Here is a 144,179-nt window from a genome sequence, read left to right as displayed (position 1 = left end):
CAACCCCAAATTACTTTTTTATTTCCTGTGGAGCACACATAAAAAAAATTAAAAAATATATAAAATCATTTGAAGACTGTTCTTTTTTACAAAAACAAAAGTGAATAAACGCTGTTGAATCATAAAGGTATCATACATTGTGTGTAATATCAGTCTTATTTTATGATTTGTTGTGTCTTTTTTGACGTGTTTAGTTCAACATTGTTTCTCAGATGAAAAAGTCTTAATTTACATTGTATCATTAATTAATTGATTACAGTAGAGTCAGTTGTAATGCCGAAATAAACTAAAGAAAAGATTGATATATGAGTAAATTTAAGGGAAAATCTGCTTTATTACACAATCAAACATGGCCACAATGTGTGTGCTTTGAGAGACACGTTTAAAATCATCTTAATGTAGTAAAACTGTGTATCTTTACACATACTAAAGAAACACTGCGAAAACTGATACCTTAACACAGCCAGAATGTGTGAATCTACAGATGCAAAAGAAAGACGTTCAGAATTACATGGACAAAACTGTACGTGTTGACATGGCCACATTTCACATTTTCAGTTTAAAGACTTTTGGTACTGTCTGCCTTCCATAGTCCAGGTCTTCAGACTCGGAGATAGCGCATAAAGAAATCTGGCCGTGGTCAGATGATAAGCGGGCACATGGTCCAAGTTGTAGCTCTCAGAACATTCCCATCTTACAATTTATAATTACAAGTTCTGCGAGCATGTGAATGCTTTGGCGTTGAAAGTATTGCGTAAGATGTATTTTGTATTATTATTAAGTTGGCTTGAGAAAGCCAACTTACTGATATTCTATTTAAACTTATTTTTATTCTTCTGAGACTAAATTTCTGACTGCTACTCCCCCTACAGCTTTAACTCTACAGACTCCAAACTTAGCCCAGATCTTCAGACTGATCTGACTGATCTCGAGTTGCTATATTTTTTCTAACTGATCAGATTTATGGTTTTCATAAAAATGAAGATTAAAAATCATAAAAATCCCATAGACTTACATTGAAAAGCCTCTGCTCAACTGAACATTTCGCAAAACTCTAACTGTCAAAAATTCTAAACACACTGAAGCCCATTACACTCAATCAGACGTACCTTCTATCTATCTATCTATCTATCTATCTATCTATCTATCTATCTATCTATCTATCTATCTATCTATCTATCTATCTATCTATCTATCTATCTATCTATCTATCTATCTATCTATCTATCTTCATATCAACAATATAGCAACTGTCCAAACCAACCTAGCAACCACCCTGGGTTCCCTAGCAACCACACCGGGTACCCTAGCAACCACATAGCAACTATCTATCTATTTCTGACAGACTGTATTTTCTTCAAACATTTAAACTTTATGCTTTTGAAACTATTTTAAACTTCTTACTATTTCAGGCTGAAATCTTTCATATCTAAAACTTTTTAAACTTTTAAACTTTTTTTTTTTTTATCTAGTTATTATTATTATTTATAGTGTTCATGATATGTTTCAATAACTATACTTCCCTGAAAACATAAAATATGTGATTGCAATACTATACTAATTGTAATAGGCCTATACATACATTTTTAATAGAGATATTTAAATCAATTTACACAGTTACTGCATGAGGGCAATGCTTGAAACACTAGATTCATTCATCCTCACTCACTCACTCACTCTTCTCAATAGTTTTGTGTGAGCAACAGACTGAAATTTAAACAACGCTTGCTTTGCAGGGTAAAGAGACCATCATTTTGACAACACAAACACAGACACAAAGGTGCGTAATGAACAGAGCTTTAATTTTTGGGTGAATCTTCCATAAAAGTATTAACAATAGCATTTCCTAATGTAGTGTTAGATAATTCTTATTATATAGCAACATAATGCTATAGACAGTAATCCTATGACATTGTACAGTGAGACAGATCTTCTAATCATTATGAGCAAGCCGTTGTGTATTTGCATCCATCTCAAGTCTTTGAAAGCAGAAGCTTAATTACCCAAGAGTGAGCGAGGTCTTATTTGAGTACGATAAAAATCACTGGTTCTCCATCACGTGACGTCTTCAGTTTGAACTCTCTGCCCATTTACCCTAAGTTGCATATAGACAAAAAAGGAGCCATGGTATGGTAGTAATTATGAGTCTTTTGAAAGGCATCAAGCTTACCTTCTCTGACCTTCTTAAGAGCCTTATCAGTGAGGAGAGGTCCTGATAAGTTTTTCTTCTTTCCTTTCTTTCACTCATAAAATGGACTAACCAGAACGATCCAATTTATTATTATTTTTATGAATAATTTCGTTGTTTGGTCTGAGTCCTTCAAATCCTAAAACAAATCAGAAAATAATTGAATTTTCAGTACCTTTCATTTGTTTTTTATTTCCCAGTATTATCCAAAATCATGTCTTGTATTTACACTAAGTTGGATTTCCAACAAACTGAATATATATATATATATATATATATATATATATATATATATATATATATATATATATATATATATATATATATATATATATATATATATTATTACAATTTAAGTACCAAAACGAGTACTGAGTAGGAGTACTGCACCTTAACAATAAATGAACAATTTTACCGTTTACCGTAACCAACTGAAAACAAGATAATAACTGTCATTCCAAAATGTTTTTTTTATATATATATATATATATATATATATATATATTTATGTTTGACAAAAAAACAGTAATTCTGTAAGAAAAATAATGTAGAGTAAATGTATTGTTTTTCACACTTTGTGTGTGTGATGATCTGGCACATGCAAAGCCTTACAAACAAGTAAACAAAGTCAGTATCTCTGAAGTCATAGAGTAGTGTCGCCAATCACAACAAATTACCCGTGACTTAATAATGTCCAGATGATGGGTATTCAGCAAAGCTCAGCCTCTTTGGACCCGCATGACCCGTCCACACTGCTAACATTAGCAACACTGCTTTCCAAATCTTAAAACCATAAAAAAGGATGACTTTAATATCAGAGAATAATTCACTGATGCAATAAAAAACAGGCATGCTATGCAGAATGATGATGCATTGTTGGACAACTTGTAAAATCTACTTTTTTTTTTGTTGTACTCTTATTTTGTGTTTTTAGTAATGTTTGCTTTTTTAATGTGATAGAGGTTTTAGGAGGATACCTTTACTTTCATTAATGTTTGAAATCCCAATAGGAATTCAACTCGAGTCAAACTGCATGAAGATCAATATGACTATGACTTACATGCTTCATAACTGGATTCATGCTTCATATGACATGCTGAGCTATTTTAGACATCAGTGATGTGAAATGTCAATGGCTTTTGCACGTCTTATGATTAACTGTGACATGCAAAATTTAATGCATTATTTTATTGAGATTTGAGAGCTATAGCTGAGGTGAAGGTTTTCTGCAACTGAATTATGGTCTGTTCTTCATGTATAAGACATCAAATAGCTACAGTTAATGTGATGAACCACTTTTATCCTGCCTTTTTATTATTTTTGGATTAAATCATTATGACTGCATGTCATACATTTCTTTATATATTTCATATATAAGAAAGATATTATATGGGTAATTTTCATTTTTGGGTGAACTATCCTATTAAACAAGACTACACTCTAAAACCTTAAAAATTAACAACATTTCTGCAACCATTAATTACAATGTAATTTTTATTTTGCTTGCCATGGGAATGCATTTCCTCAGTTATGCTGTGACTGTCACGATCAGTGTTACAGGAAACACACAGAGAGAGAACCAATTGCAGGTAAGTCATTTATTAAAGGGTAATCCAAACGGGTAAACAGTCCAGGAAGGGTCAAAACCAGAATATCCAAATCCAACAAGAAAACAAACAAGAAGACAAGGCAAGGCAAGAACTGACGGACATGAATTAACATTCAAACAAGGACTCCGTAACACAGACTCAGACAGACCGGGTATAAATTCACAGAAGGATAATGAGGGAACAGGAGACAGGTGGGGAACAATCAATACTCAACAAGGAGGAAGGTGACCAAATAAGGAAACAGGAAGTGATAAGGTGACAGACACCGTGAGAAAAAAGGACATCTAGTGGAACCCCAGGGAACACAACCCAGACACTGTGACAATAGCCACCCTCTACGGAGCGGCTCCCAGACGCTCCACGACAAGACACAACACAGAGACCAGGAGGGAGGCAGACAGGTGGAGGCTCAGGGGGAGGGACGGAGGGCCAGACTCACTGAGGGGAACAGACAGAAACATAACAGAAACCAAGAAACACAAAACAGAAGTCCATGAAGGACATCATGTGGCACACACCAGGGCAGAGCAGAAGACCACCACAGCCGTGTGGCTAGGACAGAAGCCCCCCAGGGCGAAGCAGGAGACCACCACAACCGTGAGGTCAGGATGGAAGCCCCCCAGGGCGGAGCAGGAGACCACCACAACCGTGAGGTCAGGATGGAAGCCCCCCAGGGCGGAGCAAAAGACCACCACTTCCTTGTGGTCGAAGCCAGAGTCCTCCAGGGCGGAGCGGAAGACCACCACAACCATGTGGTCAGGGCGGAAGGCCCCCAAGGTGGAGCAGACCAACGGGACGACTAAACTCTGGTAATCCCCTGGTGTCCTTACTGGACTCCAGAAGATCGGTGCTGCCCTGACACTGCTCATGTATTCGTACATGAAGATCATTTTTGACTTGCATTTGTCCACATGATGTCCGCTGCTCCACCTCCCTCCTGGTCTCTTGGTTTCCCTTGGGTTCAGGTGGAGCATCTGGCAGCTGCTCCGTGGAGGAGGGGCTAATGTCATGCTGTCTAGTCTCTGTTTCCCTGGGTGTCCACTAGTGGGCTCACTTCCCCTTAGGCACCTCACCGTAGGCACTATTATCCCTCTAGTCTGGTCCTGTCTTCACAGTAATTGCACTCCTGTTAATTGCACCAGGTGCAGGCATTTGATTGTCATTAGCCTTCTTATAAATACCAGTCTTTCCCTGTTGTTTGTATGGAGTCCTTACCGTTCGTATATCCAGCCTTCTCGTTCCCCGAGATTCATTCCTGCCTTCTCGTCCTCCGAGTTTCCGTTCTGTTCCTTTCCTTTCCCTTTCCTTTCCTTTGTTTATTGTTGTTTTGGACTGATTGTTGGTTTTGACCTTGGATTGTTTGACCTCGATTTTGGATTACCCTTTAATAAAGCATACCTGCTTTTGGATCTCTCTCTCCTGTGTCTCACTGGGTACACAAATTGTCACATTTTGATGTTTTTGCAATAAACAAATTATTGTGATTAAACTATTATATTTAATTATATTATATTTAATATTTAACTATGTTGTTACTGTGAATGCTACTATATATATATATATATATATATACACGCACGCACGCACGCGCACACACACACACACACACACACATATATATATATAATTTATTCATTTACCCATATATTTATTATTTATTTAATTTTTTTCTCTGCACATTTTGGTCTACAACTACGTTTTATATCTCTTAATATTCATGAGTAACAATGATTATGTTATGTATGGGGTATAGTTTAAGAGGTTTAAAATTTCAAAATCGCTTATTGCCAAGTTGACAAAAGTGCATTGATACAAATACTGTTACTCCTTACAGTACATTGACTGAACTGCTAAAAGAGATCCGATGATGGGATGTGCACGAGCAGAGCAGCTGAACTGAGCCTCGTCCTGCTGGGAGATGGCATGACTTTATGTTAAGGGGTGTAACATTTCTGTCACACGCTTAAGGCATTCAGTCAATCACAACGTACTGGATAGCTGGCCAATCAGAGCACACCTTGCTTTTCAGAACAATGAGCTTTGTAAAAGTCGACGCGTTTCAGAAAAGCAGGGCATAGAGGAGAAACAATATTGTACATTTGTATGGAAAATAATGTTTTTTTTTAACCTTAAACCCCACAAACACATTGCATTTTACGAAATACACAAATTAATGTTCTTTTTAGCAACATCATGTGACCGCTTTAATTATTTAACGTTTTTTTTTTTTTTTGCTGTAAATTTGTTTTGGTTTCCTGAAGAGAAGAGAAAAATCTGTCATTGTTTTATTCTTCATTTTATAAAATGATTTACATCATTTTATTCTATCTTTGTTATAAAAACAAAATGAACAAAGATACACATTATAAAAACACATAATACACGAATAAAAATAAACAACAGTATTTAGCAGGAACATTCAAAATAAAAATAAAGGAAAAATAAAACACAATATACATTGATCCTATTAAAGCAATAGTTTATGTTTTTCAGTCAAGAGTATTGAGTGATTTTTCTCTGTGTTTGGTGTTTTATTAACATTAAACGAATAATTCACCCAAAAATGTACTTCATGTACCCACACAAAAATAGTTTTAAACCTGAATGAGTTTTCTTCTTCTTCTAAACATAAACTCTATTTTGAAGAAGGTGGAAAACCAAACAGCTGCTGGTTCACAGTGACTTCCAGAGTTTTTTCCCCCTACTATCAAAGTCAATGTGGACCAGCAACTGTTTGGTTATCCAGATTCTTCAAAATATCTTCTTTTGTGTGCAACACAAGAAATAAATCAATATATTGTAGGTTTGGGACAACATGTGAGTGAATAAAAAATTACTGAAATTACATTTTAGGGTGAACTATCCCTTTTATTACAGTCGATAGCATGTAGCCTTCTGTCACTTTAAGACCTGCTCGCATCTAATATACAGACATGCATCTGTTTCTTTCAGTTGTTTACTTTCTTTTTAGACATAACCAACTGAGGTTATAAACCTTGTGTTTTTGACAGTATCATAAAGCAGATCATGGGGACAGATCATGGGGACATTTTTATCGTCTACAATCAAAAATCTTCATATCGCACAACCCTTCCCTCGGAAGAAATCGCAGACCGAGGGCATACCGGACCGCAAGAGCACTTTAGCGTCTGACCTCAAAGGGGCAGGGACTCAAACGGAAAACGGCTCATTCAACCGCTGGAGTTTTTTACTCTTTAAAGGGGGGGTGAAATGCTCGTTTTCACTCGATATCCTGTTAATCTTGAGTACCTATAGAGTAGCACTGCATCCTTCATAACTCCAAAAAGTCTTTAGTTGTATTATATTCATAAGAGAAAGATAGTCTGTCCCGATTTTTCCCGGAAAAAAACGAGTGGCTGGAGGCGTGACATGTGGGTGGAGCTAAAGAATCACGAGCGCCAGTAGGCTTTTGCGTTGAGAAGCTGTGACATTAACGTGAGGAAAAAACCAATCAAAACAAACCATGGCTAACAGTCAGATTCAGCCGTTTATTTATGATCCAGAATCAGATCCCGAGGCTGAAACTGAACGAGAGCAGCAGCAGCAACGACGTCTCTATGTGGTATGTAATGAAACTGTATATATTTGCTTAGCGCTTTTGGAAAATGACTAAGTTACACTTTGTCGTCTTTTTTTTTTTTAGGTGTACATGTGGAAAGTGCAGTTTGATGACAACATCGCATGTTGTTTACTTGATGTGCTTACGCGCCGATAGCTAAGTTAACAACACAGAGATATTTGAAGCAGTTTTACTCACCGCATGCGGTTCCAACACACGATCGTGACCCTTTTTAGTTGGGACTGCATTATCCTTAAGAAATAAACTAATCCGGCGTCAAACTGGGCCTTGTTTGTAAAACAAGCATCTTCGAAATGCAGGGAACAAACACAAACACTTGCACAACTCCGTTGATGCTCTGTAAAAATAAACTCCATCCACTGGTCCCTTAATGCTGTTTCTCTTTTGGTAATCTGTGCAGGGTTGTCTTGCCCTGGCAACCAAAAACACACTTCTTTTGTGACATTTGGCGACGCTCTCGCTCTGATCAGTGAAGTCTGTTGTGCTCTCAGTGCTCTGCTATACGGGAGCGCGCGCTCTTCCGGCAGAAGTGCCTCAGGACCCATATAAGGAAATTCCTCTCCATCTAACGTCACACAGAGCCATACTCGAAAAAAACTTTCCAAAACTTGTGACAAACCGGAAGGAGTATTTTTGGAACAGAAATACTCCTTCAAACGTACAACTTAATTTTTGAAACTTTGTCCATGTTTAGCATGGGAATCCAACTATTTAACAGTGTAAAAAACTGAGTATGCATGAAATAGCATTTCACCCCCCCTTTAAGGTTAAAATACTTCCACACTGCTGACATGGCTATTCTGTAAGTTAGCTAACTCTCAAATTCATGCAACTATAATTGGCAGCTACTGTTATCATGTGACAGGGAAATGCTAATATTCAAGCATTTAGTTGATGGTTTAAGCTAGATTTTACCATGGTATGTGTTGGATAGATATCGGATCATATTTCTTTCTCCTCTCCGATCTCTGATCTAGCGTTCTGGGCCAGTATCTGCACAATACAGATGTCGTGGATCGGATCGGGACATCCCTAAGAAGTACATGTAGTTAATTAATATTACCCAGTACTTATATGCATAATTACATTGTAACAAGGACACCTTAAAATAAATTGTAACCCACTTTATAATCTAATGAAATGTATTTATTTATTTATTTTTACTTCTGTACATTGAAAAGGTGCCATGGATGTTAAAGGTTCCCCAGGAGCCATACAGTAGATGCCAAAAAAAGTTTTGTACCTTTGGCATAGGGTACAAATTTGTACCCTTTTGATTTGTACCTTAGGTACCTGTGGTGACGATTTTGTACCTTTATTTAACAGTACAAAAATTGACCCTTCAAAAAGGGAACAAAATTGGCTTTGACAGGGTACATTCATTGACTATAATGAGATGGGGTACGTTAGTGTAGATTGTACCTTTTGGGACGGAAATTGACTCTTTTTGACAGTATACTACACTGATTAAATTATAGGAAATCTACAATTTCCCATGGGGAGATTCAGAGCACAAGAATCTCTCAGAAAACAAACAAAAACAAAAATAAATACATAAAAATATCCAAGCATCAAAACATCCTCCAGGAGAAAGAGTGTCCCTATTAGAATACTTCTTAGAGTGCTTGGAGCCACATACTAGACTCTTAAAGGGATTGTAAGAGAGTATGAAACCGAAATGACTTTAAATTGGCCAATGAAATGCTTGCATTCCCAGTGTGGTCTGCCGTAATGTTTTAACTCACAGCAGCGAGGTCAAGTCGAGCACACCTGGGTTAAAGCTCAGACTTCGAGAGGAACTCGTCCACAGCCAGAACAAACAACAAGTATTTCCAAACTGATTCCACCATTTGCAAAGCTTACCGCATTTTCTCATATATGCTAATTTCTTCCTAAAACTGACAGGAATCCTTTTTTTTTTCCTTTAATCTGGCTGATATTAAACAGATAAATGTGCCGCAGCGGAATAATTCAACTCTTCCTGATTTTAGTCCCACATTTCATATGTAATAATCATAAAAACCTATGACAAACCACATGTGCTCTAAATTCTAGTAGTTTCCGTAATGAATCATCATCTAGCAGTTCACAACGTAAATATTTTGTTAGCGACACACTGGCTGTAACCTCTTCTGGACATTCTGAATGATCCTACTTTAAAATTCCACAGGTGTGGCCCTCGATCGTCACACAAGGAATTTTTATTGAAAATCAGAATGATGTGTGAAAATTCTCTGTGGTAAATGCACTCCACTTTTTTTCTTCTTCTTTTTTTTTTACACATGATAGTCACCAATTCCATGTTTTAATACAGAGAACTACATATTTTTTACCCTTCATCCAGTAAATAAAAGAATCAAAACTTTGACATAATCCGTTGACTATAATATATATTATATATATTGACTGTAAAAATGGGAGGTTTCTATAAAATTGTGCCTCCATGAAAGTGACAAGATGATTTTTCATTGTACACTCTGAAAAGAAGACAAGTTAATCATTTATTTTAATTGCACTGCACTTGTGAAGCTCAACTGTTATTATAAAAAAAAGTTCAGATATTGACGGATTACTTGATTGATTGAATTTGTAAGTTAATATTGTAATGCTGTAAGTTTCTATAAATCTGCAACAGGCCCCAAACTAACCATGACTTAGCATATTAAAATTAAACTTTAGGAAGCAATGAACCAAACCTGCATTTAATTGAACAACTGAGGTTCCAGACTGTTGTAATCTTGTAATAGGATACTTTCTTCAGACAGACTTTTTAAATTGAATTCATTAGGACTGAAACCGCTGTTTCCACCAACGCTGCTTTGTATTTTTACACTAAATGGAAGAAAATCTTTCATTTTATTAAACAATGAGTAATAATGGTGAAAGAAACGGTGAAACTTAATATATATATATATATATATATATATATATATATACAGTATTGTTCAAAATAATAGCAGTACAATGTGACTAACCAGAATAATCAAGGTTTTTCGTATATTTTTTTATTGCTACGTGGCAAACAAGTTACCAGTAGGTTCAGTAGATTCTCAGAAAACAAATGAGACCCAGCATTCATGATATGCACGCTCTTAAGGCTGTGCAATTGGGCAATTAGTTGAATTAGTTGAAAGGGGTGTGTTCAAAAAAATAGCAGTGTGGCATTCAATCACTGAGGTCATCAATTTTGTGAAGAAACGGGTGTGAATCAGGTGGCCCCTATTTAAGGATGAAGCCAACACTTGTTGAACATGCATTTGAAAGCTGAGGAAAATGGGTCGTTCAAGACATTGTTCAGAAGAACAGCGTACTTTGATTAAAAAGTTGATTAGAGAGGGGAAAACCTATAAAGAGGTGCAAAAAATGATAGGCTGTTCAGCTAAAATGATCTCCAATGCCTTAAAATGGAGAGCAAAACCAGAGAGACGTGGAAGAAAACGGAAGACAACCATCAAAATGGATAGAAGAATAACCAGAATGGCAAAGGCTCAGCCAATGATCACCTCCAGGATGATCAAAGACAGTCTGGAGTTACCTGTAAGTACTGTGACAGTTAGAAGACGTCTGTGTGAAGCTAATCTATTTTCAAGAATCCCCCGCAAAGTCCCTCTGTTAAAAAAAAGGCATGTGCAGAAGAGGTTACAATTTGCCAAAGAACACATCAACTGGCCTAAAGAGAAATGGAGGAACATTTTGTGGACTGATGAGAGTAAAATTGTTCTTTTTGGGTCCAAGGGCCACAGGCAGTTTGTGAGACGACCCCCAAACTCTGAATTCAAGCCACAGTACACAGTGAAGACAGTGAAGCATGGAGGTGCAAGCATCATGATATGGGCATGTTTCTCCTACTATGGTGTTGGGCCTATTTATCGCATACCAGGGATCATGGATCAGTTTGCATATGTTAAAATACTTGAAGAGGTCATGTTGCCCTATGCTGAAGAGGACATGCCCTTGAAATGGTTGTTTCAACAAGACAATGACCCAAAACACACTAGTAAACGGGCAAAGTCTTGGTTCCAAACCAACAAAATTAATGTTATGGAGTGGCCAGCCCAATCTCCAGACCTTAATCCAATTGAGAACTTGTGGGGTGATATCAAAAATGCTGTTTCTGAAGCAAAACCAAGAAATGTGAATGAATTGTGGAATGTTGTTAAAGAATCATGGAGTGGAATAACAGCTGAGAGGTGCCACAAGTTGGTTGACTCCATGCCACACAGATGTCAAGCAGTTTTAAAAAACTGTGGTCATACAACTAAATATTAGTTTGGTGATTCACAGGATTGCTAAATCCCAGAAAAAAAAAATGTTTGTACAAAATAGTTTTGAGTTTGTACAGTCAAAGGTAGACACTGCTATTTTTTTTAACACACCCCTTTCAACTAATTGCCCAATTGCACAGCCTTAAGAGCGTGCATATCATGAATGCTGGGTCTTGTTTGTTTTCTGACAATCCACTGAACCTACTGGTAACTTGTTTGCCACGTAGCAATAAAAAATATACTAAAAACCTTGATTATTCTGGTTAGTCACATTGTACTGCTATTATTTTGAACAATACTGTATATATATATATATATATATATATATATATATATATATATATATATATATATATATATATATATATATATATAGTTTCACTCTAAAATAAGTACAAAATATCAAAGTTGGCACACCACAGCTCCAGAGATATTTAATGGTGTACTCCCCACAGGTGATGTTTCGAGCTTAAATGCCCTTCATCAGACACTAAATCACATGAAGAAAAAAAAAAACAGGGCAATCAACAAACCATGTAAGAAAAAGGGCAAAAATTGCATAAAAGTGAGAGCATCAATGAATTACAAATCCATTTTACTAAATACCTGACTGCTAAATGTTCAAAATTACACCAAAGAAAATACCAAAAATTTAATTTAATTTAACTGCTTCGATGCCGATATATATTGTAGAGTCGAAACCCAATGTTTAAACTTTGGAAAATGTTGTGCTAGCGGAATTCTAGGGAAATTGCATTGTACGTAACTGCCTTAACAAGCATGTTGCCCAAATTAGGAGGTCTCTTATAGACCACCCTAGGAGATTTATCAAAAATGTATTGCAAATTGGGATCGCTCTCAACAGTGTGCCAATATTTCTGAATAATACCATGTTTTTAGCCAAAGGGGAATAGCGAATGAAACAATTAACTCGCTGCTCTTTACATTTAGATCTGTCAACCAGACAATCTTGTTGAGAAACATTGCTGAAACGTGCGGCGGCAGCTTAGATCCACTCCTCTTTATACACTCTTTGCCTGAACCTGTCTGCCAAGATCTTAGCTTGCTGTTGATAGTCCTCATCTCTGGCTCCCAAGTTTTGCATCCCTATTTTGTGGGCTGTTTGAAGAATAATCAAGCATGTTCTTCAACACGTTTCAACAATGTTTCCCCTTTGGCTAAAAACATTGATGGTATTATTCCGAGATATTGGCACACTGTCACACAGCGATCCCAAGTTGCAATCAATTTGATAAATCTCCTAGGGTGGTCTATAAGAGACCTCCTAATTTGCACAACATGCTAGTTAGGGCAGATCTGTTGGTTCCACAACCAACACATTTCTTGAGTCATATAACTTTTGGTAATTTCAAGTGTATTAACTTGCAACAATTTAATTTTACATATAAAAAACAAATATTCATCATCCCTCTTCTTGTCATGTATGTATGTATTGTCTGACGAAGAGCGTTTAAGCTCAAAACGTCACCTCTGGTGATAACGCAATGAAATATTTCTCTATCTCTGGAGCTGTGGTGTGCCTACTTTGATGTTTTGTTCTCATTTTTGTATGGTAGAGCACCCACATTGAGCTTTTTTGGCCTAATTGATGTGCACTCTTGGACTGTTTTTTGTTTAACTCTAAATAAGTCACAACAGAAGACAAAGTTGGCTGCAACTTCCATTTCACATGAGCTCATATAAATATAATGTGAAAATAATATGGTTGTGATATATCATGATGCCAATTGGTAATTATCTAAAATGGAAAATTCCCACTGTCATACCCAACTACTTCAACTTTCCAGATTCCTGCTCACCCAAGGACGTGCCGGATCTAATGATGCATATGAACTGAAGAACACTGGCATCACTCTGAGGGTGTTCCTGTAGCAAGGCCATGGCATATATTCTGTCTGGGGTGACGGCTTTGAAACACCCCTCCCTATCACGCTGTTTCCTGCATTGTAATAAATTGGCAAACATTCATCCAGTTCTGTGTTATCTCACAGGCAAAAGCCCTTTTAAATAGCTGGCCAGGATTAACCAACAAGCTGTTCAGAAAAGATTGTGGAGGGGGCGGACACTGAGTGGCCAGGAAGTTCCGAGAGGATGCCCAGGAAAACACTTCATGTCTGTAAGTCACATTAGTCAGTTTTGAGATAATTTTGTGTGTGTGTGTGTGTGTTTATTTTTTTATTATTGTCTAAAGTAAAAGCAGTATGTTGCGTGGGGTCGAGCTTCAAAAATGACACAAAATTACTATTAAGGTAATAAAAGCTCGAAAAAAGGATAACTTTGTGTGAGGAACAGACTAATATTTAATTTGTTATTCGCCACAAAATCTTCGCAACTCAAAGGGAGAACTTTGGATAGTGCTGTCAAATCAATTAATCATGATTAATCACATCCAAACTAAAGGTTTGTGTTTACATAATATATGTGTGTGTATTTTATATTTGTATGTATATGGAAGTACATATGCAATTTTTTTTTTTTGAAAGTGAATTAGTCTTAGGTTCAAAAATGACAAAAATACTATAAAAATACAAAAGGTTTAAGGGCCCTATTTTAATGATCTAAGCGCATGGTCTAAAGCATACACCGCAGGTGCACTCAGGGCATGTCCAAATCTACTTTTGCTAGTTTAATGACAGGAAAAAGGTTGGCGGGTCCGGGCACATGGTTCAATTCAATTCAAGTTTATTTGTATAGTGCTTTTTACAATACAAATCGTTACAAAGCAACTTTACAAAAAATTATGTTTCTACAATATTTAGTAGTAGCTTATGGTGGTGACTGTCAGTTTGTGCACATATGACAGGATTTGTAGAAAAAATTAATACAAGACGTAGTCAGCTAGACGATGAACTATCAATATTATTAATTAAGTTATTATATGATTCAGTCACACATTTAGCAATAATTGTTAGTTCTGTTTGTTGATTCAGGGTCAGCATCATCTGAGGTCCTCTGAGGGTCAGCATCATCTCTTCTCAGGTGTTCTGGATCCAGACTGGAGCTTGCGTAAATCCTAGTTACCATGGGATGTAAATCCCGTGGCGAAACATAGAAACAAAATAGAGACATAATTAGCATAGCTTCTGATCCAACAAACTAAAATTAGTTTAACCCAAGCTAATTAATAAAACAATGGTCTAAATGGGTTGTTCCTATTCTCTTAATGAGTAATGAGAATTTTTGGATGTAATGTGCAATAAACCAATCAGAGTATCATCTTCCATCCCCTTTAAGAGGCAGTTGTGCTCGTGCCATGGCGCATTTGCTATTTACACAGCGGAATTGGCAAGCGCAAAGACAGAGCACATCTCCAGAGATGAAACGGAGCTGCTCGTGTGTGAGCAAACAGGGAGCCTAATTCTGATTCATGCAATGGCTATCCATTATGACATGTAGGAATAACAATAATAATCTTTTACATTTTAATATTTAATTGTTTCATATTTAAAAATGCTCGTGTGCTGCTGTGCGTCCCTCTGTGTGATAAGCAAAGTGAATGAAGCATTGTGGACCCGCACAGAGGCCCTTTAAAAAAATTATCATTATTACGCCATTGATTCCAAACTGTTTATTTTGTATTCCCTTTCTGTGAAGTAAATACCAGCAATTGGATCTTACCCTCTCCTTGTGTTTCCTAAACACACATCGTCACAGAAGGACTACATCTCCAAAGATCCAGCGGTATGTGTGCTACCATTTCCTCCCCAGCCAGCAAGCGGGAGAAAAATGGCTTTGAGGCCTCTCGCCTTGTGGTGTTCCGGGGGACCAGGGGAGGTCGCTCCGGAGCAAACAGTCGAGAGGAGGTCTGGCAGCGATCTCCACTGTGGGCTAGAACTGTAATCGGGCCTTAAAAGTTAGGCTTTTTTAAAGCCCGAACCCGTTTACAGCCCGACATTATTCAAATGTGCGCACGCACACAGCTCTTTTGCCTTTTGTCAACAATGAGTAATTTATTCATGTTTTAACATAATTTACTCATAACTAACGTAGACTAGACCACTTGGAAGTTGGAATAAAGAAATAAAATAAGTCCTCTGTGACATCATAACATCTCAGCATTCTAGACATAGGCTCATTTAACCTATAAATAGACCAACGCACCAATAAAAACGAGTCATTTAAAAAAAAAAATAAGATAAATTTTAAATTAAGATGGGTATTTGGCAATAACGAAATTAAGATAAAGGCTCCGCCAGATTTGTTTTATTTAATAAAAGAATAATGCCAACATTAGCGTAAATACTCTGTCAACATTATGCATTTAAGACTCAATGAATATTTAGTTATCATTTGAAAAACCTTTACTCACAGAGATTAGGCTAGGTCTAGCCTACATGTTTTTGTGGAGGAAAATGATTGAATCCACTGTCTTCAGCGCGTTCCTGCGCTCACTGATGGTGCGTCATTATTCACTCATTATTCTCATTATAAGCATGGTCAAAACTTTTCCACACCTCAGAGTTTGCTTTAGTTGCTGGTGCAACCAAAACGTAATCACCAGAGGTAGGCCTCCGTTACACCTGCTCAGCATTAATTTTCGAGCTAATCGAAACACATCACATCACAGCTCGTTTACCTCGCAAACCGGAGCGCAAGCCCGAGCCCGGCCCGAGCCCGCATAAAATTATAGAAATTAAGCCCGAACCCGACTGAACCCGTCGGGTCCCGACGGGTCCCATCGGGTTCGGGCAAAGATCTTCAGCTCTACTGTGGGCTCCTGTTGAACCGGGGTTCGGTTGGGAGCCGCCATTTCCCCATTATGCCCAGAGAGGAGAGAGGAGAGAGGAGACGCAGATCGGCCGAGCCAGCGCCGCTGTACCAGATGGCCGCCAGTCCGGTTTGCCAACCAAACACCAAGGGGCAAGATGGACGCCAGCTCAGCGCCACGAGGCAACATGGCCGCCAGCCCAGCGCCTCAACACAAGATGGCCGCCAGCTTAAAGCCCCAGCACAAGATGGCCGCCAGCCCAGCGCCACAGCACAGGATGGCCGACTCAACACCTGAGTCTCGTGACAAGGTGCCACTGACTCACCATCAAAGCCCGGAGAACGTTCCTGAGCGGGCCACTGCCGTCCAGGAGGACATTCCCGAGCGGGCCGCTGACATCCCCGAGGCGGTGCCCGATGCTGTTCCGGAGGCCGAGGCGGTGCCCGATGCTGTTTCGGAGGCCGAGGCGGTCCATGATGCTGTTCCGGAGGCCGAGGCGGTTCCCGAGGCCATTCCCGAGGAGGTGCCCGATGCCGCTCCCGATGCTGTTCCGGAGGCCGAGGCGGTGACCGAGGCCGTTCCCGATACGGTGCCCGAGGCCGTTCCAGAGGCGGTGCCCGAAGCCGAGGCGCCTCACGTCTCCAGAGGCAGTCCAGAGTCAAGTCAGGTGCCCATTGACTTTCCAGAGTTGAGTCAGTTCTCGGTTGACCCTCTAAGGTCGAATCAGGTGTTCATGGACCCTCCAGAGTCAGGGTTAGTCACCGTCGACCTTTCAGAGTCAGGGTTAGTTACCGTTGACCCTCTAGAGTCAGGGCCAGTTCCTGTTGACCATCCTGAGTCGAGTCATGTTCCAGTTGATCCTCCTGAATCAAGTCAGATTCCTGTTGACCTTCCCAAGTCAAGTCAGGTGCCCATTGTCCTTCTCTGTTGTTTGTATGGAGTCCTTACCGTCTGTGTACCTATGTTCTCTTTTCCCGAGACTTCCCCTTACCTTCTCGTTCTTCCGAGTTCCCGTACCGTTTCATCCGGTTCCTTCTTTTGTTTTGTTTTGTTTGTCTCCTTGGACTGTTTATTTTGTATTCCCTTTTTGTGCAATAAATACCAGCAATTGGATCTTACCCTCTCCTTGTGTTTCCTAAACACACATCGTCACAACTTTAAGGGCAAGCAAATGGTTGAAGGTCAAAATGACAGTTTCAGTGCAGCTTCAAAAGACTCTAGTCTACACCATACTAGATGAAGAAAAAGGGTTTTATCTAGTGAAACGATCTGTAATTTTGTAATAAAAACAAAAAACAAAAACAAAATTCTGCTTCAAAATAGAAATTCTCACCTTGCACTGCTCCGTGATTTAGTCGGAAGTACTGACTCAGTGTTTACTAATCGAACATGCAAAGACTTAAGTCAAACGCTGTTTACAAAAAAAAAAAAAATGTAATGTGTCATTGAACATACAACAACTTGAACGGTCCTCCTTCTCCACATTTGTAAACACTGATTGAGTTGGTACTTCTGCATACATTACGTGTGACCTTTTCAATGTAATTAAGTATTATGTGAAGTCATGGACATGTATCACAGAGTAGTGCAAGGTGAGCTTTTCTGTTTATAAAGCAGATACATTTATTTTATTTATTTTTTGTTTTTCTGCTAATGGCCCACTGATGGTTAGGTTTAGGGGTGGGCCATTTGTTCATAAATGTCAGAAGAAGCTTCTCAGAATATTTCCTGCTAGCTTAAATTAAATCTTGCTGTAACGCCACGCCAGCCTCTCCCATCAACCATGCTTAGGACGGTGAGTTTTGCTCTAGCTGATAGTTTTCTCTAGTTCGATGGTTCTGCTGATTGATGTGGAGGCTTTGTTCGACAAGTAAAAATTCACTTTGACTACCAAGAAGACAAGTTTCATTCTGATGATATGAAATGTGCCATCATAATGTCACTGTTATCTGGAAAGGCAATCGCCTGGGCTGCGTTTGTTTGGGATACGGATACGTGATTTAGAAGATCGTTTGACTGCTTCATCCAGCAACTGCAAGAAGTGTTTGAATATCCCGCAGGGGCAAGGATATATCAACCCAGCTTCTGCAATTGTCCCAAAGCAACAGAACAGCCACTGAGTACGCCATCTTGTTTCGAATGCTCGCTGCTCAGAGTGGATGGAATGATGTTTCTCTTTAAGCTGTGTTCCAGAGGAGCCTCAAGACTGATCTACAGGCAGAACTGGTGTGTAAAGGAGAGAGCTTATCATTCTCAGACTTCGTAACGCTCACCATTAAGATTGATAATCTAATGAGACAAGCTTCACGAAGAAGCAGTACTAAAGAGATTCCGCCTAATTCCCCAAATGTTAATCAAATCATAACCTCATCTACCACCAAGCTAAGTGATGAACCCATGCAAGTAAAGTTTTCAAAATCTCTGAGAATGAAAAAAAACAAAAAAACAGGCAACATCAGCTGTGTTTATGTTTTTATTCCGGTGAACCAGGCTATCGCTGTCAGGGATGCCCACACAAGGCTCAAGACTCCAAACTGGTAAATCTGGAACATTTCTCTCTACCTAACAACCAGTCTTTTAAACTTCTCTTTACCTTGAAAACTGAAGACATTTCCATTTCATTAATAGCGATGATTGACCCTAGAGTAGCCTTAAACCTCATTCATAAGGATATCATCAAGAAATATAACATACCTACTCAACCTTGCAAACCACCTATCAAGATTAAAGCCATCAATGATAAGTCACTCGACTTCTTAGGAATCAATTGTATGTAAAGGCAAAGAAGTGTGAGTTTCACATCGGACAGAGAGCGTTTCTTGGTTTTCACATTAGTCACCTGAGTGTCAGTATGGATGAAGCCAAGGTCAAGGCAGTCACTTCAAAGGACTTCAAAGGTTTCTGGTGTTTGCTCATTTCTACAGGCGATTCATTAGAAACTACAGTATGGTTGATTCCCTTCTGACATCTCTGCTAAAGGGAAAACCATCAAAACTCAAGTGGAATGACGAGGCCACTCAAGCATCCAACCCTCTGAAAGACAGATTTACCACAGCCCCCACCCTCAAACATCCTGATCCCAATATCCCTTTCATCATGGAAGTGGATGCTTCTGACTCTGGAAACAGGGCTGTGCTCTCTCAACACTATGGTCACCTGGTATACTGTTTCCCTGTGTATTCTTTTCAAGGAAGTTAACAGCGGCAGAACGCAACTAACAAATAACTTTTGTCTATAAAAGCAGAGGTCCACACCTCTGTCAGCTCTGGTCACCCTGGGATATCCCACACTCTGCACCGGCTACATAACTCATTCTGGTGGCCTTCCATGTCCAAAGATGTCACAGCTTATTTTAAGGCCTGTCAGGTCTGTGCCCAGTCCAAGACCCCCAAGGAGTTATCATCCGGACTCCTTCAACCTCTGCCCGTTACACAACATCCTTGGTCTCATCTCTCCATAGACATTGTCACTGACAAGCAGGAACCTCAGCCCAAGGTATGGCCTCAGCCCAAGGTATGGGTACGGTACCTTCAAGATTCTAATAAGAATAAATGAGGTCACATACCAATTAGAGAACTATCGTATCTCTCCATCCTGCTACTCGTCTCTGCCTTTTGGATTCCCCTTGTGTTGTAAGATCGCACTGCCATTATGGTACTGACTCTCTGCCTGGTTAAACGACTCTGTCTGTAAGATCTTTCTCTAATAAACTAATGCAAATGGATTCTAATACTGCCTCAGCCTCCTCGTTACACTTGTCTAAGTGGTCATTCTCATCTAGAATGAACTGCAGTGCGGACCTGACTTTAAACCAATAGTCAAGTCTTCCTAATATATGACTAAGGTTTGGTGGAAATGTGCCACACTGATACAAATGAGCTTGGACACAAATGGAAAGGATTAATAGACCGTTAAGTCCTATTAACTCTGTACGACAAACTGCTAGGAAGGAAGTATCCCTCTATGACTGTTCAATCCCTCTGCCAAGATCCAGACATATAGTCCCGATAAAAACCACAAGAAGCTAAATTGGCACATCTGGTAAAGTACAAGAGTTTGTTTTGATGTGCTTTGTATTTTCACACTGACTTTCCAGACTATTGAGCCTAGACCTAAATTTTGAATTTTTGCAAATGCCAAGGTTACTTATGAAAAATAAGTGTGCTAAATAGTATTGAATGTGCACTTAAGTGTACTTCAAATCTTAAAAGGATAAAATAACTGTAACTTAAGTCTATATAAAGAGAGGCAATTTCAAGACCGCTTTTTAACATGCTTAACTAAATTTTTAAGAAAGTGAACTTTAAATTAAAATACATTTAAAATCATATTAATAATCTTCTGTTGTGTTTTAAAGAAGTACACGTTGATGTGTTGACTAACATACTAAAGCACATGCCAAAATAGTATCTTAGTCAATATTACATTTAAATTTGAATATATTTTAAATGTACTAAATTGGAAACTTATTTTCATAGCAAATTTAAAATTTAGAAACATGACACAAATTTCATTAAAACATTTTTTTTTTAGGTTACCATAATTTTACGACTTTGTCAATATTTAAAGACAGTAGAAGTAATTATACTATTACATATAAAGATCCTAAGTACTTTAATTTATTAATTATTTTATTTTAATTAATTATTCTATTTAATAAGTGTCTTTCATTACATTCAGTTGTCACACCCTCAGCTCGTTCCCTCAGCCCCAGTCACCATTGCCAATCACCATCCACTCAATCTCCCATGCACCGCTCACGTGAACCGTCACCTGAATACTAATTACCTGCACCTGCACCAGCAATCACCACACCTTTAAATACTCACCTCACTCACTCACTCACCGGCTGGAATCAAGATTGCATGGACACTCTTAGTGGATCTTCTGCCTGCTCCTTGTGGACCGTATCGTGACTCTGTGGAGATACAGACACAGCGATTAAGGGAAGTGACTCTTTGTTGTCTGGCCTAGCTTTGTGCTTGAACTCACCAATTGATCAGTGCTTGAAGATTCACCGTCTGTGACCACACTTACCTGCTCTGTTAAAGTCCTGTGTTAATAAAGCTTCACGAAAATACTTACCCGTCTTCTCCTCTCCTTGTGTGGATGTGACAGGATTCCAGCCCCTAAAAAACAGAACTTCATATCTCCCATGGATGTTAACGCTGCAGCTCAGGGAGCGGCTCCGGACCCGTTCACCGAAATGGTGACTGCCCTCCGCCAAGTACTACAGTCAGTTTCACCACCCACCGAAACTGGTACTTCCGCCACCAACAGCACGCCCCTTGCACGTCCCACGTGCTATACGGGCGAACCGAGTGGCTGCAGTGGGTTTATTCTGCAGTGCTCACTGTTCGTCAACGCAAGTACCAGTAAATTCCCCAATGAGGCCAGCAAAGTCGCCTTTGTGATCTCTCTTCTCACCGGACGAGCGCTACAATGGACAGAGGCTCTTTGGAGCTCCCAGAGTCCAGTTCTATCCTCCTTCGACGCCTTCGTCACCCACCTCCGGGAAGTGTTCGGGGTGGCTCTGACTCCTCTTTCAACCCATGATGAACTCTTAAATCTCCGCCAGGGAGCCGCTGAAATACACGACTACACTCTCCGTTTCCGGACATTAGCCGCCGCCAGTGGTTGGAACCAAACTGCCCTACTAGCTGCATACCGTAAAGGTTTAAAACCCCAGATCAGAAAGCAAATGGTCATTTACGACGATAATGTCAGTCTAGAGACATTCATTAGAAAAACTATAAATGTTGCTCAGCACCTCTCGGCTTGTGCCTCCCCGGCTTCATATACCATATCTCCATCGGCCAGAACGCCCTCGCCCCAACGAGACCAGGAGGAACCCATGATCACCGACTCCTACCGCCTAGATGCCTCTGAACGGAGACGCCGCATCCAGGAGCGGCTGTGTTTATACTGTGGCGAGGCCACTCACCTGATCCACGCCTGCCCGGTCCATCCGCCTCGCCCAATGGTGAGTACAGTTTCAATTACCCCATCTGTATCTCACATACCTCATATCAAAGCCCAGATAACAATTAACTCACGTAATCTTTCCATCCATGTCCTGGTGGATTCCGGAGCCGCAAGCAACTTCATCTCATCTCACTTCGTAACCAAGCACCGTATACCCATCATCCAGAATGAGACCACTTACCGTATCACTACCATCCAAGGATCACCATTAGGCGGTGGCAAAATAACTAGAAGGACACACGAGCTACAACTCGTTCTGCCCCACGGACACCGGGAACAACTGGCCCTCCTCGTACTTCCTCGCGCTACCGTTGACGTCGTCCTGGGTAGGCCGTGGCTGGCCCAACATAACCCACAAATCAACTGGAGTACAGGGGAGATCCAGGCATGGGACCCGGGATGCCAGAGTCACATTCACCAGTCCAGAGTTCACAGTCTGCGCCACCGCACCTTCAATTGCACTCCACCTCCATAGGAAGACCTACCCTTTACTCCTCCTACTCCGATGTGTTCAGCAAGGAACAAGCCACCCGATTACCGCCACATCGGCCCTGGGACTGTTGTATCGACCTGCTGCCAGGTGCCAAGCTACCACATGGGAAAATATATCCACTCTCCCGTCCTGAGCAGGTGGCGATGGAGGAATACATCCAGGAGGCTCTCGATCAGGGGATCATCAGACCATCCACATCTCCAGCTGCATCCAGTTTCTTCTTCGTCCCCAAAAAGGATGGCGGACTTCGACCTCCGCAGTGCCTACAATCTGATCCGTATCCGAGAGGGAGACGAGTGGAAGACTGCCTTCATCACCCCTGCCGGGCACTACGAATATCAGGTTATGCCCTATGGGCTTGCTAACAGTCCATCCATCTTCCAGAGTTTCATGAACGAAATATTCCGTGATTATCTCCACCAATTCGTCATTGTCTACATAGACGATATCCTGATCTACTCCCGGAACATAGAAGAACACCAAAACCATGTCCGCCACGTCTTACAACGACTCCGAGACCACCACCTCTACCTAAAAGCTGTGAAGTGTGAGTTTCACTGCACTACCGTCTCCTTCCTCGGATACGTGATCTCTGCGGAGGGAGTTCAGATGGAGTCAGCCAAGGTAGATGCTGTGGCCAACTGGGCGGAGCCCACAACGGTGAAAGAACTCCAGCGTTTCCTTGGCTTTGCCAATTTCTATCGGCGCTTTATCAAGAACTACAGCCTGCACTCGGCTCCTCTAACATCCCTCCTAAAAGGAGGTCAGCGCCAGCTGCGCTGGACACCCCAAGCTCGAGAGGCCTTCAGCCATCTTAAACACCTCTTCACCTCAGCACCCATTCTTCAACACCCTGACCCGTCCAAGCCTTTCGTCGTAGAGGTTGATGCGGCCAATCACGGCATTGGAGCCGTGTTATCCCAAAGGTCTGGTGAACCTTGCTCACTCCATCCGTGTGCGTACTTCTCTAAGAAACTCTCTCCTGCCGAATGCAATTATGGAATCGGAGACCGTGAGTTGTTGGCCATTAAACTCGCCCTTGAGGAGTGGCGGCACTGGCTAGAGGGAGCTCAGTTTCCATTCACTGTTGTCACCGACCACAAAAATCTCCAATATCTGCAGAACGCCAAAAGACTCAATGCTCGTCAGGCTCGTTGGTCACTCTTCTTTGCTCGCTTTAATTTTCAGATCACGTATCAGCCCGGTCACAAGAACACTAAAGCAGATGCCCTGTCCCGTATGTACTCACCAGAACCAGACACCAACAAGCCTGATTCAATTCTACCACCCTCCGTTTTCCTCGCGCCCATCCTCTGGCAGATCGACGAGGAAATTCGAGCCGCCACCCTCGAGGAGCCTGCACCTCCGGAGGTTCCCACGGGTCTTATGTACGTGCCCACAAACCAGCGACTCCCTCTACTGGAAAGTGCGCACACGTCACCTGGCTCAGGACACCCTGGCAGCAGGCGAACCCTCTCGCTCATCCAGCAGAAGTACTGGTGGCCAAACATGGTTCGTGACGTTACCCGGTACATCCTCGGATGCTCGGTCTGCGCCGTTACCACCACACCTCGTCAACTTCCCGTGGGTAAATTACAACCACTGCCCATTCCTCGCCGACCCTGGACCCATCTAGGGGTGGATTTCGCCACTGACCTTCCCCCCTCACGGGGGTACACTACCATTCTAGTTGTTGTAGATCGTTTTTCTAAATTCTGCAAACTAATCCCTTTAAAAGGTCTTCCCACAGCGTTCGAGACTGCCGAAGCCCTCTTCACCAATGTGTTCCGGAATTATGGCACTCCAGAGGACATTGTATCGGACAGAGGTCCTCAGTTTATCTCCAGGGTCTGGCGAGCGTTCTTCCAACTCCTCGGAACATCCGTCAGTCTATCTTCTGGATATCATCCTCAGACCAACGGCCAGACCGAGCGGAAGATTCAAGAAATCTCACGGTACCTCCGTACTTACTGCTCCCAACACCAGGATACCTGGAGCCAGTATCTGCCGTGGGCTGAGTATGCCCAAAACTCCCTTCGCCAAACCACTACAGGCTTAACCCCTTTTCAATGTGTTTTAGGCTATCAACCACCGCTGTTCCCCTGGTCAGGAGAAGTCTCTGAGGTGCCCGCGGTAGATCACTGGTTCCAGGAGAGCGAGAGGGTGTGGGACTCAGCTCACATCCATCTCCAACGGGCAGTTCGGAGGCATACAGAGAACGCTAACCAACGCAGATCGCCTAATCCCATCTATCTGCCTGGAGACAAGGTTTGGCTCTCCACTCGGGATATCCGCCTCCGACTGCCCTGCAAAAAGCTGAGTCCCCGCTACATAGGGCCATTCACCATCCATTCTCAGATAAATCCCGTCACCTACCGCCTGGACCTACCACCACGCTACCGGATTTCACCCACGTTTCACGTCTCACTGCTAAAACGTCACACTGATCCAGTTTCTCCTTCCTCCACAGAACCAGAACCGCCTCCCCCTCCAAACCAACCCGAGATCCTCGGAGACAACATCTACCAGGTCCAAGAGATCCTCGACTCCCGGCGGCGGAACGGCCACCTGGAATACCTCATAGATTGGGAGGGGTTCGGTCCCGAAGAGAGGTCGTGGGTACCACGCAATGACATCCTGGATCCGGCTCTCCTCGAAGATTTCCACCGACAACACCCGGAGCGCCCGGCTCCCAGAGGTCGTGGTCGTCCCCGTCACCGCTCTAGGATGCCTGGAGTCACCCGTGGGGGGGGGGGGGTAGTGTCACACCCTCAGCTCGTTCCCTCAGCCCCAGTCACCATTGCCAATCACCATCCACTCAATCTCCCATGCACCGCTCACGTGAACCGTCACCTGAATACTAATTACCTGCACCTGCACCAGCAATCACCACACCTTCAAATACTCACCTCACTCACTCACTCACCGGCTGGAATCAAGATTGCATGGACACTCTTAGTGGATCTTCTGCCTGCTCCTTGTGGACCGTATCGTGACTCTGTGGAGATACAGACACAGCGATTAAGGGAAGTGACTCTTTGTTGTCTGGCCTAGCTTTGTGCTTGAACTCACCAATTGATCAGTGCTTGAAGATTCACCGTCTGTGACCACACTTACCTGCTCTGTTAAAGTCCTGTGTTAATAAAGCTTCACGAAAATACTTACCCGTCTTCTCCTCTCCTTGTGTGGATGTGACATCAGTTCACACTTCAGTATATTATTTTGAATTATGAGAAGTTCTTTTTTTCAAAGACATGTACTTCTTTTTCACAAGGGGTCACTTAAGGAAAGACAGGCATAACCGCACATAAAAATATATGTATATTCTCATGAAAACCAAATATAGTTTGTAGTTTTTGTCAGTAAGATACTGATTATTGACATATCAATATATCTTACCTACATTTACCAATTCTTCTTTGATGGGCTTCTATTTGGATGACGTTTCCATACTGTGATACATTAACTGTCACTCTTTTCGGTTAAGATAAATTATAATTGTATGTGTGTTCCATTCATCATTGTTTAAAGGGAATTTTCCTCTCATTAAAAAGTATTATTTAGTTTTCAGCCTGTACTTACACGATGTTGTAAATTGACCACACATAATGAGCATTTGGATTTTGGAGAGACTCCCTGAAGCTTGAGATTTGAAACCACTGATCAAGTAATGAAAACAAGATAAGGCAAAACCCGTTTGGTGGTTTATTTGATTTCTAAACAAAAACCACATCAATGACAAAATGATTTAGTAATTAAACTGTTGGGATTGTGTTAGGTGAGAGAAAACCCAGAGGCATTTTAGCATCAAACACCAAACTATAAAAAAAGAAAGATGGAAAATATGTATATTTATATCAATGATTAAAAAGATTAAAACAAGGATGCATTGCACAGGTTTTTTTTTTTTTCATTAATTGTATTGGTACTGTTTTCGTAAGTAAGGTGAACATTTTCAAAACTTTTAGTACAAAACCTTAAACTGATCACACTTGTAACACCACTAGTCATTCTTTCAAAACCTGATCTCATGATTTCCTTTATAGTTGTATATATATATTTTCATTCCATTAATCCCATTCCCATAATCACTGTTTCAAATCAGAAGATCATTGTGATATGTATTGAGAACACTTTTATTAATCACTAAAATGCAACAGTATGATCTTATTTCAATTTAATACTTTTAACAGTCAGTTAATTCAAGAGCGAACAATGCAAGATTCTGTCACGCTGTCAGTCTCTGTTTTCCTGGGTGTTCCCTAGTGAGCTCACTTCTCCTTAGGCACTTCACCATAGGCACTTTAATTCCTCTAGTCTGGTCCTGTCTTCACAGTAATTGCACTCAAATTAATCACACAGGTGCAGACAATCCTTTGTCGTTAGTCTCCTTATAAATAGCTGTCCTTCTCTGTTGTTTGTATGGAGTCCTTACCCTTTGTGTGATATGTTCTCGTCTCCCGAGACTTACCCATGCCTTCTCGTTCCTCCGAGTTTCCAATCTGTTTCATCCGGTTCCCTCTTCTGTTTTGTTTTGTTTGTCTCCCAAGACTGTTTATTCTGTTATTCTGCCACAGCACAAGATGGCTTCAGACAAGGTGCCACCGACTCGCCATCATAGATGACAGCGTAGGGGGAGTTAGGCGTCTACCGTTCCTCAAAGCCCGGAGAACGTTCCCGAGTGGGCCGCTGTCGTCCAGGAGGACGTTCCCGAGCGGGCCGCTGCCGTCCAGGAGGACATTCCCGAGGCCGTTCCGGAGGCCGAGGTGGTGCCCGATGCCATTCCAGAGTCGGTGCCCTAAGCCGAGGTGCCTCACGTCTCCACAGGCAGTCCAGAGTCAAGTCAGATTCCTGTTGACCTTCCCAAGTCAAGTCAAGTGCCCATTGACTTTCCAGAGTTGAGTCAGTTCCCGGTTGACCCTCTAGAGTCGAGTCAGGTGTCCATGGACCCTCCAGAGTCAGGGTTAGTCACCGTCAACCTTCCAGAGTCAGGGCTAGTTCCTGTTGACCTTCCTGAGTCGAGTCAGGTTCCAGCGAACTCTCCAGAGTCGAGTCAGGTTCCAGCGAACTCTCCAGAGTCGAGTCAGGTTCCAGCGAACTCTCCAGAGTCGAGTCAGGTTCCAGCGAACTCTCCAGAGTCGAGTCAGGTTCCAGCGAACTCTCCAGAGTCGAGTCAGGTTCCAGCGAACTCTCCAGAGTCGAGTCAGGTTCCAACGAACTCTCCAGAGTCGAGTCAGCTTCCAGCGAACTCTCCAGAGTCGAGTCAGGGCTAGTCAACGATTACTTTCCAGAGTCGAGTCAGGGCTAGTCACTGATGACCTTCCAGAGTCGAGTCAGGACTAGGTACCATGGGCTTTCCAGAGACAAGGCTAGTCACGGTGATCTTCGTCGTCCCGTTGGGCCGACCACAAGGACGTGGTGGTCTTCCTCTCCGCCCCGGGGGACTCCGGCCTCGACCGCGGGCACGTGGTGGTCTTCCGCTCCGCCCTGGGGGACTCCGGCCTCGACCGCGAGGAGGTGGTGGTCTTCCGCTCCGCCCTGGGGGGGCTTCTGCCACTGCTCCGCACGGGTGGGGGGGGGGGGGGGGGATCACGTGATGTCCCTTATGGACCCATGTTTTTGTGTTCTTTTGCTTTCTGTCTATCTCCTTCTTTGGACCTGGCCCTCCGTCCCTCCCCCTGATCCTCCGGCGGTCCACCACCCTCCTGGACTCCTTGTTTTGTTACACTTCTCCTGTCTTTGTCTTTCAATTTTACCTGGTTGTCCTGTCTTTGTCTTTCCATTTTACCTGGTTGTCCTGTCTATGCCTTTCCATTCTATCTGGTTCTCCTGTATCTGTTTTCTGACCCTCCGTCCCTCCCCCTAATCTGCCGCCGCTCCACCTCCCTCCTACCTCTTTTTCTGTTGGGTTTTCCTGGGTTTCAGGTGGAGCATCTGGCAGCTGCTCCGAAGGGGAGGGGGTAATGTCACGCTGTCAGTTTTCCTAGGTGTTCCCGAGTTTATACTCCGTTTCATCCGGTTTCCTGTTTTGTTTTTGTTTGTCTCCCAAGACTGTTTATTTTGTATTAAAAGTAAAGTGAGTGAAAGTGAAGTGACATTCAGCCAAGTATGGTGACCCATACTCAGAATTTGTGCTCTGCATTTAACCCATCCGAAATGCACACACACAGAGAAGTGAACACACACACACACACTGTGAGCACACACCCGGAGCAGTGGGCAGCCATTTATGCTGCGGCGCCCGGGGAGCAGTTGGGGGTTCGATGCCTTGCTCAAGGGCACCTAAGTCATGGTATTGAAGGTGGAGAGAGAGCTGTTCATGCACTACCCCCACCCACAATTCCGTCCGGCCCGAGATTCGAACTCACAACCCTTCGATTGGGAGTCCAACCCTCTAACCATTAGGCCACGACTTTACCCCTTTTTGTTATTAAAATTCATACTTGCAATTGGATCTACCCTCTCCTTGTGTTTTCCCTAAACACACATCGTCACAGATTCATGTTTCAAATCACCTTGAAATAATTACAAATGTTTGTAAAAGTATTTATACAGTTTGTAATCAAAAGGTGTGATGAAGGTATGACATGGCCATAAGTAGTTTCCTGTGAATGCAGTAACTGTCCTCACTGTGATATATGACTGAATCTAAATTCTAGCTGAATTTTTCAGATGAAGGGTCAGTTATAGTATTGTGCAGTCTCTACCATGGTAATTATTCTATTTACAGTATCACAAGGCATAATGTAATGTAAAATGCTGTATTTGATGCCATCCATCTCCCTTATTCTGATACATCTCTGATCATTTCCTCTCTTTTGTGTCCTGCTGTATGGTCACAAATAGCAAAACACACAGGTTTACAAATGAGGACGTCCTAAAAGGAAGGTTTTCGGTTATTCTGTCAAGTTTTGCTTACTTCTGGGTAACCGTTTGTCCCAAAAATATGGTTTTCCTATCATGATGGTGAAATTCAATAGGAGTTATGGGTCTCACCCTACTCTAAACCTTATGATATTTATATATTTTTCCCATTGGACCCCAACCCCCCCAAAAAAAGAACAATGATTTCAGATATTGCCATCTTTGTGTGGATATTTATTCCCTACAAAATAGGGTTTACCTGAACCACAAATACACAAACACTTACAAAACAGTGGATATCATCTTATAAATCATCAGATAAATCATGTTTCGTGTCAAAATAATTCAGTGCATTTGATTATCCTTAAATTGCAATCACTTTGCATAGAAACTAAATATCTATTGAATCTATATCCATAGATGCGCCAAATGATTTACTGATTAACCATTAAGATGAGTTGATTAAATGATAGACAAATGTATTAAAGAGCCACACAGATGGGAACTCAAAAATTTGCTGTATTACAGTGTATGATGTAGCTGTCCATCAGTGTAAACAATGTGCAAAGTAATTAAACCAAGAAGTACACGATTTATAAAGTTATTGGCTTCTAAAGTAAGGTGTCGACTCTGAATCGCTGAAACGAGTCGTTATAGATCTCAAATCTTTTGCCCATCTCTATGTACGTCACTAGGAACACTTTGCATAATAATCTCCGCCAACCGTCTTGGGAGAAACGGAACTCTGACCTGCCCCCCCCACCTCCTCCCAACCCCACACAGACGCTCTGGTTGGTGTGAGAGCATCATGTCAAGGAGACAGTGTGTTTTTAATTGTTAATTGTTTTATTTATTTTTATTTATTTTATTTATTTTTTAAGTTTCAAAAGCAGAAGAAATGTAATTTATTTTAGCACTTCTAGTGCTTTGATTCTTCTAGACTTGACCCGATACCCTAGTGTTTTTCTTATACAGATGGTGTGACCTCAACCACGGATATACATCTTACCGTGTGTTTGTTTAGGTATCTCCAGCCAGCCCTTACTCAAGTGCTCTCATAAAAGGAAGTACAGTAGGGTGTTTTGTGTGTGTGTGTGTGTGTGTGTGTGTGTTCTTTTTTTCTGTGAGGTAAGAGGGTCTATATATAACACTATGTGACCACCATGCATGCTTAAAAGATGTTTTAGTTTTTTTGTCAACTGGACTGGATTCTGACTGTAGCAGTGCTGTTTTAAAAGCTCAAGCTTCCCAGGATAAGAGCCAGCTACTAATGTGATGACAAATGATGGTAATAATTTAGAAAGAAAAAAAAATCTCCTCATAGAGATGGTGGCCCCAAGTCTTGGTTTATAGCAGCCTGCTTTCCCGGTCACTTCAAGGGCTCCACTCCTCAACAGACTTTACTGGCAAAACATATAAAACACCAACCCACTTTTCCTTTTTTTGTTTTTAAATTAGAGCTATTGTCAGACACAGTGCATGACTCATGGAATATATGAATGTAAAAAAATGATCAGACCGCATGAAGTCAACCAAGATTGTTTCTGCAGCCCATTACTGAGGAATACATATTTTTAAAATGAACTGAATGAAGCTAAACATATTGAGTAACAGAAATAACAGTAGCAAGTTATACAATACTGATATATTACATACCTGCGAAACTTGAAAAATATACCAGTTAATAAAAACTTTAAGAGTGTATAGTGTCTAATTGCTGGAAGAATACACACACGAAATGAAATAAAATAAAATAAAAATAGTCATGCAAATGGAAAAACAAAAAAAGGAGATGTTCTGAAGAATGTTGATGCTGCTCTTTTCCATACAACAAAAGTTGGTTAATTTTAACTTGCATTGTATGGAAAGGAGCAGCTTTCTGTAAAGTTTGAAAGACAAAATAAAATTAATCACAAGAGTTACTGAAGAAAACGTCTGATTCCATTAACGTTTATTTCTGTACTTCTAAGAAATTCATATTTTGAGGAGGGGGAAATGCAAATCAATTGGCAAGTGAAGCAGGGTTGCCAGGTGCATAACAAAACAAGCCCAGTGGTAGGCGATTTTTGCACAAGTTACATTTTAAACAGTTGCATTTTTTTCATAGCTTAATTGGCCATAACTATATAGCAATAATGTGATTTTTTTTTTAAAAATTTATTGTGCATTTTATAAATTATATGTATATGTCTCTCATTCATTCTGGAATCAGACTGGTTGTGCTCTCCATTCATTTGCTGTAGATTCAGTATGAAGGTATATTTGGTGCAAAACATCTGAGTGTCTATGAAAGTGGAATTTGTAGTTGTAGAGAATAGCCACACAGGTGTAGCAGTAAATTTGAAGTCACAGACAAAAGTTGCAAACTTGTAGTTTTTTGTTCTCTTCCAAAAACACAATAATAACAAATTTTTGCACCAAAAATACCTTCATAATTCAGTAGTGATTCTCAATAAATTGTTGCAGGAAACAACAGATTTACTGAAATGGTTAGTGTGAGAGTGCAATCCAATAAAAGTGCTGATGGGTGTGGACATTTCTGGTGATTTACTGACAATGTGCAAATTAGATTTACAACTAAAAATGAAAAACTTTTTGCCCATTTATTTACACGACAACAATGTTTTGTCGGTCTGAAATGCAACATTTTGAAAACATGTTTCAAAGTGCAAGCTTTTGAAAATGTTACCATTGTCGTCTCTGTAGTGTTTCTTTACTATCGCCATCTACTGTGTAGCAGTAGACAAGAGAAAACCGTTAGGAGAAATTTGAACAGAACCGAATCTTCATTTAGTTTAAAAGGATTTGGAGAAGAACTTTTTCTCAGTTCCCAACTCTGCTTTTAATGGATAAAAAATCCACTGAGTTCATGCTTTGGTGTATGATTTCCCAAAATAGACATTAAATGCATTACAAGACGCAAAGTATCCGGAGCAATCAGCTTTGGGGTGAACAACAGTTTGACATTGAGCAAAAACTACTTGGTGAGAGGAAGCGTCCTAAAGAACAGCCGAGTCTGTGTTTACCACAAGGTTTGACAATGGATTTAACATGATCCATTACGATCCATGACCCTGCTTATATATATATATATATATATATATATATATATATATATATATATATATATAAAAGGAGGTCATGTTGAGTTCTTATTCGTTGAATCTTCAGGAGAGCTGATGGAAACTTGTTCATCACTATTGCCGTAGCCACTAACTGCTTTTCCATGCATCCGTGTCGGTACCCCTGCTGCAGAAAAGGGGCCAAGAGATGCCGGGTTTGAACCACAGCCCAGACCCGCCACCATTTAACTGGTGATCCCAGCACAGTGGTTAACCTCCAGATGTTTCAGTCCTTCCTAATGTAAATTTGGGGTTTAGGCAACAGGCACAACCCTACTCCCATCCTTACAGATGCCATGCCAGTGCCATGTTCAACCTGCAATGTCCAGGCTCCTGAAAATCATAGATTGCACACACACGCTTTTTCTTAAATCTTTTAGTTTTGTATGTTCGCGTTCAAGCTTCAAATCACTTGAAAATTACTACTTTTAGTTAACACTTAAAATCAATTCAATTAATTTAATGCATCCTTTGTGGATAAAAGTATGGAAAAAAAAAATTATTAAATCATGCCATCTAATATGTAAATGAGTTTGTTCCTTTATCTGAACAGACTTGGAAAAATGTAGCATTACACTTGCTCTGCAGTGAATGGGTGCCGTCAGAATGCTTTCTCCATACTGAATATTGTTCACTCCAGTGAAAAAGTAAGCTCATCTGAATCAAAAGAGAAATCTGCACAGATCAAGCTACGTTTACAAGCCAAAACAGCTCTAAACAAACATGTAGGAAACAACAGGGGATGAACTTTTCCACTGAGCATTATTATTGTTTATGGACTCAATTTTAGCGAGTAATGATGGTAAAAATGCCTTGATGGATTTTTTTCTTTTTGTTTCTTACAAACTCACAGCTTTTGTCTTCTCCAGATGTGAACTGATGGACTGGAGTGGTGTGGTGTGGATTATTGTGATGTGTTTATCAGCTGTTTGGACTCTCATTCTGACGGCACCCATTCACTCCAGAGCATCCATTGGTAAGCAAGTGATGTGATGCTGCATTTCTCCAAATCTGACAAAGAAACAAACTCATCTACATCTTGGATGGGCTCCGATTGAGTATACTTTTATTTTCCTTTAAAGGAATAGTTCACAAATGAATAAAAATTTAGTCATCATCTCAAAATTGGTCAAATATTTATGCTCACTGTATGATCTCTATTATTGTGTGTAGGCTCTGCGTGGGACTGTATGCAGATTTCAGACAGCACACATGGCTTTGTGTACATAACATGAATTAGAAACAGAAGTTTCAGAAGCCGTACTGAAACCTCACTAGTCTTTACAAAGCAAACGCTACGACCCAACCCATTTCTTATTTCCATATTGGTGGTTGTTTAAGTGTGTGGTTCTTGGTCAAAATATGCAACAATTTGCACAAGACTTTATGGAAACTGTCAGATGTACCCTAAGTCAATATATAGATATGTTGTATAGTGAAACTATTATAGGTCAAAGCACGAGGTCTTTTTAGTTGTGGTATAAATATATACGGCTTTTAAAACAAGAAGGATAAGCGATGATGCAGTAAAACTGGCTGTGACTTCTGATTTAAAATTGAAGTCATAATGGCACTTCCCTAGTGTACTTCTCGACACAGTTTACATTAAAACAGCCATGTTAGCTGTAACAGAGGCTTTTACAGTTATTGTAAACTGCTAAACACAAACCATGCTAATATTAAAACCAGGCCGCTCTTCTTATGATGAAGCAGGCAAACTAATATTTGGCTTGGAGTAGCCGTTGACCTAAGTGTACCATGTGTCATACCTCACCTTTTCATCATGTGGTGACTTTACAATGAAACACCTCATTAAACAGAGAGCTGAACACTGACAGATGTAGGGATTTGTTCATAAAACAAGGTTTGATGACATTAACAATATCCAAAAATAAAATAAAAAATATCAAGTAAGAGAAAAAATATATCTAGTGTCTTAGACCCTTAGCCTAAGTCCTAAGAATGTTTTTCTCTTTCACCTTTTTTTTTCTCTCCAAAAACCTTTTCCCCCCACTCTACCAACTACGGAAGAGGATTAGGGCCAAGTAATAATACAACAAATAAAACCTTCTTGAGATTAAAGTCAATATAAGGCAAGATTAAACTCGTTAAATTAAAAAAAAAAAAATGTCTAAATAAAATGTTGAGAAAATACTCATAGAATTATTAGAATAAAATGTGTTTTGAGGAAAAAAATCTAAATTAAACTTTTGGGAAAAAACTCATGTTTATTGTTGTGTTTTGAGAAAAAAAAAATAAAGAAAAAATGTGAAATGAAATGTTGAGAAAAAACGTGTTAAATTTTGAGAAAAAAATTTGTTTTGAGAAAAAAAATATCTTTTTTTTTTTTTTAGTTCATCATAAATGCTTTAGGCACATTTTCACTTGCCATATTTCAAAACAATAGATGTAATTATAAAATTACATTTATAATTTTACTTTGTACTTGAATCCTATTTAATTGGTTCTACAAAACATTTTAAAGTTCAGCTAATTGAATTTCACATAAATTTAAACTATAATAAATGTCAGTTTAATAGAAAATAGCATGCAGTTAAGTTCATTAAACATCAAACATTATCATTTTAGAAATATACTAAAATGTACTTCTCTTTAAAGGGTTATATATCTTTTGAGGTTAAAAGAATATCAAATTCTTCAGTTGATTTTATTGTATTAATACATTTCTGCGGTTTATATATCATAAAGTGCAATTTATAAAAGTACAAGCATCAACCAACTTCACTGAATCAGCACAGTGTCCTCCAGACCAGGTGGTGGCAGTAGAGAGGTGAGATATGTTGCTATATTATCTGTTTAGAGACACATATAAGGGTAAACAAAGCATACCTTTTCGTCAGAACCACTGGTACAGAAATACATTAAGACGCAACATAACTGTCTGTATTGAACAGAAAACAGCTTTTCTCAGTTAGTGATCTCCCACTGTTTGATCTTGACTATGTTTAGAAACGTTCCACTTCAATATTAGCTTGAGAAAACTCCAGAAACTGCATTATATGATTTTAAAGCAAGTCACCATCATGCTATTGGACACAGGAAGTGACATCATCCGTTTCCTTTATTTTGTGATAGTGATGTGAATAGCAGTATCCATGTGCTTTGTGTCACTCTATGAAAATATCCTCAGCGCTGGAACAGCTCAAGCGCCGCGCTGACCCCTTACATCACTGAACGCAGATCCGCCGCTGAACAGTCCCACATGTGAAGGCCCTCAGAGACACACTTTGCAAAAAGCATTCAGAAAGAGGCATAATAAAACTGTTATTTATAGGATGCTAACAGACATGTAGTTTGTCTTGAACCAGCCCCAAATGGCCAGTCGTTGCTGAAACACTTAGCGAGGAGCTCTGCCCGTTGCTCCTCCACACTTATGGATCTAAACTTATCTGCTTTTCCTCCGCATGGAAGCTGAAGCGTTATAAAGAGATAAAGAGCTCACAACAAAGAAAATAAACTTGAAATGCTTTTTAGATAATCCACAGGCAGAGGAAGATCAGATCCAAACAGCACGAAACACAAACAATACACGACAACGACATGAACAGAGAGGGGAGCTTAAGTAGGACGACTAACGAGGGACAGACAGGTGAGGGTGATTAACTAATAGAGACACAAACACCAACCTAGGTCAGGGAACTAACCAGGAAAACAGAGAAACAAGCCAAGATCCATATAGTGACAGTATTCCCCCCTTCCCAAAGGGGATGGAGGGAGAAGCCACAGAGGAATCAGGAGGAGCCAGGATGGAGACAAGGATGAATCAAGCAACGAAATTGGAGGAAGAAGCCGATGGAGGGAGGAGCCATGGTGGAGGAGGCCTGACAACTCCAGGGGGCCAACTGACAGTGGTAGAGCAGGTGGGAGATGAGCCCAGGGTGGGGACGAAGAGCCACAGAGCCAGGGAGACCCAGATGATCTGGAGGCCCAAGGAGCAGATGGCTCAGGCGATCCGGAAGACTGTGGTGGAGCCGGCGCAACAGAGGACCAAGGCGGAGCTGGAAGGAGGGATGAGCCGGACTAAGCCAGAGGGATGAAGGGACGAGGTAAAGGCAGAGGAGTGTAGGCCCGAGGTGAGGGCAGGTCAACGACTGACCTATGTGGAGCCGGATGGACAAGGGAGCCCGGTGGAGCTGGTGGACTGACAGGCCATGGTGGAGATGAGGAAGCTGGGAGCCATGTTTTATACGCTGGATGGCAGATGATTGATAAAAGGGGTTTGAGAGAGAGGCTGGGTGGGAATTCCTGACGGATGGGGCTTTCTGGAAAGGTGTATGCTGCCCAAACACACCAAAGTGCAACTTCCAACACAGGGAGCACGGCGGACAGGGGAACAACCTCCGGGGTCGTGACAGAAGTGACAGACAGTTTAGGACAGTGAAACAGTTCAATGAAGACCTCCGTGGTCATGACGGGACAGACAGACAGTTCATAAATGACCTCCTTGGCTATAACTGGACAGGCAGAGAGTTCAAAAGAAGACTGGAGGAGAAGAGGCATGTCCACATATAAATCTTTTCCCCCTGAGTCCGACCTCAGAGGTGAAACAGTGGGCAGGGCTTTCCTCCACATCCTCGTACTTCACTGTGCAATGGCTCTTCAGTCACGGCAAACTCTGGCTCTTTGTCTGCAATGGGCTCTGGCCGATGCTCCACGCAGCGGGGTGATGCATGGCTGGACTCTAGGTTGGGAGTTGGGCTCGTATCATCCACGTCAGCAGAACAGATGGTCAGAGGTGATCATCGGGATACCAGTACCCACTCCATGTAGACTGCAAAGCTCCCTCGAAGGCCCTCCATGGACAACTATGCTCATATGCCGTGTCTGGGAAGGTGGTCTGATGTGCGAGACTGGTGCTTCCCTGCTCCAGACAGAGCAGACGGACAGCGGCGAAGTAATCCATCATAACAGACAACAAAAACTGAAAATAAAATGGGGTAAAAGTAAAGTAGGGTGACTAATGAGGTACAAACAGGTGAGGAAGATTAATTAATAAAGACTCAAATGGGAAACTAGGTCAGGGAACTAATCGGGGAAAACGGAAACACGGTAAACATGACCATGCCTCAAGTATTGTTAAAGCTAATTTCATAGCTAGCATTTCATGTATCCAAAATATAAACAATATCATAATATTATTATTATTATTTATATATTTTTTTTTTTACATAATTTGATTAAATTAACGCTTGAGTTGAATATGCAAGAGTTGATACATATTGAAAAAAAAATCTGTTCACTAGTTACACAGATGTGATTTTCTTTGTCTCTTACATGAAAACTCAAACATTTATCAGGGTCAAAATTGTTGCATCGACCTAATTACAATGCACCTAAATATTAACAAATATTGGAATGAAAATAAAAATTGTTGGTTGTGGTCGATATGATGGATAAAAAAATTATTTACACACAAAATATACACACACCAAAACACACACACACAAAAAAAAAAAAAAAAATATATATATATATATATATATATATATAATCACAGTAAATATTGAAATGTTTTATGTTTTTTTAACAATGTTTATGCTTTTTAACAATTCTTCTTTTTACTTTTTGTTTGCCTTTTCATAGTTTACATAACATAACCTGTTTTATGATGGATTTTCAGTTTAAGATTAAAAATCTGGGTCTTAGAAAGTGTAAAACAATCAAATCCATCGACTCCTCCATGTTTGAACCTCAGAGCTTTCAGTAAGCAGACGATTTCTTTAACAGCTTCGTTACTGATGTAGTGAAATAATATTTCTTTGCTTTCTCTTTGAATGCTACCTACCTTATTTTGCTAAATGAATGGCCTAGATACTTATGAAATCAACTCATCAGCCATTCTGCTGGCAAAAAGCATCTTTCTCCATTCAGAAACATGTGTATTTTATGAATTAAAAATGTACCAAGTAACATATAAATCATAAATATTGTATTATATTATAGTAGATGTTTAGCCAGCGCTCTTCAAGGCATGAAATGGATAGGTTTCCCTGACCGCTGCCGCTGACGTCACGGCTCAGGCCGCTCACCAGTGAATGACTTGTGACTGTGCACATTCCTGCGGTGCTATCAGCCAATCAGCATCCACATGACATCATTTCCCTCTGCATTTATGGCCAAGCAGCTGCTACTGAATGGGAATGCTAATGGATGGCTTTCTCCAGGTATTACAGACCTCCTGGATCTCTCCGGATGGCCATTCAAGAAAATTCTGCAGACAGACCGACAGGCTCAACCACAATGCTTCGAAAAAGCTACATAAGCAAGAGTAATGGCCACAATCTTTCTGAGTGCAAGTCCTGTCCTTGAAGACATTTACATCTACTGATGCTTTTATCCAAAGCGACTTAACAAAAGCGATTCGTCTTGAGCAGGAAATTGCATTAGAAGTTTTAAAGTTGGTTTGAAAAAAATAAAAAATAAAGTACACACAAATACAGAGAAGAGAGGGGTTGAATATAACTATCTAGTAGGTCAGTTCATCTCGCAGCTTATGAAGGATTATTATTATTATTATTATTATTATTATTATTATTATTATTATTATTATTATTATTATGGCAGGGATAGTATAGTTAAATAAAATTAAAACCATTAAAAAAAACATATTTGTTGCTATATAAAAAAAAATATATTACAAATAAAACTTTTCATTTCAGCAATTGCCAAGGAACATTTCTCATTTTCGTTTTTTTTTTTTTTTTTTGATGTACTGAAATAACTAAAACCAAAACTGAAATAAATATATTTAAAGAAATAATCATTAAAGAAAAATAATAATTAATAAAAATGTCAAAAAAAAAAATAACAAATATATATATATATATATATATATATATATATATATATATATATATATATATATATATATATATATATATATATATATATAAACTAATTCAAACTGTCAATGAAAATTATAATAGTGTATTTTAATTGTACTAAAAAAACACTGATCATGACAATTTATTATCATTTATTTATTATCAGTTATTTTTATATGGTCTGTCATCAGAAAAATAAACTGCAAATATTTTTTGCATATATTTCATTACATTTTCTATTCTAAATGTTAATGTGTAATGGTAGGTCAGGTATAATAATCATGGAGGAAAACATGAGCGGTCAGGCTTGATGGGACTTTTACAGAACTGAGGAAGAGAGCTCCTCATTATAACAGTTAAACATCAAATCTGTGATCCATATGATTTCCTTTGTTAAATACGACCACCAGATATCTTGTGTTTCCATTTTAAGACTGTTAGAGAACCTTTATACTGCCTTTTGCATCTGGGGAATTGTCTGAAGGATAAGGCTGATGCTTTTTGAAAGGTCACACATTTTAGATCCATTTTATGAAAGGAAACAACCATGTTCTTAAAAAGTCATATTTTGTTCCCTTTCCGTTTTATAACAATAACATCTAATATAAAACTGATAGTTGCAATCATCTATGCTTATTGACCAATACTGTCAAAAAATAAATAAATAGAAAACTTGCTGAAAATGTACGCACCTTCAGCTAGGCCATCCAAGATGAGTTTCTTCAGCCAGCAGCATTATAAACATCTTAATGATGGATTTGTTTCTTACAAACATGCATGTCTTGTCTTCTCAGGATGTTCACTGATGGACTGGAGTGGTGTGGATCACTTGTGATGTTTTTATCAGCTGTTTGGACTCTCATTCTGACGGCACCCATTCACTGCAGAGGATCCACTGGTGAGACAGTGATGCAATGCTACATTTCTGCAAATCTGATGAAGAAACAAACTCACCTACATCTTGGATGGCTTGAATATGAATACATTTTCAGCTAATTGACATTTTGGGGTGAACTGATCCATTAAAGATGGTTTGAACTCAGATTTTTGTAAATATACTTTTGAAGTACATTTCCATGCCTTCAGCGTGCAACAGCTTAACATCAGGGACCCCTAGTGAGCTGCACAATTAGCATTAGCCTTTGAAAATCTTCACTGAGCACGTTTTCTTGCTCCTAAAGTGAACAATCGGGAGGGGAAATTGTCATGCATCATAAATGCATCATCACATGTGCATTATTTAATGTATTTTAGCTACATTTAAAAATGAAAACAATTCTAAAAAAGAGAGATAGCAAAAAAAAGAAAAAAAGAAAGAATTGTTGTCTTTTTATTTTGGGCTAGTGTGTCAACTTCTCTCAAGCTTAATAACAAATTCATCTTGAAGTATCTCGACGTGTAATTAAAACTGTTTTTAAAATCCTCGTTTGTAAACGATTATCCCGTCTCTGCTGCTGAACACATTTGATTCAGTATATACTGCCACACAGTGTCACGAGCCAGGAACTGCTTCTCACGTCTGCCTTCCTCTGAACACGCACAGATGCGCTATTTTACTCATCAATATGTGTTATTTTTTAACTCCAGCTGACATTTTAGTGTCAGTTACAGATGGCATATGTAATGAATGCAATTTGAATAAGTGTATTATTTATTTGAGATTATTATAATTATTTTTCACAACGAATTTACAATGTTTTCATAAATACATGTGTATAATGCCAATATGCAAATACCTGTTTTTTTTTCCTTCTGTCTATCAGAATGTTAAGTTGTTTCTATATTTGCAGGACTTTAGACGGCATATGGGATTAAAACCAAATGTAACTTATTTTACCTCTCCAATGAGATGCAGTCCGGTGATTCGCGGTTATTGTTCTCTGACTTCCCACTTTACACTGAAGTGGTCACGACAAACGATGAATAAACTAAACTTACAGCACAAATATCTTCTGATCAGCTACAAAAACACCCTATTGGTCATTGATATTATGAACGGTAACCTATGACGCAGCCATGGGGGGGGGGGGGTTATGATGTCACAACGACTATAAAACCCTGAGCCGAAATTGCCTTGAGAAAGAGTTGAGCTCGACACCTGTGGGAGTGAATACAGTCGTGCTCGTGTTCGCACTGAAGCAGCATCACGATGATCGTCTCGCATCTGCTGGCGTGTGGACTTATTCTGACTCTTCTGTCAGTCAGCACGGAGACGAAACCACTAACCCAGGCAGAACAGAGGGTGAGCTTCGTATTTAGACATCTATGTAGCAAATTGAAAAAGTTAGTGTTGTATATAGCAGGCTGAAACAAATCCGAAAGCATGTATGATGCACTGTTTAATATATAAAAGTTAATAATAAGATCATTTTAACTTGGGTAAGATGCGCAAAAGCTTGGATACGCAGTTGCGCGCAGTCTATGAGAGAATGGACTTTTTGCTGTTCATCTTTCAGTGTCCTTCTCCTCCCCATCATCACGATTTGAGAGCATCATTAGAGCGCAGGAGCTCCAGGAGACTCGGACACTTGCGCAAAACTTTTAATTCATTCATTTCTGAGGCTTATGTGTCAACAGCTTCTCGTTCTCAGACACGACAAAGAAGTGCATTTACACACTGGACGCGATCGAGCTGTTAATGAAGCTGGAACATTTAAACACTTGACAGGTCTCTGTTGATATTAATAGATTGATTCAGAAGCTGACGAACCATTTTAGGCTGAAATGGAACTTTGGGGAAGAGTTTAAAGTTCCTGCTCGAGGAGCTCAAACCGGATCGCGCGGGGTTTTTTTTTTTATTATTTTTATTTTTTTTATTTTATTTTTTTTGTCAGGTTAACTAAACGTGGAGACTAGTTTATTCAAGTCAGCAATCTTGTTTAATATTAATAAAACCTAAAATCGATAACATATTTTTTTAAGAATCAGATCAGGTTGAAATATCTTATGTACCAGATTAGATTTTTACGGTGTACATAGACAAAAAAAAAGAAAAGAAAAAAAGGATGTTTAGTAAATGAAATGGAGGACACGCATGAGTAGTAAGAGTGCACTTTGAGTTGTGAGGCTGGTGAGAGTATTGAGAGTGTTTCTGAAGTGCTGCATCATGTGTCCCGTCCCGTAGACCCTGCGGATGCTGTTGGGAGAGGATCTGTCTGAGATCCTGGCGTCCGATGAGAGCCAGAGGAGGATGGAGAACCGAGTCCGTCTGCTCCGGGACCTCCGCATGGACACCCGAGCCAAGGGACCATGGGCTCGGATCCTGAACGACCAGCCCGGCTCACGCAGACTCAAAGCCGGATCTAAGAAGGGAGGAACGACGGCCCGGAGCGGCTGCTTCGGACACAAGATGGACAGGATAGGAACCATGAGCGGGATGGGCTGCCAACCCTCTCATTACCAGCCCGGCAATAAACTCTCATGGTGAGTGTCCCGCCAGATCCTTTAATATGAATAATACATATTCATATGAATTACATTTAATAAGACAAGTGTTTGTGCGCGTGTGTATATATATATATATATATATATATATATATATATATATATATATATATATATATATATAGTAAAAAATAAAAAATAATATTACCCTAAAATGTAGATATCTCTCAGAAATAATATTTACATATATTTACATTATATATAATAATTAATTAAATATTGACATTAGTTTAAAAAATGTGTGCTTTTTTATTTTTTAAAAACTAATTAAAAATTTCCAAAGAGTTTACCCATAAAGAAAACAACAACAATCATGACTTAGAGCTTAACAGATATTAAATAAATAAATAAATACATTTAGATTTAGATCTGAAAGTTCTAAGTCATGATTGTTTTTGTTGTTGTTGTTTGTTTGTTTTCTTTATGGGTAAACTCTTTTTTACATTTTTAATTAGTTTTTCAAATATAAAAAAGCACATTTTTAAACTAATGTTAATATTAAATTAATTATTATATATAATGTAAATATATGTAAATATTATTTCTGAGAGGTATCTACATTTTAGGGTAATATTTTTTTTATTACTATATATATATATATATATATATATATATATATATATATATATATATATATTATTGAATTATCACTTTTTTATTTCTGGAGATTCTACATAGTCAAAATCATTGATATTTTTTAATATACTCTTTAATCTATCTATCTATCTATCTATCTATCTATCTATCTATCTATCTATCTATCTATCTATCTATCTATCTAAATCTTGGATATTTGTAGGCATTTTTTGGGCGGGGGGTTCATTCAAACAAATTAATTGCATTTATTAATTTTTACTATAGGTATACAATTTTGTGTTGCATATTACCTTTTCTGTGCCCATACATACAGAACGGTATATGTATATCATATGTATCATGTAGTATCATGAGTTTTTATATGCAAAAGGCTTTACATAAGATTATAGCATTTGTTGTATGATTGCATGGAGCTTTATTGTGTTCATCTCAATGTGATCTGTGCAGTGGGTTGAACAGATCTGAGTGTGTAAGTGTGGTGGATAACTAACTATGGAGCGGACAGGTTTCGTTTGAGTTTGAGGATCGGACTGTGTGACCAAATGTGCTCTTGATTTCAGAACGAGTCACGGACGTCATTCACTGTGGACAGAACAGACTCAGTTGCTCTTCTTCTGAGGAGAAACCTAGAGAATCAGACTCATGGTACGAACCACTACCACAACCATTTGTGAGGACAGTGAAACACACAACCGAGAGGAAATAATTCAATAACATATACATGCAAAAGAAAAGAAACACACGGCGGATGATGTGGATAGAAGCTGTATATTGTTGCTGCTGTTGTACATTCATGTATTTCATTCTCGCATAAATGTATTTATGTTTTAAAAACTATTTATATGTTTATAAAAGAGATATTTATAAATATGAGTTTATTTATGTAACATTTTGAAACGAATGCAAACTGCAGGTCAATTCTGTTTGTAACTATTTTGTCTCTAATAGTTGTAAATGTTTTAAAAATCATTAAAAATGCACAGATGCAAAAAAAATTAAACGGTTCAGTAAAGTTTTTACTATTTAATTTTGTGCAAATTATGACGTGTGTGTGTGTGTGTGTGTGTGTAATCTAAGCGGGGACATGAGAGAGCATTATGTTCAGATGAATCTCTCAGACATTAGGCAAGCGTTTAGCTGAATTTTAACTGAAATGGCAAAAAAGAGTCCAAAAACATTGCTCACTACGATTAACTTTGACCCACTAAGTGGCCAAAACAGCAGATTTATTACGATGAATTAGTGCTGTATATATTTGTAGAGTGCTTTTAAAGGAGAATTACAGAGAGAAGGAAAAAAAAAACAGTGTTCTGTCAACTGAACTTATAGAGAAACTGGGAGGACTACAGCATGGCAAGACTTAAAACACACACACACACTATATAAATACGGTAACTATATATACTGATAGAATAACGTTTTATATTTGTAATCATTAACACTGGATTAACACTGGATCAGACACTGGAAAAGAAAAGAAAATTAATGAGTTTGGGGTCAGTAAGATACATATATATATATATATATATATATATATATATATATATATATATTTTTTTTTTTTTTTTTTTTTTTTTTTTTTTGATAGATTGGTGGAAAATCTTTGGTGAATAAAATGTATTCATTTTTAAAAAATAATAAGAAAAAAATTTACTCACCCTTAAGTTTTTGAACTGTAGTGTATACAGCAACTTGATTATTTAAAAAGTATAAATATTATATATTTTTTTTATTATTAAAATGTATTAGATTGTATTAATATTGACATCAAACCATGACTTTTTGTCCAAAACACATTTAGAAAGCGTATAAACCATATCCAGAAAATATGAACTGGAGAAAACTAAATTAAAGATTAAAAAATCTAATAAAGACTAGACTTTCCACCTAAGAATATACAGAAGGAATAGGAAGAAATACGTTTGGTCTGAAGTTGCAGTATCACTGATAGCCTGCAGGCGGTCACTCCTACATCTGCACCTTCAACGTGCTTCGACTGCCCTTTACATTGCAATGATGCCCTCTTGTGGCCACTGATCATTTCTATTAAAGATTCCTCATTGACACTGATGTTGCTGTGTGGTGATTGATGTTGTATGTGTGGAATTTGCTGAGGACAGAGACCTGTTTCATAAGAGAAGATGGAGAACTGAAGGCATGGATGAGATGAGTCAGATTTCAGAGTGAACATCTTACATGCTCTGTTTATAGGGGTTTACAGACTACACGGTTTAAGAACAGAAGTTATTTTGTTTTGTTATTGACTAAACTATTTTAGTTCCTATTGATTTCCATTATAGACACTGTATTTCTCAAAATATCTTATTTTATGTTCCATGGAAGAAGAAAAAATCCTTTGTGAGGTATGGGAGCTTGTTTCTGCCGGATTTAAAATAAATTAAAAAAGGTAATTGTGACTTTTTATATCACAATTCAGACTGTTGTTCTCATTTCATGAGATGTTTACTCAGAATTACGAATGACTATATATACATATAAAAATTGTGAGAGAAAGTCGACTCGTGATTTTTATTTAGTATTTCGTGATTGAAACCAAAAGGCAGAATTTTAAGATATAAACTCAGAAAAGAGATATAACCTCAGACTTGTTAGAAGTAAGCTCAGAATTGCGAAATACTATCTCAGAATTGTGATATATTAAGTAATATTTGCAAGATTTAAACTCAGGTATAAACTTATAATTGCAAAATACTATCTCAGAATCATGAAATATTATCTCAGAATTACAATATATAAAACTCAGAATTGCTAAATATAATCTCAGAATTATGATATACTGTATAAAGTAAGCCTCTCCTTGAACTGTCACCTTATAGTGGTGGAGAGGTTTGAGTACCCAAATGATCCTGGGAGCTATGTTGTCTGGGGCTATATGCTCCTGGCAAACAGGTCCTTGGTGACGGGCCAGACTAAGAACAGTTCCCAAACCCCTTATGTTAACATTCAAATCAAGGACTGTGACGTCGCCCGGCATGGCGCAGCCGGGGTCCCACCCTGGAGCCAGGCCCAGGTTTGGGGCTCGTATGTGAGCTCTGCCTGAAGGAGTGACGTGGGGCCGCCCTCCTGTGGGCTCACCACCTGCAGGAGGGAGCGTAAGGGGCAGGTGCATAGTGGATTGGGCGAGAGTCGTAGGCAAGACCCTCGACGACCCGATCTCTGGACACGGAATCTGGCTTTAGGGACGTGGAATGTCACCTCGTTGGCAGGGAAGGAGCCTGAGCTTGTGCGGGAGGTCAAGAGGTACCGACTAGAGATAGTCGGGCTCACCTCCACGCACAGCTTGGGCTCTGGAACCACACTTCTTGAGAGAGGCTGGACTCTCTACCAATCTGGAGTTGCCCATGTTGAGAGGCGGAGGGCTGGAGTGGGTTTGCTTATAGCCCCCCAGCTCATCCGCCATATGTTGGAGTTCACCCCGGTGAATGAGAGGGTCACTTCCCTGCGCCTTCGAGTCAGGGATAGATCTCTCACTGTCATTTGTGCCTACGGGCCGAACGGCAGTGCGGACTAGCCGGCCCTCTTGGAGTCTCTGGGAGGGGTGCTGGAAAGTGCTCCGACTGGAGACTCCGTCGTTCTACTGGGGGACTTCAACGCTCACGTGGGCAGTGACAGTGACACCTGGAGGGGCGTGATTGGGAGGAACGCCCCCCCTGACCTGAACCCTGTTCTGTTATTGGATTTCTGTGCTAACCACGGTTTGTCCATAACGAACACCATGTTCAAGCATAAGGGTGTCCATCAGTGCACGTGGCACCAGGACACCCTAGGCTGGAGTTCGATGATCGACTTTGTGGTCGTGTCATCAGACCTTCGGCCATATGTCTTGGACACTCGGGTGAAGAGAGGGGTGGAGCTGTCAACTGATCACCACCTGGTGGTGAGTTGGATCCGATGGTGGGGGAGGAAGCTTGACAGACTCGGCAGACCCAAACGTACTGTGAGGGTCTGTTGGGAACATTTGGCTGAGCCCCTGTCAGAGAGATCTTCAACTCCCACCTCCGGCAGAGCTTCGACCGGAATCCCGAGGGAGTCTGGAGATATTGAGTTCAAGTGGACCATGTTCTCCACCTCCATTGTCGCTGCAGCTGCTCGGAGCTGTGGCTGTAAGGTCTCTGGAGCCTGTCAAGGCGGCAACCCCCGAACCCGGTGGTAGAAGTAGGGTGGAAGTAAGGGATGCTGTCAAGCTGAAGAAAGGAGTCCTATTGGGCCTGGATGGCTTGTGGGACTCCGGAGGCAGCTGACAGATACCGGCAGGACAAGCGGACTGCAGCCCGGGTAGTTGTGGAGGCAAAAAATTGGGCCTGGGAGGAGTTTGGTGAGGCCATGGAGAAAGACTATCGGTTGGCCTCGAAGAGATTCTGGCAAACTGTTCAATGCCTCAGGAGGGGGAAGCAGTGCCCTACCAACACTGTTTACAGTGGAGATGGGCACCTGTTGACCTCAACTGGGGATATCGTCGGGCTGTGGAAGGAATCCTTCGAGGATCTCCTCAATCCCACCGACTTGTGTTCTGTTGAGGAAGCAGTGGCTGGGGACTCGGAGGAGCACTCGTCCATCACCCGGGCTGAAGTCATCGAGGTAGTTAAAAAGCTTCTCGGTGGCAAGGCACCGGGGGTGGATGAGATCCGCCCCGAGTACCTCATGTCTCTGGATGTTGTGGGGTTGTCTTGGCTGACACGCCTCTGCAACATCGCATGGCGGTTGGGGACAGTACCTCTGGACTGGCAGACCGGGGTGGTGGTCCCTCTTTTCAAGAAGGGGGACCAGAGAGTGTGTTCCAACTATAGTGGGATCACACTTCTCAGTCTCCCCGGGAAAGTCTATGCCAGGGTACTGGAGAGGAGAATTCGGCCGATAGTGGAACCTCGGATTCAGGAGGAACAGTGTGGTTTTTGTCCTGGAACACTGGACCAGCTCTATACCCTTTCCAGGGTGCTGGAGGGTTCATTGGAGTTTGCCCAACCAGTCCACATATGTTTTGTGGATTTGGAAAAGGCATTCGACCGTGTTCCTCGCGACATGCTGTGGAGGGTGCTCTGGGAGTATGGGGTCGGCGGCCCCCTACTTAGGGCTGTTCGGTCCCTGTACGAACGGAGCAAGAACTTGGTTCGCATTGCCGGCAGTAAGTCAGACCTGTTCCCAGTGCATGTTGGACTCCGGCAGGGCTGCCCTTTGTCACCTGTTCTGTTCATAATTTTTATGGACAGAATTTCTAGGCGCAGCCAAGGGCCGGAGAGTTTCCGGTTTGGGGACCATACGATTTTGTCGCTGCTTTTTGCGGATGATGTTGGCCTCCTCAGACCAGGACCTTCAGTGTGCACTGGGACGGTTTGCAGCTGAGTGTGAATCGGCTGGGATGAGAATCAGCACCTCCAAGTCTGAGGCCATGGTTCTCAGTCAGAAAAGGGTGGATTGCCCACTTCAGGTTGGTGGAGAGTTCCTGCTTCAAGTGGAGGAGTTCAGGTATCGTGGGGTCTTGTTAACGAGTGAGGGAAGGATGGAATGTGAGATTGACAGACGGATCGGTGCAGCTTCTGCAGTAATGCGGTCGCTGTACCGGTCTGTCATTGTGAAGAAGGAGCTGAGCTGTAAGGCAAAGCTCTCGATTTACCGGTCAATCTATGTTCCTACTCTCACAAGATCCCGGATTCAGGCGGCCGAAATGAGCTTTCTCCGTCGGGTGGCTAGGCGCTCCCTTAGAGATAGGGTGAGAAGCTCGGTCACTCGGGAGGAGCTCAGAGTAGAGCCGTTGCTCCTCCACATCGAGAGGAGCCAGCTGAGGTGGCTCGGGCATCTTTTTTTTATGCCTCCTGGACGCCTTCCCAGGGAGGTGTTCCAGGCATGTCTCACCGGAAGGAGGCCCCGGGGAAACCTAGGACACGCTGGAGGGACTATGTCTCCTGGCTGGCCTGGGAACGCCTTGGGGTCCCCCAGAAGAGCTGGAAGAAGTGGCTAGGGAGAGGGAAGTCTGGGTGTCTCTGCTTAGACTGTTGCCTCCGCAACCCGGCCCCGGATAAGCGGAAGATGATGGATGGATGGATGGATGAATAAAGTAAGGATTATGAGATTATCACTCAAAATTGCAAGATGCAAACTCAGAACTGAGAGATATAAAATCAGAATTGAGAGATACAAACTCAGAATTGCCAAATATAAACTGAGAATTGGAAGATATAAACTCAGAAATTAGATATATAATCTCAGAATTGCGAGTTATAAATTCAGAATTGAGAGAGATATACTAAGATGTACGATATATAAAGTAAGAATTATGAGCTATACATTCAAAATTGCCAGATATAATCTCAGAATTGCGATTTAAATTGCATCGTCCACAGGTGGACGATGCAGTAAACATCGGACTGCATTATGTTCTGCAACACCTAGACAGACCGGGGACTTATGTGAGGATCCTGTTTGTGGACTTCAGCTCGGCCTTCAACACGATCATCCCAAACCTCCTCCTGCCCAAACTAAATCAGCTCTCCGTGCCCACCTCCATCTGTCAGTGGATCAACAGCTTCCTGACAGACAGGCAGCAGCTAGTGAGGCTGGGTAAATACACATCCAGCACCCGTACAATCAGCACCGGAGCTCCCCAGGGCTGTGTCCTCTCCCCACTGCTCTTCTCCCTGTACACTAATGATTGCACATCTAAGGACCTCTCTGTCAAGCTCCTGAAGTTTGCAGACGACACCACACTCATCGGCCTCATTCAGGACGGTGACGAGTCTGCTTACAGACAGGAGGTAAAAGAGCTGGCTGTCTGGTGCAGTCTCAACAACCTGGAGCTTAACACGCTCAAAACAGTGGAGATGATCGTGGACTTCAGGAGGGACCCCCCTGCACTCCTCCCACTCACCATCATGAACAGCACTGTGACTGCAGTGGAGTCATTCAGGTTCCTGGGAACCACCATCTCTCAGGACCTGAAGTGGGACATTCACATTGACTCCATTGTGAAAAAGGCCCAGCAAAGGTTGTACTTCCTCCGCCAGCTGAGGAAGTTTAACCTGCCACAGGAGCTGCTGAAACAGTTCTACTCCACCATCATTGAATCCATCCTCTGCACTTCAGTAACTGTCTGGTTCAGCTCAGCTTCTAAATCTGACCTCAGAAGACTACAGAGGGTAGTCCAGACTGCTGAGCGAATCATCGGTTCAACCCTCCCATCTATTCAAGAACTGTACTTATCCAGAGTGAGAAAAAGGGCTGTCAAAATCACTCTGGACCCCTCACATCCAGCACACTCCCTCTTTGAACTGTTGCCATCTGGTCGACGCTACAGAGCACTGAGCACTAGAACGACCAGACACAGAACCAGTTTCTTCCCTCAGGCAATCCATCTAATGAACAGCTGACAATAACTGCGAACACACTACACTTTATATTTATATACACATACACTTTATTTATCTAACACACATACTTAGTGTAACGATATTCCCTTTGTAATCATCGGGAAGAAGGAGGCGGGAACCGGCGCACAATCAAAAAGCATTTTAATATTCAAAAATAAACACAAAACAGCGCGTCAGCCCCTCACGGCGACTGACGCGCATAAATTAAAAGTAAACACATAAAATAATGTCCCAGGCCTGGTCCTCTCTCGTCCTTCACGGTCGTCACTCCAGTTTTATATCCTTCCATCTCCTACGTGGGACTCAAGACCGGCGGTGGGGCGCAGGTGTAGCTCATCTCCAATCGCTACACCTGGCCTCACTCCTCGTTCCCACGCCTCTCGGCCCCGCCCGACTCGCCACATACCCCCATCGCCCCTCGCAGGCCGGGGGGTACCCTCGAGACTGCGCTCTACTCCCCCCCCCCCCCCTTCCCTCCGGGGGGGACCGCTCACGGGGACCTGCAGGAACCTGGGGGTAGGACAGACGAGGCGAGAGAAAAGGAGATGGAAGGAGGAGCGACAAGGACGAGAGAGGGGAGAGAGAAAAAAAAAAAATCCGGTTCCCAGACGCACTGCTGCTCGGCCCTCCACCAGCTGGGTGATCTCCTCCGCGGTGCCTGGCGGTGGCACTGGACGGCCCTCGGCGGACGGCGCGACACTCCTCCGCCGCCCGATGGACGGCGACGGCTCCTCCGGTTTTGGGCAGCCGGCAGGAGTCCCCCGTTCCCTGCCCCTCCGGATTCCTTCACGGAGGCGGCAGGCTCCGGCCCCCTGGCGAACGGCGCCGACTCCTCCGCTCCCTCACGGACGGCAGCCGCCCCTCCATATCGTGGGCGGCCAGCAGCGAGCTCGCCCGTCCCTGGCAACTCGCTCCAGCCCACCGCCTCGAGCGTCCCTGGCGGCACATACCTCGCCAGCTCGAGGGCACCGCGGATTCACCACAGTGGCGAGGGATCTTCAGCAGCGCGTCCCTCCTTCTCCCGGGTTTCGGCACCACTGTAACGATTCAAACAAATCTCCATATTCATCGGGAAGAAGGAGGCGGGAACCGGCGCACAATCAAAAACACTTTAATATCCAAAAATAAACACAAAACAGCGCGTCAGCCCCTCACGGCGACTGACGCGCATAAATTAAAAGTAAACACATAAAATAATGTCCCAGGCCTGGTCCTCTCTCGTCCTTCACGGTCGTCACTCCAGTTTTATATCCTTCCATCTCCTACGTGGGACTCAAGACCGGCGGTGGGGCGCAGGTGTAGCTCATCTCCAATCGCTACACCTGGCCTCACTCCTCGTTCCCACGCCTCTCGGCCCCGCCCCACTCGCCACACTTAGTATACACTTAAATTTTACACACAATATATATGTACATACATAACTCCATTTTGTAATATACCTACCTACAATTGTCATTTGTATATTGTCATTCACTGTCTACATATTTGTATTTTTTATTCTTTTATTATGTGTTTTATGTTCTGTCGCTGTCATTCTGTTGTACTGCGGAGCTTCTGTCACGAAAACAAATTCCTCGTATGTGTAAACATACCTGGCAATAAAGCTCATTCTGATTCTGATTCTGATTCTGAATTGAGATTTAAACTCAGAATTGAGATATAAACTCAGAATTGCGGAATGTAAACTTAGAAATAATGATATATTGAGAATTATGAGATGCAGTATAAGCTCCAAATTGCAAGTTATAAACTCAGAATTTAGCTATAAACTCAGAATTGAGATACAATCTCAGAATTAAGAGATATAAACTGAGAATTGAGAGAGATAAACTCAGAATTGAGATATAAACTCAGAATTTAAATATAAACTCAGAATTTAGATATAAACTCAGAATTGAGAGAAATAATCTCAGAATTGAGATATTAACTCAGAATAGAGATATAAACTCAGAATTGAGAGATATAATCTCAGAATTGAGATATAAACTCAGAATTGAGAGAAATAATCTCAGAATTCAGATATTAACTCAGAATAGAGATATAAACTCAGAATTGAGAGATATAATCTCAGAATTGAGATATAAACTCAGAATTGAGATATAATCTCAGAATTGAGATATAAACTCAGAATTGCAACACATAAAATCAGAATTGGGTTATAAACTCAAAATTGAGATATAAAATTAGAATAGATATTTAAACTCAGAATTGAGATATAAACTCAGAATTGAGATATAAACTCAGAATTGCGACATAAAATGAGAACTGAGGGATATAAACTCAAAATAATGATTGAATTAAGATAATAATGATAATAATGAATTAAGAATTATGAGATGCAGTATAAGATCCAAATTGAAAGTTATAAACTCAGAATTGAGATAAATAAATTCAGAATAGACATATGAACTCAGAATTTAGAGATTTAAACGCAGAATTTAGATATATATAAACTCAGAATTTAGTTATGAAATCAGAACTGAGAGATATAAACTTAGAATTGAGATATATAAACTCAGAAATGAGATTTTAAACTCATAATTGAGATATATAAACTCAGAATTAAGATGTATAAATTCAGATTGGAGATTTAAACTCAGAATTGAGATATACAAATTCAGATTTGAGATTTAAACTCAGAATTGAGAGATATAAACTCAGAATTGGGAGATATAAACTCAGAATTAAGATATCTAAATTCAGATTTGAGATTTAAACTCAGAATTGAAATATATAAACTCAGAATTCAGAGATATAAACTCAGAATTAAGATATTTAAATTCAGAATTGAGATCTAATCTCAGAAGTGAGGGATATAAAGTCAGAATTGAGATATATAAACTCAGAATTGAGATATGAACTCATAATTGCAGGATATAAACTCAGAATTGTGAGATATAAACCCAGAATTGAGATATATAAACTCAGAATTTAAACTCAGAATTGAGATATAAACTCAGAATTGAGGGATATAAACTCATAATTGCAGGATATAAACTCAGAAATGTGAGATATAAACTCAAAAATAACATATAAACTCAGAATTATGAGATTTAAACTTAGAATTGATATATAATCTCAGAACTGAGAGATATAAACTCAGAATTGAGATATAAAATCCGAATTTAGAGATTTAATCTCAGAATTTAGATATATAAACTCAGAATTTAGGGATATAAACTCAGAATAATTATATATTAAAAATTAGTATGAGATGCAGTATAAGCTCAAAATTGCAAGTTATAAACTCAGAATTGCGAGATATGAACTCAGAATTAAGAGACATAAACTCAGAATTATGGGATATCAATTCAGAATTGAGTTATAAACTCAGAATTGAGATATAAACTCAGAATTGAGAGATATAAACTAAGATTTGATATATAAACTCAGAATTGAGAGATATAAATTCAGAATTGAGATATAACTCAGAAATGAGATATATAAATTCAGATTTGAGATTTAAACTCATAGTTTAGATATATAAACTCAGAATTGAGATTTATAAACTAAGAATTGAGATTTATAAACTCAGAATTGAGATCTATAAACTCAGAATTAAGATTTTTAAACTCAGAATTGAGAGATATGAACTCAGAATTAAGATATTTAAATTCAGAATTCAGATGTAAACTCATAATTGAGATGTAAACTCAGAATTGAGAGACATAAACTCTGAATCAAGAGATATAAACTCAGAATTGAGAGATAAACTCAGAATTGTGGGATATAAACTCAGAATTTAGTTATGAACTCAGAATTGAGAGATATAAACTTAGAGTTGAGATATATAAACTCAGATTTTAGATTTAAACTCAGAATTGAGATATATAAATTCAGATTTGAGATTTAAACTCAGAATTGAGAGATATAAACAGAATTGAGAGATTTAAACTCAGAATTGAGATCTATAAACTCAGAATTGAGATCTATAAACTCAGAATTGAGATCTATAAACTCAGAATTGAGAGATATAAACTCAGAATTAAGATATTTAAATTCAGAATTGAGATCTAATCTCAGAATTTATATATAAACTCAGAATTGAGGGATATAAACTCAGAATTGAGATATAAACTCATAATTGCAGGATATAAACTCAGAATTGCGAGATATAAACTCAGAAATGAGATATAAACTCAGAATTTTGAGATTTAAACTTAGAATTGATATATAATCTCAAAACTGAGAGATATAAAATCAGAACTGAGAGATATAAAATCAGAATTTTGAGATTTAATCTCAGAATTTAGATATATAAACTCAGAATTTAGGGATATAAACTCAGAATAATGATATATTAAAAATGATGAGATGCAGTATAAACTCAAAATTGCAAGTTATAAACTCAGAATTGCGAGATATGAACTCAGAATTAAGAGATATAAACTCAGAATTGTGGGATATCAATTCAGAATTGAGTTATAAACTCAGAATTGAGATAAAAACTCAGAATTGTGGGATATCGATTCAGAATTGAGTTATAAACTCAGAATTGAGATATAAACTCAGAATTGAGAGATATAAACTCAGATTTTATGTATAAACTCAGAATTTAGAGATATAAACTCAGAATTGAGAGATATAAACTCAGAATTGAGATATATAAATTCAGATTTGAGAGTTATAAACTCAGAATTGTGAGATATAAATTGAGCTCAGAATTGATAGATTTAAACTCATAGTTGAGATATATAAACTCAGAATTGAGAGCTATAAACTCAGAATTGAGATGTAAACTCAGAATTGCAAGATATAAACTCAGAATTGAGAGATATAAACTCAGAATTAAGATATATAAATTCAGAATTGAGATCTTATCTCAGAATTGAGGGATATAGACTCAGAATTGAGATATATAAAGTCACAATTGAGACATGAACTCATAATTGCAGAATATAAACTCAGAATTGTGAGATATAAACTCAGAATTGAGAGATGTTAACTCAGAAATGAGATATATAAACTCAGAATTGAGATCTAAACTCAGAATTTAGATTTGAGATTTAAACTCATAGTTGAGATATATAAACTCAGAATTGATATTTATAAACTCAGAATTGAGAAATATAAACTCAGAATTCAGATGTAAACTCTGAATCAAGAGATATAAACTCAGAATTGAGATATAAACTCAGAATTACAGGATATAAGTTCATAATTTAAAAATATAATTTAATATTTTTTTACAGTATTAAATTATTATAAGCTTAAGTTCTTTAGTGTATTTGCCTACAGTGTTTTAATATTTTGTGTGAACATGTCATGTTGAATAAAGTTGCACACAGATGAAAACTCTTCATCGCTTCATCAAACATTTCGATACTTTTCACATAAGTTTTCGATGATTAAATAAAACTAAATAATAAATAGTTCAGCTTCTTTATATTTGTGCTTTTGGTAAGTATTGAGTGCTTCAAATGCCTCAGTGAGTGAATGAACTGTCCGAGTGATTCAGATTGAAGAGTGAACCTATGAACCTTTTGCTAACAAGCTTGATGCATTCATTGAATAGAAACGACTCTAAGACAATGTTAACATATTCAGCTAATGTGCATTAAAAATAAATATGAACATGAGAAATAATAAAAGGGTAAGAGGCCTAGTAGTATGCTAATTGAACTAACAACAACAAAAAAGGAGCCATTTGAGTCATCAGATTCATTAAAACATTTTTCAGTTGGGCGTTGCTATTCAAACATTAAAATCATGATTTTTAAACAATTTATATTGTGATATATCATATCATATACAGTGTGTATATATATATATATATATATATATATATATATATATATATATATATATATATATATATATATATATATATAAAGTAAACTGAGACTGTATATTGTTTAATAAAACAAAGTGTGGTTGAAGACAGATAAAACATGACACAACTTGGTTCATTTTCATTTGACGAATAAGTCTGATTTATTCAGTAATCACTCAAAATGATTCATAAATGTTATAATACACAACAAAGATCCGGCTCAAAGGAGTCGATTGTTTGAGAACCGAGCAATGCATCTGTATTGCTGCATGTATAATTTTGATTCACTAAAATTAACCGGTTCGGCAACACGACAGAAAGTAAAAAATTTAAATAAATAAAAAAATAAAAAACATTTTCATGTTACACGATAACAATATCGGGTTAGTAATCATTTTATCTTATTTTCATTCCTAACTTAGACTTTAAAATTAAAAGCAGACGGGGCCGTTTTTCCTAGCTTTATTAGATAAATTACAACGAAATATTGTCAATTGTATTTATTTGCCATCTGCGACAGAATGTTATGGACCACGTGATGGTGTCATTAAAGAATCACTGAATCGCAACGAACTGCTTAAAAGAACCGATTCGCGGAAACGACTCGGACCTCCCGTCGTTGAATATCATTGGAGGGCGTGCTCGGTGGGCGGGGCTTCTCTGGACGTACTAAAAGCGTATGCGAGCGCTCTTTTCCGTCCTGTACAGAGAACCACGTGTGACTGAACGGTTTTTACCTGCGCCACTCTCCCGTTATCAGCCTTACAGTTAAGAAAAAACCCAAAAAACAACCTTCAGTCATGGTGAAGCTTGCCAAGGTAAGATATCTGCAAACACATTCTAACAGTTCATATTTAGATTTAAATGTAAACGGTCGAAACGCGAGATGTTCTGTTTTCCGTTGTATCGCCTTCTCTAAGGTGAAGAAGGCCCACATGTGCGAAACATGAATATCGATCATGTGTGTATTTTAGCTTTGCAAAGGTAAACACAAAGAATGCAGTTGATTTATAATGCTAAATAGTTGCGTCTAGAATAAATTAATTCTTATCTAATAGCCGTTTTTGTTAGTTATTCGGTTCACACGGACGGGCCACGCTTCTCCTTCATAGGCCTCAGCTGACACGCATGATGAAGTGTTTTTTCATGTGTATGTGACACGTTTTGTATTTTTGTAAAATCAGCAATAGTTTGCAAGCGAGGTTTTCCGAGTTTTTACAGTGTCGTGGTTTCGCGCTAAATCGCGCCTTCGCCACGTGAGCCGTGTAGCGATGTTAGCTCGATGCTAAACGCCTCCATTTTGGCTCTTTGAAGCGGATGAGCGGACATTTACCACGCTGCTTTAACCCGCGTCTCGCAGTTAATGCACATTGTGTGATTTGCGTGTATTTTATTCGAGCCTGCCACGTGTGTATACATAGACTCGTAAACTAGTCGGTATGATCGCGTGCATGTGGGTTTTCCACGTGTAACGAGAACCCCACGTGGGTTCGTCCACGCGGGGACTTTCACGCGCAATGCGGTGCTTTTCGAATTCATTTAAATAAACTTAACATTACTCATTTATATACTCGAACGTAATATTAATATTATTACTAGTTTTTGTTTGTGACAAGTTATTTAATACTAGTCCTACAAGATGTTATAACTTGCAAACATGTGCAATTATCAAATTCAACTGCGTAGAAGTTTTACACGAATACCCATCCCGAAGTATATATTATGTAAAAATAAATTTGAGAAGTATTTATTGTTCTTTTGACGCATTTTAAGTTGAAACGGAAGGAAAAAGTGTTTTGTTTAGGCCACGCCTCCAAACATTTTCTGTGTCTCAAACTTGCCCTGGAGATAAATGCATGTTTATTAAATATAGTTTGTTCACTGCATTAATACAATAAAAATTAAAACCTGCTTTTATTAAAGCAGTTACTATCCACTGTAAGTCTTTAATGGTGTTAAGAAACGGGAATGGAAAAATATATAAAGTCTAGTGCCATTATAAAAGTCAAAACTAAAGCGAAACTAAAAGGTGTTTTGGAATAAGTCGCAGCACATTTCAAGTGAAACCCATTACATATGTTTCTCAAAACATGATAAACAGCAGTATAATTGCATTACTTAAAAGACTCCCTAAATAATTTGTCTCCACAAATCCATCTTTGCAGGCAGCTAAAAAGCAGGCGCCTCCTAAGAAAAAGGCACCTCCACCTCCCAAGGAAGTGGAAGAGGACTCCAGCGAGGAGGACAGTGAGGATGAGGAAGAAGAGGTGAGGAGTTGATCTAGAAATCACAATTTATTCATCCGCACAGTGATTAATACTAAGGTTTAAATTTCAATTCGGCAGGCGCCACCAGTTAAGGCTGTAGCAAAGAAGAAAGCCGCTCCGGCGAAGGCAGTGAAGAACGGGAAAGCTGCCGCCAAACAGGAGAGCGAGAGTGACGATGACGACGATGAAGAAGAATCTGGTAAGCCCCTTGATTTTCATGACTGTCTTCTCATGGCCGTGTTCTTAGTCTGAAGGTCAAATTTGAATAATTTCCCAATTGTTCTCCATAGAAGAGGAAGCTCCTCCTCCAAAGAAGGCAGCACCTGCCAAGGCGACTCCTGCCAAGAAGGCAGCGCCTGCTGAGGAGTCCTCCGACGAAGATGATGACGACGACGAGGATGGTAGGATAATGTCTCAGGATTGATGGTGTGTGTCTAAGTGTTTTTGAGACCATTTGACATTCAACTCCATTTCCTGTCTTCATAGATGACGAATCTGAGGAAGAGCCGCCTCCGCCTCCCAAGAAGGCCACGCCTGCTAAAGCCACACCTGCTAAAGCCACTCCGGCAAAGAAGGCCGCTCCGGCCAAGAAAGCTGCTCCTGCCGAGGAGTCCGATGAGGATGAAGGTGCGAAATACACTGAGGAAGAGTCAAAGACTCGTTCTGAAGTGAACTCGTTCTCACTATGAGTGTGTCTGCTTTCTGTGTTAATCACGGTCTCTGTTTGAATGTAGATGAATCTGAAGAGGAAGAAGCCCCGCCTCCTAAAAAGGCAGCTAAACCCGCAGCCAAAGCCCCTGCTGCTAAAGCCCCCGCAGCGGAGGAGTCTGACGAGGATGATGATGATGACGACGAGGATGATGATGATGATGGTGTGTGTGACTGGATGGAATTAATACTGCATGTGTTTGATTCTATGACCTGATGTTTTCCTCTTTGATAGTTTTTAACCTTTGTCCTGTATGTTTGTCTTGATTCAGAAGAGGAGGAAATGGACACGACTCCTGCAGCCAAAAAGGCAGGATTGGTGAAGGCGAAGGAGGAGTCTGAAGAAGAGGATGATGATGATGACGACGATGAGGATGATGAAGAGGAAGACGGTATGGCAGTCAAGTTATTAGTCTATTTTGAGTTTGGTTTATGATTTTCATGCTGATCAGGTGTGTGGTTTAAAATATTAAGGCATGACTGTTAGGATACAGATTGTGATGAGTTCAGAGAATGTTTTATGCAGTTAAGAACAGAAACAATAATTCCAGTAATAGATCAATAGGTGTACACTTGGTTTTAAACTTGATATGTTTACATCTAGACAATTTAAATAGTTCTCCTTTTTAGTTGAAAAGGCTTAATCAAGTCCCAATGTGTCCGTTCTTCAGTGTTGTGTGTCGTGCTCCTGACTCGTGATGGTTTCAGTGTTTTGTGTTATTCAAGCTTGACTGCACTGGTCACTTCCTGTTCTCTAATTCAGTTGTTCTGGGTTTGTTCTTCAGAGACCCCGGTCACTCCAGGGAAAAGGAAGGCCGAGGCCAAAAAAGAGAAGGGAACACCACCAGCGAAGAAAGCTAAAACTGATGGCGAAGGTGAGACTTCTGTTCTCAATGCTTGTGTTCTTGAGCATTAACCACATATGATGATGATTTAAGGGACTTAATACTGAAACCTGTGATGTGAGCTTTCATATCAGTTCTGATGCTGGTTTAAGAGGGAAAAGAGTTATTCTTTGTCTTGGTTTGGCGAACTGACGTTGCTGTTCATTTTCAGGTTTCAGTCTCTTCTTGGGTAACCTGAACTCCAATAAAGACTTTGATGAAATTAAGTCCGCAATCACAAAGTTCTTCTCGAAGGAAGGCCTTGAGATTCAGGACGTCCGACTTGGCGGGAGCAAGTAAGGACACAGTTGGTGTTGCATATACTCGAAGTCAGTTGTCATTGTAAAAGAGTTGTGACTCATTCCTAATTCAATTATCTTTTGAAGGAAATTTGGCTATGTGGACTTTGCATCAGAGGAAGACCTGCAGAAGGCTATGGGGCTCAATGGCAAGAAGTTAATGGGCCTACCGTTGAAACTGGACAAAGCCAGAAGCAAAGAAGACTCCCAGGAAAACAAGAAAGGTAATGTCCCCTCAGCTGCCGCTTTTGTACATAAATCCAACCAGAAATGATGACAGCTTTTCACTTTCCTGAACTGCCGTGTGGGTCTACGATAGTCAAGTGCTGATCTGGAGTCGTCGATTAAGTGCTAGTCAAACACAGAGGGTGCGGATGCTAACGTTTAATCACTGTTCCTCCATCAGAGAGAGATGCACGCACGTTGTTCGTGAAGAACCTGCCGTACTCCATAACACAGGAGGAACTGCAGGAAGTCTTTGAGCAGGCCACTGATATCAGGATCCCGATGGGCAGCAACGGTTCGAGCAGAGGGTAAGACTGAGCCCTGGCTGTTTGCATTATTAAAAATACCTCTTTTAAATGAATACTTGACTGACGCTCTCTTTGGGTGCAGAATCGCATACCTGGAGTTCAAGACGGAGGCGATCGCTGAGAAGACGCTGGAGGAGGCGCAGGGTTCAGATGTCCAGGGCCGCTCCATCATCATAGACTTCACTGGAGAGAAGAGTCGGCAGGGCGGCAGAAGTGAGCGCTTTAGACTCGTCTCACTCTGGACTGGATCTGTTCTAGCTCTATTTATCGTGAATGTTGTTAACACAATGTCTTTTGTTCATTTAGCCATTGGTAATGCAAACAAAATCCTGGTTGTGAACAACCTGTCGTTCAACGCGAGTGAAGAGTCCCTCCAGAGTGTGTTTGAGAAGGCCGTGTCCATCAGAGTACCACAGAACAACGGCAGACCGAAGGGGTACGTCAGGCGCAAGTCACACATGTGTAGACGGTTTGAGTCGGGTGATTTGACCGTTAAATAAGGCCTGTGAAGTATTTGTCCTAAATGGCCTTTGAGTCTAGATAAAAATGTTTGCTGTAGAAACTGAAGGTCAGTTTTTCTTTCTTTGTTCACTAAATGAACATAAGGAAGAATGTTTGACTCCTGATTGAACTGGTTTAGAATTGATTCAGATTCTATGAGGTTGTGAAATCTTTTGAACTTTACAACTGCTTGTGTCCAATGCTGTTTCTTTCTTTATTGCACGCTCTATTCAGACCAGTATCTATAAAAGTAAAAGTTTGACCAAATTCGATTATACTCTGCCACTAGGTGGCGTTTGGGGGGGGAAAAGAAAAAGGGACCTTTCTAAATTTTCTTTTTTGAAACCTGGAATGTTCTGCTGTTTGTGTTGACCGAAAAGCTTTGAGTCTTATTGATTGGTCAGTTTCTCACATTTTAATGGAGAAAAACTATTTTAAAGTTGCATTGGTAACATGCAAATGTTAGTTCGCTTTAACAGCCATTTGCTCATTAATTTCACACCAGTTTTGTTTGTGTAAATGGGACATAATTTTTTACAGCGCAACAAATTTAAACATTATGCTATCATCCCTGAATATAGCCACATTCAAGTGTCTTGTTTTTGATGTGCCTACTTTGCTTTGGTCTAATGTCTTTTTTTTTTTCTTTTTAATTTTTCAGATTTGCGTTTTTGGAGTTCGAAAGCGTGGAGGATGCCAAGGAGGCGATGGAGAATTGCAACAACACAGAAATCGAGGGCAGGAGTATCCGATTAGAGTACAGTCAGAACGACAGAGACCGAAGCAGTGGAGGAGGAAGAGGAGGCTCTGGTTTGTAGATTGCTGCTTATTCACTCCAGTTTTACCAGCTTTTTACTTTTTTTTTTTTTTTTTTCATGAATGCTAACTGCTTTCCCTCTGTTTGTAGGGCCAACAAAAACCCTGTTTGTCAAAGGTCTGTCAGAGGACACCACAGACCAGTCTCTGAAAGAAGCTTTTGACGGAGCAGTAAACGCCAGAATCGTCATGGACCGAGACACCGGATCATCGAAAGGGTACGGCCGTGTTTGATACCTTCATGTTCTTTGCTTCTCATGAGCTCCTCTCTGTCAGTCCAGTGGCGGTGTATGGATTCGCACGAGAAGTAGATTGAAATCGCAGTTAAACCGGTGGTTCCACCATATTGGGATGTACCCATGTCTGATGTGAGACATGATGCTGTTTGATGTGTAAACTGCTGATGCTTTTCCTTTGGGATTTTTACTGAAAACTGTTTCTTCCCACTCCAGGTTTGGCTTCGTAGACTTCGACAGCGAAGGAGACTGCAAGGCAGCCAAAGAAGCCATGGATGATGGAGAGATCGACGGGAACAGAGTCACTCTGGACTATGCCAAGCCCAAGGGCGAGGGCGGCCGAGGAGGTTTCGGAGGTGGTTTCGGAGGACGTGGTGGTGGACGAGGTGGTTTCGGAGGACGAGGGGGCGGTGGTTTCGGAGGAGGAAGAGGTGGTGGCTTCAGGGGAGGACGAGGAGGAAGAGGCGGTGGTTTCGGAGGAAGAGGAGGTGGCTTCGGAGGAGGAAGAGGCGGCGGCTTTGGTGGAGGAAGAGGCGGTGGGTGTCATTTAGTGATAGACCAATACCAATCTATACTGTACTTTGTTTTATTTTAATTGGGGGGTGGGGTTTTGTTTGTTACTGTATTCTATAAATGTTTTTTTTTTCGGCTGTAGTTTGTCTAGTTTAAACTTACAATAAAACTGAGATTTAATTGAAATACTAGATTTATTTCTATATGTTAGTTTAGTTGCATCAACTTTTATCATGTCTCCTTGTTTGTTATCTAATGTTAATGATACCTCCTGTATTTAATTTTTTCTTTTTCTTGTATTTCTATTTGTTGAGGATTTACACTAGTGAATGCAAACGCAAATCATTACTGATTTGGCACGGAGCCATTTTGAAGGTTAAGATTTTAGGTTTTAATTGAACTATAAATTTAACAAGTGGTCTTTTTATTTTTCAGGTGGACGAGGTGGATTCGGGGACCGACCACAAGGGAAGAAGATCAAGTTTGATGATTAAGTCTGTAACTGAACTGTTTCCATTTGCTTAAATCCACTTTGTCAGAGCGTTTCTAGGACATTCCAGGAAGCATCAGTAACTGTACAGTGACCCCTGACCCCTCACTCCCTCTTAACTGTGTGATTCTGAAATGTCCCAGCCATCCACGTGAAGATTAAATGTGAATGTTGTAATTATGCTCTGCTGGTTTAGGTACATGTTGTACATGCAACAGGTTGTTGTCGTTTGTTTTATTTTTGTTTAGTTTTTTTATGCGGTTTCTCTCCCCACCCTTCCTTTCCCCTCTAAATTTTATTTAATTTTCACTATTCTGTTTAAGTTTGCTTTAGATGCTAGTTTAATGTGCTGTACCTTTTTTAATGTGCAAAGCATATTGTAACATATACATGGAATTGACGCCGATTTAGTATTTAGAGGTGTAAATGTATATGAAATATTTGAATGGGATTAAGATGGATAACAAGTGTGTTGTAAGGCTAATGTCAGATGTATGAACCAAATTTGGCTTGTGACTGAGGGTTTTGCTCTTTTCCAGTTCAGATTTTTCATAATGTAAAGAACCATTTTGATTAAACATGGTTTTTAAACTCTCTGGTTTCTTGTGATTCTTATATATTTTATTTTACAAGTAAAACAAACTATTATAATTATGCATACTTGGATGTGAGTAACCATAAGCCAAATCCTAACCCTATAGTGAGTGCATGTAGTGAATTAATATTATTCAGTCCTTTAGTGTAATTTTACTGTAATGAACGCCTTAAAATGTAACGGCTTTGGTCTTTCCAAATAAACTGCACATATTCTTGTTTCTTACATGAAAAGCAGGGATTCCCAATTCTTTTTGGTCAGCTGAACCTCATTCAACTGATGTATTTATTTTAACTTCCCCTGAGAATTTAAAATATTTTAATTTGCATGTTCGCGGTTCTGTGACGTTGGTTAATGGTCACATGCCTTGCAGGTAAACAAATATACCATATACAATCATAAAGTGTTTCGATTAATGCGATTTTAAAATGTTATATTTTCATTTGACATTATCTCGATTTAATTAACCTTTAATTAAACTCATAAATCCCCTGCAGTTACTTTACTAGCCGGAAACCTTAGTGTAATGATTAATGCTGTTTATCAATCACAACTAATTTACATTTTCTTTATCGTATCTTTATATCCCTATGCTACAATATATTACACAATAAGTTTAAATTAATGGGATAAACGAGTTAAGTCAAATCGTAAAGAATTTGTCATGTAATTTGTAATCAGAAACAAACTACTTGTAAATTGCGCTTCTGTTGATCGAAGCACGATTACTGGCAGTGTTTTTGTTCTTGAGTAATGTAGATTAAATGACCCTCAAAAAGAGAGTAATAACCATAGGGGAATAACTTTTGTTTTCTGAAGATTTTCCGATCTTCTTACCCATAATCCCCTGCTGTAATGTCAGTGGTTGCCAGATGATGGCAGACTCCTCAAGAAAGAGGACTGAAACACTGCAGAAAGGGCTCGTTGCGATCTCAGCTCCTTGTGTGGAAGGTAAATTAACTGATTTTCCCCGCTTTTCCCATCAGTTTATTAACCTCATGTCGATTTGTGAAAGCACGCGGCCGCCTCGAGTTCGCCTCTTAAGTGTTGGCGCCAAAATGCAAAATGTTGTGTAATGCGGTTAAACATCTTGGCTTTATAGTGTTAACGTTGAAGCTCTGTTCGGTCCTAACTAATATTTCTAAACATTAGATAAACACACACAAACTGCAAAGAAGGTTTCATGTATCCTCGGCTGACATAAGTCACTCTGAGCCGATGATTTCCTCTCTCTGCTCGTGTTAGTCGAGTTTGACTGTTAGTAGACAGGATTTCCAGCATGTCTATGGGACGAAACCGGTCAGATTTTCCCAGAGGCGATCGTTCAGCAGGTTTGAAGAGGCTCCGTGTGAATATTTGACCCTGTTTCTACTCTTTCATTGATCACATGTTTGTATCATATCTTTTTAAGATCTCTCTTGCAGTGTTTCAGCTTCAAAAGCCTGTCTGGTTCACAAAGTCAATCAAATTATTGATTTTAAATTCGACATTTATGAAAAAAAAAAATTACTGTTCAAAGGTTTAAGATCCATAAAATTTAATAATAATACTTTTAATCATCAATAATGCATTTAACTGATCAAAAGTGAACTGTAAAGACGTTTCGGTTTCAAATAAATGCTGTTCCTTATGTTTTACCCTCTACTTCACATAAAGGTATGGTATGGCTTCAGAAGACTTGGAATACAACACCACGTGTTTATAATGGTTTTACACTGTTGGTTTATGGGTGGGCTTTTGAAAAAATATACCTGTGACTGTACTCTTATTTGCCTGTGTTACGTGTTTTATATTGTTCAGAAGTGGCAAGGTTTAGGGTAAGGGTAGGGGTGGGGGTACGTGCTCCAGTGAAAGTATACATTTATATACAATTATTTATATTTAATACAAATGCATGAAAACCACTAAATTATGGTAAACAACCGAAAACAATGGAGGACCCTGTGCTTCTAAAAATGATGTTAAAGGGGTACCCTATGTGTCAAAAATTGATGCCAAGGTGTCCTGACCCAAGTGTCAATATATGAGGAGTTGGAGTGAGACCGTGTTGTCTTAACAGTGTTTAAAGATTTTGGAAAGGTTTTCAACTTTTTATGTTAAAAACTTGGTAGTTCATGTTAAAAATCCATGTTTTTTTATTTTTATTTTCAAAGCAGACATTGTATGATCAAGTTTTGGGCACTCTTCACAATGTTGACAGAAATGTGAAAACCCATTTCTCAAGAATGTCATTGCCATTTGAACATTCGTTCTGGAATGAAAAGCCATTGCCAAACCTGATAATAAGACATGAGTTTACAGTGGAGTCACACATCTTATTTTATCTCTTGAGATTTAGGTTAACTGTCAAACCTGGACCGCTTGATCCATTGATCTTATGAATGCACGGTCATGTGACGTGTGGCTTTGAGCTCTCGTGCATAACCTGATCTCAGTTTACGGAACTGCCTTTCATAGGTACCGCATACAAGTCTATAGTCAAATAAAGGATTACTGAATCCTGGTGTCAAATGTCAAGATGTCTATCTTTTGCAGTTTTTAGAATACAATTGTTTTTATTTTTTTCAGTTTTTCCTTTTTGTATTTCAGCATCATTTTGACTTTAAACAAAGACCCCCCCCCCCCAAAAAAAGAAAGAAAAGAACATTGAACAAGAAATCATACACCATTTATAGTCAACTTCATCAGTGATATTAGTATTCAAAACAACATAGTATTTGATATGTATCTACTTTAACACTGTATTTAGTTTTAGTATTTATCATTTATTTTATATGCAAATTATATGAAATGTTGAAATCAAATCTGAAACAAAATAGTTTGTATTTTGTAGCTGAGATATCATAAAAAATTGTTATAAATTATGTATATTTGAATTATTGAAATATATACATTGTTAAATTTAGACTTTCCCCCGAGACAACATACTGTACATTTTATATATAAAATTATACTTTCTTCATTATGTGCATATTATTAAACAGTGGAATTTCATCATACACATCAGAACACAAAACCTTACTGTAGAAATGAAATAAAATGTGTACACATACGTAAAAAATAAGGATTATTTATTTATTTTTTCAAATAAGATGCTCATTTTTGTTCTTTTACTTGAATTCTTGTTACAAGGAATAATGTAATCAGGAATAATCAAACACTTTTGTCGCTTTGAAGAATTTTTTATTTACAAATACTAATCCATTGTTCAGTCAGTGTAGTCATTTTTTACACATTCAGACCGTGTAGTTTGGATTACAAATGTCCTTGTTTTGCGTAACGTTCAAGTACAATTAAATATCCTACACCAGACTCCGCCTGCTCCGATCCAAGGAGATATTTCATAAATTAAGTCAACATTTACATGTACCAGACAGTGTGATTTTTTTTTTTCACAGTTTTAAAGTAAACCCTCTACCAAATCCATCTTAAATCTATGGGCAAATAAATAAAATAAAAGCTCTAAGAGATAAAACCTCTTGATCATTCAAATATATACTGTAACTTCATGAATGTATGTCATTGCAGCAGAAATAACATGGTCTTGTTTGATGAATGCACTTTACAAACCTTTTAAGGTAACATTCGTCCACAGAGGGGCAGAGTTAAACAAAAATGGTGAGGTAGAGACTCATTTCCTTCTGTTTGGGACAATCGCATTTTGTCTTGTGACATACAGTCATACTTCACTCAAATTAATAATCTGCCATGATTTTCATCTTGTCTGTACAGTTGAAGTCATCGGGGTCCAAAACAACAAGACCACTTTGACTTTCATGATGAACATGATGACGAGTAGATTATTTTCATTTGGGGTGATATTTCTAGTTTTGTAGCCTTAATGTTCCCAAAAACCAGCATAACATGAACCCTATTCACGTTACTATACCATGTCATTTGGTACATAAATTAAGTTAAAATATTGTTCAGAAATCTCCTCAAAAAAGGAGAGCTTGTTATCTTTGAGGAACCTCAAAGTCCTCTCCACAGATCCTTCATTTTGTTTCCTTCATCTATGAATGAATCCTGGACTACAAGAAGTCCGTTTTCTGCGAACAGATCAAGTCGCTGTTGACCAGTTTCCACATGTCTATCAAATCCGGCGGGAGCAGTTTATGCACCACTATCAGGCTCTTATAGAAGCACGGCTCCCTGTTGAGTCGGCTGGTCTTATTCTTCACCAGCCCGAAGGTTTTGAAAGCGTCGTGCCTTATTGGGGTCACCTGAAGCACCTCCAGACACATCCCAAGAAACACATCGTCGATGGGATAGAGCTCCAGAGTTTCGCAAGCCCCGTAGAGTTTCCGAGCCAGCGGTCCGTCCATCAGGAAACCGCCTCCGCCGGCGTACGGCGGGTAGAGCGTCTTATTATACAAGGCTTGCGGGATGTAATACTTGTTCTGCTTTTTGCGAATGGGCTTGGCTTTGAAGAGAACGTCGCCGACGAAGAGGTCCTTCAAGTCTCTGCTGTCTTCCAGATACTCAAAGATGTTGGGAACGTTGACGAACACGTCGTCGTCGCCTTTGAAGACGTAGCTGGTGTTTCCGCAGTAGGTGGAGAACCATTTGAGGAAGTGGATCTCTTTGAGGGTGAGGTTGAAGAAGCTGTCCATGAAGTCCCATTGCAGGATGTCTCCGTAGATGTAATCCTCGAATTCCAGGAGCTTTTGATGGTTCGCCCGTTCCTCCTCGTTGGAAGATGTTCCCAGAAGGAAGAGCGTCTTGATTCTTTTCCCGTTGATCACTTGTTCTTTGCCCCAAGTTTGCCGGATGACCTCCCGTCGATCGTACTGTGTTATTACCGACTTGATGACCATCAATAAGTCTACGTCTCCGGCGCACTTCTCTGGGTGATTCATGAGGATGGGGAAGTACCTGCAGTGTCTGTAGAGCAGGAACTGCTTGAAGTTGTCTTCCAGACCCGTGAACCACTCCGAGGAAGAGAAGTTGAGGTTGACGCTGCAGTTGGAGCTGGTGACGTCCCAGCTCTTGGGGCCTTGCGTTTGGGTTATTCCCGGACTTTCTGTGGTGGATCTTTGAACGCTCTTCCAGAAGCTGACACTAATCAGGTCCTTTTTCCCGCCCTCCACCATGAGCTCCATCCGTGCCTGTCTCTCGATCCCAGCTTGCATGGAGGTGATGTTTCCTCTGTGAACCACAGTAAGTGCGACCACAGCCAGGAAGAACATGAAGCTGATGCGCTTGTAAACTCGCCATCGTTCTCTGGCAGTCATCCTAGGTAAGAAAAACGAGAGAAGAGCGAAATGTGAACCCGTGACTCGTGAACAAACCACTTCAGCAATATTAAAAACTTAAAAAAATGGCCAAGTTAGGTCATGGTTGGACGTCGAGATAGTGGACCTAGTTTGGACGTCGAATAGATATAAATCGAATAGATAAATCCTACTTAACAACTGCCGTATTAACTATTAACTATTAACAAGCAGCAAGTTGGGAGTTTATGGAGGCAAAAGTTGCAGTTAATAGTGAGAATTGGTCTTCAAACTAAAGTGTGACCAAAACTTTAAAACAAAGTGTAAAGAATTAAATTCAAATGTGATTTTACTTATAAAAATGTGAAGTTTTGTATCTCCGCTTTGCATAATCGAGTGGGCTGCGTTGCAGCAGGAGTTTGTTTCATTTATTTTACATGGAATAGATTATTTTTTGTAAATACAATACATAACAATACAAACACAATTTAGATACATATAGGACTGCAGAGTAAAAGGTAGCATAACAATACATAAAGGTTGTAATCAAAAGTGATTATTTGATTATTATGCCATCAAATCAAGTTGAATATGAAAAAATATAGCAGTTTTATTGTAAAATTATATATCTATTTTTATAGACGAAGATGACATTTATATCTTGTTTACAGTATATACAAAGCAGTTATTTGAATGTTTTTTACTAATAGGATTATGGAAATATATCTTTATGACCGCGTCACAATGAAGTATCTACTTGTCATATTATTTCACAATAATGGATGTTTCAACTGAATGAGGTGAGGATTTAAAGATTACAAACCACAGGTGCTGTTGCTAACCCATGGACTATTAGAGATTTTTTATTACATTGTTATTATATATATATATATATATATATATATATATATATATATATATATATATATATATATATATATAATGTCACCAAGCTTCCAGTAGTATGTGGGTAATATACATACTAATGAAATTAATAATACAAGAAAATAAAATAAAAATAAAATCCTTTTTACTCTAAAAGATTAGAATATAACGAAACTAACACGCACAAAACGTATACTCACATTTTGAGAGTGCCTTGACGGTTTTATCTTCTAGAAGTAATGTGAAAGCGGTCTTCTGCTCTTCAGATGAATGAAGGGGTGTCTTTAGATGATCCTGCTCATAACTGAACCAGAACAATGAAAAGAAACGTGCATTAGAACCGCGAAGCACGGAGTTTCTCTTGAAGTTGTGAAAACCGTCCCTGAAACGTCCGTCAGCTTCTTATAAAGCGAGCGTGACTCATATGCAAATGAGCGGATGGATGACCACGCCCACCGCACGCCCACGCACACGCCCAACGTGAAGCGAGCCTTTCCGTGTTACACGAGCTGTTTGTTACATTTAACAATTAAAGTATTGTTGCTTTCACAGCAGTCACGAATGGACTACTAGCTCACAATGGAACTAAAGAAGTTAATTCTGTACAATGATAACCTATTTTCATATGTTTGCGTGTATTTCATCGGTAATTTAGTAAGCTAATATAATACTCAATCAACTGCAAAAATGTTCACACATCTGATTTTTTTTTATTTTTATTTTAATTTAATTTTTTATCTAAACCAGTGGAAAATTTACTTTAGCAGTCTGATATGATCTATGAATGTTTTCTCTAATATCCGTTGTCGTCAGATTTTATTTTATGAGGGTGTGTCAAATACCAAAAGGTTGTTCCTCAAACACTCCTTGTGTGTTTTAATACTACCACGTTTGAATCAACAGAAAAAGAATTGGGATTGAATTACTCCGAGGCAAAAACCTGCGTCATTTTGTGGCTCATTTAAAACAGGATTTATAACTCTTTTATAATTATTATTTTTTCTTTCATTGAATAAAAAGTTTTATTATTAACTAAAAATATAGTTTTATTAAAATCTTTTTAATATATATATATATATATATATATATATATATATATATATATATATATATATATATATATATATATATATATATATATATATATATATATATTGGTTAATCAATATTAACTAATATATTGGCTGTCAATATATTAAAATATTTAATCATGATAAATTGCATAATTGAGTTAACACATCTTTATCTGTTATAAGTGTACCTTTTAATACTCTTCAAGTTTTTAATACTCTAATCAACATGGGTGTGGACAAATATGGATGCTTTATGCAAATGTTTGTTTGTTATTAGTGAAACCATACTCAACATAGAACATAAAGAATGCAGAAGCAGGTTTCTCTGACTGTAAACAAAGCAGCGCAGACTCTGAAACGTGCAGCAATCATATTCATTCAATAAAATCATCGCCTTTTGAAGTTTAATCGTCACATTAAGCCATATAATAATTCTTGTCTTTCCCTCCCCAAATTTAGGACCTCTTGAAATCATAATTAAGACTTTCTTGTAGCCTACCATTTAAGATGTTTTTTATGGCCTTAAAAAAAAAGAAGACTTTTTAAGGACCCATGGAAACTCTGAAACAGAAATTATGCGCTGCATTAATCGTTGCATTAATAAAAATAGTGCTGTTAAAATGATTTTGCATTAATATTACATGCATATAAATGCATTCATATATATTAATTTATATGCATATTATTATTATTATTATTATTATTATTATTGATCATATATTTTCATACCAGAAAAATCTAATTTTCCTTAAAGTAGCTACCCTTGTAGTAATGCATTTAATATTAAATGCTAAGGTTAATGGCTCGGTTTAAACATTGTTTAATAAAGTTAGGGTTAGGGTGCTCCCTAGTGCATGAAGTGTGTTTGGCTGTGCTGCTTACTGATTGACCGTCACAGAATGAAGTCAAAGACAATATGAGGAAACCAGCAGCACATGACAAAATGAGTCACTGTGCAGGTGGTCTAGAGTTGCCTGGCATGGCAGCGGAAAGAAACAAGGACTAGAAACAAGTGTCATGAACACAAACCAGAGCAGTGAGAGTCGGCAGCAGAGCACAACATGCAGCAGTAATCTGTTTTTGATTCACTTGAAGTCATTGAAGTGTATCCTTTGAAGTACAGAGGCAAGTTTGAGATCATGTCACCGGGCTCGTGGTCACTCCATCAGCCGTGTTTATCTGGAGGCAGCGGTGTGCTTTACTGATAACAGACGCTGTCATGTAGAGCCAGCACTTCCCCTTCCCTTCTGTCCCAACACACACTCACTTTCTGGAAGAGGTGTGTGTGTGTGTCATTTATCTTCTCTGGGAGCTTTTATGTCCTTTGAAAGATTTTCTTTCTGTTATATGATGTTCATTAAAACTCCTTGATTTATGTGTCATGTGTAGATTTTATGGTTTTACCCTTTTATGGTTTTACTACATTTTGGGGAAGTCGTGGCCTAATGGTTAGAGGGTTGGACTCCCAATCGAAGGGTTGTGGGTTCTAGTCTTGGGCTGGCAGGAATTGTGGGTGGGGGGGAGTGCATGAACAGCTCTCTCTCCACCTTCAATACCACGACTTAGGTGCCCTTGAGCAAGGCATCGAACCCCCAACTGCTCCCCGGGCGCCGCAGCATAAATGGCTGCCCACTGCTCTGGGTGTGTGTTCACAGTGTGTGTGTGTGTTCACTGCTCTGTGTATGTGCATTTCGGATGGGTTAAATGCAGAGCACAAATTCTGAGTATGGGTCACCATACTTGGCTGAATGTCACTTTCACTTCACTTCACTTCACTTCACTTTTTTTGTCCCAACCATTAAATTAATTGTGCATCTTTAAAACTCTATTAGAATGTTATGAAATCAGCCTTAACAGGACATAATCAGCCAAAATATTATTCAAAAATTTTCCCCCACAGCATGTTATTATACAAAACACATGATCTGAGAAAATTAATTCAGTAATTCAGAAAACAAATGACTGCTAATCTCCTGCTAACAAACGAGATCTGAACATGTGACAAGCCATAACGAACCTCAAACCTGATCAGTTTCTCTCGGGAGAAAAGGTTACTGTTTTAATGTTTATGTAAAGTGAATGAATTCATTATTCATGATGTGATTTGAATGAAAATGTGAGATATTTTGAGAAAAGCAGCATTAAGGTCCATCCTTAAACCAAACTATCAGTGCAGTGTAAGCACATTCTATAAAAACAAATTAGATTATACAAATTAACCAACATGTAACAGTTACAATTTTGCAACTGAGTGAATTGGAGCCATTGTGTGATTGGCTTACAAGGTGCATGTGATTCAAGTGAACTGTTGCACTTTCTACAATTATACAGATGCATTGGTGACCAACTTATAAAACAATTATCAGTGCTGTTTACAATTCAGTTTCCTTTGGTCTGTGTTCCATGAAGAAAGAGGATAACCAATACAACATGGATGCTGTCCTCTGGTCCTTCCTGAGCAGTCTCTGGCATACAAACACCCATATTTCAGAGATATAGATGTGCTACAGTCATATTAGGAAGTAATATTAAGCCAGTATTGCATTTATTTTCCAGAATTGTGATTAACTCCTTGAAAAAGAGCTTGCAAATTGTTGAACTAAGCGAAAAGTTGCATTTAACACAATGTCGTATCAAATATAACACTTATTTTAGGTTCACCACATTATCTTGTTGTTAGCTTGGCAATATGCTAACAATAAACCTAATTGGAGTCAAGCCACTTCTCGTGAGGAGCGCCATTTCTATGACACACAGAGTTGCCATCTATGTACAGTGCTTCAAATCGTTCACTTCAGAACTTCAATTTTAGTTCACATGCCTCCTCATCGGTACAGGTACACTTCATTTTCTGAGTTTAGCTCAGTCAGTTTAGTGCACAGTCAAGTGGGCAAGCCATTCAAAGCACAGTCCACCAAATGTCGGGTCAGACTGGTGCACTTGGCACTGGCTGAACTGTGTTTTCGAGCACTCAAATCAGCCGTGCATGCGCTGTTGTCCAGGAGGATGTTTGTCCCTGAATGGTGTGCATGGAAATCAGCCAGACTGGAACATGCACATAGGAAGTAAACATCTGTTCGCTTTTCCACTACATATAACACACAGTTGAGTGTGAAAGCCATTCAAAGGACACAGTCCACTGACTATGACTGCAGACTGACGCATTGGGCACATGTGTCCTTACCCTAGTTGCCAAGTAGTCTTTGATATTCTACTGAGCCCCGCACATGACATGCGAGAAAAAAATAAATTGTGTGCACAATTTACTAATTCGTTTTATTGATTTATATATCATGCACAATTGCTATTTTCCTTACATGCCATGTTCTTGATGAAAAGTGTTGAACTTTCTTTTCCTGCGTCCTATTCTTCATGCAATCCAGAATAGCAGCACAGCTGAAAGGTTTGTTTGCATCCTCTACTGTACAGACGTGAATTTAAACATGGGAACTTGAGTACAGCCTGACGTATTCGGCAAAAGTGCACTATCCAGTTGACCTTTGTTTTCTAACATTCAAATCACCTGTGCTTAAGCTGTTGTCCATGAGGAAACATAATCCAGGCGGCATGCAGACATTGTGCGCAGACATGAGTGGAATTACTTGATGCCAAAATTTGCATAACACTTACTGAGGCTGAGTGGAACATGGACATGGGAAGTATACTTTTGTAAATGTTTAGTGTTCCACTTTTAGTGTAACTTCTCATTATAACTTCTCAATATATCTCCCTTCAAAGGGCACTTCAAGGTGAAAACAATCATGGCTGCCATATTGAAGAGTCCTTCCAAACCGTGTTCAAGACTAGCCAGTTTCAAATGGCCATTCATAAGGATTTCAAAGAGCACAACTAATGGACTCTTCAAGCTGCAGTAGGTAACTTTTGTAAAAATATATTTTTTACATATTTGTTAAACCTGTCATTATGTCCTGACAGTAGAATATGAGACAGATAATCAGTGTAAAAAATCAAGCTCCTCTGGCTCCTCCCAGTGTCCTAATGCCATTTGCAGAAACTCCATAGCTCCCGATAAGAAACAACCAATCAGAGCTGCGGTCCGTAACTTTGTTTGTTTTCAAAATGTAGAAAAATGTATATAATAAGCGAGTACACCATGAATCCGTTTTCCAAACCGTGTTTTTGGCTTGTCCTGAATCACTAGGGTGCACCTATAATAAGTGTTTATATTCGGACTATTTTAGATTGCTTCGGGGGTACCGCGGCGGAGTAACCCAGTACCTTAAACATAGTAGACATAAACAGAGAGAAGTAGTTCCGGCTACGATGTTCTTCCGCAAGACGCAAGCAGTTCTGTTTATTAACCGCTAGAGCGTCTAAAGTTCCCTACCGCAGCTTTCAGGCCCCAATGATCTTTTACACACAGAAGTTGTTTGGCGTTTTCGTGTATTTGACATAGGCTGTATGGCATAATTTTTAACTACATGGCATGAATGATGCATAGGCAAAATGTGTCCATTTAAAACCAATTGCTTATCAAGTAATAACATTGGGCTTGGTGCGATAAACTAAAAATACAAATGACGTTATACAAATAAATTTGAAGTTCTCACTGGGAAGAGTAAACTTTTGGAGGAATTAGAGAAGCTTGGGATAGTGTTGTAAAAATGTAAATTAAGTTTTCAAAGAACTTTAGTCACACATTTTCTACATTTCATACTTTGCAATTTTCAATAAACTTCTAAATGTCTATAACGGACAACACAATTAGTTATTGTGGTGCTTCTAATTAAGTGATAAGTTATAAATTATGTCCAAAATACACATACTACACCAGTAAACTGTGCAGCAATTTATACTTTACTACCAAATGAATATCTTATTAACTTAACGTACAGTGGAATGTTTCCTGGATATCATGTGATTTCAGGGCACACGAGTTCCTGCAAATTATGCATGATTGGATAGACTTAGCCTTGAATACGTGGATGGGCATTAAGGCCACTGAGTTTTTAAGACCTGTGACAGTTTTGTGCATGCACTTCCTGTTGTGTGCACATGCTCTCACATGACCAAAACAACAAATGTTGGTATTTGGACATACCACCTGTGTGGTGATGCCTGAATTACACAGTCACAAGGCAGAACATAGACACGGGAACTTTCCTTTGGCTTCCTATTAAGGAAGCTACATTATATACCAAGGTACTTCAAAGCATATTGTGACATTACCATGACATTTGTACAAAAATATAAAAATAGCGTATTAAACAACAAGTAATAAAAGTTAGTAATAAGCTTGAAACTGCTGGGTAAACAACGCAAGGTGCGATTCCACTCTTAGTGTAAAACTGCTTTTTTATTAATATGGTATGAGGTAACATTAATCGCTACGTAAGGTTTTACATAAACACAAAGGTTGAACATGGATTCAGCTGCTTTTTCTTTTTGAGCATTTGTCCGCAGGGTTGTCACAACGCCAAGGCCTGCAGGAAATCTGCAAACGCGAGGTACAACACAGCTGAGGACTCAGATGTTTGGTACTCCATCATACCGAGCTCAAAACAGCTCAGCTTGAGTCATAAAAACATATCCCCAGACCTCGTCCCCTGTGGACAGGTCTAACCTCACCAGGAGTTCTGTTCCAAAGAGCACAGCGTCCCGTAAACAGGACACTTTCTGCCAGAAGAACTCGACATGATCTAGTAACTCTGCCACCATGCTTTGGGATCTACTAAGACAAGCCCAGCTTCGTCCATCTTTAACAACAGATAACTTGCTCTTTGATGGTTTTCTTTGGACTTCCTCATTCCCGAGGGGCCGATTGGTCAACACAATCTGCAGGGCACACTCATGTCTACCAAGAGTTGGCTGCAAAGGTGCTGTTGTTTTAGGTGACAGAAACAGAGGGACTTATGGTCCAACCATGCTACACTTTCAGGCCAAAGGTGGGGGAAACAGGAAAAATCCCCCTGGAGCGCAGGATGCACATGGACAGACCATGACAGCTGGAATAAAGCAGGATATGGAGAGAGAACGAAAGGAAGAGAGGATTGTGGGATGCAGCTGAAGTTAGATGAAATAATTCCTGTTTTGCAGGGCTGTTTTTGTGTGCCGTTGTTGTCGCGCACCATCCAGGAAGCTGGAGAAACGGTGCTGTCGTCAGAACTGTTGACTGGTAGATGGCACAACACCTGCCAAATTAAACACATTATTCACTTAAGTTAAACTACATTTACTGAAGAAAACTTTCCAGTGGCTAGGTTTGGTTGGAGTGTTTTGGTCAGTTTTCAGCACATTGCAATATGATTATTGGGGTCGGTTTTTAACATTTTGCAATGGCGGTTACAGTGTTGTTGTTTTTTTTTTTCAGTCAATTTCTAGTCGGTTGTTAATGTGTTCTAATATTTCTTTAATATTGTTCTGATCCTTTTCACCACATCAATTTGAATTTGCAAGCATGGTCCGATTGGTTGTTTTGGGGCACTGTGATGGTGTTCTGATCAGTTTTTTAACACATTACTATGGACATTTTGACCTGCTGCTGCTTTGGCCTTCTAAAGAAGGTACTTTACATTCATTTAACATCTATTCAAATGCTTTTTCCAAGTACTTCTGGAACTCACGCCTCACAAACATGAGATATTTGAGACAAACATATGTGAAATGAGAGAACAATCAAAAGAAAGAGGATTAAGGACCTGAAATAGAAGCATTACAGATGTGTATCAACATGTGTTCACTTAAGATTTCAACACTGTTGAGCTTCATTCATGCAGATGTCCAGGCCGACTGGGGAAAGACACGAGAACTTCTCATCTTTTGCCAGTTTCGATTAAAAAAAATAAAACAAAGATTTAAGCAATATGCATAAAACAAAAATATCAATTTTACTTATAAAATCAAATCGTTTTAAAAGATCACCAGAAGTATTTCCCCTAGCTTTTTGTTGGTTTTATTTTGTTATATGACTAAAATATATTCTTTTTTATGAAAAATATTCACTCACACAATTCATGACTTTAAAACACTTCATTGCACAAATCAAACCTACAATTGCAACCTACAGGTGTAAACATTAATCTGAATATTCAAAGTTACCAGCATTAGTTTCTTCCATCAGGCCTATTTCACACAGCACTACAGGTCAATATGAAGTTTTATTACTAAAACGTACACAAAAAATGGCGACAACAATAAAACGGCATCAAATCACAAGAGCAATACCGAAAACAACTTAATTCTTGTATGATTTGAAATCTCTCTGCTTCAGCTGAGCGAGGGTGGTCGAGGTTCAAGAGTAACAAAGCAGGAGCGGAGCGCCAGGTGTTTGGGAGGTTGTGGGACAATGAAAGTACTTGTTGTGATTATTGCTTGTGTGTGTTGTGTTACAGAGGCACTCTGTGGCAGGGGCTGAAAGGCCCTCCGAAACCACAATCCTCAGCTTTGTTCCACAGGCCCTCGGGCATCTCTGTTGGCCTGACTGTGATAAGAGACTTGGATGATGTTACAGGAAGTAGGATGCTCCTCTGGCGATAGGATTCTCCAGCTGAAAGATCCTCTTTTTTCACTTTCTATGTGATTGGCTGCCTAGAAGGTGAAAAGAAGGTATGGAATATCATAAGCAAGCGTGGCATGTTTAAAACTGGATTAGTCACTCTAATTAGTGGTTAACCTGTTAATCCTTATGGAAGTGGAGGAGATAATTATTATTTTTTTGTTCCAATAAGAACATAATTAGTCAGACACTGTAAAATATTATTGCATTTCCAGATAAACCTTAAGACAGCGCTTTGAAGAGATCAATCATCATCATATTTCAGCGATTCAGATACTAGATACATAATATGCACCTATTAAATTGCGGCACAGATACAACAGCATAACATCAGGATTATATGGTGAAATACAACACACATTAAGAAAGATCCACAATCAAAAATGACAAAGAATTTTCATTTTCCATAGAGAAAAATATCAGTTTTAAGGTCATTGAGATTATTATTGTGGAACTATTTCACCAAAATTCTCATTGGGGGAAATTAGTGTAATTGACATGAAAATAATGCAACAATTAGGGGAGCGCCGATCGTTAATGTGCATCTCGTCAGTAAGGCCTGTTCTGTTATCAGCGGTAAATTCCATCAGGTGTGTGATTTCACATAGAGCAGCTGTTACTACACAGAGCCGTTGTTAACTGACAAGCTGCGCAAATCAACGCTGAAAATAAACGTGGATTTCCGCAATGGCCCTGTGTAGTAACAGCTACTCTAGTTGAAATCACACCCTAGCAACCACATAAAACACTGTACCAACAACCTAGCAACTGCATCAACACTGTAGCAGAGCGCCTAAAACACCACAGCAACAACCTTTCAATCACTCAGAACACCCTAACACCTAAAACATTCCAGAACATCCTAGCAACCACCCAAAAAGTGTAACAACAACCCAGACAATCCAAATACCTGCTCATAACACCCTGTCAATCACCAGCACACCCTAACCACCCAGAACACCTTAGCAAAAACCCAAAATGACCTAGAATATTTTATTAATTACCCATAATGCTCTAGCAAACACTTATAAAAATTCCAGAACACCTTAACAACAACCCAAAACACTGTTAACCACTACCTAGCAACAGCCCAGATCCCAGCAACCACATAGGAACAACTCAGAATGCCCTAGCAACCACCCAGACGACCAAAGAGAATTGGTACAAATGAGATTGTCAGGAAATCTAATTTACATCCAGAAGAAAACACATTTATGTTCCTTATTTGCCAGTTGCTTTGGATAAAAGTGTCTTTAAAATGTGTCCAAATGAAAGAAAGAAAGAAAGAAATGATCGCTTGCTTATATAACTTGTGTAATAACAGTATAAGTGTAATATTTTAAACCACGTACCCTTCACATCAGGTTATTTAAATTAAATGTTAAAGATGTCTTAGTTAACCTCTAGACACCATGGTTTGACGTCATGAAACACTCAGCTGTCCTGCAGCTGTTCTTCATACTGTTTGACATCTGTTCCATTAAAAAACAAGGACAAACCACTGAATGAGAGAGTCAACAAATAAAGACACATCAAATTTCTTCATATTTGTATTTATAGTGATTTCTTTTTTTTATGACATTTTATCTCCATTGACTGTCCTAAAGACATTGAGATTACATTACTATTTATAAAAATCTACTTCGCTCTATTATTTACAGTTCATAATTTTTGTTGAATCATCACTTTATTTAAAAAAAATTAAATAAAAGCTTAAAACTGTTAACTACTTCTGTAATCCAAGCTTTTCCTTGTGGAATCCAATACTCTGGGAACACCGGTTTAACTAAACGACAAGATTTCCATTAAACCGGTTCCTTTCATTGTTCAGATGTGATTTATATAGAGATCACTTACAAGAACATCAAGTTTCATGAAGAACATGAGTCACAAAAAATACCTGACAAGAAAAAAGAGAGGTTTTGACTGTTTTGAAACATTGACACAGTAGTGGCACGAAAAAATACACCAACACTGCCAGTAATGAACTTCAATGCGCGTCTGTTGCATATCTACTGTATATATAAATATATAAACTACCCCAGTGAATCAAAGGTAAACACAACAATCAGCGTAGTATGATATCTGAAAGAATGACTCTTATTTTGACTCTCTCTAGTGAATCAAAAACATACAGCAGCATCAGTGTAGTCTGATTCCTGAAACAACGAATCTTAGAATCTGGTTCTTTTTAGTGAATCAAATACATACATCACACCGTGGTAGTCCAGTTTTACCTTTTTTTTGTCCATGGGTTGATGCCAAATACCCCACCCGGCCTGGAATGCACTTTCGACAGCAGTGGAACCCCAGGAAGGAGGTTTTGACCCCCCTGGAATGTGATTGGGCTAGTTCTGAATACCAGTTGGGTTGGTTTTGTTACTCAAACCTGGCAACCCTACGTTGCAACTTATGTGCAAATTATGCACATTATGATTATTTTGACTGTAGTATTTAATACAATTTAATGAAATATGCTACTGCAATTTTTTATTGTTAAGCTAGTTTTATTAATTATGAATTATTTAATGTATTGTTAAGGTGAGTCACTGGATTCCATTTATTTTGCATCTAAAAAGTACTTTATTCATCAGTGTATGTATTTTTTTTGCTTATTAATACAATTTTAATCTTTTATGTTGTTTATTAGCTCTGTTTAGCTTTATAAATGTCAGAAAATCATTTTATAAATAAAAAAAAATATATACATTATTTATTTTTTTCCTCTTTAAGTACTAAAAGAATCAGTAATTGCCCTACTTGGAGAGTAATCTGAACCGTAACCATTAACTTCAGTCATAGTAAAATCACTGTAGGAATGGCCTGTCATTGTGTATTTGCTTTATAGATAAGAGCCCACCATGATGACACACAACGTACGGTACACATGACGATGATAATAAATGTATATGTATTTAAACCGCACGCAAACAAAATGTCACTCATCCATCACATTTAAATTTAAAAGGGATTCGCAAAGATCGTCTTCAAACATGGGTGGGATTGGTGTGTGAATAAGATAAAGACATGTTTTGTTTGAGAGTGTCACTTTCGTTGGGGAGGTGGAGTACTCACTGTGTTGGCTGGGCCGCCCGCCGGAGCCCCCTGAAGAACCGGGCCTGCTGCCGCTCTGCTGGGGCTCACTGTTGGAGAACTGGGGGGCCAGGGGGGGAAGACGAGGCCTGCCGGTCCTGCCTGCGTCACTGTCAGGGGTGCAAGGAATATTTGCATGGTTTTCAAAGCCTACGTTTTGGCCACTATAAAGGAAAGAACGAAAGAGATACTACTTTGTATCTAAAATTTGGCTTCATCCAGTGCCACTCATTACTTCAGTTGTTTTCAATCCAAATATATCTAGTTATATTTTTTACATTTTTTATTTTTATTTTTTTACATTTAACTCTGAAACAAAACAAAATTTCCTATCAAGAATATTTTTAGGGCTCTTTTTTTTTTGTATAGAAAGTTAAGCGAAAAATACCGAATGGCATCTTAGTTTAGAAAATGTACACAAGTTACATTTCTGGCTACTTAAAATATACTTCAAGAACCTACTGAGTGTAAAAAAAAATAAAAATAAAAAAAAATATATATATATAAAAACCTTATTTTAACTGATTCCATGTGGAACTATTTTCAAAGAATGAGGTGAGAAATATATTATTTGTAGCTTTCTATACTATGCTAACAGTATTCCTCCTATTCCAAACAGCTTCTGTTAAACCCAAATTATTTTTTTAAAGACAAATGTTTTCTCTGTGAACAACACCTTAGACAAGTTTGCGTTCTTGTATTTGCATGGTTCCAGCCTCACAGAATAAATAAGACGATGGAGGATTTAGCTCACACACTCGATTTGGGAGTTTTTCTGCTGGATGAGGGTGACATTATAGATTTCTACAAGAAAATGTGATACATGTGTGTTCACAGGGTTATTACATCCACGGGCCTCCAGGAGTCAGGTGGGACAGGGATATAGGAAGGAAGGGAGCTGAATCAGCCCTTTGTTTAGCAGTTGTTTGATTCTCATGAAATGTCTGTCCTGTGCCATTGCTGACTCATGGTTCGATACCCCCAAATTCCTCTGGTCTCTCTCCAGCTCGCTGCCTTCCAAAGCCAAGTTACAGCCTATGACACACCTGATAACACTAGATCCTGAGGACCCTTATATTTTAGATATGTCTTGCCACAGTGAGCATGGAATGTTGCACCCAGATCCTTAAACCTCTTGTTAACGTAACGCTTATGTGGAAGATCCTGAGATGGGAAATGTTGGGCTAAAAATACACGGATTGGGCAGCATACCCACCTGTACGAGTGGCCACTGGTGTCGTTCTGGCCTGGCAGAGGTACAGGTCTTTCCGGGGACCCCGTGAGTCCCGATTCCACAGAGGAACGCCAGCATTCTGAATCTGAGGCTGATTGGAGAAAGACCAAACTATGTCACACACACAGCTCACACGTGGCTGACATCATTAACACACACCGTGATGAACAGAGGGTTTATCACTTTCACAAGGAACTGCAAAGTGCTCTAGGAGACATGTGCTATATGGTTTCTGTTCATATGGAAATTCAGGAATAGCTGATAACAGAGAAAGTCAGTGGAGCCCCTTTCACACTGCAATTCCGGTAAGTACAGGGGTAAAGTGTTCCAGCATTTGTTCCCGGGTCGCTAGATTTTGCACTTTCACACTGCCAGTGATTACCCGGGATATGTGTGTGCTTTCACACACAACCCTTGAAGATCCCGTAACGACACGTGACATCAGCGCGTGACGTGTAATGTACGAGTCGAAAACATAAGGCACGTTATACTTTCACTGAAGCAAGCGAACGATCTTGGCGTCAGCGCCAATAGTGAGGAACTAACTGACTAACTGAACTCTGCTTCATTACAGTTTGCACATGTGTTTTCATCGCGAACGTTGATCTTCCTTCAAAACAGCCGATAAAAGAGTTGCGCGTCATCACTACAACACGGCATTAGATCTGGCTTTTGTTCACACAGCGCTCGTCCTGGGATTGAACCCGGCAATGTTACTAGGTCCCCGACCCGGATTCAGTGCTGGAATCAATCCCGGGACGTGTTTGCTTTCACACAGAAGGCGACCCGGCAATATGTCCGACGTGCAATGTGAAAGGGGCTTGAGAGATATATTAAACAGTTGCCCTATAATTTTGACGATTTAACATAGCTTGCAGACAATTGCTTAAAAAAGTGCCAATTTATAGATTGGGGGTTTTAGACTGATATCTTGTGTAGCTTTTTTATAACAATATATATAAAGCCACCACATTTGTACTTTTTCCACTGACCAAGTTCAACCATTCAACCCTGTTACCAAAAGTTATTAAAACAATCAAACGTTCAGCCCTGTATAAAAGCCATTAATAGATCAAATACTCAACCTGTTACCAAACTTACTAAAAAAAAGTTATTAAAATTAACATATAACCCAGTTGATTAAAATTAAACATCAAATACTCAGCCATTACCTGAGTTATTAAAACAATCAAACATTCAACAGTTACCAAATGTTAAAAAAATGACCAAACATTCAAATGTTAGCAAAATTATCCCCTCCCTCTTTAATTTATGTGAATTTTAAGCATATCAACATTTACTAATAAAGTCCTTCTAAACAATAACTATATCTGCAACCCTGTTACCCATTTGAGCTCATTTTATTTTTATAAATCATTGACTTTTTATCATTTACTATTATTACTACATTTTAAAAATATAATTGCAATCACCCAAATTGAGGTTTTAAACTCTATATAGGTTTCCCAATTTTGCATAACAAAATGAATTAAGAGCTGGGGGGTTATAACTTTTGGAATTTGAAGATCAAGGTAAATTGTACTTAATTTGTGTACCGGGAAACATACAAGTATCTTCTGTTGCTTACGAAGGGCAGAACTAAAATGGAAAGAAAAATATATTTCAACAAAATAAGAAAATTTGGCCATCTTCATTGTGTTCAAAAGTTTTCACCCCCAGCTCTTAATGCATCTTGTTTCCTTCTGGAGCATCAGTGAATGTTTGAATCTTTTTAAATAGTTGTGTTTGAGTCCCTCAAATGTCCTCAGTGTGATAAGATGTATCTCAAAATCATAAAGTCACTGCTGGAAAGGGTTCAAATATGTAAAGATGCTGGAAAACTGAAGAATCTGCAGGACCTTAAAGATTTTTCTGAAGATCGCTGCTCAGTTTAACTGTTCAGAACAAACAAGGGACTCATGCACAACCATCACAAAACAGAAAGACAGTCGAGGATCATCAGGTAACAGAACACAGTACTAAGAACCAAGGGTTCCCAAACTTTTGAGTGGGGTTATTTTAATAATTTCAGCAATTTTTTTTGTCCTGTGCACTAAATGTTAATATCTCTAATGTACAATATCTTACTCAGGACAGTACTAAATAAAATATAACATGCATTTAGTATGATCTCTCTTATTTTTTGAAAATTACTCGCATTTTCACAGATTCTGCAAGGGGTGCCCAAACTTTCGAGCCCCACTGTATGTCATATATGTATGTATATATCTCATGCTTGGATGGAAGCACACTCAGACAAACCCTGGCCTGCAGGCACAGAAAACCGCATCACAGTGATCCCATCAGGCTGTGCATTTGGAGCAGTAGTGAGAGGACCATGAAAGCACAGTCTAAGGCCCTCGGAAATTGAATCATTTCAGAGAAAAATGTAATATTTATTAAAGATAAAACTGTAATTTCATCTTTATGAAGGGTTAGAAAACAATGACATCGGACAATAAAAAAGGCAAACAAACTAAACAAAACAACTCAACTTTTAAGGTGGATGTGAAATGGAAGTCAGTCAATTTGTATACAATAAAAAAAAAAAATGAAGACATTCCAGAGTTCAATTAATATTTGTCAGTGCACACGTACCCAGGGTTTGGTGAATGGATTCAGCAGTGCTGGGGCGGGAACTAAATAGAGAGTGGGCGGGGCTATCTTCCCTTCTCTGTCGGGTAACAGCGTAGACTCCATCACCTCCAGCTCTGTGTAGGCAAACACACATACACACATGTACATTACAATGGCCAGGCGTGTTTTAATTCAACTGCTAAAACACTGAAAATTAAAGTTATTTAAGTTATTTAGATATTCCACAAACATTATTGTTCAGTCTAACACTATGCTTGTCACAAAAGACTCAGTATGGCTTTTTTATGTGATCCAACATTTTATTTTAAAACTAGGTAATTATTGATGCTTATACATATCGTTTTGTTTGTATATATCAACTTTTCCTTGTGATAATTGAGTGTGTGTATATATGTTTTAGCAATATGTTATGGCAAATTGATTCCTCTGACTGAAAAAAGGTAAAACAAATACATCTATTATTACTTAACTTACCTGCTTTCCCTCCAGCTTGAAATGCCATTCATTCTTACTTTGTCTACTCCAAATTTCCTTTGGAGACTGTAGTATATGTAGATTATCTTATCCAATTATTATCAAATTATTATATAAACCAAAGCTTGGATAAATGATACATCCAAATGCTCAAATAAGTTGGCGCCTGATCACAATGTTGTGTTCTTTCATTCATAGCACTTTAAAGCACCAAGGTCAAAGCAGCGAGAGTCACGCAATCAATTGTCTGTACTCGTTGCCATCACTGATCCAAAGGCTTCAGTAGAAACAATGAGGATATATCCAACTGAGGATGGAGGCTTACATCCTGCTTGCACTTTAACATTATTTGACTTGAGGGCATAACTATTGACTTTTCCCCAGCATTGACGACAAGAACAATATGAATAAAGACGCATTTGCATTTCTGCTGTGGGCGAGAGTGAGTATAGTGTAGTATCTTATATAATCATCACAAATTAATATTTAACACTTCATTAAGTAAAAAAAGAATACACAATTAGTGGTTACTGTACCAACAAGGAATCAAACTAGTACACCTGCACTTAAAATAACACGACATGCACATGAACCTCATGCGGTTTACAGAATTTCATCATTTGTTAATTTCATAAGAATTCTGACCGAGAGAGGAAGATTTTGAAATGATACTAATGTTAGAATGTCTTTAAACTCCATTTTAAAAGTCACATGAATAAGAAGATAGTTTGTATTAATAGATTCCTTGGTGTGACTCTATAATACGGAAGTTCTAAGCGGCCATGCATTATAATTTTATTCCTTTTTGTTTTCTCGTTATAACGACTTAATTTTCTCGTTATCTTGACAAAGCGAAAGTCGTTTTCTCGTTATAACGTCATGACAGTTTTACTGTTGCTATAGTAACGAACTCAACTTTGACAGGCATCTGATGGACAACCATGCAGGTGCTCTTACTGTAGCCTATATTTCAGCAAATTTAACTTCGCCTAGGTAATAACGTCTACAATACTGTATATAAATAAAGGCAGATCAATCACTGTTGATTTTTCCAGAGACAGCACAACAAACTTGTTTTTTTTTTGTAATTAACATGTTTAAATGGCAACACCGCGAAATTAGAGCTGCTTGGATTAAACTCACTTTTAATTTTTCCTTTATTTGAAATAAAATTATATATAATTTGTAGTAGTCATTATATGATGTGGCAGATATCATGTGTATTACAAGCTTCTGTTTGAAAAGAGCGTTCATGTGTACGTGTAGTGTGTGTGTGTGTGTGTGTGTGTGTGTGTGTGTGTGTGTGTAGAAAAAAACCATTACAACATTACAGAACAAAACTGAATTGAATTAGTCTATGGATTTTACATATACATCACATTTCTCATCAATATGGTTAACAATAAAGATTAGTAATAAGGAAAAGAAGCACATCAGCCTGCATCGTTAAATCCCATCCTACTGTAGATAAACAGAATACAGTGACGTCAACCTTGGTTTTGATAAGCAGTTATTTTATGACACACAACGCGTTGGTGAAACTCATGCATCTAGCAGGAACTTAATACACAAAATATTCATATTGATTCAAGCATTTAACATTTATGAATTAATTAAATGTCAGTAATGAAGACTGCACAAATTATAGCGATCACGAGGAAGGTCCGCGTACAGTAAAGTGAATAGTGTTATATACAGGTCTATAGTGCCACCTGTTGGCGCAGTTTTGTAACTTCTTAGAGAAAACTAAGTCGTTATAACGAGAAAATGAACTTCGTTATGTAGAGAAAACGAGAAAATTAAGTCGTTATAACAAGAAAACGAACTTCGTTATGTCGAGATAATAAGAAAATTAAGTCGTTATAACGAGAAAACGACCTTCGTTATGTCGAGATAACGAGAAAATTAAGTCGTTATAACGAGAAAACAAGAAGAAAAAAAATTATAATGCATGGCCGCCTAGAACTTCCGTACTATAAAACCATTCCACTATGTTAATAAATTTTGTAGTGATAAACAATTTTTTCAATATTTAAGTCACAAACTGTTACTGAAATAACACCAAATATTCATCCTAAAGTAACAGGCGTTCAGAAAGAGGTCCTTACATGGTGTTTTTGTGTGAACTGGGCGTAACGGGCCTCTGGAGTGGCTCGTCTGTGCTGCGTGTTGATGGAGGATACCATCTTCTCTTCATCTTCACCGTGTTGGTCATTATCTACAAAGCCCCAGAGAGACACGTATCATCTGATTGTCCAAACACACTGTTCGCAAGTGAATCGTTTCTTTTGAACTGGTTCTTTTTAGTGAACTAAAAAGATTGGACTGAAGTGTCTGAACAGTTTATGTCTCGAGCAGCAAGATCCACAAGTTACTCAATCAAAACTTTCAGACACCTGCCAGCCACTTCAGCTCGAAATGAGTCGAAATAGCATAACACCATTATCAGGTGCTTTAATAATATAATTGTGTATTTGGTGAATCGGTTATTTAAACCAGTTTATTGAAACAAACCGTCCAAACAAACCATAATCTGCCTTACCCTTCTACCTGAGGCTCTGGATTACAGGTAATAATGGTTTATTTTCTTGCAGAGACTGATCATTTCTCTTCATAAGACCATCAGGAGCCACAGGGATTCATTTTGTGTTGCCTGTATATGCTTTTTTAACTCTCAAATGAAAATGAACCAAAGACCGCAGTTTCAGCTAAAAATCTTCTTTACTGTATACTGAATTAAAAAAAGCAACTACATGTTGGACGGCCTGAGGGTGTGTAAATCATGGGGTAATTTACATTTTCAGTGCACTGTCCCTTTAAATGGACTTTGATCATTCTTCTTATATTAATCTTTTACAGGCCTTGACCTACAGTACCCCTGTGTGTGAAGTTTTGGGCCAGACTTGTGTACTGTGATGTATTGTTTACCCCGAGATACTCTGCTGTCAGCAAAGATTCTCCGCTGAGCTCTTTCGGCTCAGGCTGCAGGACTTCCTCTTTATCTAGGTCTGCCTCCATCACATCTTCCTGTTAAGATAAAAGAGTTCGATCAAAGGACTGTGTGGTAAATCTTTTAAAACCTGCCAATAAAATGCATGTCGCAGCGATAGCCTTTCACACAGATTATGTGAAAACATTTCTCACAAGACATGATCAAAGTGAACTACCTCATCATCGTCGTCGTCGTCATCCTCCTCTTCATCATCTGACTCAGGTTCATGTTCAGGGAGGTCCGCTGTTTATGGCAGAATCATTAATGAATATAAAAGATGAAATATGACAAATATGAGAAACATTTTTGAAGAACATCCTAGCAACTCATTGCAATTCAGTGAACTTGTGAACAACATAGACAACCATCATAAATGCAATTAAAAAACAATTCAAATGACTCTATTTCACATCATACAGACCAAGTTTATGATATTTTAAGGTGCTTTTCCATTCCCTTTTAATCTGATAACCTGGTTCTCACTCACTTTCATTTTACTGAAAAAGTAGTTTTCTCCATGGAAGAAAAAAGTTATGTGGCTTAAACAGGGTGATGACAGATTTATTCATTTGTTTATTTATCAATTTTCAGGTAAATATTTCTTACTTGTCTTACCTGAGTTAAGCTGCCTGATGATGAATTCAATTTGTCTGTTGAGTTCAGTATTTTCTTCTTTACTGTAACAGCGTAAGATCTCCTCCATACTCTAATCACAACAACAAAGTCCTCACATTACGCAACACAACAGAGACTAATTACTTTTTCATCCAATAGTCTTTGTTTCCTGCAGGAATTTTCTCCATAGCAATAATATATATATATATATATATATATATATATATATATATATATATATATATATATATATATATATATATATATATATATATATACTTTTTTTTTTATTTCTTCTGCTCAGGATGCATTTATTTGATCAAAAATGCAGTAAAAAAATTTAAAAAATGCAGTCTTTGTTTCCACATGACCCTTCAGAAAATAACACGCTGATTTGATAAAGAAACTTTTCTGATTATTATCAATGTTGAAAACAGTTGTGCTATTTAAGATTTTTGTGGAAACGGTAATACACATTTCTGTGATTAATAGAACATTATTTATTTAAAATATATATTTTTTATTATACTATAAATGCATTTACTGTAATTTTTTATCAATTTAATGCATCCTTGGTAAATTATATAATAATTTATATAAAATTTACTGATTATATAATAAGTGTAGGGAGTGTAGTTTTGTTTGACAGTGACTTTTTTTTATTTAACTTAAGGATTAGCTATGTGTTGAGTAGTGTTTCCTCTAGGATTTTTAAACAAACGAATAAAACTTTTTCTTTCTCAAACAGTAACCTTCTCATTTGTTGCGTCATATATCACTGTTTAACTTTGAAAGTTTTAAATGTTATCGCAAAAATGCAATGAATGATTTTTATTACTCTTACCATCTGTTTAGCTTCCTCTCGTATCTCTGGCACGGACAGGATGCTGTATAAAGCTCCGTTCACATAGTACCGAATCTATAAACAGGAACACAAACATGTAATGACCATTTGAAACTTTGCATCTGAAACACTTTCATCCACTACCAGCCGAAGTTTAAACACACATCTTAAAATAATTTTCGACTAAACTTCAACTGTATGGTTATAAAAGCTTTGTACACAATTACGACACTTTGTTTCATATTTGATTAACTTTGCATTGTTGATTGAACTGAATTAAATCAGAACTGAAGTAACTGATCTAAATAATAGCACTATTGTATTCTGCAGAGCTGCTTTAAAGCAGAACTTAAATTTGTTTCTTTGTAAATTGTTTTATATCTGATGAATTTTCCAGCATTGACACTTATTTTTTAGTTTATCACTGTGAAGCTGTTTTGAAACAATCTGTATTATATAATGCACCAGAGACAAAAATTACATGATTTTTTGTTTGTTGGTTTGTTTGTTTGTAATGACTGTATATATACACATTTCCCTGAACCAAGTACATTTCTACAGCTGTTATTATGTTTAAATGAAAACGAAAGGAGGCAGAGGTATTTGATATCATAATTAGTTTTATTGTAACTATACAGAGAGGAAAATTGCAGTAGCTAAGGCAAGCTGACGGATGTTATCAAGTACGCTGCTGTTTGCAGAATTACCGGATTTGCGTCGTTGCGGACATCACACTCCCGAGTCGAATGCGCAAAGTCCGAACTACCGAGGATGCATGTCCAAAATCAACCGCGGTGGAAACAGGTCTGGGGGGAAAAAAGTTCCTGGTACAAATGTTCTGGGTAATTTTGGTGGAAAACCGGCATTATTCTACTTGATCTCACAGCTGCTTATGATACCACTGATCATGGCATTTTATTTGTGGTGATTGGGCAGATGTTGTTGGTATTAAGGGTACAGCCTCAGATTGGTTTAAGTCATATTCAAAGGATAGGTCTTTTTCAGAGTGAATTGGGAATTTGTGTTCTACATCAACTAACTTACATAGTGGTGTGCCACAGGGCTCTTTACTCGGCCCTATTTTATTTACATAGTATATGTGCCCATTATGGCTCAGTTTTTTTGTAAATACAATATTATGTATCATCTATACACATATGTTACTCATTAATTAATTCCAATTGATCCAAAAGGCTCCTAATCATTTAATGAACTTGTACAGGGCTGGGTTTTTAAGGGACTTTTTCTGTGGTTGCTGCTCACTTGTCGAACTCTCTTCCATGCATTTAAAATCTTCTGTGGATGATTTTAAGTCTAGTTTGATGACGTACAGTATCTCTTTGAGATCTGATTAGAGTGAACAGGATTTAATTATTTTGCATAGATGTTGGTAATTGTTTATGTTGTACTTATTATGGTTTTTATTATTCACTTCGGTCAACGCCAGTTGTTTTAAATGTGCTAAAGAAATGCATTTGTAATTTATTGTATGTTTGACCACATGTTAAATGTTTCTTTAATAAACTAAATGTTTCATTGTTGTAACAATTGTCTTGCTCAGTTCTAATTTACATAAAAAAACTATTAACTTTAACATTGTTTAATAGATTATTATTATTAATAGTTGATTGCACTAAGTTTTAGTTTTTCAATTAATATTAAAAATGACTGATTTAAAAAAAAAAAAAAAAAAAAAATTAAGGAAATAAAACAATTATCCAAATTTTTCAAGAGATAATTTTAATCTTAAAAAAAAATGTTTTGAGGTGCTGAGCAAATTCAGTATGGAATATAATAGTGTAGGCTTAATTTTCCATTTCAAACATTTCACAAAAGGAGAGAAATCTTTATGGTACATTTGAAAGACAAACTTTTAAAATCCAAAGCAGACAAAAGCGTTCTTTTTTGAGAATTGTGTGACGTAAAAAGGACTAAGCTAATTGACGCCTTTAGTATTCACTGTCACTGTATTTAGGAAGGCGGTAAACAAACTCAAATAACACACCTTGTTTGTGCATAAAGCGGTTATGCAATTACTGTTTTACCTCATGGTTCTCATGTCCCAGGAGCTCCGTCAGGACTTTTAGGACATGCTTGGCCTCCTCTGCGCATTTCTTCTTTCCTGAAATGTAAGACATACAACAATAAACAATGCACTCCTTATAGTACATTTACATCTGTTTACTTTAGAAAATCTAATAAAAAAGTTGTAACAGGCTAAATAGAGGATGATTAGCAACAATGCAATTGTTTACACATATCTTTATTTCTTTGATAAGTATTGATTACTATATCATTGTGGTGGTGTATCTGGTACCTTGAGTGCGCAGACAGAGGTTCATGAGGAGGGAGATGGCATATTCAAGCGTGTAGTCAGACAGACAGTCGGAGTCATGGAGCTCTTTTACCAACCAGACAATCAGACCGTCTCTGATCATGGCAGACTGTTGTGCTCGCCTGCACACAGCAGAATATGCAAAAACACCTGGTATTTTTGAGCCATTTAAAATGTGCCATGTTGGAAATCCTTTACCTCATTTGGTATTCCCCAGTCAAAAATCTCAGCTCGTCAATTTTTCATTGTTGTATCTTATCACCAAAACTTGGATTCAAACTTATTTTCCAGTTTTAATTAGCAACTAATTTAATTTAAATTATTTTAATCCGCAACTGAAAACACATTATTACAGTTTGTAGGTTTATTAACATATATCAACAAAAGGCGTACCTGAGGCTGAGTTTTTGCAGTGCTCCAAGGACATTTTCTCGAGTTACAGACTCTTTGTCTTCAGTCTTCAGACAGTCGAGCAGAAACCTCAGTAAAGAAGGTATCTGAGACAGGTACATACGTCCTGGGTGTGCAATAGTGTATGAGTCCATGGAAAACACATTTCAGAAGTAAAGAATGATTTTTACACAATGGCAATTTTGTGAAAATTCTGCTCCAAGAATTTGAGAAATGAGAACCAGAAGAGAGATTGACATTTTGCTTAAAACAATATCAATTATCAATTAATAACTCATTAATTGCTCATATCTGCCAAACAGAATAAAGGTGGGGGTCACATAAGCAAAATTTATATTAAAATGTAACAGCACGAAGGGTCTGCTGTCAAAAGTGACATCAAAATGACGAATGTAGTGTAGCGTTCAATGCGACAAATCCATGTGGCCAATATGAACTCGTGGGGAATTCTTTCGCCCTTAGGCAAAACTTCTAAATACAATCTACATAATTTGACCAAACAACAATAAAACAGAGTTTGATGTAGGGTTAGAATTTTTTTATTCTAGCCTATACATTTTGGAAGTTATGCAACATTTTGCATATTATAGTGCCACCTAGAGTATTGGAGATTGGTGTGTTTTTATGATTAACGAGTGAGATCTTATAGCATCCCGTCAAGTTTGTTTATTCTCTGATACACATAAAGGTCACATTAGCAATGTACTATTATTATGAATTATGAATAATCCATTGACTCTTCTCAATTGTTTATTGAACATAGCCATCAATCCGCTGAATGTAGTGTAACATTCAATGTGCAAATCCACAACTTGACATTGTGTGGAATTCTTTTGCCCTTCTGTTAATTCCTACCGAAATAACCTGGTCCACAGTGGCAAATAGAGCGATCAATATCAATGCACTGAATGTAGTGTAGCGATCAATGTGACCAATCCACATGACCAACTTGATCTTGTGTGGAATCGTGAGAATTCCTGTTGAGATAGATTTATTCTGTGAGAATTCACTGAATAATCAAACCTTCACTTTGAAAAAGTAGGTATTCATAAAATGTTAAATGCCCCAAAAAGTTTGAAGTGGAAATAAAAATCCACCTGCACAACTGATTCAGTGACAGAATTTGAATTCTAGCCTGTTATACAAATATCTTGCACATTATAGCGCCACCTAGAGCGTCGGAGGGATGTGTATTTATGATGAATGGATGGGATTTGGGGCCATCCTACCAAGTTTGTTTACGGCCTCTGACACACAAACTGGTTTAAGGAAGAAAAAGAAGAAGGCTGGAACAAACAAAACCAGACTTCTCTGCTTGAAGCGAAGACATTTTCACTTACCACCACACAAAGAGGCAAAGGCATTGATCAGTCGAGCCATATACTGTCTGACAATCCCATTTCTGGATTTCATCAGATGAAGAACAGTTTTCTGTAAAGTAAACAACAAAAAGTTTTTTTATTTTATTTATTTATTTTCCTGCTTTTGGCCCAATAAGTTGTTCCTTAACGTGAAAAGGCCTATTTTGTCTTCCTTCTAAAGTTTATTCTGGATTTAAGTAACATGATCTATCGTCTTTCAGTCTGCACAAAAACTGAAAGATGACCTAAAAGCATGTGTGACTCAACTGCTTTAAGGAACTTGCTGACAATGATTGGAAATTATGAGTCAAGATGTCATGTTATCTGCTTAAACCTGATCTGCCACATTCAGGTTCATTCTAAACACCTGAAAAAGACTGATGGTAATCACATTTTAGAAAAGGACCAGGTCACAGACCGCACAAGTCGTTTTAAATGTTTTAATCGTTTTGATGTAAGTGTACTCATTCTGAACAGCATAACAAAAAAGTATCAAAATCTGGATAGAAATGCAATGTAAATATATTGTAATGTACCTGTTTGGGACTGTAGCGCTCCAGAAGATCATTGCTGATGAAGGCTTGCAAAACCATGTCTCTTTGCTCACCTTGCAGAGATCTGGTTAACCTCTGGAAAATAGCAACAATAAAATGCCATGTAATGTGAAAACCAATGTATGTGTCTCAATGTGTATTCTAAAGGGCAGGAAATACCTCAAAGTTGGAGATAAAACAACAAAATATAATGGGATACATCAGTGATGTGTTTAGCTTCCTAACAGTAATTCTGAGTTACCCAGCGCAAAGCTTGAAGCAGCAAAGCCTTCAGTCGATCTGATCCATTCACTAGGTCTTTCTTCAGCTTCTCGTAGTCAAGGGAAGGCAACAATGGCACGTCTTTGGGCCTCCTGACAGCAGGAAATAAAAGGATGATGAATCGGCGCACAAGATCCTGCTCATCAGGTTACTGATGGGAATATTTATATCTCTGGGATCAGAGTCATGTTTCCATAGTCTGGTTTGTTTGCATTTATAGAAATTTATCTTTTTGAATGATCTGACAAGTAAAAGATGCTAAAGTTAACACGCTATGTAAGATATTAATTATTTATGTTTAAACATGTTCAAAAAAAGTAAAAAAAGAAAAGATAATTACACTTTTACCCTGATTTCTAAAGACTCTAAAATGCCATTATTTAATTATATTCAAAGCATATCTTACATAAATAAATCTGGATATTATGAATTTATGGATTATTGTGAATAAAATAAAACCAATTAACAAGGACACTTTATTGTTCATGTTTCTTCTGAATTGTTATTAATTTTATTTAATTTTTTTAATATATTCTACAAATATATAACAAGACACTGTAAATTTATCGTAATTAGAAGAAAAAAATCCAGAGACCTGCTAGGCAAGAAATTGTTTTAATCAATCAATCAATCAAAAAACAAACAAACAAACAAATACTTACTGAGGTGTGACCGATGCCCGCAGCATTGAGGAAGCCTAAACGAAAAAAAAAAAAAAAAATGTATGTCATTGGAATCTGTTGAAATATTGGCTTGCCAATGAAAATAAAATGCCTGTGTGTTAATGAAATGTTATTTATTATAGTTGGTTACTCTAAAGTATGTGAGTATTCATGTTTTTGCGGTATTAACTAGCATGTGTTCTGCAATACAACAGTTGCGAGCGCATGCAGTGCGGTGGGGTTATGTGTACAGATACACGGCACGCAATGATTGACCTGAAACAGTGAATACCCTGCTTTCACAAAGCAGGGAGGGAGGTTAGTGAAAGTAATTCCCTACGCTCATTTACTGTGCTGCACCTGCAAGATCTAATTTCCAACTAAGCTTAAGAGCGCGGCAAATTCAGGCATCTCAAATATGCAATCAGAAGCCATTCCTTGGGGGAGGCTTACACCGAAACCTGCGGGAAGACGGATCATGTGAGCACAAACTCAGGAGAGTGGTCCCCATTATTGGGAGTGTGAGAAATGGTGATATCGGTCTGATTTCAAGTTTATGGGCAAGTTATGTGAAGCCAAATTTCCTGTCAAATATAAACATCCTTCTCTGAAGGGCTGAGTGAGTCATGCTAGATTAACTTCAAACTGGTTTGAGGAAAAGTTCCCGATAGACGCCATTATGTACACCAACATTCTCAAGTTTGGCCAATCTTAAGTGTTTGCTCTAAATATTTGCAGTTTGTAGGCGTATGTGGATTTCACAATGACAAGGGGTTGAACTTTACGAGAGTATCCTGGTCCAGGGCTGATTCACTGTCATCTTTTTAAATAAATAAAGCCATTTAAACACTACCAATTAAACGTTTGGAATCATAAGTATTTGAAAATGTTTTTGAAAGAAGTCTCTGCTGCTCACCAAGGCTGTATTTATTTGATCAAAAATACAGTAATATTGTAAAATATAAGTATTTTTTGAGTATGTGTTTTTTCAGCATCATTCCTCCAGTCTTCAGTGTCACATGATCTTCAGAAATCATTATTATATACTGATTTGCTGCTCAATAAATATTTCTGATTATTATCAATGTTGAAAACTATTTTTGTTGTTTGATTATTTGGGAAAACGTGACATATTGCCATTTAAAAGTTTTTATGTTTTTTTTTTTTGTTTTGCTTTTTTTATAATTAATACATCGTTATTATTGCAATAAATTTATTATATTATCATATTATTTCCCCCATTTTAAATAAACAGCGACTTCCTGGCATCAGATATAAACACACACACACATACACACACAACCGCCTACATTTACATATTAGCATGCCAACTTTTTGTTCAGAAACAGGGAGAAGGAAAAACTTTGCACAGAATAAACAAATAATACACACACATAAAATAAATAATAATTGGCTATGATGTATCCCAAATCAAATTCATTGTGATTCAAATTCATTCACTTTGTGAAAACAAGTCTTATTAATCAAAAAAGGCTTTTACATTGATATTGATTACAACAACCTTTAAAAAAATATTTAAAAAATAAACTAAAAAAGACTTGTTTTGAAGAGTTGAGTACATAAGCAGCAAATTATAAATTTTTGATGTATTATTGATTGAATTCTGTGCAAAGGGCAAAGTTTTTCCTTCTTCCTTCTCCATGGCCCAGTGGCTCAAGTTTCTGAACAACACATTGGCACATTGATATGTAAATGTAGGCATTCCTGTGTTTTTAATCTGACACCAGGAAGTCCCAGATTATTTAAAAAGGAAAAAATGTCAAATTAAATTCAAGGTATTCAATCATATGACCCGTACTGAGTGCATGTGTATATGTTCTTACTGTGACAGTTTTGTTTTTGTACTGCTCACCGAAGTCAAGTGAAACACGGTTTTCAAAGTAATCTGTGCTATGTGTTTCCTTTGTGATTCTGCTACAATGTACATGAGTCGGACAAAGCACTGCATTCTTAAGAGTGAACAAGGACATTCGTCCCGTGACACTAGGGCGATCTAATGGGAACTAGATTTACTTTGGGATGAAATACAAGGGAGGAAGAGGACAGGCAGGGCCCATGGTTATAAAGGCAAGACCAGGGAGGCAGGAAGAAAGATGATGAAACATTCAGCAACTCACATATCGATCATCGCAAGGACTCATAGAGTGATATCCCTTCATGAACAGATGATCACACAAACACACAGAAGATATATATGGACTGAGGACACGCTAGCTGGAAAGGCATGTTTAAACAGCATAATCCATCTAATCTATAAAAATCTCATTGTTACAAAAATGCATCGTCTTGATATATCAAAATGGTCATAACCAAAATAATTGAAAATGACAAACTATGGTAGTTTGTCACTTTAAATTTTGCTGATTTTAATCAACACACACACACACACAAATTTTTTATATTGTTGCAGTAATGAATCGCCATTGAGAATAATGACAATTTTTTAATGCAAAAACATGCAGAACAGTGGTCAAACGTGTTCTTCTAACATGTCCCAAAAAAAAAAAAAACTCTTTGGAATGCAAAAATTGTTCTGTGTGAAGGCTTTGTTCAGACAGGAAAGAAAATGCTTTTTTTTTTTTTTTTTTGACAAATGACAAAGCAGAAAACCATGTGAAACCAATTCACACTTGCAAGTGCTTTGAAAATTAATTCAAATCTGATTAGAAATGGGTCCCACTGAGTTGTACATGTTGCATGTATGTAAGACCATATGCAATGCTCATTCAATGAGGGAGTGAATTTAAATTGAGTCAAACAAGATTCATCATGTGGGACATTTCCCAGTTTGTCTGCTTTTAAAAATGAAAGCTACTTTTGAGTTTCGATGTCTGGGTCATATTTCTATGGAAGAAAAATTCCACCACGAAATAAAAAAAGAAGGTAATTGTGAGGTCATTTCACAATCCTTATTTTTATTCTAAGAAAAAAAACTAAAAGTGAGAACTGCGAGATACAAACGCAGAACTGTGAGACTTCTTGGCTAAAAAACTTGGCTAAAACCTGATGATTACACTATTTTAAATGAGTCCACCCCCCAAGACTATTGTTATAAACACGAGCCGCATCTAAAAGGCAAAGGGGGAGGAGTTGCTTCAATTTATAACAACGTTTTCAGGATTTCTCAGAGGGCAGGCTTCAAGTATAACTCGTTTGAAGTAATGGTGCTTCATATAACATTATCCAGAGAACCCAATGTTAATGATAAATCCCCTGTTATGTTTGTACTGGCTACTGTATACAGGCCACCAGGGCACCATACAGACTTTATTAAAGAGTTTGGTGATTTTACATCCGAGTTAGTTCTGGCTGCAGATAAAGTCTTAATAGTTGGTGATTTTAATATCCATGTCGATAATGAAAAAGATGCATTGGGATCAGCATTTATAGACATTCTGAACTCTATTGGTGTTAGACAACATGTTTCAGGACCTACTCATTGTCGAAATCATACTCTAGATTTAATACTGTCACATGGAATTGATGTTGATAGTGTTGAAATTATTCAGCCAAGTGATGATATCTCAGATCATTATTTAGTTCTGTGTAAACTTCATATAGCCAAAATTGTAAATTCTACTTCTTGTTACAAGTATCGAAGAACCATCACTTCTACCACAAAAGATTGCTTTTTAAGTTATCTTCCTGATGTATCCGAATTCCTTAGCATATCCAAAACCTCAGAACAACTTGATGATGTAACAGAAACTATGGACTCTCTCTTTTCTAGCACTTTAAAAACAGTTGCTCCTTTACGCTTAAGGAAGGTTAAGGAAAACAGTTTGACACCATGGTATAATGAGCATACTTGCACCCTAAAGAGAGCAGCCCGAAAAATGGAGCGCAGCTGGAGGAAAACAAAACTAGAGGTATTTCGTATTGCTTGGCGGGAAAGTAGCATATCCTATAGAAAAGCATTAAAAACTGCTAGATCTGATTACTTTTCTTCTCTTTTAGAAGAAAACAAACATAACCCCAGGTATTTATTCAATACGGTGGCTAAATTAACGAAAAATAAAGCCTCAACAAGTGTTGACATTTCCCAACACCACAGCAGTAATGACTTTATGAACTACTTTACTTCTAAAATCGACACTATTAGAGATAAAATTGCAACCATTCAGCCGTCAGCTACCGTATCATATCAGACAGTGCACAATAGACCCCCTGAGGAACAGTTCCACTCATTCTCTACTATAGGAGAGGAAGAATTGTATAAACTTGTTAAATCATCTAAACCAACAACATGTATGTTAGACCCTATACCATCTAAGCTCTTAAAAGAGGTGCTTCCAGAAGTCATAGGTCCTCTTCTGACTATTATTAATCCCTCATTGTCATTAGGATATGTCCCCAAAACCTTCAAACTGGCTGTTATTAAGCCTGTCATAAAAAAGCCACAACTTGACCCCAGAGAACTTGTTAATTATAGACCAATCTCGAATCTCCCTTTTCTGTCCAAGATACTAGAAAAGGTGGTATCCTCACAATTATATTCCTTCTTAGAGAATAATGGTATATGTGAGGATTTCCAGTCAGGATTTAGACCGTATCATAGTACTGAGACTGTTCTCCTTAGAGTTACAAATGATCTGCTCTTATCATCTGATCGTGGGTGTATCTCTCTATTAGTTTTATTGGATCTTAGTGCTGCGTTTGACACAATTGACCACAACATTCTTTTGCATAGACTTGAACACTTTGTTGGCATCAGTGGAAGTGCATTAGCATGGTTTAAATCGTACTTATATGACCGCCATCAGTTCGTAGCAGTGAATGAAGATGTATCATATCGATCACAAGTGCAGTATGGAGTACCTCAAGGCTCAGTACTAGGGCCGCTACTCTTCACGCTTTATATGTTACCCTTGGGAGATATCATCAGGAAACATGGTGTTAGCTTTCACTGTTATGCTGATGATACGCAGCTCTATATTTCCTCGCAGCCTGGTGAAACACGCCAATTTGAAAAACTAATGGAATGCATAGTCGATATAAAAAATTGGATGACGAGTAATTTCTTACTGCTAAATTCAGAAAAAACAGAGGTGTTAATCATAGGGCCTAAAAACTTTGCTTGTAATAACCTAGAACACTGTCTAAGACTTGATGGTTGCTCTGTCAATTCTTCGTCATCAGTTAGGAACCTAGGTGTGCTACTTGATCGCAATCTTTCCTTAGAAAGCCACGTTTCTAGCATTTGTAAAACTGCATTTTTCCATCTCAAAAATATATCTAAATTACGGCCTATGCTCTCAATGTCAAATGCATAAATGTTAATCCATGCATTTATGACTTCAAGGTTAGACTATTGTAATGCTTTATTGGGTGGTTGTTCTGCACGCTTGGTAAACAAACTACAGCTAGTCCAAAATGCAGCAGCAAGAGTTCTTACTAGAACCAGGAAGTATGACCATATTAGCCCGGTCCTGTCCACACTGCACTGGCTCCCTATCAAACATCGTATAGATTTTAAAATATTGCTTATTACTTATAAAGCCCTGAATGGTTTAGCACCTCAGTATTTGAATGAGCTCCTTTTACATTATACTCCTCTACGTCCGCTACGTTCTCAAAACTCAGGCAATTTGATAATACCTAGAATATCAAAATCAACTGCGGGCGGCAGATCCTTTTCCTATTTGGCGCCTAAACTCTGGAATAACCTACCTAACATTGTTCGGGAGGCAGACACACTCTTGCAGTTTAAATCTAGATTAAAGACCCATCTCTTTAACCTGGCATACACATAACATACTAATATGCTTTTAATATCCAAATCCGTTAAAGGATTTTTAGGCTGCATTAATTAGGTAAACCGGAACCGGAAACACTTCACATAACACTGTACTTTCTACATCATTAGAAGAATGGCATCTACGCTAATATTTGTCTGTTTCTCTCTAGATCCGAGGTCACCGTGGCCACGAGATCCAGTCTGTGTCCAGATCAGAGGGCCACTTCAGTCACCAGGATCCAGTACGTATCCAGACCAGATGGTGGATCGGCACCTAGAAAGGACCTCTACTGCCCTGAAAGACAGCGGAGACCAGGACAACTAGAGCCCAGATACAGATCCCCTGTAAAGACCTTGTCTCAGAGGAGCACCAGGACAAGACCACAGGAAACAGATGATTCTTCTGCACAATCTGACTTTGCTGCAGCCTGGAATTGAACTACTGGTTTTCGTCTGGTCAGAGGAGAACTGACCCCCCAACTGAGCCTGGTTTCTCCCAAGGTTTTTTTCTCCATTCTGTCACCGATGGAGTTTCGGTTCCTTGCCGCTGTCGCCTCTGGCTTGCTTAGTTGGGGTCACTTCATCTACAGCGATATCATTGACTTGATTGCAAGTAAAAACAGACACTATTTCAACTGAACAGAGATGACATAACTGAATTCAATGATGAACTGCCTTTAACTATCATTTTGCATTATTGAGACACTGTTTTCCAAATGAGTGTTGTTCAGTGCTTTGACGCAATGTATTTTGTTTAAAGCACTATATAAATAAAGGTGATTGACTTCTAAGAAGAAAGATATGAATTGTGATATATAAACTCTCAGTGACATGTGAGATAACATGTTGCAATTACCTTTTTATTGTATTATATACTTGCAAAATAAGAAAGAAATAGTGGAGTTTAGATGCTTTAAAAAGCCAAATGCACATGAATATATAGTCAGTGATCTGTGAAGGCAGTGACTCACAGTGCCAGGTCTGGTGAAGTCCACGCTCTCAGCAGCACTCTGTCTCATGTGACCGCTGAAGAGCCGCATGCACACACCCTGCAGGTACTCCGGGGAGATCTGAAAAACATCAGACATTTCCCCTGAGCCCTTTGGGGAGAATTTTCTCCATCGCTGGAATTGTCCAGATAATGTGTGAGTTGATGTTTGCTTGCCATCTTTCCACGGACTGTGGCCTCCAGCGAATCCACCAGCTCTGCCGTGACGCCGATGAGGCTGTGATGGTCGGCCTGCAGCTCAGCGAATCTCCTCATGCAGATGGCCAACCTCCTTTCTGCCTCGGTCAAATGGAGCTGCATTTGCTGAATTGCTTCTGGGAGACCAAACACACACAGTCAAATAAGGGGCTGGTGAACACTCACGATGCAAAAGAGCCATATAGCCACAATACGGTACATTTGACCTATAATCAGAGTCCATAAGGTACACCAAAATATGATTTTCCTCTGGTTATGTTCTTAACATGACAATACTTAGAACAAAAAGTATATTTTTGTTTGATGGCCATTTGCAAGAATTTTTTTTTCATTAATCTTAGCTTATTAGGGACAAAATTATACATACCTTATTTAAATTATTAAATTACACACTATTATCTGTTATTATATTAAGATAAATCAAATTGAATTATTATCCACAGTAATGTGTTATCATGATTTACAATGTGACTGGAGATTCAGGATTAAAGCTACTTCCCTTATTTTGTGAACAATTTTTACACTTTTATTCTATGTTACATTATATAATTTATTTCCTATTATGCCTTCAAGATAAAACTATTTACAACAAAATCACAACATTTGTATAAGAGGTAACAAAGACATATGTTAATAAAACGTCTAAATAATACTATTATTAGGGATACAATTATAAATATTGTAATTATTTAAGCAACTTGGATTATATTACATTATTTTCCAATATTATTACCCCTTTTCTGACCAATGATTTAACTTAAATATCATGTTAAAAATATTTAGAACAAAAATATCTTAGTGATATAGACAATTTTTTGTGTGTGTGTGTGTGTGTTTGACAGACACATAATACCCAAGGAAAATTACTAAATAATACCAATATTAGAGACAAAATTATACATATTTATTGCACATTTAAAATGGACAAATTATTATATGCAGATACAAATGTTATTGTTACCCATGTAATGTGTAATTGTGATTTACAATGTGACTGGCTATAAGGGATTAAACTAACCTGTGACCAATACATTTTTTTTATGATTTTTTGATATGATTTCATTTTTATCACATTATGTCATCAATATATACTGTATATTTGAATTGTTTATTTAAATAATGAATTAAATTATAACATTATAGTATATGAAAATAATGCTACTTTACACACCCAATGATTTTTTTATGACTTTTAAAGTAGTTGGTAATTACTGATAAATATTTGTGACCCTGGAAAACAAACCAGTCTTAAGTGTAATATATATATATATATATATATATATATATATATATATATATATATATATATATATATATATACACTTTATTTTCTCGAAACACAGTCTGAAAGTTGAATAAATTATATTTCCACTGATGTATGGTTTGTTATGATTGGACAATATTTGGCCGAGATACAACTGACTGAAAATCTGGAATCTGAGGGTGCAAAAAATCTAAATATTGAAAAAATTTGTCCAAATTAAATACTTAGCAATGCATATTATCCATAGAAGAATCTATGAATTATCTTTATGATTATTTTCAAAAATCATTAAATATCAAGTATTTGGAGCAAAACTGTAATGTTTCTGTGACTGTTGTCGTTTCATGTGCAATAAAAACAGCTAAATAATAAAATTATTAGGGACAAAAATATACACTTTTTGATCAATTATTTATTTAATTATTATCTACTATTATACATGTAGGAGCGGCATCAGAATAATTCACCTTTGTTGCCCTTTCCACCTTCGTTCTGGTTTCGTGGTGTTTAGGAGTTATGCCAAAAAGTAATTGTTCATCTTGATTGTTTAATGTCAACGAGTGTCCATCAAACTACATCAAGCAAAACATCCCAGTCTGCTCTTCAAAAACAACAATCACAGCCCATTGTTCTGACATAACATTAGAACATGTACATTTTATGACAATGAACAATGCATTTTGGCCCTTGCGATATGTAATTATTACGCAACTACAATCCTCAGGCTTTCTCATTTTACAATAGAGATTCAGACATTAATAGGTGAGGTGAGTTTTTTGTAAAGTTCCAATTGTTTGATATCAAAATTCCAAGGTGCACTGTTCCTGTTCCACTTTACTCACCTCCAACTTTTAAACGCTCGTGTAAACACACACTATAGAAAAATACTGAATATTATAATAATATAATTTAGCATTTGTGTTTTATGAAACTTGTTCATAATGTTACCTCCATGCTCTAACACTTTTATGCATTAAAGGCTACTGTTATGTCGAGCTGTAAACACTTTGAAATGCATCTTCAAATTGTTCACAATATTTTAGCTTTACATTTCTACCTTGAAAGCTTTTACTTCCCCTTGTTCATATGCATGGATGTCAACTAAAGAAAAGACACATAAAGAAGCTTTTGCAATGAACTGCAACATTACAATAAGGCTTAATGATTCAATAAATGTTAATTATTTCAATTGAGAAAATATCTTTAAGATATGACACATTTAATTATTACCCACAGAAATGTGTCCTCAAGATTTACAATGTGACTGGAGATTCAGGAGTAAAGCTGCTTCCTCTATAGCAGGGCTTCACAACTTTTTTTTTTTTTTTACACTCCACATAGTTTTATATTACACTTCATTGTTTTATTTACTTTATACTTCCTCACAGTATACACAAAAAGGATACATATAAAGTCAGAAGCCTCGGTGTGTTTGAAGCTTTCAGAGTCACTGAGAGAAACTTCTCCAGCCTTTCTCTCAACTCCGGCATCCAGGAATCCTATGATCCGGTAAACAACAATGACAACACTGTAAAACCTCTTCTGCATCAAGCAAGTGCTCAGTGTACATGAGGTTTATCAGACAGAATAATATGATTTTTCAGTATGCAACAATATGACGTACCTATAAGAAAGTGTTCCCCAGTATATCCTGTTTCTAAGAACTAACCTCAGTTTTCAGAGGGTTTTTGTTTTGTTGTGCAATGACTTTTAATCAGCTGGTGTTTTGGGGATTGGTATGTTGTACCTGGAAAAGCTCCTGGAAGGACGGGTGTACGGTGGGATTGGGCACAAACGGCAGGGCGTAGAACGGCAGGAATTCAGTGGTCTGGCTCAGTGCCGCCCCTCTGGTCTCCAGATAGTGCCTGAAATGTGTGATCCTGCCGTCAAACTCTCCTTTATCCTGTATTACACAAACACATTTCACATAAAAAAGAGAGAGTTTGCATCTTTAGTGAAAGCTAATACTACACCATTCAAATACTGATTCAAGTCATGTATCTTGAGGTTTGCCTGAATGTTTTAGTTTATGAGGACATCTGTTGGTCAAACAGAACACATGCATCAATTAATTTAAAAAAGGTAATTTTATTAGTACTGCCAACAGTAAAATGCACTTACTTGTCTTCCTACAGGGGATTTCAGTGGGTATATTGTAAAATGAATTTGTAAGTAGAATTCCAGTTTCTGAGCTACTGGATCAAAATCCCGAATCTCCGCAGGAATATTTTTAGCCCACAGCTCAGAGAATACCTTATAGTCGCCATCATTAAAAGAGCTGAGCAGATCATCCTGAAGGGAAAAAAACAAGTCATGAAGAAACAATTAACTTTTCAGTCGCTTTTCATTTTTAAATCTAAATAAATAAATGCTTTTTCTGATCTACATGTAAACATTTTATAACTGTAAATGTATAACCCACCCACATATATACAAATAATATATATATATATATATATATATATAACACTATATATATATTTATATAATTTGTGTAAATCATATAATTGTCAAGTAATTTATAAAAACTGAGCATTTCAGTTGCTTTTTACTTTTCAATCTTTTTAAGTAAAGGAAAATGTACAAATACTGAGAAGTTTGGTAACGACAGAGATTTTCTCAGATCATCATTTATTTATTTTTATTAAAATAGTAATATATTTTAAATTATATATACGATCCAAATACATTATATGTGTATAACTACACTAAAATGAAGGTGAAGGGGAATAAGGTTAATAAGCGGTGTTGGGTAAACTGATTTTGTATTAATAATGGTATATTATAAATTGTACATGATTAAAAATATGATTTCTCTTGAAAAGTGTAAAAGGTTTTGGAATTACAGCTAAAAACGAATTAATAATTAAAAATAAAATAAAATATTAAAAAAGTTAAATAAACTTTTGTTGATATGTTTATAATAAGATTATAATAAAGCAAGCTAATCTGTAAAAAAAAAAAACACTAGGCGTACAACAGACTGATTCTGTGATGTAAAAATGTTACATATATCAAATTTTACGCTTTCTAAATAGGGCACTTCTGGCTAATAACACTAACAAAACAGGAAAATGTAATTAAAGAGACAACTTAAAAGTTAACTTTCATAAATGTTTTTATTAGAATTATATCCAAGCAAGGGAATCTAATAAAAACATTGTAATTTTTTTGTGAATAATGGAGGTCAGTCTCACGTGAGTGCTGATGGTTTTGGAGTCTCTCCGGGAGTGTCCTGCACTTCTGAGGGCAGGTTTGCCTTTGCCCTTGAGCTCCTTTTCAAACACTCTCGCAGTCTCTTCAAACTCAGCGAACCTCAGATACTGTAAAGAGTTACATTAGTTATCATTGTCTGTTTATATTTGTGAAATGTTATTGAAATAGAGTGATCAGAGTCTTGGAAGCAGACCTCGTTGATCACTGACAGCAGATCACTTTCACTTGCAAGATCCTCACCCATCTTTACAGACTTTCTGGAGCTCACTGATAAACAAACTAAAAAAAAAAAACAACAACTTGATTTTAATACTGGGATACTGTGACAGAAAACATCAGGTCACAAGATGATGCTATCACTGCCAAATACTAATATTACATGTTAAAAGCATATTGACTCACTGGAAATCGACACAATATATATTTTGCTTTACAAATAAGTCACTTGAGAGCGTTTTTTTCCATCTTCAGCTCGAGGCCAAAACAAACTGGTTATGCAGAAATAAGATAAAGCGGCTCATATGTGCTGCTAAAAACACTACACGTGTTTGTTCGTAAATAATAATGAATTGAACAAACATTTACGTTATAACATCTATGAAAACAGGCGTGCGTGTACTCGATACTCGAAAAATAATAATAACAGAACTCACCTCACTAACAATATTTGACGTACAGCCGTCGCTGAACATGTTTGATGTGTTTTCTGTCAAACCTGTAGAGATATGCACGCTATTACAGACGATAACACGAGCTGTTTGGCTAACTGCGACGGTCGGTAACCATGAGGAAGACGCTTTCTCCTAGCAACCGCAACGGAACCGCCGGTTGCCGGATATATGTGTCGTAAAGAAATGTAGTTTTGTGTAAGCTGAAGTGTAGTCCTTTTGACGTTAGAGTTTTAAATTATTTGTTTGCTTCTTTGAGTGCGAAATTATCATAATCATCAATTTCTTTCAAGAATTCTTAAACGAAGTTAAGAACACGACATACTTTTATTAATCAATTTTATTGCTTTTTTAAATGTATGTATTGCGTTTTTGAAAAGCAGAAATTAATTAATTAATTTTTTATTGTATTTGTTGTAATTTTACTTCGAAGTCTTGTTTACTCATTTCTTACAAGCACACATACATGTCTGTCATTTTCTATTTTTAACTGGAACGATCCTGCGCGCATTATATCTGGAGAAAGTATATCATATTTGCTGAAATCGCTCATTTAAAACACAATGTACTGCTGCCCATGATATTAACGGTAGTGTTAGAGAGAGGCTGCATGAAACATTACCATAATATTCATGGTTTTACATCTGAACAGAGTTTATGTTAAATATTGAGGAATATTAATTGAATATTGATATTTCTGGTTTTCTATGTTTTATTTGTTTTATTATGTAAATGCTTTAATAGGAAATATTGAGGGTAATTTTTTTTAATACATTTATTTACTTTAAATGATCAATCATTGAAGTAGAATTTACTTCTTTATGATCACTTTAAAAACAGTAAAGGCACAGTAGTCAAATTAAAACATTACTAAAAGTTAAGTTTAAATAGAGATTTAATTTTATTTAGTAATATATTTTGTAATGTAAATACTACTTTTACTGCTAAATAATGACATACAGAATGGTACTGCTGTATCTGTATTAAACACACACACTTAAAGCTTTTGTGAGGGAAGTACCATGATGCTAACACATTTTAAAATTGCCAAGGAGAGTGTGACCAAGAAAAGTCTCTCAGTCGGTTGATTCAAAGTCATCTTTCCTCTTCTAATTTTGCTTGTTCTGTTATTATTAGTATCCCGTGAGTCTTTCAAAATGGACCTGATCCTCGACGTGAACATCCAATTCAAGTTGACGATATACATTGACAAAACAAGAGAATATGATTTAATTTTGTAAAACAAACAAACGTTTTAAAGTGGTGAATTGTCTTAGCATGACAGGGTTGAACAGAAAGTTATGTGTGATCTATATATATATATATATATATATATATATATATATATATATATATATATATATATATATATATATATATATATATATATATATATATATATATATCTATATATAATATTAAAATGATATTAATTCCTTTTGCATTACACTAAAGACCATGATTGAGATTATTAGCATGTTCCTTAAGGCTCTGTAGAATACAGTTATATAAACTGTACACTAGAGTGCGTCATTAACTCACACAAAACAATCCAGCATCCTCTGAGAATGACTGAGAAACAGTGAAGCATTTCTAAATCTACAATAAACTCATTACTCCTCGTTTCTCTTCTGCACTGGTTGACTTGTAAAACGACTGCATTTGTTAAAATTGCACACTGCAAACACTACTATGCAATAACATATTGCTCTTCAATTAATATGTATAAGAACGCGATTATGGTCTGTGTTTCTATGATTTTGTTAATATTGAAACAACTAACAAACAAGGGTGATTTTTGTTTTAACATATTTAATGTGTGATCATTTGTGTCATGGATCTACATGTGCACTGTAGTGTGGTGTCAGACAATATTTGGTTAAAAACTGTATATATTTTTACTTTAGTTTTTTTTTTCAGTGCAACTATATGTATTATTATGGTTTATGAACTATGTGTATTAATATTATGCTGTGTATTAAATGATCTGAATTTAACTTTTCAGCTTCTGATTAACTTACAATGGTCAGGGTTGATTTTGTTAGATTTGTTAGACAATTTACTTTCTCAAATGGGAGCATGCATCTAAGACCATTATTTATATACATATATATATATAAAAAAATAAAAAATAAAATAAAATAAAAACACCTAATAATCTATTGAAAAAAAATTCTGTTTCATACTGAAAAACTGGGAAAGTTGTAATGATGGATGCTTTTTACATTATTTATTTATTTATTTGTGTGTGTGTGTGTGTGTCACAAGTCTACATATTTTTTTTCCTGCTATCTTAAGGATGTTTATCATTGCAAAAATACACATTTTCTGATTGCATAATATCAGACTTTAGTTAGAAACTATATACTATATTATATATTATATACTATATTATATACAAAGCCATTTAAATTAAAAGTAATGATAAATAATAACCTGAGGATCATGCTGTCCAACCAGAGCATCCTGTATTGCAGAATCTTAAATATTTCTTCTTTATGTCAAAACGTTTCTTTATTTTTCTTTTCTGTTTTAATCCTGATTATTTCGGTAACACTTTACAACAAGGTTCATACATTAGCATTAGTTAACTACTAAAGTTAAAATGAACTAACAATAAACTATACTGCTGCAGCATTTATTAATGTGTTAATTTCAACATTTACTAATACATTATTAAAATCAAAAGTTGTGCTTGTTAACATCAGTTAATACACTGTGAATTATCATGAACAACTGTTTTTTCTTTAACTAACATTAACAAAGATGATTAAATACTGTAGTAAATGTATCATCCATTGTTTCTTCATGTTAGTATTTTAACTTATTGTAAAGTGTTATGAATTTTTCAGGTTTTTTCCAGGTTTAAATTGAATCTGAATCGCAGATTTTGCTCTACATATCTAGATGAAATCTGAAGTTTCAGTGCAAATATAAGCTACAATAACACTATAGCATTGTTATTTTTATCTTATTATTGGGCACGCAATCGTAAAATAGTTCTCTAAAGTTAGTATCCACAATTCAAATAATATTATTTTAAGACTATTTTAGTAATACATATTAATATTCATTTTCACATGAAACTTAAGCTCAAGAAGAGTCTGTTACACATAACTCCTAACAGGCATGGAAGTAAAACTTATAATTTGTAAAATAAAATAGTACATTAAATGGTATCATTTGTGTTTTCATCCACAAAAGTAATCAGACAGCTTTGAAAACACAATTTTCCAGCTCCAAACACCAGGGGTCACTGTGTTTCCGTATGAAGAAACGGTCACGCGGCGCGAGTAACTTAACGATGGGCGGAGCTAATCGTTAACATTCCCCGTAAACAAGTGATGCTGTTTTGAGGGCGGGGCGATTCGGTGGCCTTTCGCTGAACTCTGATTCGAGACAGAGGAGGGGGCTGATTATGAAGCAATGAAAGTACGGCATGTTGACAGCGGCCAAGCATTTCTGTTATGTTTTAGTGAACCGACTCGTGGCCCTCAGGAGAGATTTGACCACACGATGACCTGAAGACTGGGCTCAGAAGTTCACAAAATGTCACGTCACAGCTGATGTGTCATTCTGTGGCTAGTGTTGAGCCCCCCCAAAAACCCCAAATTAAAAATATCAGCCTTGATTCCCTCCAGTGTAAATCTATGATACCAGACGTGTGAACTTCTGATGACCTTTGCTTAACTCGAGAGTTTGTAACGTTGTTTGCGATTGGACATTTGAAAAGAAGCACTGCAGCAGTATCCAATTTTTGTTAGATCATCCGAGAACTGACCGAAGTTTGACCTCGTGCGCGAGCGACAAATTCGGCTAGAATTCGTAAGCGCCGCTAAGTGACCTCGCCATGCCATTTTGCACTTTGTTATCCACTTCATAATAATGTCAACTAAGACTTTAAAAATATATTGCAGAGAGCACTATACAACACCATAAAAAGCATTTTTTTTTTGTCTTTTGCGTTTTACAGGCACTTTATTAAATATTGAGATTATACATTGGTGTTGGAAGATGCTTTTAAGAGTTGTATATCAAGGAAGTGTCACTGCCTTAAAAAAGCCTTTAAATAATCCAGCGTGACATTTACTGAAGTGCGGCGGCATGTGTGATCGAGGACTGCGGCTGAATATCCTCCTCGATATTAGATGTGAGATGTGTATGAAGTCCAGCCGAGGGCTTCTTCAAATCACCTATTAAGGGAACAGGAAGACGAGAGAATGTCGAGTGGACTAAAAATTTCAGGGGAAGAAGTCATGGATGTCATGAAGGAGTTCGGACATAATTATGTTGTCTTAAAAATGATTTATCTTTTGTGAATTATTCACATTCTTCATAATATTTTTAAAAGTAAACCTAAAGCACCAGATTTTCCTATAAAGACAAACAAGTTCAAAGCAAGTTAATTTGTGGATTAGTTCAGCTAAACAAAGTTTTTGTCAACACTTACTCTTCCGAGTTTGTAGCATTCTTTATTCTTTAGAGGCCAAATGGAGATATTTTGAATGATGTACTGGCACAAAAGCATCATAAAAGCATATAAAAAAATGTTGTAAGTATAGTCCAAAAGTATAATAGCTCATGTGTTGTACAGTGTACATGCATTCTAAAGCGAAATTACACATTAGTTTAGTTTGTAATCATTTTGAGCTATTTTTAAGCCTTTTAACTTATTTTCTACGTTTTTAAGTGAATTCACCATAAGATGGTGAAATTGTAAAAGGCATTGTACTACTGTATGAGTCATGTCCTATAAAAATGTACAACTCAAACATAAACCAACTCTTATAGGAGTTTTTTTTTTTTTTTTTTGTTAAATCTAAGTTGTACAATATCATACAGTCTAGCAATTTCGTATAAATGATTGCAGTTTTACAATTTTTGTGAACTGGATGAATAAAATCATTGAAAAGATCCAATAAAAAAAAAGTATTGTTCAAATGTTGAATTTGAATAGTCATCGCAGTGAAAAACAAAACAAAACAAGGACTATTAAATAATTATATTACTTTTTTCATAAAGCTTAGAAACAACGTTTGTTTTTCCTTTAAGTGTCACAACTGAGATTGTTGCAATTCAAATATCACAATAGTCATTACAATGAAAAAAATAACTAATATCTTATTAATAGAAGTTAAAAAATAATAATAATTCTGTCGCAATTCAAACATCACAATAGTCATTGCAATGAAAATAAAATAACTAATATCTTCTAATATCTAAAATCACATTGGTTTGGAACAACATCTTTGATTTAGTGCTGTATATGTCAAAAAGATAAAAAAAATACATAAATCTGTTACAATTCGATTGTCACAATAGTCATTGCAATGAAAAAATTATAAATATATTAGTTTTTTTTGTGTGTGTGTTTTACAGAAGGAAGAAATTATGGGTTTAGAGCAACATTGCTCTGCATTATTACTGCAGATGTCAAATATATATATATATATATATATATATATTTGACATAAAAAAACAAACCTCTATTATGTCCCAGTTCAAATATTTCATTAGTAATTTCATTGGGAAAAATTACTTCTGTATCATAATTCTTTTTATTTCTTTTTTTGTGTGTGTTTCACAGAGGAGAGAAAATCAGACGGGTTTGGAACAACATTACTGTGCATTATTGGAGCAGATGTCTAATAAGACATTACAATCTTTCAAATTGGAGCAAATATTGTTCTCTTGATTTTGGAAAATGTCCTTAGAATAAGTAATTTGATCTTCTCTTCTTGTGTCTCGTTTAAGTTGAAATGTAAAAACAGGTGTTCAGTGACGAAATCTACCAAACACTTTCCCACCAGAAGATACTCAGAACAAAAGTGTTCATAAAAATCCCCAAACAAAACCAGTTTGTCTGAAGAATAAACTTCTCCTGCCTTCGGTGCATTCGCTTCAGTTTAGTGTTTGTTCACCCCTGAACAGCCCTGATGACCACTGAGGTCCTCATCCTCCCCGCAGGCATCGGGATTATCGCCCCATCTGTGTCACCCGCGCAGGCCATGCTGAGCCGCCGAGTCCCCTGCTTAGCAGGAACCTGGATTGTTAACCCTGATTAACATGATGTGGCATTGAGTGGAGAAACAGTGTGAAAATCAAAAGCATGGCATGACCTACTGCCCTGCCACTGAACCGTGAGAAAGAGAGAGGAGAGAGAGAGAGAGAGAGAGAGAGAGAAGAGAGAGAGAGAGAGAGAGAGAAGAGAGAGAGACCGGCAAACAAGACATGTAAAAGCCTAAGCCAGTGGCTGAAAAGCTCAATGTTTTCAGTAAATTATATGATACTTAATATACGTGCATATCGTTTTTTATTCAATTACTCATACAGTGAATAAAAATATAAATATATATCTAGATTTATTTCTTTTCTGAAGATTTTTTATTAAAGTTTTTTCTGCAGAGTGTTAATTGTTAATATGTGGTTGCCAAGTTGTTCTGAGTGGTTTAAAAAATGTCAAGGATAATGGTTATTATTGTATTCATTAAGATTGAATTCTGTTAATAATTAAATTGGACTATATATAAAACAATTATTTATTATTATATTTTGTTACAATTTATAACTATTATTTATTTTTATTCTCAACTCAGTTTCTTTTATATAGCACCATGGTTGACAAAGGTGCTGTACAGAATATCAAAAACATCAACATTTTAAATCATGTACAACACGAATTGCAGCACAGAATAGACCAGACACAGCACAAATCAACTACAATTAAGCCAGAGAAAAAAGACGGGTTTTGAGTTTTACTTTAAACTCATGTAGTGTAGCGGCAGTTCTAATAATAACATGTTAACCGTTCTAGAGTTTAAGTGCGGCAACTGCAAAGGCTCGATCTCCTCTCGATTTCTGTTGAGGAACATTTAATAGTCTCTGGTTGGATGTCCTAACAGTGCTTACAGGAAACTGCACAAATAATAAATCATAAAAATATAAAGATGTTGACCCATTCACAGCTTTAAAAACCAGCAAGAAGATTTTAAAATCAACTCTATAATAAATTGGGAGCAAATGCAAAAATATAAGTACTGGGGTAATGTGCTCTCATTTATGCAGAACAGTAAGGAACCTAACAGCAGCATTTTGCACCATTTGGAGACTGATAAGAGATTGGTAAATACCCATATAAACGGAATTACCATAATCAAGCCTCATTGAAATAAAAGCATGAATAACCCTTTCAAAGTCCTTTCAAGTAAGAAACTATTTTACTTTAGCAAAAAATAAATACAAATAGAAAATTTGTCAAATTTGAGAGCACTATCAAAATACACATCTACATTTTTTAGTAGTGGTTTCACACAACATTTAAAACAGGGGAGATAGCAGCTTCTGAAGATTCGAAAACTATAATTTCAGTTTTTGCCTTAAAGGAGGTGAATAAAATGTAGGGACCTTAACATTCGCTAGACAAGCCAACAGAGAATTCAAATCCACGTTATTAGATCCTAGGGGGAGATAAATTTGGGGATCATCTGTGTAATAGTGGAAGGAGATTCTGTTTTCTTAAAGACTGAACCCACGGGAAGTATATACCAGGAGAATAAAATCGATGCGAGAATAGAGCCTTGAGGGACACCACATGTAAAAGAAGCTGCCATTTAAGACAGGGTGACCATACGTCCTCTTTTCCCTAGACATGTCTTCTTTTTGGACCTAAAAAAAATGCTTCCAGTGAGGGTTTCTTAATCGCCCCAAATGTCTGTGATTTGGCTATTTTATTAATCTCACTCCCGCCAAATCTCAGACCATTGCCGCCTGCTCCCGCAAACATATGTTTTGCTCTCCACTATATTGTGTATAATTTTGTTGCATCAGGGAGCTGCTTTCAGTATGCAGAGTATTTACATTTATTTTGAATGAACTTTCACGCTGTTCACTTTCACTTTCAATTTCATGATCACACACACTCTGTGTAAAGAGAGCACATCTTACAAGATCAGATATTTGTCAATGAGTTCAGGATCTGTTGAGCAGCAAATAACTCCAGCTTGGTCTTGTCAGTCATCTCTCCTTATTCTCGACCTGAGATCAGTCAAATCTGACTCTGGCAGCTCTTCTTGGATGCAGGCCTGCCGAGTCCATTTTTTTTTCCACAAAATTTGAATACTTTTAAACTGTTGCCATGGGTTGATTTTCCCATGTGTGGGTTTGAAGTTGAAGGTTTGAAATATTGCATCAATTACATTTGACTGAAATGCTTGTATTGAAACATTTTGCATTCTACCTATGTTTAAAACTTTCATGCACTTTAACATTACCTGTTTCATCCTGCCGGAATGACCTTTCCCCCAATCAATCTAAGCAGCTGAGTCTTTAATTATTTTCAAGACACATCTCTTTCATCTTCATTTGACCCTCTAACTCTAACACTCTCTAATGCTAATTCTAATTTGATCTGCTTGTTTATTTATTATTATTATTATTAAATAAATTTGACCCTATAACATTTGCACTCTCTAATCTATTTCTATTCTAACTACTTGTTTTCTTTTTATTTATTCTAAAAGCAGAACAAGCAAACAAACACAAAAACACTTGCTACGTACTGTATGCTTTAGGCGAATCCCCACCCAGGAAACCCCCACTGCCCTCTGTTTGGAAAACTAAAATATGGTCACCCTAATTTGAGAGCATTTACCTGAATGCCCACCCAGTGCTCCAAACGAGAGACCAGAACAGTAATGCCACACAGAAATCTAATAGCAATAACACAGCAGGCTTGCCAGAATTGAGAGTCAGTAAAATAATGTTTATTGTTGTTGTTGCTGTTGGTTGTCAAGGTGTTATTATGTGGCTTGGTATTTGACATAGTTTTTAGCATGTTTCTTGGTTTAAAAATAATAATGTTTTATATTTAGTAATTTGGATTTTAATGAATTAATGTATATGTTATACACACACACACACAGTAAAATGTTTTCCTGAAAATTAATTCTAGAGGAAATAAATGAAAAATACCTATATCAAACTGTTTAAATGATGGAAGAACTGATGTCACAGGTTGATATGATTTAAAAACATTCAATGTTGTTTAATTCATTTAATAATTATGTTATTTCATTATTTCAATTTAAATAAATGACTAGTTTTAATCAAACAAATTGGTGTGTGTGTGCGTGTGTGTGTGTGTGTGTGTGTGTGTACCTACTTAACCATATTTCGGGGACAAATTTGCACCCAAAGGTGAGCTAAACGAGACAAAATCTCCAAAAACCTCCTCATTTGTAAAACTGGTATACAACTTTTATTTATTTTTTTGGTAAAAATGCAGAAAGTTTTGTATTTACTTATTTAATTAAATTTAAATGTAGCAACTGTTATTTAGCATATTGTTATTAGCATGTTATTATATTATATATTATATCGTTACTTGAAATAAACTTGAAAAATGGTAATAACATCTTATTTTATATTTTATTATACTTTTTTATTATATTTTATTATTTCATTTCAGCTAGTTTCAACATTTCTCATTTATCTTTTAACTTGATGTACTATATAACTATATCTTATATGAAAATTATGAACTAATTCTAAATCTTAGTATTATTACTAATAATAATAGTATAGTGCTGTTATATGACAAGTGGAAATAATAAAAAGTGGTGATTCTGCAAAATATCGTTTTTCATTCATTATTAATAGAATAAAAGCATTCGAAAACTGTTTATCTCCATGAATGAACTGTAGCAAAGAGCAAAAAAAAAAAAATATACAGATGAACAGACATCTAAATAAATGAAAGAGGGATATATCTGATCAGCTTGGAGAGGCAAACTAAGCAGAAGTTTGGATTGGTGCTGTTAAAAAGCTTTGGCCGTGTCTCGAGACATGTTCCCATTACAGAGCGCTGACCCGCGAGTAAACGGCCAGGACAGAGCAGTTAGATTTGATCAGGCTGTGCCATGTTAAATCATTCATTAAATCCAATTAGCAGAGGTGCCTCTGATCGGCTCAGTGCTCTGGAGCTGCATTACATGTGTTTACCACAATAGATACTCAGTCTAGTTAAAAAAACACTTTGTAAATTAAATGGTGAACTTTATTGTTGTTTATGCAACAAAAGCAATTAGATATACTGATTATTCTTCAGCATGTTTATTCCTCAAATTCAGTTATTTTCCCCTTTCCTTTAAGTTCTCACTCATACTGTTGTGCTTATAATAAAATGTATAATAAAACAGATTAAATTAGAAAATAAGTGGTCTTGGCCGTGTTATTAGTGCTGTAATGAATAGTGCCGTTCCCCCTGAAGTTTCATATCAACGGCTGAAGGATCACTCGGAGATCTGACCTACTTTCTGGTCTAATCTCTGCTGATGGATTCACATATTCAGAAAGGACGTGCAGAATTAAAAAGTCATGTAAATACCCGTGAGGAGGCATCACGTTCTGTGTGAAAGATTTAAATGAATTTGAGAAATATTCAAGTATTTCAGCAACAGTGATCTTTTTCTTTTGATCTGAGTGATGTTAGCACATGTCGTGTGAAATGTTGAGATCAATATTTGAAATGTTACTAAATATTTGAACTGGCTGTGCTACATTTAAAGAAGCAGAACATATTCATATATTCATGCGTTTAAGAGTTTAAGCTATGTGTTTTTTCATTTTTCGATTTTATAACTAATATTTATTTTTATTTAAAGTCATTTGTTTGTCATCTTTTTTCAAATTTAATTTTTATTTTTTTAAGTATTTATTTTTAAAGTATTAACTTTTCTCACATACAATTAAACAAACAGAAAATACAAATAGAATAGAACAAGCAGAATTTACACACAAATAGCAAGCCATAACAATACATATACATATGTATACATAATGTATATACATTCACGAAATACATTTATGTATTATTATTATTACTGTTTATTGTCCAAGGTGCTTTACAAATCAAAAATAAAACTAAATACCAGCGGACAGAAAACAATATAACCATAAAACACAATTAAGAAAAAGAACATCAACAAAAAAAGACCAATACATATAAGTTATTTGAAAGCAAGAGATAATAATGTTTAAGTTCATGCTTAAAAATGGACAAAGTGGTAAGATATTCCAAATATTGGCACCAACTACCTTAAACACCCCTATCACCCCTATGTTTAAGTAAAATGTGTATCATTTATTTGATGATGAGGTTAGTAAAATAGTTTGCTAATAGATTAGTTCGTATAGATGTACTACAAAAAAAAGTAAATATATGTATTGATTTAGCTGTTAAAATAGATGAATTCATAAACAAAACTGATGAATGTAGCTGTTTTTTAGATGGATTTACAGTTTAATGCATATCCACACACATATTTAAAATAAAAATTGTAGATGTTACAATTTGATGATTAATAGATTAAATGTTTAATTTAACATTTACTTTAAATGTAAAATATATATTTTAAAACTAATGCTTTAAATGTTATGTTTATTGATATTTATACTCAGTAAACAAGATAAAGCTTAATGTCATTTAATTTGAAAATCGTATATACTATTATGTTAAACACACAGATTTATAATTGTGATAATATAACCTTGTCTACATTAAAAAACAAAAAACAAAAAAACAAAGATTAAATAAAGCATTCAAGCCGTCATGCGATAGCTTTATTTTGTAGATGAAAAGAACACAATACAGGTGTTCACAAAAAAAAAAAAAAAAAAAAAAAACCTTTTTATTTAAATAAATACAATTGATTAAATATAATTTTACAGAATTACATTTATTTTACATTATTTACTTAAATGTCAGCTTACGTTCTAATGTCTACTGTTTATAACAAAGTATCCATCTTCTTTTAACTTTGTACTAAAGATTATTGTATATTTAAATAAAACATTTCAAATTAAAACATAAACAACATAAATTAATAAATAAAGATGTTGCAGTATTGCCGTGATCTCATTATTTTCTTTCAGCGTTGCATGGTCTATATCTTAGATGTAGAAATTCAACACTATTCCAGAGAAAAGTTATTATAGTGTCAGTTTCATGATATTTACACCCTGTGCAAACAGATTAGATGTCTTCTGAGGACTGTAGAATATATAAAACCAATTACAGAAATATAAATTGGTTTTAAATCTACACGAATACAGCCCACCTATCTGCCTAGAAATAATAATTTAAATGTTGTACAACTAACTTTGTAAGCATAATAAAAAAAAAAAAAAAAAAAAATTGGGCCTAGTTCATGTCCAGGTGGCACCCCAATAATATTTCTGTTACAGTATGCTTTTACACTTGATTGAAAGGCCTTAGCCTACTGCACACCATCAGAAATCAAGTTTTATTGATTTTCTTGTTTATTCTTTCAGAAAAAAATGACAGCAATGTGCACTTCAGGGGCTGCGAGAGTCAAGACTGAACTCTTAACCTCATCCACTGATCCTGGTTTAAATATAAAGTGAACCAAACTGCCGCAGTCAGTGAAATCATAGCATGAGGAGCTGCCTTGGTGGCTTACACTCACTATAGGGCAAAAGCTCGCAAACATACCCTGGCTTGGTGCCCTAATTACATCGACATTTGAGCGAATTCCCTTCGGGTCACTAGAGCGATGCCAGCTGTGAGTCTGCTGCGATTCTATCTTGCTCTGTCTCTCGATCCAGCCATATCCTGTCTTTATTGGCTGGATATAGGAATTGTCAGTGTCACATCCATTTGTGAATGCTGAGTTTTCGATCTGTAAGCAGATTAACCGAGTATCTGGGACAGTATTTAACCCATCAAACTTGATCATCTTTGTATGTCCAAACTAGGGTCTGAAATTAACCAGGGCAAAAATGCCACAAAAGTGACAGGGATATGACCCAGATATTTTGAATTCCTCTGCATCATTTGTCTGGCACTTAAAAAAAATTCCTGAAATCCAACAAATGGCCACTATAAAATGGAAGAAATTATAATTTTTTTATGAATCTGTTTTTTTATTTTATTTAATTAAACATTTAGCAAACATCCAAATTATACAGCCACAAAATAAACAAACATTGCCTAAATTAAATGGCTGGTGCGTAATTATTGATGAACATACTTTTTCTATATTAATAAAAAAAAAAAAAGAAGAAGAAACATATTCTTGCCTATATATATTTCTTAACTAAAGATGAAATCTTTTACAAAATAATTTACAAAATAAAAATTAAATACATTTAAATAAATCTACAAATAAATCGACAATTCATATTTAATTCATGTATAAAAATAAGATAGAAAAATGTAGATCCCTTGTTTTTTGTAGTCCCTTTCTTACTAACATACTAAATGTTATAGTTGATCTATCATATTTAATCATTCTCACAAGAAAACGACAGGATTTTATCACCATTTAAGCTATTTGTCGATTCATTTTATGGGTTTAGCACCATATTTACCATTTCAGTTAATCAATTTCGTTGAAGTATTTTGAATACATTTTGGAGAAATGTTATTTTAGGAAAAAATACATAAATAAATTTTTATTTCAAAAGTTTGTTTGTTTGATTCCCTGAAAATCAATTCTTGGGGAATTAGGGAAAATTCCCTGTGTCAAACTGTTAAAATGATAGAAAATCTGTTCTGACTCATGCAAACAATTAGGCTGATACAGTGTGCAATGTACAAAACAATACACAAATATATAACCAGAACTTAATTCAGTATAGATCTGTATTTCTACTTCTTTCTGTTCTGTATGCGCGCCATGAAGCATCGGTGCAGATTTCTGCTGCAGGTCAGTTGTGTGGCAGTATGTCAGATGTCAATTACAGCACGCTCATCTTCAAAATTCACCAAGCGTGAGTAATCAGAGCTGTAGGGGAAAAGTGAGTGAGTGTGTGTGTCGCGTGTAAATATGTTTCTAAAGCACTACATGTGTCTCATGTTCCCAAAATAATCTTCATGTGCGGATTAATGTCTCATAAAAAGCAAGAATCTGTGAACAGAGGTAAAACTGAGGTCATTTATTTCATCTAACAGGATAAAAAATCCAGCAATATTAGCTAGACGTTGTGAAATCTAGTAATACATTTAAAAAATATTAAATAATCGAAGTTCCATAATAATAATAAAACATTTTAAAATGTGTATTATATATTATTTAGTCCATAGCTTAACTGTAATTTTGTTCTCTCTAATTTCGTAGTGAAACTTAATTACATTGACTGCAATTAATGCTGCCTACCCTAATAAATAATAATATATTATATTCATTATATTAAAAGATAAATATAATTTTCTATTAGTTTTCTGTTATATTGGAACAGTTTTAATTGATTTATCTCATTTATATTACATTGTTTTGAATTATATACATACACACACACACACACACACACACACATACATACATGCATATATAATTATTTTTCTTAAATGACTGGTAATAAAAACCATAAATATAAATGTCAAACATATTCAATACTGCTTTTACTCTATTAAAAGCATTATTTTGGTATAGAGTCTGTCCTCCTGTATCTGAAGCGATCATAAAGCATGGAAATGAAATGTATAAATCTGAAGAAAACACCAGGTTTTCAGTCCGGAGGAAGATCCAGTCAGCTGCACACAACAGCTCTTACCAGAAATCCATCTATCTAAGGAAACATGAAGTGTATGTATTATATATTAATTCTAGTGCCCTCTTCTCTGAAAGAAAAGCTGCTGATGTTGTGTGTCAGTAACTGTAGAAGTGTGATGGTGTCCGGAGCATGTGGACTGGTGAAGCATGACATTGACTGGAGAATCAACTCAGCGTGTGTCTGCGGAGAGATTTCACCTTCTTCTCTCTGAATCTGAATCTGTGCTGCTGAAATTAAGTGAAAGAGGATCACTTACACACCTTAAGACAAACCTGCTTCTGCTTTAACCTGGCTGGCCTTCAGAACATTAACTAGAGCGAGAAGACATGTTTCACAGCCAAATCAAAAGAAAAAGAAAAAAGATTATTCTTGTGTAGTTGCAGTGTTTTAATGACATTTCCCACAAATTCAGAAATGTTTTATATTTTTAAGTCAAAGAAAAAAAAAGTGTGTTTTTCTTCATACACTGGTCAATTTTGAGATTTTGGGCTATTTTGCTTCGATAACATATTTCAGAGTAGTGGAAATTTAAATAATAAATAAAATCTTATATAATCTAATTTCATTCTGAAGAATACAGAGAGGTTTCTTAAAATATAATTTCTTTGTCTGATTTATATAACATTTTCCTCCTAAAACATGGTGAATTTATTTTATTTTATTTTACTGTAATAAAGTAAGTGATAAAAAAGAAAAATCCTCTCTAAAAACTTTTAACTCATCAAAATCATTTTAAAACTGCCTTTATCCAATGTTCAGATTTATGCTTTGGAAATGTATTCAAATGTATTTTTAATTAGACAAAGCCCCATCTTCATATTTCAACACAACGTTTCAGAAAATGTATAATACCATAAAATGTGTCGTGATTAATCAACAGAGGAAATGTGGGATATTCCCATTATTCTCTAAGGTATTTCTCATTGGCATTACTGTAATATATTTTATTTCATTTGAAATCAGCATTAATTGAAGTTCATTTATGCAAATACAGCAATACAGTAATGGGAAAGTTATCTGTCTGTATTATAAAAATAAAAAATCAATGGAATATAAACTTAACTGTCATTAAAATATTCAAAAGTTTGTATATTATAAATGTATATACAATCTTGTCTGTCACAGTCTTATATTTTATTGTCGTTAAATAAATAACAACAATTTTTTCTAAAGGCTAAGGGCTTTCAATGAAGTGTAAAAGCATACTGTAATATTATTGGGGTGCCACCTGGCCATGAACTAGGCCCATTTTTTTTTCACTTTAAACACTGTTGCCATATTGTATTTTTAGCATTTTTTATTTATTTTTTTTATTTATGAAAAAGCATTCTAATGCATAACAAATATGACAGCTTCAATGTAATGCAGTGCAGTCCATCTATTTGCAGACGCAGCACTAGAGGGCAGCATGTGTCCTGCAGTTTGACCGTGTTCATGTGGAATCACCGTTGAACTGAAATAAATGTGATGGAGTGAATGATGACCTCCAGATGAACCGCAGCTCTGGAGAGATTCAACACAAGTATTCCTGCTGATTAAATGCCACCACAGACCTGATCAGTGAAAACAGCCATAGCAGATTGGCTATCGGTGTGTGTGTGTGTGTGTGGGGGGTGTGATAGATGTATATGGGCATGTTTTGACAGGGCTTCATGTCTGTCAAGTGCAGCCCCTTTGAACAGAGCCTTCATTTATAGTCTGTGCTGAAGACACACGGGACGCTAAATGAGGACCATTTGTGTCCACAGCATTTCATGGAGAGCAATAAACACAAAATTCTGCTGTTACTTAAGCATTCTGGTAGCTTAATTTAATATACTAATTCAAATTAATTGTGCTTTATTTCATATTTGTTTAGTGATTTGTTTAGTCTATTTCAAATATTAAAAAATATTAAAACTCAATTATATACATTTTTATCATAATCCGTAACCGCAATTTTTATTTCATACATTTTATGTTGTCAAATTCCAGCTCAATATGTTCGTTTTTATTTAATTTTCCAATTCATAAATTGTATTTATTAATTTATTATTTGATTTATTAATTACACAATTATTATAATTGTGACTAATTAAAAAAAATAGAATATATCTATAGATATAGATATAAAAAATATTTAGAAATATTAAGGAGTATATTCATGTATATCTATGAGCAAGATATGGAAACTATAGGATATAAATATATAACTTTATAAGATATATCTATATAAGCCATAAACAGTAAATATATGATTAAATATATATTTTATATTGAATATATCTTTTATATATTTTCATAATATTTCACAATTTCATCATATCTTCCACATCCTGAATGGCAATACATCATTAACATAACTTTTTGATATGAATTCTTGCTGACATGCATTAACAATTAGGGCTGTTAAAATGCATGTTACGCTCATGGTGGCTATTAAACGTGCCTTAAAAGTCAACATTGAAAAATGGAAAAGCCACTCATTTCATTGATTGATAAAACACCTAGTCGTTTTCATAGCAGATTCAATTAAGACAATTTGAACTCTGCCAGGCTGTTTCCAATAGCAGTCCCTGTACATTTGCTTGTCTTTTCTTCACAATCTCCTCCCTTTCAGTCTACAACGTGGGCCAGGAATTGTAGGCCCACGATTATGAACTAGCTAATTGGGTACAGATCTGAATTTTGGATCCGACAGAGTGGGAGTTACACAGCCAAGCTTCAGCATCTCAAGAAATCTGGTATAAAACGCAGATATTTTCACGCTCCACCACCAACCTATTCGCTCTAAAAACAAAAGGCTCCAGCCCCCATGCAAAGCCAATATTAGTCTATTGTTCAAATTAATTGCACATCCATAATTGAGCACCATTTTTTTAAGATTGATGTGGGTGAAAGCCCTGTTGAGTTGGGCTGGGATGGTGTGGCGGCAGTTTGATCTTTTCCTAAAGCAAGGTCACCAGAACACAAGAGCCTGCCGGTTGCTTTCAGCATGTCACGATTAATGTGTCTTGTCAGCGGGTCTCCTGTTTTGGTATATTAGAGGGATTCTGATTGGCCCTCCAGTTGGCAGTGTGTTTATTTTGGTATCGCACACTCAAGGTTTTGACTTATCGCAGGACACAATCTGCTATAGTTATAGCTTGTAATATTGTGCTAGAATCATGGCTCCGAGCGGAAGAGGTCTGAAGAAATGGTCGGACACCTGTAGGCTAAAGTAATGTGACCCTTAGAAATGTCACTGTATGTCGTTATCAGATAAGTATGGAGGCCCTAAAGGGACATGGTGATGCTAAAAAAAAAAAAAAAATGAGTAGGGGGAAAAACAAACAAAGAAACGCAATACTTTTGTGAGAACAAAACATTAAAATGCTTTACTTTGCAAGAGAATGCAAACGGTAGGTTTCTCAGAGAAAAGCAATATTTTTGCAGTTTCTCTAGAGCACAAAATTACTTTACCAAGAGAATGAAAAGTCTTTCCGGAGAATGCAAATATTTTGTAATAGAATGCAACTTATAGTAGAATGCAATATTTTTCGAAGAGAACAAGTTTTTCGAGATAACTTTCTTAAGATATGTAATAATTTTGCGAGGCTTCTTGGGGGAATGCAATAATTTTGCAAGAGAATTACATTTTTTTTTTTTGTGAGAAAATACTAAATTGTGAGGGAACGCAATACTTTACTGAGAGAACGCAAATTTATTTTTTGGGGAATAGAGTGCTTTTGCGAGAGATAACACCAATGTTTTATTAAAGAATGCAAAGTTTCTCTGGGGAATGCAATACTTTAGTGATAAAAAGCAAATATATAGTTAATGCAACATTTCTCAGTAGAATTAAATACTTTTGCAAGAGAATGCAAAGGTTTTTAGAGAGAATGCATTCGTTTTGTTGCAGAATGCAAATATCTCAGAGGAACGCAAAGATTTTGTGAGTGAATGCAAATGTTTTATGACCAAAAAAAGTTTCAAAAGGAAACAACGCTTTTGCAGTGGAAATATTATTTAGCAAGAGAAACACAAATGTTTTATGGGAGAACGCAAAGTTTCTCTGGAAAACTTATTTCTTTTGCGAGAGAATGTAAATAGTTTACAATAAATGCAATGTCTCTTGAGGGAATGCAATAATCTTGCAAGAAACTTCAAATATTTTATGAGAAAATGCATAGTTTCTCAGGGCAACACCATAATTTTGCAAGAGAACAAATGTTTTTTGTGCAAGTTCAAATATTTTGTGAGCGAACTCAGCTTCTGAAGAAGATGTATTTCTTTTGCGAGAGAATGCAAATGGTTTGCAAGAAATGCACGGTTTCTTGAGAGGACACGTTTTGTGAGAAAATGCTAAGTTTCTCAGGGGAACGCAATAATGTTACTACATGTAGTGCTAAGCAATAAATTTACTAATAGAAAGGTTACTAAATGTAAAATATAGAACAATACTTTTGCAAGAGAATGCACATTTTTGTTTTCTTGCAGGAATGCAATAATTTTGCAAGAATGGAAATGTTTTGCTGAAAAACCCTATGTTTTGTGTCGAATTTAATTTTCTACAATACTTTAGTGAGACTGAAAATATTTAGCAAGAGACTGCAATGCTTTGTTGGGGGAATGCAATCGTCTGCAAGAGAAAACATTATATTTATTCTATAACCTCAACAACGTTTTTTTTCCATCCCCATGTCCCCTTTTAGGCTCCATAAATAAGAAGCGTGACACACCAATCAAATGTAGAAAACAGCCTGACGCTTCCCAGGTACTTTGGCGAGATTTCTGCTCAAAACGAGTATGTATTTGGTCCATTGTTCGCTCCCTTGGTCCCACGTAATCCTGCACCCACTCAACCATTAGCTTCGGCCAAACACAACATCCAATCGTCCTGGAAAGCGAGAGGAACTAAAATAACATTCAGCCTGCTGGCACATCTAATTAAATTAACGTTAAAGATGAAAAAGATGTCACAGCGTCTTGTCCTGAGCGAGACGGAAGGGCCGAACTGTGACGGACTGTGGCCGCCTGTAGAGATCTACTGATAGTGGCCTGAGAAAAACAGGCTCGCACTATAATCCTGCAAGGAAACTAGAGAGAAGAAGAAAGGAACCGTCTTCAGCAATTTTGAATCTACAATAATGACTTGCATGGCTCGATGCTGGTCCTAATCCAAGCCAGGCCTTGAAACCCACTAAGCAAGTGACGGGAACTGTCTGGTTCTAGTTATAGGCCTGTTGGAGGTAGCGCAACAGATGGGACCTTATCTACGGCTGGGATCGCTGCTTGCCACACATTCTTAGACATCTCAGTAATGCCTCTGTTGTTAGCTAATGCTAACTTCACATTGAATTACATGGCGAATTTACAGCACGATTCCAAGCATTTGCTCTTACTGTCGGACTTCAGACACCTTGGTAACATAATAAATTGTTTCATAACATGCACACACCTATATCGAGCATCTTATTGAGTGATATTTCAAGCACATGGCTTCATTTGCAATTTGGGCAATAGTAATATGTTAAATGTAGCAAACAGGGTCCAAATACAATAACTTATAAGGGCTAAATGTGACTAAAAATCCCTTTTCAGTAACTCTGTTTGGAACCGAGATGTTTTTTTGTTTAAGACATAAAAAATGCAGTTCATGCAGTGACTTGAAATAACTTATTTTATAAGTAAAAAAAAAAAAAAATTAACGGGGATAAAACTGCCCTGATATGAAGGAAAATAAAGATAATAGAACAAAAGCATGGAATTATTGGTATTATTATTACTATTACTACTAGTATTATTCCATATAAATTAATTTAATTTAATTTTGTATATATTTTATTATGCCATTTTAATTACATTTAAAATATATATTTTTTGACATTATGACAAAAAAAAAAAAATAATAATTTTAATAGCATGTTAAATTGAATATTATTATTATTTAATTCACAATTTATTATGACTGTCAAGGTCAAAAGGTCTTTTAAAATATCAAATATTTTGTATGACAAGGCAATATTAGTTTTGCTTACTTCTAGAAACCTAATAATTAATGATATTTTAAATAAACAAACCTTTTTTTTTATAATGTTTCATGTGCATACACTCACTTTTTCCAAAAACTTTTGTTTTTAACTAAATGTTCTCTTTATTGGGACAATCTTCACTGACTAACTATATCACTGACTAAATTACCTATGTAAAATATGCTGTTGTTTAATGGCTGAAAAGGTTTATGGGCAGTCAGTTTTCTCAAGTTAACTTTGGATCCTTGAGATTATTTTACTTAAATACAGTACCAATGCTGACTTGTCCTTAAGCGTATTTGCAGTATGAATTTGCGTGTATATGCCTGTTTTGCATAACCATCAAAACCACCAGTGGCAGAAACACAGAGCTGTCCAGTCGGCGTGGAGCCACTATCTTTCGTGAATATTCACCAGCTCATTGCTCTTTGCTGTCAGGAAACCAAGCCAAAGGATTGGCCGGGCTTGCTGCTCTTGTCAGGGACCCAAAATGTCGTTAGCAGGCCCTTAATAATAGAGCATTATTTTTAAATGTTATTAAATCCTGTCACTCACAGAAGTAGCTTTTGTGTCGGAGCTCTTGTTGAGTGAGGCACTGGATGAGCATCAGTGATCTGCTGTGGGGGGAGAAGTTCACGCTGGGATGCTTCACCAGGTCAGGCGACACACACACATGCTAACTGTGAGCCGCTAACTCATTGATTTCACTGACACCAGCATCATGTCAGTCTGTCTTTGATTGGTTGAATTGGTGACCTTTTAGTTGGGGGTCTTGCACAGGAAAAGAAAAACGGGCTGAGACTGCTGTGAATATATCACAAATACACCTGCATGTTGAAGAGGACCTTAAAAAGTATCAAATGATAAAAAAATGAACATTATATTTCTATACTTTTAGCCTGCTCGTCTGGACGTTTTTGTATTTTCTTTTGAGATTCTCAATTCATTAAATAATACTTAACACTGCTTAATTGAATTATTTTAACCCCAGTAAATGATAAATTATGTAATTATTATTATCATTATCTATTTGTTTTGCTGCTCAAGAAACCTAATTTGCCACCTATTTTTTGTGAAAATAGTGATGGACTAGATAAAAAAAATACTTTTATTCAGCAAAGATGCACTAAACTGATTAAACGTGATTTTAGTATAATGTTACAAAAGATGACAAAGAATAATTGAATAATGAATAATAATATGAATAATAATAGTATGAATAATAATATACAATTCAGCATATTAGAATGAATACTGCAGGATCATGTGACCCTGAAGACTGGAGTAACGATGCTGAAAATTCAGCTTTGATCACAGAAATAAATTAGTTTACAATGTATTTGAACAGAAAACAGTCATTTCAAATTCACAATGTTACTGTGTTTTTAATCAAATAAATGCAGTTTTGCCAAGATTAAGAAACTTCTGTACCAGAATCTGTCTCTCTCGTGTTTTTCTTCAACAAAAAATTGTTGTATATGGCTATTTCCTAAAACGTATTCTATTTGTATTATCCGTGTCTTGTTACTGTAATCTGTCTGCGCTGTGGAAGGTCTGTCACCATAACACATTCCTCTTTCCGACATGTGCCGATAGACCTTTTGATTTGGACACACATCACATGTGGAATCAAAGTGAGTGCATATTGTCATCAAGATGTTTCGAGGTTCGTTGTCGCTGCTTTTGTTCTCTAATCAGTGATGAGAGCTAAAGCCAACATACACATAAACAACCGTGGCGTTCTGGATGAATGCCCATGAGGGCAAGGCCGCCCAGTGAGAGCAACTGTGACATTGGCATGGCACTTCTTAGAAATATTCCACGAGCCACAATACCTTACTGTGTCCCATAGTAATTCCATGCAAATACCATGATATACAGTAGGAATGAGATGATCATTATGAACATTGGTATAGTGTATGAAAATGGTCACACCATGTGATTATGCCACTATCATACAGAACCACTACAGCACCTTTAGTAACAGTGGAGTTTGGTTTTGTGTTCTTCACACAACCACCGTCTAATGTTTCCTTGTTTGTTTATATCACAGCCCACTGAAATACTGTGTTTGGAATAATCTTTTGAAGACACGCAGTCAATAAGGCCTAGGCCTGTTTATGGCGATCAGTGGGGTATTGTGTGTAACCAGGCAATGTAAGAGGAGAGTTATTGTAACACCTCTGTCCCGCAGTGTGCAGCTGAGCTGGCAAGCGTCCTGCCAGCTGTCACTGCTCTTGTGTGGACAAAACCAATGGGACCAGTGCAAATCCGTCCAGGAGACAGTGTGACCCTTAGACACTGACACACACACACACTGCAGCGGCAGTCTGCTTGATTGCTAATGCCTTGATTACACCACAGACATGTTTAATTGAGCAAGCGCGAAATTAAACAGGTTATTAAATAAGCAGTTTTGGGTTGTTGGGGCTAGTTACTGGCTGGTTACTGGTAAAAACCAAACATTACTAAATAGAAATTGTGGAAGCTGTGCTAGTAAACATTTTTTAGCCTTTTTTCCAGACACTACATAGAGTTGGACCATTAAGCTAATTTAAATCATACGTTAAGTGGATTTTTAAAAAATTTCAGTCTATTTGTCACATTTCAGTTCAATTCACCAAAAACAGAAACTTGCTCCTTTTCCCAAATGACTTTTGAAGGTAAATTTTTAATGTGTATATGTAAATAATTACTGTATAGCTGGGATGCTACTGTGTGAGCACATATCTAGATGATTTCCTAAATAAGACAATAAGTATATGTCGCAATTGTAGAGAGATATGTAATTCACGTCAACTCCTTGTGAGATCTGGAAAAGGTGCGTCTTGAGTGGAAACCCTTCATCTGGAGACGAGTGCAAGGACTTGGTGACCAGAAGTGTTTGATTTAACTGCCTGACTGTGGCATAAAGCTTGATGAATGATTGCATGTAACGGGAGATGATTGCAGCTGTCTAAGCAGGCAAATGTGAAGGAACCAGTGAAGACACCTTAGCAGCATTGGAGATGCAGATAGATGCAGTCAGTCATAGCAAGTAGAGCAGCCAGACAAATACTTGAAAAGCAAAACCATCATCCACAGCTACAGCTTTACAATCAATATAGACTGTTTGTTTTGTTTTGTTTTGTTTCCTTCCTGGGAATCAAACCCATGACCTTGGCATTGCTAGCACTATGCTCTTCTGTTTGAGGAGTAATCTTTACCTGCAATGTTCAGTTGACGGTTTGGGTTCCACCAAAGAGAAGTCAGTGAGTGTGAAGATGAAAAGTGACTCTCAGGCATCAGTGGCTCACTGACCACATGGGAAGGGATGGACCATAGAATTGAAGAAGATAAAGTGGGCCTTCAAGAGCCTTGAATTTGACTAGGGGGCCAGACTTTGGCTTAGGGTTCCTCAAATCCGGCCCTGGAGAGCCATTGCCCTGCATAGTTTAGTTTCAGCACTAATCAAAGACACATGAGTAAGCTATCAAAGAGCTACTATACTATCCAGGCAGGTGAGTCTGATCAGAATTTGAGCAAAACTCTGCAGGACAAGTAGCGCTTCAGGGTCAGATTTGAGGAACACTTGTATAGCCAATGGAGAGAGACCAAGGGAGGTGGGACATGGGTTCTTGACCTGACTGAGAACTCTGCACGATGAATTGGATTTTTGTGAGATGGGAGTGTGATTAGAGGAGTATTGTCAGTAGAGGAGAGGTAAAGCAGAGGATAACAGGATATCTTTCATAGCAAAAAGGAGGGTTTGGGTTCAGGAGGTCAGGGGGTTTGTGCCTTATGATAAGTTGTAATATATTCTTATCTGAAAGGTCTCCAATAAGGTTAGCAGCCCAGTGGGTGGCATGTCGACAGATATTGTCAAAGGTCTTGGAGAAAGAGTTGTGAATAATGGCCAGCTCACTTCTAAAGTGTGAATAATATGGAGGTGATAAGTACAGATGGTGGAGGAGATGGGAAAAGACAGACAAGGAATGAAAACAGCATTCCGTTGAACACTGTACCTGCCCTCTTTGATCCCAATTACTTCCTTTTCCTTGATCTTCTGCCTTACCTGATCTTCCTAGTAGAGGTGGTCTCATTAGACTTGATTCTTGAGTTAAAACTGATTCCATAATGGAAGTATAATTTATGATTTGATGTCTAAAGAAACCTCATCTCAAAGGGTGTAGTACAGGGTTCCTTGAATCTTGTCCCAAGGGTCCAATGATCTGGAGAGTTTAGCTCAAACCCAGCTCAAACACACCTGAGCAAGCCAATAAGTTTCTTCCGGATAACTGGAAAATCACAGGTAGGGGAGTTTGATAAGAGTTTGAGCTACACTCTTCAGGGCAGTGGCCCTCCAGGACCGGATTTGAGGAACCCTGGTGTACAGTAGTATGATGTTAGGGTGCTCCCGAAAATCAAGCATCATCTGCAAAGTTTAGCTTCAACCTAAACTAATTAAGATCTTCAAAAACATTTGACAATTACAAACATGTGTGTTGGAGCAGGGTTTTAAATGAACTCTGCAAGAAGGTATCTTCACAAGAATACATCTTTGGCTTAGAAACTAAAGATCAAAGGGCATCAAGTGCTAATGAGAGTGTGAGAATCAGGTTATTTGGAGCAGTATCTACTGACTTTTTTTTAGAAGATTAGTTGGTGGAGTATCAAAAGACGTTTGTTGAAAATGTGGTAAAGAATGACATGGGCTGAAATTTGACCAAGTGACTAAGAATGAGCGGGAGGACAAGGAGGTTCCCAGAGAGAGACAGCAGAAATGAGATGAAGAAGTAGGTGTTTCTTTACAAATACCACAGATAATATTTTAGACAAAGACAAGACCCAGTTGCTGTCCTGTCTTGATGCACTGATATATACACTGGCAGACTTTTCTATCCAGCTTATTTTAAGGTATACACTTTATCATGACAAACATTCCCTGTGACACAAGCACATGACCTTGTCATTAGTAGCATGATGCTCCACCAGCCGAACTACAGCAGGGGTGTCCAATCCAGCTCCTGGAGGGCCACTTCCCTGCAGAGAACTAAACACACCTGAACCAACTAATCAGCTTCTTAAGAATTACTAATTACTTTCTGGGATCAATGCATATTTCAAAGATGTCAAAATGAGTGGAAATGTGCCTCTGTTTTGACTTGAGGCAAAGGCATACTCCAAGTCCAAAGGGAAGATCTCAAGAATAGTGATGCTTTCAGTAACTCTCCAGGTTCCAGTTAAGCCAAGGGAGACTAGATACATAATTGTGGCAATGTGTGCCCTCATAATGAGATAGACGTTTGATGGACTTCCAAACCTCGGAGGTTAGAAATTGGTATCTGAGGTTAAGGTTAGCAGCAGGTTAAGGCTAAATTGAATAAAGATTAAAAAAGGTTATCAGATAATTTTGTCAGAGGACTTGGAGAATGAGTTGTGAATGATGGTAACTTCACTTTACTAAATTTAGAAGTAGGATAAAACAATTCTTATTTTCATAAAATGCGAAGTCTTATTTGCTGGGTTAGTCATGCGAATGTATCTTTGTATTGTATATGAGTTGATCGCTGACTGATGAGCTGATTTATACAGTGTGTATGATCATTCAACCAACTAGTTACAATGTGTTTGCCTTGCTGACAAAATTCAAGCTACAGCTGAGCAGTCTTTCAGAACCCCCCTTCCCAATACACACATACACACAATCAATCCAATCAGCTTTCAAACCCTTCATACCTGACAGATGTGATTAGTTCCTAGTTTCTTTGGATTTTGTAGCTGTGTTTGTAGCAGAAGGAAATCGAGAGTGATCCTAGTGTCTAAGAATGCTTTTGTTGGCCTTCATCACTGTATATGTTTAACCTCAGGCACAATTACAATGCAATAATTACAAATGAGTGACAGATGACATGACACTGTAACATATTTATTGGCTCAGACTCCTATACATTCGCCAGATATCCATTAGCTCGCTCTTAGGATGCAGCCGGGCTTTTAAGACAGTCATGAAAGTGACATTCACCCTGACCTTTGCCTTCATGTGGATTTGTTGAGATGGTGGTCACCCATGGGAAAGACTGTGACTCCATTAAGTGTTGCAATCAGGGTAATGCATTCAGATCTGTGTGTGTGAAGTAGAAAAAGACAGACATTAAGAAAGGAAAATTGCTTTGAGTGTCCATCTGTACCTCATTTCCAGTTCCAAATTATGTTAAATAGTATTAACGCAATTGATTTACTGGATGTCGCTTTGGATAATACCTGCTAAATAATGTTTAAGATGGTTAACTCTATGAATCTTTATAAATTATCTTTATAAATTTTCTTCATGCAAAGTCTAATTTCTTTGCCTGATTCATGAGTTTCACCCTATCATATTGCACATTATTGTGGCAATAAGTGGTGTACATCTGAACAGTATACCACAAAATATTTTTCATTGGCATTTTCTTCACTGTTGCACAAGGGATTCATCTTAAATTTAAGCACAGCAGTCAATAAGTTTATATATTAAATGACTCAAGTGCAGCTCAAAGTAAGGTTTTAATTTCTGCTAACTGATGTCTTCATCTTAACTGACGGGCTCCCTTCATTAAAGATTAAAGGCGTGCAGTGAGCTCATGCATGGAAACTCGGTGGCCTGGCCTCAGTGACCACTGCGTCATTGCTCAGCACCACCACACTGCTAACGAGCAGCTGCCATCAGAACAAATGAGAAAATTGATGACATAAATGGTCATATTTCTGCTGCTGATAGACAGGTGACCCTAACCCCACGGGGAATGACAGATAGAATGAGGTGAAGCAATGAGAGGGCCGATCCACATCATCTGCAAGTTATTAGCCCATGTATTCTACCCATACATTGTGTCTTTTTCTCTCTCAGTATGAATCCCATTGAACTTTGTATGCTTTAGCATCCCATTTAAAACTACTTTATTTACACCAAATCTATTAGGGTTTTTTTTTGGTTTTTTTGTTATGTACTAATAAAATAGCATGCAAAGGTCATTTGAAATGCATAAAATGTCTAAACTCTTCTTAGAATGGTTCATTTTGCCTTTGGCCGTCTTGACAGTATGGAATAATAATTTAAATAATAAAAATCATTCAATAATGTCACACTTCTGACATAAGGATATTCATGTTTTCGTAACTGATATTTGTGTAATTGCAAGGACATTTTAATTTATTTTATCTTTATTTTAACAGAAACTTTGCAATGAGAGCACATGGCATATTTGCCCAGCTCAACAGTTCAACCCTGTTATCAAACTTATTGTCAGAAGAAAATACCAGTCAAATAAGTTATGAAACATAAATGAAAATATAAATAGCTAACAGAAAAATTAGGTTATCCGTCAAGAACTAAAACCCAATGGGTATCAAGAGCTGAATTTGAGCTTAATGTGCAACCCTGTTATTTTTTGACTTGCTCTTTTTTTTGATGCTGTTATAAAAAGTAGAACATTCCTTGAAATTGCAACATCCAAGAGGAATCGAAATGTACATTTTATAACAAGTGTCCGATTCCTGACATTAAATATTCTGTTCCAGAATTGGAATTGATTTTGGATTCCCAAAGCCTAGGCACGTTTTAATAAAATGCTCTCTTTAGCCCCTTTCACACTGCCATTCCGGCAAATACAGGGGTAAAGTGTTCCTGCAATTGTTCCCTGGTCGCTAGATTTTGCACTTTCACACTGCCAGTGATGACCCGGTATATGTGCGTGCTTTCACACACAACCCTTGAAGATCCCGTAACGACACGTGACATCAGCGCGTGACGTGTAATGTACGAGTCGACAACGCTTGGCACGTTATACTTTCACTGAAGCAAGCAAATGATCTCTGCATCAGCGCGGAAAGTGAGGAACTAACTGATCTCTGCTTCATTACAGTTTGCACATATTTTTTGGTCGCGAATGTTGATCTTCCTTCAAAACAGCCTGTAAAAGAGTCGCGCGATAACCCGCGTCATCACTTCGATACGGAATTAGATCTGGCTTTTGTTCACACAGCGCTCATCCCGGGTCGATTACCGCAATGTTACTAGGCCCCCGACCCGGGTTCAATTCGGTAATCAATTCCGGGACGTGGTTGCTTTCACACAGAAGGCGACCAGGCAATGTTACGGGAATATTGCGTGTCCGACGTGCAGTGTGAAAGGGGCTTTTTTCATTCTAACGAAAATGTGCCTGAAATCTACTATTCCTATTGTAACAAACTACATTCTTGTGTGCATTCGATCATGGTTTATCTGTCAGTCATATGCATGTAAAAAAGCATGGGCTCTTATATCAATGTAGTTAATTATTGGGCTTTTATTTCAGTGCTGTTCAGCTTCGTACTTAACTGCACTGTTAAAGAGGGCAAAATTTACCATCACACTGAACTGTGTGCATGGATTTTAGACACTTAGGCTACATTGTCCTTGCACCGTCAATACAATAACTGGGTCCTACCATCAACCGAGTTTTCTATTTGCTCTGGTAAAATCAATGATATGACCCATTTTAAGAGCTGTCAAAATTACTATTTAAAATCAGACCATTGCTCATACATACAGTACACTAAAATATTGTAACGTTAAAGATACTGAATCAAAACATCAACACCAGTGATTGACTATCAAACCAAAGGGCGATTTGAACAAGGTATTCTTAATATAGATTGTAATGCATTATATCTTTTCATCATTTGTAATGAAAGTTAAAATGCATTCTAATATTTGAAGGTTTGTTGTCATGTTTTAGAATGCATTATATTTCCTAAAGGTGTAACAATGAATAGTTAAGCATAATAACATATTAAAACAGGTAACAATTATTAATGAAATAATACGATGTATTTATAAGGTGCATTGCAAGGCATAATGAATGCATTGACATTATGCTTTATATACATTATAAAGGTTTTAAGTGTAGCGTTAGCAATGTTTGTTGCGAAAAAATAAAACATGGAAATCACAAAGCCTAACTCAGGTTTTAAAAATGTATTTACATATTTATGGTAACAGAGTTTCTAAAGCACCACCTTTTACTGAAAAAAAGTGCACTGTTCATGGAAAGTGCCACTCATGCTGACTTTTTAACCCTGCCCATGGGTAATCAAAACACAGCACTTATCCTTCAATCCGTTTGTGCTTCCCATCTTGTGCCCTTAACCGATTGTTTGTTTACACTTGTTTTAAATTCTTGAATTTCACCTTGTCTTACCTGCATTAGCGCTCCGTAGGAAATTTGTCACGGCTGACTTTAAAAAGGGGTTTTATTTTACTGTACAGAGCTTTTAGATGATGTAATCCCATCAAAGGCAGGCTGGAGTGGTCCGGAGATGGTGGACAAGGCTTTTTTATGCCGTCTGGAGAGTCAAACAAAGCACATATGGTGTTGAAGAGATGAGATGATAAGACGCATGGTGGGGTATAGGCAAAGGCTTATGGGAAGGGAGTACTGCTTGATTTTCAGTCCAGGGCGTAATAAATAGTCATCAAATGGTTCCCTTAAAGTTCTACAGCACAGTTCCTCAACAATTCATCCAAAGAGAATGAAATACATGCAAAAATTAAGAAACATTGGCTCATACTGCGATGGCACCATAGAATCTACTGAACAAAAGGAAATATTGGTAAGGAAAATAATTAAATTATTAGAGAAAGGCAAACCCGTTGGGGTATATTTGGTTTGGTTTTTTTTTTTGACTAGTGCTACATTGTATGGGTCAAAATTATTGATTTTTCGTATGCCAAAAATCATTAGGATATTAAGTAAAGATTATGTTCCATGAAGATATTTAGTACGGTCAATACATAAAATCAAAAATTAAGTTTAGTAATAAGCATTGCTAAGAGCTTTATTTGGACAAATTTAAAGGCAACTTTCTCAGTTTTTTTTTTTTTTTTTTTTTTGCACCCTCAGATTCCAGATTTTCAAATAGTTGTATCTCGCCAAATATAGTCAGATCCTAATAAACCATACATCAATGGAAGGCTTATTTATTCAGTTTTCAGATGCTGTATACACCTACATTTTGAAAAACTCTGTGGTCCAGGGTCAAAAATGGTGTTAATGTGGTCAATAGTGGTTTTACATTTAACAAAAGTGGTTCATTTAAAAATACACAAATTTCCTAAATTAAAATTATTTTACCAAGCGGTTTCATCAAACGTTTTAAAAACATGAAAACATAACCCAAATATTTCAATTCAGTTTTACTCACTCTCATGTCCTTCCAAGTCTGTATGATTTTCTTTCTTCTGCATATACTGTATTTTGAATAATATTTCCACTGTTTTTGTCCATACATGTAAGGAAATATATTTCTGCTGACTCTCCTCGTATATGGACAAAAACATGACAAAAACAAACCAACAACAACAAAAAATGCTGAACAATCCCTTTAAGAGTTGCCTGAATTGGTGTGTGCAGTTACATGCAGGTGTTTTGTGTTATAGTTGATTTTGTATATTTTAGTCTGGCTTAAACATCATACAGACAAATCAGCCATTCTCCATTAATATAACGTTTTTTGATATTTTAAATTGTAGAATACCATTATTATATTAACACTGGTCTTTAATTTCTCCATTGCATTTCACTTTCAGTGTCCTCCAGAACTCTTCCCTCTCAATGGCTCATTGTTTATCCACTCTTTGATTCATTTTACAGGCCAGATGTGACTGCTTGCAGTTAATTTGTTTTCTGTGCAACATATTTGCACAGAGCTCTGCTTGTGTTCGTGGGAAGCTTTTTGGCGATGGCCGCTGTCAGACTGGCCTCTAATGAATCCCATTAAATCATGCACATTTGTCACTTTATCATGCACTTTACAAAAATGCAATCCCCATTGTAAGTGAATTCTACATTGAGGACAACAAACTAAAAAAAAAAAAAAAATTCCATTGAGTTTCTTCTCACTTGGGATTAGAAAGTTTGACAAGCAAGACTGCTTTTTGCCAAACTTTGTGTTGAAGAGAACCTTCCAAAGTCTACGGCATGCATAAACACTTGGAAGACCTGGATTCATCTACTTGTCATCTGCCAAGAAGGGTAACATGTGTTTAGAGAATGGCTCGGATAAAAAGGGTGGACTTTACACTGAGCAGACCAGTCCAATCAATCTTTTGGTCCACCACTTTCCAAAAGCTTGTCTTGACTGTATCCTTCAACTTAAAAATAGAGCAAAAGGAATAGAGTGCAAGATAAATTTGCTGATGATGTCCACTATTGTGGATTTTCCCAGTCTCAAGGCACATCACAGTAGGTTTTGTTGGGTCTGCAAATTTACCCAACAGTATAAAGAAGATTTCATAGATGGTTAAACTGTGGACACAACTTTAGAGTTGGTGTAAATCCCATGGACTACAGCTGTAGTGATGACTTGATTTTAGACCCTTTTCAGAAAGAAAAACTTACAAGATGGACATTTGACAGGTTAGCATTGAGTCAGGCTTGGGTTTGTTCACAAACTCAATGAAGAAAATGCATGAATGATGCATGCAAATCTCAAGCATGCAAAATGGGACTAACCAAGGCTCTGCCACAAATGCTACCCTACAGTTTTGCAGTTGGTCCACAAACTAATGACATAATGGGGCATAGCCTGTCAAGCAGTATTTTGCGTTGGAGTACAGTAGACCAGAGATGAATGGCTGTCTAAATGGAAATTGTAATAAGACACATTTAAAATTCTCATGAAATACACATTTGACAAGGTTAAGTCAAATTTCGCAAGGCTGACTGTTACCATGGCCATGTGCTGAATCCCACTGTAGAGTCCTGCAGTCCTCCTCTAATGCCAGGCACACACTGCATGATATTCAAAGTCATCGAATTGCTGTTGTGCACAACTGTCTGGGGTACCGTCTGGTTCAGGAGTGTCCAAACTCAGTCCTGGAGGGTCTGTTAAGGCAAGCTGCAGCTAAACTCTTTCTTGGAACTAAATTCTGCAGGACATTGGCACTCCAGGACCAATGTTGCCTACACCTGGTCTAGATGGTAAAGCTCTAGATCAGGGGTGTCAAACTGAATTGCACACATACCATTTCGTTTTTAAATAAGCCTTAAGGACTTGACTTGAATGTCCCAAAATTCTGCCCTAAGGTTCTGCAGTTCTCCAGTCAGTGTGTTAGTGATGTAGTGCTGTTTTCAGATAGTAATAGCTGTGGAATTATGTGGACCAGAGCCACGATGATGTCTAGATGGTAAAACTTGTTTATCAATTTTGTATTTTGTATTTTTTTAATTTATTTTTTTACAGTGCTTGAAAGTACATGGGAATCTCACAAGACTTGTCAAATAAAAAAAATGTAATGTTCAGTCACACTCCTGAATGACACACTAAGGATTTGCTGTCTTCCTTCAGGTCCTCATGTCAGGTAGCAATATGCTCTTGTGAAATCCCATGAACCACATATGTATAGTTCAGGAAAGTTATTTTGAGATTACATTTGGCAGGGTTAAAGTTGGGGTTACTGTGTTCTTGGCCGAAGGATGCACTCAGGGTGCACTTATCTCAAAATTTCACGTGTGGCACTCCTGCCATGAGTCAGTCCTGTTCCTGCAGGGCCACCTTCCTGCACAGTTTAGTTTCAATCCTTATTAAACACATCTGTACTGGCTACTCCAAGTCTTCAGAAACACAAAAAAACATTGACATACATATTCTGTAACAACTTTGAGCTAAATTCTCCCTAACAGGAACTTCATTAACACATGCACACAACGGCCCATCTAGAGACAACTGCATGTGAGCGTCAACACTAAAAGTCCCCAGAGAACCCTTGACATGGGACCTTCCACCCCAGTACACAAACTTTCCAGTTCGCTGTTAGTTTTTTTCTAAAGTGTAGAGTGTTTTTCTAAAGACAGATATCTAGAAGAAGGGCCAAGACACAGAAAAATACCAATCATCTTGCTGGACGGTAACTCCACTGATCTTCTCAGGCTCCCCCAAATTCTCGACCTCCCAGAGATAGCAAATAGAGCCAGTGGACACTGTTAATATATCTGAACTGAGGCATTTTCTCACAGTTTTCCATTTCCCGTCTGTAATGTGGGAAGACCCAGTGGGCCATTTCTCACAGGTGCAAAATTGAACATAATTCTGCAGTTTCTTTAATTTCGTGATATTTGAGCTTCAGTAATTTTCAGTGAAATTACAGCAGTGACATATTTTGGCCGTAGACTACAAAACGCAGTTTGTAAAAAGGAATGTTCTGTATTCTTTTCTCCTAAAAGGATATTACAGTACATCATAAGTTTAAGGGAGTATCTCGACCACAGTAAGATCCAATGAGCCTTCCACATCTTCCAAAATCATCCAGACCTCCATCCAAAATTTAAACTGAGCATATCCCCAAAAGTATTGAGTTGATAAATATAAATTTACTTAAGTAAGGTCAAATAAAGTCTCAAGTTCACACAGGTGTTCTAACATAGTAAATAACACTGAATGCAAGTCCATTACTAGGAAAAAGGGTTGAGTAATGGGTAACGTTAAGTTCTTTAAAAATGAATATTCTGTCGTAGTTCATATATATTGTTGGTTTCATTGTCTGCAATCAAAACTTGGATAAACAATCGACAAGGCTTTGTTGATATTGCACACAAGTCTGATTTGGATTTCAAATCCAAACGTTAAGGGCCCAATCACAACCGAGGATGGACATTAACTTTCTGGAATTAATGTGCTTCTTTTATAAGCAGAACTGTGGCACTGATCCTGGGTGGTGAGGTTACTTTCACGGCTGTTTCACCAAAAGTCTGTTGCTTGCATTTCAGGTTTGTCAAGAAAATACTTTAGCAATTTATTATGCTTTGAGAATGCATGGAGAAGTTAATGCTGGGAAATTTGTATAAAGTGCACTGTTTTAAATGACAACCTTGAAACAGCCTTATTTATTTCAGATGTCTCACTCATTGCTCTGTCTTTGAGCTGTCCCCCCAGTGCCCCTTTCCCCAACGGATCTTACAGTTTTCATTCAGCACTTCCTACTCAACGTGAACACCGGTTTTCATGTGCCTCAGCCCAAGCAGCATGAGAATAGCTGGACGTGAGCTGAACACCTCTCCAACTGAGGCCAGAGACTCTGAGAGCATCTACTGTATGATATAATTACAAAGATGACAGTGTGAAGCTCTTTTCACACCCTGGGTGCACTTGAATTTGTGCCCGTGTTGTTTATTTGCACATGCTGTCTGTCTGCATTACTTTAGCACTTCATCCACTAAAGGAATTATGCAAATCAAGAAAAAAGGCCCAAACCTCATGGGTTGTGAGCATTAAGTGGTGGAGGATGCATCAAACATTCATACTAGCATTCTTTAATTAGACTGTAGTGCATTACTACAATATAATCACCTGATATGATTATATACTTAAAACGCAGAAAATCCCTCCTGACTACATAACACGTCTGGATATGTACCGTTGATGAATTACTGCTGTCACAGCAACTGTAATATGTACACAGGATGTCGGCCATAAACCAACAAAGAAAGAAGAAAAAAAGGTTGCATTAATTTTTGTAACTTTTCTGTTCTTTAATTACTTGCATAGTAAAAATGTACAACCTTATATCGGACAAACCCAAGCAAAATTCTTAAATCCCAAAAGTAACAGCATTACTGTAACCTTACTGGAAACATCATTT

General features: G+C 37.5%; 4 protein-coding genes and 2 non-coding genes across 11 annotated transcripts; 4 read left to right on the top strand and 2 right to left on the bottom strand.

The window, feature by feature from the left end:
• Positions 1 to 41,789: 41,789 nt before the first annotated feature.
• On the top strand, positions 41,790 to 44,727 carry LOC113050047 (C-type natriuretic peptide 4-like). Its single transcript, XM_026212757.1, has 3 exons — positions 41,790 to 41,944; positions 42,827 to 43,125; positions 44,304 to 44,727. Coding segments are annotated over exons 1-3 (393 nt in total). The 5' UTR covers positions 41,790 to 41,851; the 3' UTR covers positions 44,305 to 44,727.
• Positions 44,728 to 57,563: 12,836 nt separating this feature from the next.
• Positions 57,564 to 64,739, top strand: LOC113049607 (nucleolin-like). 3 transcript variants are annotated; one of them, XM_026212101.1, is made up of 17 exons: positions 57,564 to 57,716; positions 59,064 to 59,165; positions 59,244 to 59,364; positions 59,456 to 59,566; positions 59,652 to 59,792; positions 59,900 to 60,037; positions 60,149 to 60,265; positions 60,659 to 60,748; positions 60,930 to 61,053; positions 61,144 to 61,280; positions 61,463 to 61,589; positions 61,672 to 61,802; positions 61,896 to 62,025; positions 62,752 to 62,900; positions 62,998 to 63,124; positions 63,359 to 63,678; positions 64,091 to 64,739. In XM_026212101.1, exons 1-17 carry the CDS (start codon positions 57,699 to 57,701, stop codon positions 64,147 to 64,149), a joined length of 2,142 nt encoding a protein of 713 aa, XP_026067886.1. In that variant the 5' UTR covers positions 57,564 to 57,698; the 3' UTR covers positions 64,150 to 64,739. The 3 variants fall into 3 exon arrangements, with proteins under 3 accessions (XP_026067886.1, XP_026067887.1, XP_026067885.1); XM_026212102.1 differs by having other exon boundaries at positions 60,146 to 60,265; positions 63,359 to 63,609; XM_026212100.1 differs by having other exon boundaries at positions 60,146 to 60,265; positions 64,091 to 64,738.
• LOC113050083 (small nucleolar RNA SNORD82) lies at positions 60,789 to 60,864 on the top strand. The gene has a single exon (XR_003276726.1). It is a non-coding gene; the product is annotated as a small nucleolar RNA SNORD82 (small nucleolar RNA).
• On the top strand, positions 63,156 to 63,285 carry LOC113050082 (small nucleolar RNA SNORA75). Its single transcript, XR_003276725.1, has one exon. It is a non-coding gene; the product is annotated as a small nucleolar RNA SNORA75 (small nucleolar RNA).
• A 3,167-nt stretch (positions 64,740 to 67,906) lies between the features above and the next one.
• LOC113049606 (UDP-GlcNAc:betaGal beta-1,3-N-acetylglucosaminyltransferase 7-like) lies at positions 67,907 to 71,235 on the bottom strand. The gene is made up of 2 exons (XM_026212099.1): positions 71,039 to 71,235; positions 67,907 to 69,975 (listed from the first exon to the last, which is right to left on the bottom strand). Coding segments are annotated over exons 1-2 (1,206 nt in total). The 5' UTR covers positions 71,041 to 71,235; the 3' UTR covers positions 67,907 to 68,771.
• Positions 71,236 to 78,886: 7,651 nt separating this feature from the next.
• On the bottom strand, positions 78,887 to 109,109 carry LOC113049605 (lisH domain-containing protein ARMC9-like). 4 transcript variants are annotated; one of them, XM_026212095.1, is made up of 26 exons: positions 108,960 to 109,109; positions 108,500 to 108,585; positions 108,288 to 108,413; positions 107,212 to 107,382; positions 106,838 to 106,993; positions 106,497 to 106,589; positions 105,558 to 105,582; positions 103,785 to 103,942; positions 103,591 to 103,689; positions 99,000 to 99,035; positions 96,862 to 96,896; positions 96,180 to 96,291; positions 95,921 to 96,013; positions 95,364 to 95,454; positions 94,006 to 94,129; positions 93,595 to 93,734; positions 93,323 to 93,399; positions 91,278 to 91,352; positions 90,434 to 90,524; positions 89,994 to 90,061; positions 89,755 to 89,853; positions 88,935 to 89,044; positions 86,353 to 86,465; positions 83,737 to 83,845; positions 82,503 to 82,684; positions 78,887 to 79,459 (listed from the first exon to the last, which is right to left on the bottom strand). In XM_026212095.1, exons 2-26 carry the CDS (start codon positions 108,548 to 108,550, stop codon positions 79,437 to 79,439), a joined length of 2,457 nt encoding a protein of 818 aa, XP_026067880.1. In that variant the 5' UTR covers positions 108,551 to 108,585; positions 108,960 to 109,109; the 3' UTR covers positions 78,887 to 79,436. The 4 variants fall into 4 exon arrangements, with proteins under 4 accessions (XP_026067880.1, XP_026067883.1, XP_026067881.1 ...); XM_026212098.1 differs by having other exon boundaries at positions 82,503 to 82,630; XM_026212096.1 differs by having other exon boundaries at positions 108,500 to 108,573.
• Between the last annotated feature and the right edge of the window lie 35,070 nt (positions 109,110 to 144,179).

Source organism: Carassius auratus, chromosome 30, assembly GCF_003368295.1.
Source record: "Carassius auratus strain Wakin chromosome 30, ASM336829v1, whole genome shotgun sequence".
NCBI lineage: Eukaryota > Metazoa > Chordata > Actinopteri > Cypriniformes > Cyprinidae > Carassius > Carassius auratus.
The sequence above is the reverse complement of the archived record's forward strand: the minus strand, read 5'-3'. Positions and strand labels throughout refer to the sequence as shown.

What these genes read in the sequence shown, in the direction of transcription:
- LOC113050047 (XM_026212757.1), top strand. Translation starts at nt 41,852, where the DNA reads ATGATCGTCTCGCATCTGCTGGCGTGTGGACTTATTCTGACTCTTCTG. An exon ending in TAACCCAGGCAGAACAGAGG is followed by an intron (nt 41,945 to 42,826) that starts GTGAGCTTCGTA and finishes CCCGTCCCGTAG; the next exon opens with ACCCTGCGGATGCTGTTGGG.
- LOC113049607 (XM_026212100.1), top strand. An exon ending in CGAGGATGATGATGATGATG is followed by an intron (nt 60,038 to 60,145) that starts GTGTGTGTGACT and finishes GTCTTGATTCAG; the next exon opens with AAGAGGAGGAAATGGACACG. An exon ending in GGATGATGAAGAGGAAGACG is followed by an intron (nt 60,266 to 60,658) that starts GTATGGCAGTCA and finishes TTTGTTCTTCAG; the next exon opens with AGACCCCGGTCACTCCAGGG.
- LOC113049605 (XM_026212095.1), bottom strand. Translation starts at nt 108,550, where the DNA reads ATGGGTGAGGATCTTGCAAGTGAAAGTGATCTGCTGTCAGTGATCAAC. An exon ending in TGCTGTCAGTGATCAACGAG is followed by an intron (nt 108,414 to 108,499) that starts GTCTGCTTCCAA and finishes AACTCTTTACAG; the next exon opens with TATCTGAGGTTCGCTGAGTT. An exon ending in ACCAGTGGCCACTCGTACAG is followed by an intron (nt 82,685 to 83,736) that starts GTGGGTATGCTG and finishes TTTCCTTTATAG; the next exon opens with TGGCCAAAACGTAGGCTTTG.